The sequence below is a fragment of the Pagrus major genome, chromosome 17 (assembly GCF_040436345.1).
Source record: "Pagrus major chromosome 17, Pma_NU_1.0".
Taxonomy (NCBI): domain Eukaryota; kingdom Metazoa; phylum Chordata; class Actinopteri; order Spariformes; family Sparidae; genus Pagrus; species Pagrus major.
Window position 1 is genome coordinate 10,061,110 of NC_133231.1, and position 143,244 is coordinate 10,204,353.

The following is a 143,244-nucleotide window of genomic DNA, read 5'->3' on the forward strand; positions in this document are numbered from 1 at the left end:
TATAAAAAAACATTTTTTTAAAAGTATTTTAAACCATATCTAAGCTTTTGACAGCTTGAAGGCTTGGTCACATCATGAAAATGCCACTGCAAAATTCAATATATGTGGTTCTATAGGGGCTGCTGCAGCCGCTGAGCTAACCACTAACGTGCCAGCCAGCCAGGGACATGCTAACAGCTGCTTGGGAGTCACTAAAGCTCCCAAGCTTCTTTTTATTTTCTTTGTACTGAGCAGTTTACTCCCAACTGGCATTTTGTTTTCTGGATTATTTACCATTTCACAAACAAAGGATTAATTAAAGAGGGGAAATGGTTCCTGGAGCTGAACAAGATTGCTAACTGCCAGTTATCTAGCTCGTTAGCTTGATCACCATCAGCACAAAAGAACCATGTCTGAACCACTCCTCTTTTAAGACCCTTAGGAACAGGACTTATCCTGCTGTTGCTGAGCATTAAACCACTTCCGGTCGTCAAAGAAATTAAAGAAGATGTTTATTTTTGTTGAATATAATATAGATATAAATATAAATACATATGAATATGAATCAAAATATTGTATAGGATGCAATAGGATAGGTTAAGATATGATTTATTAAATATAAATATAAATAATATAAATATAAATACAAATATATATTAAAATATATTACTATAATATATTATATATTATATATATTTTTTATGGGATGCAATGGATAGGATTTCTTATTATTAAATATTAATATAAATATAAATACAAATATAAATCTATATTAAAATATATTAATATAATATATAATATATTAAATATATAATCTTTTATGGGATGGGATGGGTGAGGGTTGAAGGTGCAGGGTAGAGAAGGGTAGGGGGGTTGAAGGTATACAGGGTAGGGAAGGGCAGGGGGGTTGAAGGTACAGGGTAGGGAAGGGTAGGGGGGTTGAAGGTACAGGGTAGAGGAGGGGAAGACGGTAGCAAGTGAGGGTAGGCTGGAGTGGAGGGTTTAGGGTAGGAGGGTAGGAGGGTTGTGGGTACATAGTAGGGAAGGGTAGGACGGGAGAGGGTGAGGTAGGTAGGCGGTAGGAGGCAGGTTGGAGTTTTGGGGGGAGTCCAACCAGGGGCAGGTTCCTCCTCGCCACTGAACATTTCAGTAATTCCTTCCTCTCGCTCTCCTTTTGCCCCCCCTCTTTGTATGTTTTATTTCTCTCTCTCCACTCTTACCCTCCTCCTTAATCTCCTCCTCGTCATTGTCCATCTTTTCGCTCTCTTCCTCTTGGTCCGTTAGTTTGGTGAGTTCCTTGACGTGAGCTTTGGTTCTGGACCGTCGTTTCTTTATTTCTCTTTCAAGAAGATCAGTTTTTTCTTGGAGACGGCTCACCTAATCCTGCTTGCTAGTCAGCACCTGCTCCTGCTCTTGCAGTTTGGTGTTGAGCTCCTGAAAAGAGAAAAACAGTCATTTTTTTAACTTTACATAAAAAGGCTGATTCTGAAGCAGTCCAACACAAGCTGTTAGAATCCAACAGGAAATTATTGTGAAGCAAAGTGATGATCTGAGGCAGCGTACCTGCAGCTGGGTGGAGGTGGAGCTGGAGTTGGACGTGAGGCTCTCCTCCAGAGCATCACACCTGCCCTTCCACTGCTCTTCAATCCTGCTGAGCTGGATGTCATACAGAGACAGTTGGTGCAGGGTCTGGACGTGAGCTTTGGTTCTGGCCTGTCGTTCCTTTATTTCTATTTCCAGCGGCTGAAAGACAGAAACACAAATGTCGGTCATACAGTCTTGTGTACATTGGATACATTGGATACATAGAAAAGAAAACCTGTGCACTTATTCGCATATTAAAATCTACTGTAGTCTACGTGCAGCAGTTTACACACAGAGCAACATGTTGGCACTGCCAACTAATTCAAATCAAACATATTCTCTGAAAACATTTTGAGGCCATAGAGGATTTTCTCTGGGGTTAAGTTTTGATCATGTTATTTTGTTGGTACTTGGTGAGGCTCATTACATTAAATCAACCCTTACTCATGCTGGGTTAGTATTTTTACAATGCAGATTTGAATCATTTCCATTTTATTGATGATTAGCACCACTGACAGCAGAATTCATCAGTTTTGGTGGGCAGAGAGAAAAAAAAAACCCAAACCCTGTTACAATCGTACAATTATCTCTAACTATTACTCTGCTACTGGTTTTATCAAAACATGTCAGGGGTACTGTATTTCCCAATGTGGCTCATACAAGAAATGATTAATGATGCATTAAATTAATCCTGTATGAAAATGAATCTAAGCTTTACAAAATGTGAAGAAATAACAGCAAATGTAAGGCTGGAATAGAGAGGCACAAAAAGCCTGTTCCGGTCAAATAAGGAAATCTTACCTGGTTCATTTCACTGGGACGTCTGTCCATGGCAGCACAGTGACGATATCAAAGTGGCAGTGAAACGAGTCGTCGAAAAACCAAAGTTTCAAAGCTCAACTTGAAACTGGAACAGAGTTTCGGCGTTGAACAGAGAGACTTACGTAGATAAATCAAGAAATACAGAAGGTAACCGTTGAATATCGAGTAATCAGACTTCTTCTCAGCAATAACAAACAGAGGTTGATAGATCAATTTGTCGAATGTGAATGAGGTTTTCTACAGAAGCACAGGCTAACATACATGTGCATGATGGTGTCAACATTCTGATCATTGTGGCAACATGGGTTCTCAAAGTTCTAAAAATTCAAACTCAAAGCAAAATTTAAATTCAAGTAAAGGACAAAGAGACAGTGTTTATCTTTAAATTGTCACAGGAGTCAACAGACTTCTGCTTTTCATTGTAAGAGGAGACAGTGAAGATGACAAAATGTCTGACCCTCAAAACATATATTACAACTTACTAACCCAGAGCCCACGTTCTTAAACACATAAAACAAGTCTGATGAAATATCTCAAATGTTTATCAGAGAGTTGTTTGTATAAATCAGAGGTAGCCTATATCACGCACGTATATCAAACACCTGTTTCCAGCTTCTTCCCCCGTATGGCTAGAGATGAGGTAAGAGGATCACTACAGTCGTTAGGATGCATCCTCTGGGAACTATCAATGTCTGTACAATGTTTTTCAGAACCTATCATGGAGATGTTGAGATATTTCACTTGTTGGCTCTGGAAGAAGAGTCAGGGCTTCACCAAATACAGGAAGATGAATCCTCTGGAGAACATGGATGCCTGTACAAAGTTTACTGACAAATCAAATCAAATCAAATCAAATTGTATTTATATGCCCAAAATCACAATCACATTGCCTCAATGGGCTTTACAGTCTGTACAGCGAACGACATCCTCTGTCCTTAGACCCTCGATTCGAGTGAGGAAAAACTTGCCATGTTGTTGGAAAAAAAAGACCCTTTTAACAGGGAAAAAAAAAAGACGGTGGAAGAAACCTCGGGAAGAGCCACAGAGGAGGGATCCCTCTCCCAGGATGGACAGACATGCAATGGATGTCGCATGTACAGAAAAGATCACCAAATCACAGTTTATATATAAGTTATAATATATGTAAAGTATGTGGATCCAGGAGACGACTGAGCAGGACGAGGTATCGCCAAGTGGTGCCCGAGCCACATGACCTCATATCCACCATGGTGACCTGGAAGAGGGCAGGCCACACAGGATAATTAGTAATAGACAGAGAGATCAGAGTGAAGAGGCATCAAACTTTACAAAAATACAGATATAAGGAGATAGTGAAACAGAGGAGAGCAATGATCCAGCGGAGCCCAGGGTGTGACAATCCAGATCCGACAGTATGTGAGGCTGCAGGAGCCAGGAGAGGTAGATGGTCCCAGGGGCCTGAGGTCCATCAGAAGGGAGCCTGAATGAAAAGAGAGGAGGAGGAGGAGGAGAAAGGGGAGGAGGAGGAGGAGGAAGCTGTAGAGAGTGAGAGAGTGACAAAGCTTGCACCTTGTGGGGACAGAAAACAAAACAAAAGTTAGAGAAATGCAACCGACAATCCAACCACAGTTTGTTGAGATATCTCAGTGTGGACCCAAGTGGTGGAACGAACAATTGGCAGACCGACATCGGCATCCTGAGAGCCAAACTACTAATCTATCTTAAAACATTTCGGAAAGTCCCCTCACAGCGTATTTAATCACATCAGTATTTATCTGTTTATGTTCACTGTCTGTCTTCATTTATTCTAACAGATGTGGTTAAATGAAAGTGTTTTTAGCAGCAAAGCTAAGTTTTTCTCTGTTTTCTCTCAGGTTGTGCTGTTTTACATGTTGGTGTGACGAGGCCTTAATGCAGCACAGTTTTAAGGCGAGAACTCAGTATAAGCTGTTAAAACACATACACCTCTCCCACCACTTATTTCACCCACCCACCTCTCATTGTTCCCCGCGACCTCAAAGACATTCCCAAAACGTCCACACTGACTTCATTCAGTCTCAAGCTCTCCTGTCATGAGGCAGCTATGCGCATATGACAGAAAAGGGGCAAAAGATGAAAGTGTGACGCATCACTCCAGAGAGCTTCTCTTTGCTCTGCAACGCACTCTGCTCATCAATGAAGGGCTTTGACTTCAAACAGTCCAGCCAGAGAATGACACGCAGGAAAACAAGGCACCACTCAGGGACTTTTGATCCTGTCAGTCTGTCCAGTTCAGCCAACAATAGCTCGAAAAAGTTGCTTTTAACAACGAACATTTCTGTTTCAGCTGTGTCCGGACACAAAGGTCCCAAACATTTGCTGTCATAATAAACACTTGCAGATTTCATTCAGAATTTGTGTGCTTTTTTTTTTATATTCAGCTTTTATCACAATAAACAAAAGACTTTTTAAAGACGTGGTTGTGAGTCAGCTAATAAGTAAGAAGAAATGTTAAAGTGTTTACTCTTTCAAGCATATTTTTTATATTTTAATGTTTTACTTTAGTCAAGTCCTACCACTTTTCTGCAGGGGGAATAGCATTAAGGGTACTTAAGACAAAATCCAGCATGAATGAACAGAGATCTTGTTTGATTTCATTCCTTGGCAATTTTCCAATCGGTAAGGAAATTACTGCTTTTAATCACAGAGGAGAAAAACAACTCAGACAGGATTACTTTCTCTTAGACAAACCTCCCTCCAGACAAGAGCATTTAGACTGTCTACTTGTTCACCAAATTCTACTTAATATCCGTCTGATTCTTACATCCCCTGGCTGCTCTGCTTATCTACTCATATTTTCCACTGTTCAGCTTCAATTTCAACAATCAACCCCAGTACTGAAGCAAACCCACAGCACTGGAGAACAGACCTGTTCCAGGTCGCACCCAAACACAGAGTTCAGGTGAGCACTTCCTCTGCGTTATCTCCCTCAGTTTGATTGTCATTTCTCTACAGAGCGAGAACCAGCCCATCAGCCAGCATGGAGGATCCCTCCTGGTGATGTGCCCTGCTTCCTAAATGTGGAATTGGTTCAGGAAACAGAGCGACATGGTGGTTGGCTGGTGGTGGCGTCACACTGGTGATCGAGCCCATGGGTCTTATGTCTGCCAACAGCAAGCTAAATCAACCTCAACTATCTGAAACCCAAACTATTACTGAATATTAAACATTTTCACAAAAAAAAGTCTCCACCTGCATTAAAATACTGGAAGGAAATGAACTCTTTCACATTTTTAAATCCCCTTCTTCCCTTGTGTCTCTGGAGCATGCATTCTCAGATTCAGTCACAGTCTGGGTATTATCACCTGATGCTTGTCACACAAAGTTTAGGTGTTGATTCAGCATAATATTTCAAGCCAAGATGGAAATGCACCACAGCCTGTTGTCGATGTTTAATTATTTATATTTATATTGTTGTGTGATACAACATCCTCACCTTAGTAAAACACATTAAAGTGCAACAGACACAATCGATGCGTGAAAATAAGTGATTGTTATGAATTAATGAGGTAACACACAAACATGATATATGAACATGTGATAGGATTCATTATCATCTCTTTTTTATATATAATACAATCAATTAAACTCTCTTAATTAGTGCAGATATCAAAGGCTATGTGAGACTAATGACTATCAGTGGTTAGTGTTTTTCTCCCTTTTATTTCAGAGGTGTGCACAATTCAGTCGACTATTTTACATTGCAGCATAATTTTGAGTTTTGACTGTGAAACTCATTATCAGCAGCTAGTGTTGACCTAAAGGTACAGTTCACTCCACAATCTGTACTGTTATAATTGTAGTGTTGTTTATCCATTTAGATTGTTTTGTGTGAGTTGCTGAGTTTTGGAGACACCTTGACTTCTGGTGAAACACAGTCCACTGGTCAAACAATGCACTCCTATAACACTGCTGGACGGTTTAAAGACAAATGATGAGTGATATCACTGGAGACAATTTAACAGATTACATCCAGCTTCCTCTGCAGCCACACAAGGTTTGTTTCACCTTTTGTCACATATGTAGTACTCAGTAGACATGCAAACACACTTTAATGTGGAAAATTGGTGGAGTTACCCTTTAAGACTCAATCTTAAATGCTGGTTCACCAGGCTGCAGGTCCTTAAATGTCCATTTTCAGATCAATGCAAAAGTCCAAATTTGGAAAAGAAAATACCAACACCTTGGCCTGCCACCTCATATTTACATAGTTTTGTGCAAAAAAGAAGTTGATCACACAAGCTGTATCTTGAATGTCACAGCACAACATCCCTAGTGCTGATTCCCTGACCTGATGATGATGATGTCCTATGGTGTCGTACTCTCTTCTGGCAACCTGCAATTTAAACCAACACTAATTTGGGGACTTATTTAAATCCCTGTGTTAGAGTGTTAGGGTTTGTCCTGAATCACTGATTCTCAGGCTCAGCAAGGGGCCATACTGCTGATTCCATGCATGCCTTCTCTCCAGGACACCTCCTTTTCACATCCCACCAGCAACCATGCAACAGCTCTCCCCAACTCTGCCGCTAATTTAATGTTGTGTTTTGTTTTTTCTTGCCCGCTAAGAGCTTGTCTAAACGGCTGACGTTGATGAATGCATGTAAAGAATACGCTGCAGGTAGGATATGGTTACAAGCTAAGCTGGGAGGGAGGAGGAGGAGAGGATGAAGGGATAAGAGGGAGGAATAGAGGGAGGCATAGTTTATAGATGGGCCTGGGGGAGTGGTGGGGGTGTGCGGAGGGTCAGGATGTTTGTCTTCCAATGAGCCGTGACTCTGAGAGAAAGAGGAGGGGAGAGTGGGATGAGAGAGGAGAGGAGGGTGACAAGAGATGAAGGGAGGGAGATTAACGGAGAGTGGCTCAGCATCTTCATTGGCGAGGCAGGGGGAGGTGTAAAGGTATCAGTGGTTATGTACGTGACTCTTTTATTCCTGATTATGTCATAATACTAAATACTCTCTTGTTCAGTCTGGTATTTTTTTTTTTTTTTTTTTTTTTTTGCATGTCTGTGTTGTAGTGAGTGATAGAAATCAACAGAGATACACAGAGAGATAAATGAACAGCTGGAGAGAAAGTACATGCCTGTGTTGGAGTGTGTGTGCTATTGCCTGGTGGGATTGTGGAGTTTGTTTATTTGTTTTTGTGGATGGCTCATAAAAGGTGTGTACATGTGTGTGTGGGGGGGTGTATGTGTGTGTGTGGTGTGCATGTTTCGCTTAGGGGCACGTACAGGGCAAGGGGAGAGCGTCCCCTTAGTTGTGTAAACAGACCCACACACACACACCCACACCCACACACACATGCACACACACGCTCATTGCCCCGTGCTGAGGTGTTTATAAGTCCTGAGAGTGGAGATTCCCTTTTCACCCTGAGGACAGTGTGGTGGGGACAGTGGAGTGGTGGGGGTGTGCAGAAGGTCAGGATGTTTGTCTCATTCCAAACCAGTTAAACTTGTGCCCACACACACAAACACACACACCTACATACACACAATGTAAAAATTACTCCCACATAAAAGACACAGTAAGATTTAGAAATCTTTGATTTAAAACAATTTACAAAAGACACACACATTTAATGGAATTAAAACTTTAAAGTTCTAAAAAATCTGATGTCTTTGGACCTAAAAATATGAAATATGAAGGAAAAAAGTATTTGAAATAGAGACCATCCTGCGATGGGATCACACCAGCCGCGACGGCCTTCAATATGTTGACGATCCGACCCACGACTAATAGTCATCACTACATTATTACATGAGTACTCAGTATTCACAGGTCAGACCTCGCCCATTTTTTAACTCAGTTTTCATTATGATCTCAACCAAACACCTGTACAGTTTTATGACCCAAATTCTGTACAGTTGTGACGCTGTCAAGCTGACAAACATAGAAACACCTGGCAAAGTACTCAAAGGCATGTTAGGTCCTGCAGCATGCAGGCCTCGTTCTCATCAACAAATTGTAATAAATACCATGTTGGCTCCCATTTTAAGGATATTAATCCCGGTGTCAGGAGAGAAATGGTCTTGGAAATCTTTATCATCTAATACAATGAAGCGGAGCCCCCGGATCTGCTGAGGATGTCAGTGAGTCAAAGTGATGTAAGATCTGACAGATGTGGCAAATCTATGGTTTGACCAGAGAAACACTTTTCAGAAAGAGTTTATAGACTTGGATGGCAACAGGCTTCTAAAAAGTGCAGGTCCTTAAAAACAGATAACAATACTAATCCCAGCTACAAGCGATGAGACTGCAAAATCAATGATTTTGATTTTGATAATGATTTTGGGTTCAGTGATTTCGATTATTGTCTGTCATTTCTTGAACAAAATATACCACTCTAAACTGTACATCAAAAGAGCATAATTGTCTTATGTCTGGTGAGGTTTGTTTAACAGCATGCTGTAATAATCATTTTTTATAACACCTGGAAAAATATGTTGATGGTCAGCTTTTCTCAAAAGCACATGGAGAAGGTGGAGCAGAAAGTTGTTGAACAGAGCAAGTGAATAAAGGAGCATATCCACAACAAGCTTCATGGTTAGATTACATGGGACAAAGTAACAGGAATGCTGAAATGAGCTCAAGATTCCCCCAGGTACCACTTTTTCCACATAAAAATCACAATGTGTGAATTCACCTTTTTTTAATATTTGAAAACCAGAGAAATTATATAAAAGTCAAGCTGTAAATTTTGAATAGTAAAACTTGTCAGCGTGGATTGAAAGTGTGTGTGCTTCCCTTGTGCCTTTTAGCACATGAAGTTATGTGTCTACAGTAAATTTGCATGTGTCATCACTATAGTACTGTTCATGCTAAGTAAATGCCTGCCTTGTTTTGCCAAGGCGCCCTGGCACCTGTTATCCTCAAGCTCAACTTGGTTCGGTGTTTGTTTACCCAGTTGCTGATGAAAACACTACTGGGACGTGTTGCTGCGTTACCACTCCAGACATATTTATTGCAGCGGGTATTCCTCCAAGAGTGTTTGTGCGTTCTCTGTGTGTGTTCTCGTGTACGCACACCGACTTGTCTGCATAGCCTTGAGGTGTTTAGGATCAAATTTATGGGCTGTGATATTCCCATCCAGAGTCGTTATGATACAGTTGTAAATGATGATGATAAATAGACACAAACACAGATAGAGGATGGAGGGAGCAACTTGATAGAGAGAGATCCGGAGAGAAATGAACTTCACCCAAACCTGTCAGTCTCATCCACGCTGCTCTGCTTTACGCTGGGTTCAGCGAGGCTATGTTTTCCCGTTCTCACGCAACACCTCTCTACACACCCATAACTCTCCACTACTTAACTACCAGCACTAAAACCTCTCCGATTAAATAGCAGGGAGACAACTCCTTATACTGCAGGCCGAGAGAGAGGATCCGTCTTTATGGCCCCTCAGATTTGTATCCGGTGGGGTCGGGCTTTGTGGGATTTGCCGCAAGTTTGTTTCTCAGAAATGTCTGCTCCGTAATAATTGAACTTAAGTCAGCTGCTGTGTGACTTACGCTACGTTGTCATCACTCACTTTGGCACTAAAGGATGTTGTGGGGGTGTGATTTATCTGCAAACGCATGCTTCATCATCCAACCTCATCCTTCCTCCACTCTCTGTCTCTTCTTGCATTCCTCTCCTCTTCCTCAGCTTTCTGTTCCATCTCACACTCTTTCTCTTTCTCTTTGCTCGTGTCTTTGATTAAATGTTGTGAATCAGAAATTGTGGAGCAATGTCAACAGAGAGGATATTAATGCAGGGATGCTTCTGTTTGTGACATAAATGTTCAAAATGGTTTTGTGTTTGAAACATTTTGATGCACAGGTGGCCTATTTCACAACTACAATCACATACATTTTAAAGTATTCCCCCTTTTCTCCGAGGAGCCAGGCAACTTGCTTTCGGCGTCAGGTGTGTTGAAGGCAAAGGACCATAGAGACCATAAAATCTTCTTCTCACAGATGCAGAAAATGATTTTGTCTCCCAGCATCAAACACACACAACACAACAGCAGCGGAAAACTGAGCTGTTAGTAATGTTGTCTAAAGATGATTATGACCTAATAACTTTGATTTAACACCTCATAACAAACACATCAATCAGCTTAATTCACTCAAGGCCACAGCTGCTGGCAGTGATTTCTTCAGCAATTTGTTTTTGTTAAATGACAGATTGTTGCCACAAAACACTGTTCACCACTGGCTTATAAAAGCCACGGGGGGACCTTAGAGTAGTGTTAATGGAATGGAGAAGGCGGTGGCAAAGGAAAGCATGATTCATGAGACAGAACAAGAAGTTTTGTTTGGTTTAAACTACAGTGACTATAATTCCTCTGAAACAGACAAGGCTGCTCTTAGCCACGACTGCTGCACTGCAAAGGAACCAAACCAATTGTCTGTCAATTGTCAAGCCCAATCACCAGAATGAAATGTTGACATTTTACATTTCTGCAAACCACAGATATGTTAAATTTGCATGTTTCATACATACCATACCAACATTTCTACAAAACCTGTCATATCACATTCAGATTACATGTATGTTAGCTGTGTGGGATGGAGGTTATGTTTCAGCTAGGCGAGATGGCGGCCAAGTGAAACTGGGTATTTTTAATGAGATGTCATGACAATTTCCAGCTGTGTTAGTGACAACTGAACCAGGTAAGCCAAAACATGATTTTTTCCTTACCCTAATCAATGAGTTTTTATGTCTAAACCTAACCAGACAATAAGTGCAGCTTTGTCACAACATCCATCCTCTTATCCGGGGTCAGGTCCGGGTTTCAGCAGGCTAAGAAGGGTATTCTAGACATCCCTCTCCCCAGCAATGCTTTTTGAGCTCCTCCTGCGAGACCAAGGCATTCCCAGGCCAGATGAGATATGTAATCCCCCCAGCCAGTTCTGGGTCTGCCCCAGGGTCTCTATGGCTGAGCCCAGCCAGAATACGGAAGAATCTAATTTCAGCTGCTCATATCCATGATCTAATTCTTTCGGTCATGACCTCAAACTCATGACCATAGATGAGGGTTGGAACGTAGATCGATTGGTAAATAACAAGCTTCACCTTGCATCTCCGCTCCCTCTTCCCTGATGCTGCACCGAATTGCCTGTCCATCTCTAGCCATTGGCCATTTTCCCCAGACACCTAAACTCCCTCCCCAAGACATGAAATAAAAAATTGAAAATAAACAAACTTAATATTGCAACACATCTGTGTTTTGCTGTAACATGTATTGCTAACATTTATTCTGATGATTGGGTTGAATTGTTATTGTCTATTGTGTGTGTGTCTTTAGTGAGTGTCATCATACAGAATATATGACACATAGTATAATATATGTGTGTATTGTGATGATGTAGCTTGTGAGGCCTAGACATGGGCCTGTGTTTCCTAAACCACATTTCATATTTGGTTCAAGAGGTCACACACTCACACTGACACTCACACTCACACTCACACAATCACAATCACACACACACACTCACACACACACACACACACACACACGCAAACACATTTCTCTATGTCTGCCACCTGTTGACAATTTGAAGATTCCAGTAAGTTCCACACTGAAATGACAGTGAGTCATTTATTATGAAGATTTTTGATTTCTACCGTAACCTCTGTGTGTGTGTGTGTGTGTGTGTGTGTGTGTGTGTGTGTGTGTGTGTGTGTGTGTGTGTGTGTGTGTGTGTGTGTGTGCAGACTCATACAACTCCACCCCGAAACATTTGGTACCACAGTTCTGCTGCTAAAATAGCTTATATTCTTTTGTGAATACTGATAAATGATTATAATACACATACTACATTGTACTAAAGGTAAGTGGTATAGTGGTATTCTTGGTGTGAGCCATCAGAGCAAACTCTTTTCATTTCAGCCACAATTAAGGGTTTGAATATCTACTGCCAAACAAATCATCCAAGTACAACAAATCTGCCCATATCACTCACATCCAAGCACAGTCCCTCGGCGCTCCCAAATCTGTGCTGCATTAGTCCTCCCCACGTCGCAGGGAGGTCTATGTCCAGAGAAGTTTGCCCTTTGGCCTGGACGAGAGTTCTTCTGAGGACGTAAAGGTCCACTGATTGAAAGAATGATCCATGCCAAAGTTTTAAGAATGACATTTCCAGTCAGGGTCCAATCAAAGTAAATTCAATCTCATGTTGGATCACAGGATCATTAAAACGCATCACGACTCCTGTCAAAAACCATTTTAAGCCCTGACACAAAGTTTAAGGAACTGATGTTCACACATTCAAATCAACTGTGGCGTAGTTCACCAAATATACAACGATGATTGTAAACGCAATCAGTAATTATTCACCTTGGGAGAACATTTTTTGCATGTTCTCACCAAATAGACTGACAAAATTAAAAGCCTGTCTCAGTACCACTGGGATCTAACCGGGATGGGATTCTCATAGCGTGATTCTGTCGTGTAATTACAGAAATCCAACCAAGTCTATTTTCCAGAAGGTTCAATAAGTTTGTCTTGCATGTGGATACAGTTCAACTGGTTAAGAATGACAATGTTTTTTGACAGATTCACTCACAGGCAGACATTTTAAACAGAAATAGGTCATACAGTGTCAATATTTTGTCAAATTAAACTATACACAGGAAATGACTCTTGCTGGCTTCCAGTTTAGAGTCTTGATCAGCCTGTCAGTATTTAACAAGTAGCTGCTGATTGCTTTCAGGTTACTGTGGTCTGTAAACATTAACTTACTTATATTACACAAACTCAGTGAAATATTAAGTTTCACAGCAGTGCTGGGTCCAAAAACTGAAGGCACAATCCCAAAAATGAAAGCTCACTGTCTGCTGTACGTGCGCTGCAGGTGTAGCCAATGAAAAAATATATTTGCTGGACATCAGCTCCGTGAACGGTCCACATATGTTATGTTATAGCCTGAGCATAATTGTGCCATTTACTGAATCACTGTCCAAAACACAAAGAATGTTCCTGTAATAATATATAGATAACCTTTATATAACTAGAAGGTAACATTGAGATTGAAATCTCTTTTACAAGTGAGACCCTAGCCAAGACAAGGTCAAAACAACAACAGGACATGGCAAAACAACAAGAACTTCAAGTCAAATCATAATAGCAGCAGTAAGTATAAAAATACATTTCAAATACAGCGCATAGACAAAAATACATACAAAAAATGTAGGTATGTGTGAAGCTACTTCCATTCCGTGACCACTTCCATTATGCTACATTTAAATGTGTTTAAAGTAGTAGAACAAGTTTGATTTGCCGGCCACTGATCGGACAGAAGGAACTTTGAACTGAAAATGTACCAACGATGTAGCCTTTGTATATAGCCAAAGTAAGGTACACTGATGGGTCCTAAAGCTGGAAGTAGGGGCTGAGTGATACCGGGGTGAGTTTAGATAAGGTGGATGGTGAGGCAAACCTGTAAAATATTGGCAATACTAGATGTGGTATTTTATACAGTCCACCACAAAGGAAAAGAGATTTTGGACACCTGTGGTATTTCCATTGACCACATCTACATTTGTTTTGCCCTTGTCTCCCTATACATACTTTAATTGCATCTGTGTATTTATATGTGTGGGGATGCAAATTGAGACAAGACAAAAAAAAAAAAAAAAAAAAAATCTGATATTTAACTTGACCACAATCTTATCCCTAACATTAAGGCAGTGCATTTAGTTAAACACAACCCTACTTTAGACATGCTTGATGTTTGTCATATTTGAAAACCCCAATAAAAATATTGTTTCTTTAGCTGCCATGAGTAGTCAAAACTACTTTTCGGCATGAATGCTTTGTCTGATATGATTATGTTTAAAAAATGGTGCACTCAGCTGCACTTTGCATCATCTGTTATACCAAATAACCGCCCAGTGTCACAAACTCACAAGCATAATTAGCCTACTGTTGCTTTTATATGGAGGCCATTATCACTGGCTATAAACAGCCACTGTAGCCAGTCGCCCCTCTCTTTTGGTCAGACGCGGGATCAGTCATCTTTTACTGGCCTCATGTGCTTCACATACGTTGAACATGTGTGCTGTCCTGCTCCACTTGAGTTCTCTAAATACTGTATAAGGGATAGGTACATTTCACCTCAACTCAGGGATCAAATTCAGGAGGAGGAAGAAACTTCATCTCCAATACGAGCAATGATTGTAATTTGAAACACAATTAGATTCTGGGAAACATCACAGTTTAATTTCAACATAATTGTTGTTCTTGTGGTTCATATTGCAGATGTTGTACTCGCCTTTGGCTCAAAATGATTTTCCAACTTACTTACATCATCAGAGGTTTTATGAAACCTTTTGGATAGTGTTATAAATGTTATTTGATCAAAGTGAAACAAGGCTGTTATTCTCAGATTCTCAAAAGTTATTACTGTAATATACAATATCTTCAGATAACAACACAATATATAACCCCACTGTGAGCATTTATATTCATTATGATATATTCATACATTAAATATAAAATAACATACTGTATCGTTGGAACGTAATAATGCATTGCTTTATATTGTATAATCAAAATGTATGGCACTTTACACACTTGCTTGGAAACTTTACCGCTCCACTACTTATAAACCCTTCTTGAGTGGGCCAAATTACAATCAGACCAGCGCTGCACCTACAGGCTTGGCTCAACAACAGGGACATTCAGAGACACTGTATCTCCCTCATGCTCATATTTAAACCTCCCAGTTGCTGTTGTTTTTTTCATTGTATCTTACTTTATTTTATCTTCTGCAGCAGCCGCTGAGATTTTCTCTCCCTGTGTGGAGAACACATGGACTGTCCCGGCTAAGCAGTCCTCCTCTGGTCATTAGCAGGAATGAGCGTTGGCTTTAATTATAAAAACACCAGCCCTTGATTCCTGCAGTTTTATGGGTCCGGGGTATTTTTATATGACTGGTTTTCAAACATGAAATGGATTGCTTGTGTGCGAATAATCAACACTTGTTAATTTTTAGAGCCTGCAGCCTCCGGGAGGGGAGATTCTTTCTCTTTTGTTGGTTACTATAACAATGTGCAAATAAAATTAAACAGAACGAGAGCTGTGACAGAAAATTGATGTTATTTTCTTTATAAACATCACAGCCCGCTTCTATTTGTCTTTCTGACTTTTACTAATGTGTTTTGTAATCTCTTATGGGATCCGCCTCTTCTGGGGCAAGATGGCGAGCGGACACTCATACATCTATTCACTTATTCAGCATAATAAACGTCTAGCTGGCTTGGTTGATCGCATAATTTTGAATTGTGAATGAATTGCAAGTGTCCATGCTTTTCTATTGAAAATGTCTGGTCGTAAAAATAACTGATGACGTCTGAGGGTCCTGAGAAGTTGTCCCATTTGATATTTCAACTCCCCCTTGTAGCTCTGTCCTGAGGGGTAAGGGGTTCACTCAAAAATGAGGGGTAGGGGTGAAAATTGGAAATGGGACTGGGTCTTGTTCAGAAAATGGATAAGTCGGTAGAAAGGCATATGTAAATTTTGTTTGACTTCGGTGGAAGCTGCCCTTGGCTCAATATGGAACTGTTAGTTTCTGTGTAAACAATAGTATGTACAATTTTGTCATATTGTAAATTATACTTCCTTTGCAATTAGAACCGTGAATCAACTCAAAACAATGTGAAAAGAGGCGACAGTCAGGAGTCTTCAGAGCGCTCCAGCATGATACCATGTGGTGCATTCGAGCGAGAAGATGCATTACTCCGGTCTCTTAATGTTTGGAACATCTGAGAAGCTATTTGTTGACTGTTGAAACCACTCTGTCTCAACAGTCCCTGAAATCAACAAGCGAACATCAGCCACTGGTAACTCTAGCAGAGCAGATTTGGCCAACACTGAGGTTTGCTGGAAGATGGAAAGAGTCTGATTTTTTTTCACTGGATGGAAAAATGTCTTCATTAATTTGCTTCCTAAAAAGACAAATTCTCTTTTCAGTGTGGTTCGCCGGGTTTGTTCTGCCTGGGTGAGAAACAGAGGGGTAAATTGTACTTTCACACATGTTTTAATTCAGGGTCTTTCCATTAGTACTTCTTAGATTGAGAGGAAATTGTTCGCTAGAAAAATAAAGCTCAGGCCATCTGCCTTCTTTCAACTTTCTATAGCGGGTAATCTTGAAATTTCTTGAGGGCTGTTCCTGGACCATGTGTTCAGTAAAAAGTCAACAAAAATGATTTACACTGTTTTCATGACAAACTGGTGATTACAGCGCTCTGTATCTCTCACACATACCCACACCTACTCTCACACAGGCGCTCTTTGAGGGGGGATGCCTGACACGGGTCCCTGTGGAGCTGAATGATCACAGGACAAAAGTCGGGGGCAGACGGGCTGCCTGCTATAAAGCAAGAGCAGAAAGGGTTTTATCAGGGAGGAAAAGAAAAGACTCCCCATGCAGATTAATAAAACAACCCCCAGGTTCTTCTATACACACCCTGATCTGCACCCCCTCCTGTTCCCCTACCAGAAATACCACACACACACACACACACACACACACACACACATACAGAATATCTGGGGTCTGCCTCACCTGTTGCCTGGCAACAACTGATGGGAAAAAAAGCTGGTGGTGCTCCAATGATTAAAATTTCCTGGGTAGCAGTGTTTGATCCCCAGTACGCTGTCATTGTCTCTCCACAGCTTCATAAGAAACCCAACACTGGGGTAGCAGGAGAGGGAAGAGAATATATAAACTTTCTCACTCTTGTCAAGAGGTGGCTGGCTTTGCTCACTGACTTTTCCTCTAATTTTTTTAAGGATAAAGAAGCCCCCGCCTCGCCTGACTCAAGTGAACTCAGGACTTTCTTTACTTTTCCGCCCCCTCCTGTCATACCAGTCACTTTGACGATTCACTGGTCAGTCCGGTTTTTCAAAGCGAGCCTAAAAAGAAGAGGAAATACATCAATGGAGGTCATAGCGAGGGTCAGACACGGAAAACGGTGGCCTTTCTTAACAGTCCTGCGCTCAGTTTATTTAAAGTGTTGCTGTCAAGGGGGAGAGGGAAGTGGAGACACCGCTTCGGAAGGAATGTGTAGTTAATGCCACGCTCATGGCCAAATTAGTCAGGCCTGCTGAGGGGATTCCTCCTGGGGTCACGTCCACGGTAAAGCACAACACACACTTCCACTTCAGTGCATCACATCCACATGAAGCAGACATTTCAGTACTTGCACATGCAAACACTCATTCATAGTCTATAAACAAAGACACAGACAGGGATTGTTGTGCCCACATGCATGAGAAGAACCTGATGGACAACAAGGTTAGTGTGAGCAGCATTCACAAAAACTGACATCACAGATTCATGTACATGAGAATCAGTGCATTACTTTATACATTGTATTGTACCTACCTCACAAGCAGTGAATACATATGCCTCATGTTTGACTTTTTTGGAAATGTATTTTCTTTACTGCCAAGAGATAGATGAGAGGATCAAAATGCCAGAATACCTTAAAGTACATTTGCTGTAATCTAGCAAGCAACAGCAGGAACCGACGTTGTTTGTGTCTGTGTTCAGTTTAGACCCTGACTAAAGTCAGCACTCACCGGAAATTCTGAGTCTTTCTGTAACCCTGTGTCTTTTTCCCATCGCTTCTCTGTACGTTCATGAAGTAGTTTTTAGTAGTTTAGTAGAAGTTTCCCTTCCATTCAGCAGTCAAATAAGAAAGAATTACAGTACCTTACAGTGGATTTTGGCATCTCTGCGACTCACTGCTGCAGACAGGTTGAGAAATGAGATTGTAGATTACTCAAAGTTTAAAAATCAAACTCTCCCGGATTCCAGGTGTTTATTCCTCCAGAAGCTCTTGGCTCTGCCCACAGCTGTCTTTTTCGATCTGAAACACCATCTTTCTGCTCTGAACTGTTAATTCATTGCACAGCAAGCCATATTATTTGTCCAATAAATGCATTAAAAAATCTCCAAAAAGCACCTGCAACACAAACACGGCCTAGAGGCCAATATCAGTGACTAGAATTAGTTGGCATGAGACATAGCAGACAGCTCACGGCTCATAAACGGTGAATCAGCTCGGGAGACTGAAACTGTTTCTGTACCACGCTCTAAACATGTTTATATCTGCTGTAAAGTTGCCATTCGAGGAACTGCAGTTTTGGGAAATTTTGCGTTGGCTTCATATATTCAGCCCGGGAGGTTGAAGCTTGATTAATACTGGAAAAGCGGGAACAGCGTGCCTAGCTTTGTCCAACCATAAAAACATCACAAACGATTATTTGTAGCTTTATGAGGGGCTATGCCAGACTACTTCTTGGCCTGGTGCAGTGACTTTCTGGCATCTCTGCTGGTTACCAAGAAACCTCACGTGACAACAATATTACAGGAAGTCATTTCTTACAGCAGATTTTGTACAGATTAAACAAAGAGGATAGAGCTTGTTCATTTGTGAGCTTTGGATGCGCTGGTGGGCAGAATTTATTACCTTTGGAACGACCCAGGCTAGCTAGTTTTCTCTGTTTCCGGTCTTTGTGCTACGCTAAGCTACAGTGACTGTCTTCTGGCTGCAGCTTCATATTGAATGGAAACATATGAGAGTGGTTTGGGTTTTCCCATCTAATTCTCTGTAACAAGGCGTAAAGCATATTTCCCATAATTTTCCTACTAAAAAACTAATTTAACACAGGAGGGTTTTTTGTCCGTATTTGAAAATTGGGAATCAATGGTAATCAGCCCCCTTCACCTCACTCACACACACACACACACACACACACACACACACACACACACAGAGTACCCTTCTCTTTTGACCTTCTCTATACAAAACACTGACCTGCTTTCCCTCTGTGTGTACAGCTGACAGCTCTCGCTCACAGTGATTATCTGTCCTTGACTACCTTCTCAATCCCTCTTACTATGAAATGATCCCCTCAATCACCCCAGTACACACACAGATATGCAGCCACACAAACACACACACACACTCATTTAAGATGAGGTCGCCCCACCTGCTGCCCCACAACGCATGCACCTGTCTCATCCTAGGTTATATTCATCTAATCCTCCCTGTCCGTGTGTATAATAGAATTTCAAGAATCAATAATTATTTATTAGAACTTGACTAGATCCTGTTTTTATGTGTATGTGTGTGTGCTTACACGAGTCTATTTTGATAACATTGTACACCCCCTGCTGCCGCGTGTCACTGTCTCTCTCTGCTTGCTTCATGCTGAGAGAATGTGCAGGATTGCCACGGGGATATCTGCAGCTTTAATAGATGCAACGTCAGAAAACCCTGCATATAAGGCCACAGGCTGAGCCACTATGTTTTCACAGACCCCAGCAAGGCACGCGCTATCAATTGCTGTCCACACTGAGCCCAGCCTAATTCATTAGCTGATGACAGGACGGTGGATCAACATTGTCACTGTCATCTGGGAATTTTATGACTCATCGGCCGGGCGGGGAATGAACAGTTTGGAGATCACAGGCGTGAGCTTTGTGGTGTAGTGGTATGCTCTCTGCTGCACTCTGATGCTGCCAGGGATTAAGAGCATGATTTTCTTGATAAGGTCGAGGTAGATGGATTTATGCAATGTCATACGAATATGACAAAGTGGGCATCTGCTTAACCGAATAATATTTGGAGCTCAAACTGGGGAATGATAAGTGTAATTAGCTTCTGATACACGTTGAACTCCAGCCTCTCAAGCCCTGACGTTCCCCTTAAAAGGTGCCATGTGGAGATTCCTTCTAAACAAACAAATGCTTTGTTGTGTTGACATTCGGTATTACTCACCAAAACGCTCTGTGTGTATCCTTGAGGTCTGACAAACATGCTGAGTGCATTTCATACCCTATAAAACATTCACAGAGTGTTGTTTACATTCATGTTTACTGGCTGGCACTTCCTTTTCGCCTTTGTTGGTGCATCAACCAAGACGGGAAACCACCCATAAAAACTGCGCCCTAGTGTTACCAGGGGTCAAAAACCCGACAAGGTTCTTTTAAAGCTGCCTCAATCAATATTATATTTTTCATATAACAATGGAAACTTTCTTGTATTGATGAACTCAGTACAAGTCATCATCCTACTTTTCAGTTCCCCTTAGCTAAGCTCTGGCTCATTGTGCAACTTTACTGTTTTGCTTCAAAACTCAGCATCATATCTAGATGCAGCAGGCCAGTGTTTTTAGCAAAAAAGTACAACACGTACCCAGCACAAAGAGAGTGGCGGAAGATGTTATTGACTAGCTGACGAACATATTGGAATATTTAGAAGCTAAAGCGACAGATATTTGCCTTGCAAGTTGGTGAAGACCAAAACAGAACTAAAAAAAAAAGAAAGAATTAGGGAACTACTTGAACTTACATTTGTCCGGTTGCAGAGACAGGATTCCAGCTGAATGCTAATGGTCTTCTCCACCAACAGTATGGATGGAGCCTCTGGGTCCGAAAAGTGAAGCCAATGCGGAAGTGGCTTAAACTTGCATTGTTTCTTATGGCCATCAGGGGGTGAATCCACTGGTTGCAAAAAGGAGTCAGACTGTATGTAAGCTTATGAGAAAATATCCCTACTTCTCACTGGATTTATTTCCTTAGTAAACAATTTCTCAATGAGTTGATGATATTAATCGTCAGTTTCAGGTCTTCTTCAATACAGCATGATGTTTATTTTGTATATTATGGTCCAATTTTCTCAAATAAACAATAAAGCAGGGTATGCTTCAGGGAGGGGCTACAAGGCTACAAGTCGCTGCCACAGCGTCTTCTCGGGTTCTCAGTCAGATCCAATCCATATATCCCCCCCCCCCCCCCCCCAAACAAGATGATGACAGTGGGTGACGTCATGGGTGACGTCATGCGTCATGTTTTGATACACCACACCTTAATTCATCTCAGTACTCTGTTGAAGCTGTGTCATTATTATTCTGATTAAAATAGTAACACCTAAGATGCCATTCTTTATGGCTGCACTATACCGTTACCCTCTACATCTGTATTAAATATTCTGAGTTCAACTGCTTAACTTGTTCAAGACAGAAGTCTATTAAAAGCCTGTAAGGTCAGATGAAGAACTACAATCTTCAATCCTATGGATGTGATTCTGCTCTTTTCTCTGCTGTAGTATTTCCATCGAGGCTGCCATGCACTGGAATTTTCCTTTTTCACCTAACATCAGAGATAACTTTTTATGTTCAGGCTCGTGTTCCAACACAAGAAATAGTAGCGGAGGGTTACATGACTCTGTTTTGTCTCAGTTTTTATTTGTGCCAAACTTTATGTCAGCGTGGCTCATGTCGGCTCAAGGCCTAAATTAAAGAAAGGCTCAAATATGACTAAATGTGGTATTAAAAAAAAAGTTGTAGTGTGCATCCATCCTTGGTCGGGAGGGTTTATGCACCTGCCCGACTTCATTTACAGGTGTCGACTGATTCTCTCACTGGACGGTCACAGGGACTGACCAAGTGACCTTAACCTTCTGCACCCCAATGCCACATACACACACAGTCACACATACCCAGACACACACACACATGCTCCTACCCCCAGGGGACGGTGGGGCTGGTTCAGACCGGGACACAAAGACAAGCATTATTCTTCGACATCCCTTACACCAAACTGCTGGGCCAGAGGAGAGGGAGGAGGGAGGTTTCATCATTTTTCATAACATTTCATCATAATATTTGACAATTTTTCCTCTATTCTTTACCTTAAACTGAGTTGAAATGAGCTTACACGTCACACTGTATTTAATTGTTTGACACAGTGCTTTTGTTCAAATATAAATCTATAAAAAAAATCTCTGACATGACATTTTACATTTGCATATTAGAGTCACTTAATATCCTGGGTATGGTTTGGATTCAGCAGTCGGCCTCAGTGAAGGTGAAAGGGTTTAAAACAATGCATCAATCCGTGTTATGTCTCACTGTCCTGTCTGTGAGTTAGTACAGGGCAAACAAGGAAGTATCCCCGTAAAGAACGAGCCGGCGCTGTGTTTGCATTGCTTTCCTCTGCCTGGTGACTGATGGAAGACCAGAAGCCACAGCGAGGAGAAGCACTGGACTCGTGCATACTGTTCCCTCTAAACATCAACACACCAGTCAGACAAATGAGGCTTCAACTCCCCCCTTTACACTGCTCTGCTCCAGAGGCCAGAATTCACTCAACCTGGAGGCACAAGTCTCTGCGTTTGAGAGCGATTATCGCCAAATGTCATAACTGTGCAGACTGAGGCTGTGGTGGCAAATGATCTGGAATGAGTAGTGATGGTCAATGTTGGAGAAAACAAGGCTTGAATCCTCCGTTCACTTGATTTCTTTTTACAGTTTAGTGGCTGTTTTGCTCTCGCTCTTTCCTTTCAATTGTAACAATACAAACAACATCACATTCGGACTCATCCGGTAAAGGTCAAGTGCTTCAGCTTACCAGAACTCACTGATACCCTTGCTGGTGTGTTATAACGATGTGCCTCAAGCTTTTGTGGAACTAACTCCCTCTAGAGGTAATAAGATGAGATGCTGCTGCTACTTTGTCTGATGTCAACAGGGGGGTTTCTCTCTCTAAAGGATTACATTGGAATAGAAAGTGATGAGACCAATATTGTACTTCTGACCTCATTTTACAGTGTCTTATAAAATAGCTGCCTTGTGTTTTGTGGCTTAATCTCAAATGTCATAATTGAGAAAAATTATGCGACACACTGCCACATATTCGAAACTGCTCAATCCTTTACTGAAAGAGACATTTTCCTGGATTCATTTTAGAAGCATATGCATATATACGATGCAGTCACTGTAACATCAGTATCATTTGTACTAATCTCAAAAAATGTATCACCTCAGACAGAATAAGTAGCCTGTCACCTCTCTATTTGAAGACACAAACCAGTAAAAACATTTGGAGGAAAGGGAGTCTATGCAGTGGTGGACTGGAGGGGCATCCAAGAGGGCACTTTTGCGGCATCTTTATCCACCAGTGAGTCTATTGGTGCAAAATGACATATGACATGCGTTCATAACTTGTTTTTCCTACTTCATAACTGATTAAATCTGTCTGGGATTGTGTCCAGAATGGGTTTAACCAACTTAAAAATAATTATCAATGACTTTATTGATTGCTGTCTAATTTTATTGAGAAATAAATAATCCTGCTGCCAATTTTACTATGTAAAGGTCACTTTTAACTGCCTGAAAAGAAGAGTTCGGAGCAGGTGAGTCCTTTTATTTCAATCGCATGATTTTTTGCATTCAGTCCATAAACGATGTGCATTTAAAGCATCACTGGAAGCACAATGACAGACAGGAATTAGAGAGAAGCTACAGTGCACACTCCTAAACCCTGCTGAAATAACTTCAGTATGCTCTCTCTCTCTCTCTCTCTCTCTCTCTCTCTCTCTCTCTCTCTCTCTCTCTCTCTCTCTCTCTCTCTCTGACGCGGGGGGCTTGCCCTCTAAATAAACTTTGGAGCTCATAGGGGGAGAGAAAGAGAGAGACAGAGAGACAGCAGAGGGCTAAAGTCATCAGCCGGCCGGCAGGAGGGGAGTGAATGGGTCCTGCACGCAAAGCAGAAAAGCGCTGAAACTGCGAAGATTTACTTTTTGGATCAGTTGCGCTACCGCCGACCGCGAGCGAGAGGAGGTGTGTGTCTGACAGCCAAAAGAACTACGAAACCTTCGACTTTTTTTATTTTTTATTTTATTTTTTTTGTGAGTATAAGTGTTGGTCCTGCGGTGACTTTCACTTTTTTTGTGCTTTAGCTGATGCTGAGATGAGACCGAGAGCCTCAGCGCGTCTGGCACGTTAGGGTATCCACGCCGGGACGCACGGCACATCTCACGGGGAGAGAGGTCAATTTGGAGTTCTGCACATGGATATTATATCTCAAACTTTTTGAGATTGTTAGTCATGAATAATAATTCTAATCATCTTTTCTGACCTACACTGATGGTTGATTTTGCTTTCCTCCTGCGCGCACCGGATGAGAATCGAGCTTTTTGGCGTGTTTGTTTGTTTGTTGATTTATTTTTGGAGGGAATGTTCTTTATCACAGCACGGATAGCGGATCCCTGACTCAATCTGGCACATATCCTGTCCAGGATGTTACATTCAAAACGGCCCAAGTATCAATGGGCCACCGGACACTACACTGACCATATATCACCACATAGCTGGGGGTCCTGCTGTGTCTAAGAGGAATAATCTGCCCTCCGCGCTCTGCCTCCGTCTGGGGGGAAGAAACGGAATCTTATCCAATAAGTGATTTGGTGAACATTGACATTGGCTTTACGAGTCTCACCTCCGGGCTACTATGCAATTACAACTGATCTCCTTTGTTTTGATCATCTTGCACTGCATGGATTATACTGGTTGTCAGCCGCACAGCAGCTCCAGGCACCGGCAACATAAACGTGAGTAAAGTGCGGTGCGGTGCTGCCCGGTGTTCAGTGCTCACAGTCATCCCTGTTCTTTATGTTCTCTTGTCTTTTTAAATTCAGCATTTATTGCCCTGTTTTACCCAGAGAGGTTTTAAGTCACAGAAGTATCCAGTCGGATTTCTAGAATTTATAGAGAGACTCCAATATCCACTTGACGGCACGTTGTTAATTGGTCAGTGTAGTAAATTGTCTGACCTGTTCAGATAACACCGGCTCATGTTCCACTGATGTGAGTTTTCTAGATTTGACAAAATAAACTGCAGTTGCTGTTCTTTTCCCTCTTAATTAAGAACATTTAATTCACTTTTTGCAGATTATAAAAGAGTGATTTTCCAAATTAGTATTGATTAGTTATTGGACATATTATCACTAGTTTTCACACTAACAACGCTACTTTTCGTCATTGTGATTCTAGGAGTTTTATTCACTTTTTATTGCCCCGTGATATCTTCAGTCATTTCACCACCTTTACTTCCACTTTAAACATGTTTCCTTTAACGCTTAATTGGATGAATTAGTTGCTCTGCCTGTCACCTGAAGCCTGCAGTCGCTGCTCTCTGCGCTCAGTCTCCTGCTGGTTCCCGTCGCTCTCTAGCGGTCAGAGCGGCAGACTTCAGGCGCAGAGTGCGCACTGCTGCCCGGGTATCAGCACTGAGGCTGATCGGTGATCTAATCGATATTCACATCTTTTGTTCCCATATATGGTGAAGTGACCACTGTATCCAGTTTATTTCCCTCACACTGTCACGTTATGGAAACGTTTCCCATAATGGGAAACACATTGATGCCAGTCCCGAATTCAACTCATCTTCATTTGAAATCATGTCCCATCTTGTTCTTATTGCTGTTCAGAATCTGACTGAATGCATACTTGACACCGGGCTCCATCATACACAGCCCAGATGCTCCATACTGAAAACACTCTTAAGCCTGATGATATTTTATCTGCCATATATCTCCCTCAGGTCCAAGATTATGTCTCAGCTCTTGAGCTACAGCCAGCCTTCCCTTTTCCATGACACTATGAAATAAGTATCAATAAAGTATATTTTTCTGCTCTTCCTACGCACACTTTATCGCTGAGGGTCTCCAGATGTGCTCTGTGACTAAGTCTGTTAGAGGGGAGCAGATAACTGGAAGATTCCATGTATCACTTGCCAGCGTGGCTGAAAACTGTCTGCGATCTACAATAATAGACCCTGGAAGTGATGTTTTTATCCCAGCCACCTGGGGCTGAAACTCCTCTCTACATCTCCTTTACGTCACATGTAATCACAGAGATCTGTAGTGTGGACCAGCAGCAGGACAGCTTTTTTTGCTTGTTGTTAATATTTTCCCTCATGACCACCAGAGTGGACATTTTGGGGGGTTAACGGTGTGTTTATTATGCAGTTTTAAAGGGGGTCCTGGGGTTAACTTTGCTCTTGGCAGCTCTGTTCAGTGTAGTTTAAGTCAGACCTGAGGAAGCAAGGACTTTGCTTTTCAGCATGGCTGACACAGCCTATATAGATCTTATTTAAACTGCAGCAAACTGACATTTGAGACGTCAGTCCTAATGATAAAGGACAAGAAAAGGTTGATTATTCTCCCTTAAATATGTGTTTTTGCTGCACTAGTGAAGGATATACAGACGCTGTGGTGTCTGCTTTAAATCCTCCGCTGCATCAAGACACACAGATTCTCTCTTTTAAATGTTTATTTCCTCCCAAACAACATTAAAGAGCCTCTCAACGCAGTGTGCAAGAGAGGGGAGCTACTGAAAGACCTCCTGCACTTGCTTTCATAAAGATGCACTATATTGTTCTGGGGAAGAAATTTAATAAGAAGAGAAAGATCTTTATTGCCTCAGCAAACTCTCTTTGTTTTCATGACTGAATAAACTGAATAAACAAACTGACCTTCAAGGACGACACAATTTCACACTATTTTACTTTGTTTATATGTGGCGGACCCTGCCACATTTCTAGCTTCAAACAGTGTTCTGGGGACTGTATTTTCCTCGGCTAACAGCTTGTTTATTCAGTTTTAAAAATTAATAATTATATTAATTATATTATTAATAATAATATTTTTACCTCATTAATATTGTAAAGATTAAAATTCTGAGTTTGAATTTCTTCTCCAAAACTACATAGTGCACCTTTAAATGTATGCCCTGAGAATGAAAACAGTGTTACCGTTGTGCTTTTTGTCACATTTGAGTTTGTATCACAAATTTCTTTTATGGACTGATAAGGCTAAAAAAATTTACAACACACTCTCAACCATGATGTAACTCAGACGTAAGACAGCAATCCATCTCCTGAACTTCACATTTTACAGTAAGGAGTCAACATCTGACTCACTCAGTGTCCATTAATTGACGAGTGCTTCTAAGAATCCAAACTTCCTCCATGGATGCAGATATCCAACACTTCCAGAGATATCAGGGAGGATGGAGGGATTAGTTGGCGAAGGGGTGAATGAGTACAGAGGGAAAGAAGGGGGTAAGAGCGAGTTGGGAGTCAATGACCATTGGGTCAGCTGGCCAAAATTACCATGCAGTGACTGAACCCAAGCTTCCTGTGTGATGATGCATCCAAAAATGAAGGGATGTGGGTGCTAACAGTGGTAATTATATAGTTTATGAAGACGGGTCAGGTCAGTGGAAGGTGGGTTGATTAAAGTCTTGATTTAAAGCTGAGATAGACGATCAATAGTTGAGGCAAAATGTTTTTCCTTGTTCCACAATTCTATTTTCTCCATCAACCATCTGTTTGTGTGCAGGCATGTGAGTGTGTTTATTCATATGTGACTTTGCTGGTATGTTATGCAAGATACCACTGTCCAACTGAGGTTTTGTCCGCGTGAGCGCGAGGGCAAGGCCAAATTCCTGCTTCTTAAGACTTCTGTGAAACAGGGCAGCTTGGCAGGAACACATGTGGGCAAACGGACAGCAGTTGTAAAGATTGTCGAGATATTTCAAACAAAGTATTTGTGATCTATGGTAAACTGGCAGCTAAAACTCCCGAACTTAGAGAAGAAGGAAGAGGGCCAGCTTATAGCCTGTGGCATGAGATGTCAAGGCTGCAGAGAAAAAGCAATTCCTCGAGTGCTTACCGGGGTTGCCAATGCAGGCACCAATGAAGCACGGGTGTACAAGTGTGTGAAACACAGAACTTCTCTCATGGTTCTGTCATAGGTGTCACTCCTGGTGCGACTGTAACCTGCTCGTCCCTGACTTGATTTTCTCTTCCCCTGTACCACTTTATTGATTAAACTTAAATGACGTATTTCTAACAGAGGATTGAGTCAAACACATTCCCTCATTAAAAAGTGTTTTACTGAAGCATCAAGACCAGAAGCTAGAAACATCCTCTCCAAACCAAGCATCATGGAACCTGTCGTGTGTATTCGGTGGTTTTCTCTCAGAGCATACTGTACATCAGCATCAACCACCCAAACCCTCTGTGTTACACTTTTTGTTGACCTAAAAGCAATCAGATGATGATGAAAAGGCAACTGACAGTAATAAACCACACTGAAATTAGACACATCATTATGTTTTTAAATCATTACTTAAACACACTATCATTTTGAAATACACACATCGTAATTTAGCAGACATTAAAAATGTCAACATGTAATTAATAGGATTAAAACCAAGCGTGATCGTCATCCCTGGCAGACAAAGTCTGGTGAACCATCCCACAAATTAGTGAAGAGCAGAGGGATAAAAACCTGCTGTAAAATATATCAATACAAAATAAACACTACTGTACTTATGAACATGAACTGGGTTGTAAACTCAGTATAAATGGCTGTCATCTGCACAGCGGGTGATTACGCCTGAATACTTGTGAGCGTAAAACAATAACCCTTTATGATACAGTGACTCTCTGCTTTCTCTTTGTCAACAACACTTGGGGGAAATATTTCAACACTTAAAATAATATACTTCAATTTGTATCAGATGTGAAGATGCAGTTTCAGATTGTTTCCTCATTTGAAAAGAATTTCTGGGTTTCTATGAAGATGCTCTCTGTGTTTAATCAGTATGGTGTCTTTTGTTTTCTTAGAATATTCCTTGGAAAGCCGTCTTCTTTGTTCAGTGAAGTCTTTTTGTTACTGATGTGTGAACTGAAACTTCCTATGCAATATAAACCTGCCTAGCGTTACCACTGAAATACTGACAATCTGGGTTGAAATTTCTAGATTAAGTCACCCGCCTGATCATGATTTATTCAGGGTACCATCACAACCATTTATAAAAATCTAGAGCACATCTAGAGTCTAGTGTCAAAACTCGTAGGCCAGATTTTGATTGCTGGTGGCGCATTCTCTTCAAAAACTGAAGTAGATGGAGACAAAATGGCTCCATACAGCTCCCCCTGCGTAATCCAAGTCTCCTGAAGGCCCCCCAATATCCCAAACTAATTTGAAAAGATGTTATTTACACTTTTTTTTAAGATGAAATCCTCAATGTAGCTGCTTCGCTGATGCGTGAGCTCACCCTCGCCTAAAATGGGTGTACAAGCTTGGGCACCAACACCATCAATGGCGTAAATGTTGTAGGTTTTTTTTTTTATCAAATCGGGCTCCAGAGACTTGGATCATGCCAATTTATGTTTTTTCAGTTTTTTTTTTACAATATAAAACAAGTCCTCATCTACTTTTGTGGAATACAAAACCCGCCTTTTCATAGGTAATGACTGAATTTTCATTTTTAGGCGAACTTAGCCTTTAAATGTTTTTAGTGCTAAATGAGTTCCAGTTTTCCCGAAAGGCAGCCAGAGGGTTATTGTGTCCATCTTTGGCTCCAACAGCAAGGTGAATTCCTGCTATGAGCTTTGAAAGAGAGGGAGGCTGGCGTTGTTAGCATGGTATCTACAAGCACTTTCATCGTCCAGCACTGATCTATCGCACTGTGGCTTATCTAATGCTGTGATCTCTCTGAAGTTTCATAGTATAAAAAGTAATCTTAGTATTTTAGTCTCCCTGTTATGCCACTTGAAATTCATACTTCTTCATCTCCCCTGCTCCTGTCAAAAGAGATCCCTGGTGTGAGCTCGGGGTGCCAGCAGGGTGGCTGTCTGACCTGCTCTGACTACAATGGCTGCCTGTCCTGCAAGCCGCGCTTCTTCATGCACTTGGAGAGGATTGGGATGAAGCAGATCGGGGTGTGCATGACCTCCTGTCCTCCGGGCTTTTACGGCACACGCTCCCCAGAAAGAAACACCTGCACAAGTAAGCCAAAGACTGTATTTGTATAGTAGATGGTAACAGAATAGTCCTGGAAATATTCCTTGCACCTTGCAAATGAACATTATTATTATGTGTTATTAACTGTCCTCTGATTCAGTGCCCTCTCCACACAGTGTTTTACTTAGACCTGACAAACACAAGTACAAGAAGTCTAGTCGGTTCCATTCTTAAAATATATGTCCTTTCTCCATATACACCACTTGACAAGCAGCAGCTTCAAGACCTGCTTGTGAAATATGGCATTATGTATACACACAGTAGGTCTATGTATTCAAATACTGTAACTGAATAACTTGATACCTATTACACATGCTTCCGTTTAGTGACATGAAATTAAATCAAGTGTTGCTTTACTTCAAATCATACATCACAGTTCCCCCTGTGAGACATCAATCTGACTGCAGTGGCCTATATTCCTGACTGTATTCCCAGTGAGACATGCACGCACACACTGACACGCTGTATATTTAACACAGAGGACACACTCGATAACTTGTCCGGTTTAAATAAACGCTGCCGTTGGGTCTGTATCTCCCTTTCAGAGTGCAGGTCGGAGTGCGACTCCTGCTTCAACAAGAACTTCTGCACACGCTGCCGAGCAGGATTCTACCTTCACCTGGGCAAGTGCCAGGAGAACTGCCCCGAGGGGCTGGTCCGCAGCGACGCACAGAGGGAGTGTGTTCCCAGTGAGTGTTTAGAGTTTATCAGAGGCAAAGACAAACCCTTTATTTAACTCTTTTTACCTTGTATTTATCTCACATTAGCCTTCCAGAGTTTACCAAATGATTCTGCTGTCACATAAAACATGTTTACGTGTTAAATTTGGTCATTATATTCACATATTAACCATAATTCTCTCTTTGCAGAGTGCCCTGCTGAGTGTGAGTCATGTGTCAACATTGAGACGTGCACGCGGTGCCGGCCAGGCCTGTACCAGCTCAGCGGGAGGTGCCACCATGTCTGTCCAGAGGACTACGAGCCCAATGACAAACTCATGGAGTGCACAGCACAAGGTCAGTCCAGTGTCGAAACAATAACTAAGATGCCAGTCCTGCCATGTTTATGGCCTTTGACGCAGAACGGCTACAACTGGCAAATAAGCTTGTAGAAAAGAGAGTGACCCCATTTTGAACTTTAGAAAACATGTTAAAGATAGAATAAGTAACATTGCAGCATTAAATTTCTAAAAGCGACTCTACCTTGTTATATATTTAACAAGTTTTGTCCTTACATAATCTCACATTTTTCCAACAAAAATAATCAAGGTAATGGTGAGTTTCATTTGGTCACTTGTCATTCTCTGGGAAAACATCCAATGATACGTCAGACAGTGGGGAAGGAAGTCGGTGAACAGGACGCAATATGAAATAAAACTCTAATACATTACCTCATCCGTGAACATTTCGAGTCACGTCAGACTGAATTTCATGGGCAATGGTGGTTGTTTAACAATGAAGACAACAACTCCCATGATCCCATGCCACTTCACAACACCATCTAACTACTTTTGTCCTATTTTGATTGAGGGCCCCCAGTGGCATAAAATACAAACTTTTAACGTAAAATAACTCAAGTTTTTCCATTCTTTCTTCTCATTTCAGTGCACTGTGATGTAGGTGAGTGGAGCGAGTGGAGCCCCTGCTCTCGGTCCGGTAGAACCTGTGGCTTCAAGCGGGGGCAGGAGACCCGCACGCGACAGGTCCTCCAGTACCCATCTCCCTTTGGCAACCCCTGCCCCGAGATCTCAGAGATCAAAGAGTGCCTGGTCAAGAGGAGGAAATGTCTAGGTAAAGATAACGATAGTGATACTGTAGCAAAGCTGCAGTGTTTTTATGTTCCAGCTGAGTGTCAAATCATGACTCCAGATTCTTGTGATCCAGCATTTAAACTTAAAATGCCAAAAAAACACACATTTTGAAACAGGCCCAGTAGACAGTGTCCATTGTAGTTGCTGGTGTCCCATCACACTCTCAATGCCAACACTGAATTTGTGACACATGGCACCATTTCTCCTCTCTATGAATTCCAGACCTCGCTGCTTCAGCTTGTACAATCAGAGCTCGGCGTTCTTCCGCTCAGGACTGCGACTGTTTACTCAGAGGATTGTCATTGTGGTTAGAGTGAGGACAGTGGGGGGAACACACATGTGTGATGTTGCAATGGGTATGTTGTGTGTTTTCCCACGAGAGCTCTTTTTTAAACAGTAAAACCGCTTTCTCTGCTCCTAGTAAACAGGGAATAGCGTGATCATTTCTAATGAATAGAGTGTAAACTGCTTTAAGACGGGACCGCCTCTTTATAAAACCCGATGCTGCGGCGCATTTACGATCGCTTTGTGCTCTGTGTGTGCTGCGTGTGTGTGGTTACTGAGCTGGTTGGCGGCTACGGCTGGTTGTTTTTTAGCCTGGGCTCTGTAGTGTTAAATGACAGATCGCAGACAGGGTAGGAGGCTGAGATCCAGCCCCCTGGGGCCTCACACTTACAGAACAAACACTGTGTGCGTATGTGTGTGCATGTGTGTGTCTGTGTGCATGTGAATGTGTGTGTGTGATGCAGCAGAAAAGCAGTTGACTCTGGAGCAGAAACAGCCAGCTCAACATCAACATCCTCCCCCTGGGAGGCACGCGGCGACCAGGGGATCAGTATTGGTTTATCCCCACAGCTGCCAATACACACACACACACACACACACACACACACGCACACACGCAGACCAACACATGCACGCACAAATCCAGATAGAGATACACCCGCTCCATTTCAAACAAGTCAGACAAATGCACACTTGGGCACACCAAACACACACACATGCACAAAGATACACTCACATACCTTCTTTGTCTCACTAAAATAACTACACAGCCGCTGCTCTTGGTGGTAATTTGTGAAGAGAGTCAACTGGGTCGACGTGATTTGTAAGGCAGAGTATGAAATGTGCCCTCTGTCACCTCCGCTATCCCTCTCTCTCTCTCTCTGCCTCACTTCTATCTGTATCTCTCTCCTGATCCATTCCCCCATCCACACACACACACACACACACACACTCCCTACCACACCAAAGAAAACATAGACCCCCATATAAGCTCCCTGTTGGCGCTCCCAGTCAGTCGGGTCGGGGCCGAGACTTTAGTGTGGAGTCGACGGCTCTGTTGATCTAGACTGAGTCTGGTGAAAGGGGGGGTACTTAGAGAAGGGAGGTGATTGGGAAGAAAGAAAGAAAGAAAGAAAGAAAGAAAGAAAGAAAGAAAGAAAAGCTGAGCGTAGTCTCACACACTACTGTCCCTGTTTATCGATGTTGTCCCCGCTTGTGATTAGCCAGTTGCCTCAGCTCCAGGAGCATCTGCGGTGAATGAGAGCTAATTATCTGCTTCGGCGCGTCCTCTCTTCGCTGTTTACGTTCTGCACACGCTAGGGGGTCAGTGGTCCGACCTCAGAGAGCCCCCGGTAATCCTCCAACAGCCCTCAGACATTGATACGTCCTCCTCCTCCTTTTCTTTTCCTCCTCTTTTGCACTTTCTCCATTTGCCTTCTCCTCCCACTCCACCCTCTCTTCCTCCTGTTTTTCCCCTCGCTGCATCGTTTTACTTCTCTGCATGAGTCTACTAAGTTGGTCCGCTGCTACTCCTGCTGGTTGTACACACATGACTTATTTGTACTTACACTTATACATTTTGTAAGATCCTGTAAGATGTTTCTCCTATCTCTTGTTAGCTCTAAAAAGGGCAAATCTCTCCAAACCTCCAAATATAGAAATGATAAACAAGTTTTAAACTAAAACGTCTGTTATTTTGGGATAAACCTACTTGCTATGTTTGTTGAAGCCTCAAATTAACTTCAGATAAACTTAATGTGCGCACAGAATGAGGACTGTTTCATTGGAAGCACAATAGTAAGTGATCTTTTATCGGCCAGAATACATGTCAGCGCTGTAAGTTTCTACATTTCTTTCTTTATTTATGTTTCAATCTTCAATTTCAAGGGCTGGTTAGGTTAAGGCACAAAACACACTGGTAGGGTTAGGACAAGATCATGCTTTGGCTTGAAAATACCCAGTTTTGTCTCCACACACACAGCCAGAAAAGTCCCTACATCAATTTCATCTGTAATGCCCAGTTATGAGACTGGTCTAAATCATGTCATATAACTGTCCACAAGAAAGTGCAGGAACTATTCCTTGAAGTTTCGACTCAAGCCTGCAGCTGTCACAGCTTCCAGTTCCACGGAACCATTGCAAAATCACAACTTCCAGTTGGTCCTGACCTATGAATAATGTTTTGAATTACAGATATCACGTCAGAAAAGTTGTAAAACTGTAGGAAACATGCTGAGATGTTCAGGCGTGCAGAGAGAAAAACTTGGCTCTGCTCATCTGTTATCCACGGCTCGAGATTGCGAATGTTTACACACACATCCTCATCTGCCGCCGCCGTCTCTCTCAAGTTAATGCTGGCTAATTTGTCCTTCCATGGACCTGCTGTTCACCTCGCTATCTCTGTAGCCGGATAGACCGCGTGCCCTCTGCAAACCCTTTAACTCCCACACACACACATACAGACCCTCACACGGACCTATTACACACAGAGAAACATGCAGTTAAGCAAGCTAGCATCAACCAGTCAGTGAGGGGGGATTGATACACAACACACACACACACTGGCACACCCAGTGCCCCCCTCATGACATCCTGGCGGCCATGCGGCAGGCATTCCACTTGTGGGACAGCCCATAGCCTTTAATCCCAGCCTGGCTCCCGCCAAAAGCTCCCCGGACGACAGAACGCCTGCCATGGAGGATGTGCCACCATAAAACACACAGTTCTCCTCCAACCGCACACACACGCACACACACACACCTCCCCTCACCCTCAGTGCCCCTCTCTCATTTGATCTCTGTCTGTTTCCTACTCTCACTTTGTTCTTTAGTTCATTCAATACTCTCTCTGGATTGTTATTCATCTCTTCCACTCTCTCTTTCTCTCTTTCACTGTATGCTCACTCACTCATTGTGCCAGCACACACACACACACACAGTGTCTAGTGTCCCACCCAGTAAAGCCTGTGCTCTCAGTAGTTTACTGACTCCGGCCCTTTGTCAACGCGCTGCAACAGATTTCTAGAAGTTACATTACAGCCACAGACAATTCAGCAGATCCACACTAGCGGCTGTGTGCTTACACTGTGCAGGCAGGGATTTCAGGGCAATAACACAGGATGAAGAGGATAACACATTTCTACATACAGTACATTCTTCCTCATTAACTTAGATTATAGTAAGTGTTCTTAACTTGTACTAATGACAAATACTTGTCATCTGTGTGCTGAATGTGGCACTAATTATTTGTGGGATCTAAATTACAGACAAGGCTTTAATTGGATCCAGATTAACTATAATTTGAAACGAATGTCAATATTCATACTGTATTAATCAAAATAAATCTTTTAAAGCAGATCGAGTCCTTGTACAAATGACAGAATCTTAATTGGAGCATGCGGTGTGTAACATATATAAATACATAAGTGACAGTTTAAAAAGTGACCACAGAGATTTACAAGTGCTCTCTTATGTAACACCAGTATTCACCACTTGTGATGTTTGGTACTTACTTTTAAGAGGCTATTGCTCGACGACAAAATAGACAGTGCTCAAGGGCGTAAAATAAATGTTTCAGTCGCTTCACTTATGTGGCAGTTACATAGATGGAAACTACATCAAGGGAATAGTTTGGGAAATATGTTTATTTGCTATTTTAGTGAGAACTAGATGAGAAGATTGATGCCAGAGCCAGGAAACTTTAAGCTTAGCTTAGCTTAGCACAAATATTTGAAACAGTTAAGTGTTGAAAGATCAACAATACAGCACTTCTTAAGCTACTAACACACATCGTATTTTGGTTGTTGAATGGTGCAATGTGTCCCAATTTTGTTTAAAACATCAAAAATGAAAGTAAATCTCTTGTACCTCAAGAGAGGATAGTTAACAGCACCAACACTCCCTGTGTAGTCCGAGCTGCCAGTCCGAAGAGAGTCAGCTAATACAACTAGCTAAGAGTATGAGTATGAATGAGTTAGAGTATGAATGCAACAGGTGGCCAACTCTTAGATATTGCACCTTTAATCCGAACACAAACAGAAATGTAAAAGCGACATATTGTGGATTTATAGGGAGTTAACTGCTACGACTATTTACTGTCAACCAGTGCAGACATCAGGAAGTCATAAGAAATAACAATTACAGCTTTAACTGTGAGTTTGGAGGTGGATTGTTCAACTTTGGACGAGCCAGGACAGCAGTTTTCAGTCAGCTAAGCTAATCTCCGCTGGGCTCCAGCTCAAAACTGAACAGACAGACATGGGATTGGTATTGATCGTCTCATTTCACTCTTGTTAAGAAGCACACAAGCATAGTTGTAGGCATGGTTTGTCCCAAAGTGTCAAAGTATTCCTGGAAGGTATGTTGCGTAATTTCCCTTCTACAGCATTTACAGTAAGTCAACTTGAACCATTAGGAAGCCCTTAGAATAGTCTAAACACACTTGAAAAGCAATGTTGTCATATTTAGTTTGTTACAACATCACAATGACTTTTGAATTCAAATGATGCAGTATTATTGAATATCTTCATGGATGACAACATCCCACGCTGTACAAACCCCCTGAAATGCATACTTAGAAAATGATTCCAGTACCCTCCAAAAGTGTAAGTGATTTAACATGAAGTCATTGTTTAAATCATTTTGTCTGCAAAATGAGCCATGCCAAGTATTACAAAGCCTGAGCAATCCTAGTATGTTCACTTTCATTTCAGTTTAAGTTTCTGTTCAATGTTCAATTTTCAATTTTATGTTGTGATGAAGCAGTGCTAATGTACACGTCTTGACCGAAACAGGACTAATTGGTAATTTCCTTCACCGCTCTCTTAAAAGCTGTTCCACTTTTAATTAAGATAAATGAGGAAGTTTTTGCAATAAATGAAGCTATTTTATCACAGGTACCGATCCTGGTCATGAAATTACTCGAAGATTTTCATGTGTCGTCCCCAAAGCCAACCACTCATTCACTGCCAGTCTCAAACTCTTGATGACATTATTCATTATTTACTTTTGGGAATGTGCTAAATGTCTGTTGAAATTGTTCCTAAACCCTCCAAAGGTGTCTCATTTGGGGACCATTACACCCATGTCAACACACAGTTTACAAAACGCCCATCAGAAACTGTTCCAACTAACCAGACGCAGGTTGGTTTGATAAACACTCTCCTAATCATCTCAACACCAGCATGGATTAGGTTTCTCCTCTGGCTCGACAAAAGCACGGGGGCTACAGTATGACTAATCCACTGAACTTGTAAATAGTTGTAAATGGTGTCAGGACAGAGAAAACAATGAGAGCGAAGGGGACTTCCTGTGTTTATAGAGGACGGGGCAGACCCCGAATGAGTCAGTGCACCAGATTACTCCATCTATCTATCCATCCATCCATCCATGCACCCTCCTATCTTCACCATCTTTGATTTTGATTCCTTTATCAACTTATTTCTCACTGTAAAAACCATGCCGTCCCATACTGAGTTTATGCATCTCTGTCCACTTGCTGTCCCTTCATCATTTCTAGCAGAAAATTAAACACAGTGAGCAGGTACAGCTTGGTATTGCAGCCCAGAATGTGCGGGTCAGACGTGGCCCCTGGTCCAAGCAGAGCCCTGGCTTGATTAATGAGCAGACAGAGAGGATGAGCATAGGGGGCCGAACATGAAGCGGACAGGAGGGAGACAGAGGGAGAGAGAGATCTCTTTCTCTCTCTCGCTTTATCTCTCTTTCTCTCTCTCCCTGTGTCTGTGCCTACTGCCTACTTCAGCAGTTTCACAATCCCCCGACTGGCCGGCCAACCAGCCGAGCAGGCCGTGCTGCTCCGTTCCACTCACACATGAACAGCAGCAGTACAACAACAGGAAAGGGCCTCCTCTGCTTTCTTTTGCAGGTCCTGTCTCCAACCTCCCTGGGGGTGGATCTTGTTATTATCATTAATAACTGTAGGCCGAGCAGAGATAAACCTTCAGCATTCCAAAACTCTTGGTTTTGTTTATGAGATGGTGTTGCAAGAACAGATAAATTGGGGGTTTATTTAAAGGGTTTCTATTTTGGACAATGGCCTGCTCATCACAGGGAGAGGGCTGCTGTCTGTGAGTAAAGACTGCCATCTAGTGGTCAATACAGAGCTTGATGCACAGAGTAGACAATAGTGGTGTGTTCACTTTCCCTCAACTAGTGTTGCTACTTTTACTTAAATAGATTGTTTGACACATGGTGGCTTTCATTACTTACAGGCTGATGTACAGATTAGTTGAAGCTGAATCCTGTAAATCACACATCATATATATGTTACCACACTGACTTCTTCGTAATTGGTACTATCTGACATGTAGATCGGCTGTATTAATTGCTTTAAATCAGGAGTGCCCAAACTTTCTCCCGCAGAGGGTCACTTATTGTAAGGCATTGTTAAATTGCGAAATGGTACCAGGATCCCACCTGACTTCAAAGTTTCACTGTGCCCGCCATTCTCAGATTTCTCCTACATTTGTAAAGAGCATTTTCTCTTACAAAGGTAAAACAAAATCATTATTATTTACAGGTGCAATATGTAAGAATTTTCAATTCATAATTAGAACAAACAAGGGGCAACATTTCACCAGAGTTAGCGCTAAATGCTGCTGACAGTAGCTACCATTAGCTAGTTAACTCAGGTAGCAGTGGAGCTAGTGGTCCGGAGTGTGAGCTTGGAGCACCAGGGAATTGCTCACTCCATTAGCACGGGAGCTTTGCACCAGGTCAGAGCTAGTTGGTTAGCACGCTAACTTCAGTAGATACCTCTTCAACAGGATGCTTCACATTTTAGTTCATTGTCAGTTAATCTGTCCGGATTAATTGACTAGTTGTGTGGTCTATAAAATGTCAGAAAAAAGTCAGAAAAGGTTGGTAAATGTTGTTAAGTCTTTCCAAAAGATTGTTCAACTTATTTAGTTATAGAGGAGTAAAGAAACCAGAAAATATTAAAGTTTAAGAAGCTGAAAACAGATCATTTTGACTTTGTTTCTTAAATTACTCAAACCGACTAAACAATAATAAAAATTGATGACATCTAATCAATGAATCGTGCAGCTCTACCTGAGGATTAAGAATAACATTTTTAATGACTGCTTCACTGTAACTGTTGTGCATAGACAATAAAGTACTTTGTGTAACCTGATTAGCAGCATGTAAAGTTAAACATTTCCTCACTTAATACAGTACTACCTCCTGAAATTGATGGGGAGACAATAGCTTCATCCTCTCCTCCACTTGACTAATCTTTATCACTTCATTTCCTTGTCTTCCAGGAGTCCGGAGGAAGAACAAGCAAAGGGAACGGAGGAACCGCAACAACAGGAAAGATAAGGAGAACCAAGAGGTCCGACGGGAGAGGAAGAGAGAGAGGGAGCGAGAGAGGGAGAGAGACCTGGTTGAACGTGAAGACTCTGATAACAGGAACAAAACGGAGCACAGGCATCGCAGAGGCCACGACACAGACCCGGTGTCACCTGGAGACGGCCTTGTACAGTAGTGCTCTGGACAGACAAAGTCTAGCGCCAACCCACCCTCCTCCACCTGTTGCCCTCCCATTCATACTTCTCAAAAACTTCCCCCACCCTCACCCACTGTTCACCCCCCTCGACCCCTATCTGCGGGGGTGTTGCTGCTACCTGTATGATTTGAATATAATGTTTATGCACAAACAAGATGGGGCACATTCAGCCACAAGGCCTGGGCCACTACAGACTTTAAAAAGTCTTTTTTTATCTACCCTGTAGCCTCTACTCCTTCACTTCCACCACTGAGAGTGAGTCTCTATTGAAAAAGTGCAGGAGACACTGCTGAGACTGCTGCTGGGACTGAATAACAGAGAGAGCAAACGTCTGTGACTGTGTGGAGGACTGGCAGACAGACAGACAGAGACGTTCTACTATGACTGTGCTTGTTGATATGGTTATTTAATGGGGCCCCGGTACAACATTGCGCGTCTTGGTTTTTGAATGTAGATTTTTGCAACATTATGTAGAACAATTGTTTATTATTGTTGTTCCTGTTCTTTAGATCTCTTTATTTTATTTGGTGCAGAATTTGTAAAGAAAAAAAATGAAAAGTGAGTTTGCTATTGCCATCTTGTGACGTTTCATAATCACTGCAAATGACAGATGTAGGAGAGCCTGCATGCTGCAGATCCAAGGGTCAAAAACTGAAAACCATTAACATGTGTTCTGTGTGTCTCGGACTGAAGCTAGTTTTATCCAAATATGTGATAAATCTAATCTACTATTGTTTTTTTTTCTTTTTGTGTAAATGGAATCTGTGCTCTCAGTAAAGCTCCCTGACTAGGAACCAAAAGCACCTGTATGTCAAATAAAACTATAATGGGTTTGTATCTGCGTCTGTTATCTGTTTATCATGTTACTCCCATCTTGTGCAATCCACATGCTATAAACCATCTCGGAGTTGACAGAAAGTAGGAACAGTGTGCAGCTATCAAATGTTGAGTCAAAGGTTGCCGTGAGCCCATTTGGGTGTAGTGGTAGGGCATCACATTATGTAATATCTGAACATTTGTAAGGCATCTCTGAAAGGTCAAAAAGCCACAAAATATTCCATGGCAACTATTCTAACACGCCTACTATAACTTGTTCTTCAGCAGATATTGTGACTCACATGTATTTCAGAATAATCAGGCTACTGCAGTCCTTATTCTTCACGATTGTGCTTTTTGCAGACAACAGGCCCTTTTTTTTTTTTACAAACTATGAAATCTACCATGTAGCTACAACTTCACAGCAAGATATACATTCTAACTGATGTGACTCAAGTGTTTGAATCATTTTAATCACCTCTCTAATGTTACGTTGTTTGCATTTGAAAAACCTATATCTACACTATTTCAATGCCTATAAAGTTTGTCAATGAACCAGAACTGTATTGTAAAATGAAGGTGTATCATTTTGATCAAGGATTAACCTGCTTAGTTTCATGAAGTGTCCACAGTCCTTCACATTTAGTCAGTTTCAAGCTTCAAGCCAAATTGTTTTTGTATCATAAAAACAGAGAAATAAAGAATCATTTTCTTAAAGCTAAACTTGTTTATTGGTGGAGTAGGTACTTTTGCCCATCAGTAACATCTATGTGCATCAACAGGTAAGATGACAGTATTTCCCCTCATTCATTCGGCAGAGAAATGTCCACTAATGCAGACTGTACATGAAAATATATGAGATATTGTTTCAGTTTGACATTTGCAAAATATAGTCAAGTCACAGTACAGTATGTACACAAATCATAAGTGCAAGGTAAAGCCATGTTTAAAAAAGTAAGGGACATGTTACACAGGAAAGATGATCACAGTTAAAACCATGATTTCTGGATCAAGATGACCCTACTGCTTTAACACAAAGAGGAAACACTGTGACAGATGTATAGATTTACCCAGATGCTTTTTAAGTTAAGACGCAACAAAATATCAATCACAGCGCTTTGTTTTCAACTAACTCAATGCCCCCAGTTCACTTCATTTTAGACACAAAATCCTCGCCCTTCTTGATGGAGGCCTTCAGCTCATCCATGGCGTCAGCCACCAGCTTCTCCTCGAAGGCAGACAGCTTGCCCAGCCCGAGGTTCTTCTCTATGCCGCTCTTCCCCAGGAGGATAGGTGTGGAGAAGTACTTGCACTCCGTCTCCTCGGACCTGACATAGGCGCACTCCACCACACCTTCCTTTCCATTCATGGCGTCCAGGACGGAGAAGGTGAAGCGGGCCCCAGCGTAGGCCATGGAGAGGGTAGCAGATCCAGCTCCGGCCTTGGCCTTCACCACCTCTGTGCCAGCCTCCTGGATCCTGCCAGTCAGGGCAGACAGCTGGTCAGCAGGGAACTCTACCTTTGGTGTGCACTGGGAAATGAGGGGAATGATGGTCTTGCCAGCGTGACCTCCAATGACTGGGACATTAACACGAGCTGGGTCAAGGCCTTTAAGCTCTGCAACGAAGGTGTTTGCCCTGACAATGTCCAGAGTTGTGACACCAAAGACTCTGTTGGGGTTGTACACTCCATGCTTCTTCATGACCTCTGATGTAATAGGGATGGTGGAGTTGACAGGGTTGGCAATGATGCAGATCATGGCCTCGGGGCAGTTGCGGGCGCAGGCATCGGCCAAGGTGGCTACAATGGTGGCGTTGGTGTTGAAAAGGTCATCACGAGTCATACCTGGTTTTCTTGGCACGCCGGCGGGGATCACCACGACGTCGCAGCCCTTCAGAGCAGCATCCAGCTGGTCGGGACCCATATGGCCGGTTACATGGGCCCTCGTCTCGATGTGGCTGAGGTCTGCAGCCACTCCGGGGGTGTGAGCGATATCGTACAGGGAGAGTTGACTCACCAGGGGGCTATTCTTGAGGAGCAGAGATAGCGGCTGGCCTATGCCGCCTGACGCTCCTAGCACCGCCACCTTGGCGTTGTTCTGGGAAGAGGTGGACAGGCTCCGAGCGAGGCTGACGGTAGGTCTGACGGCGCGGGAAAACATTTTGTTTCTGTGACTTCTTTTATTACTTAAATGAAAACAAAAGTACCTGAAGAGCCCCTCTCCTCTGTGACACCAACGTCCTCTAGCCACGAGCGAACAGGAAGACTGCTAACTGACATGCGTCGAGGATATGGGGTAGTCGTGCGATGTTACGTCAGATTGCGTCAGCGCGTATTGTTACGTCGTCGTCTTTATTTCAGCCTCTTTTTTCGGAGGAAAACAAAGCCAGTTAACACTGGAAGTCGGTAAATTAGCATTGGAAATCAGCGCCGTTACACGAGTTATAACTGTACAGCTGACCAACACAGCAAAATACAACGGTACGGTACGTACGCAGTCGTTGCCTTGTCTCCGTCGCGTGAAAATGCTCCTCCTAGCTGTTTATGTCGCCATGCTAAAATAAGCTAGCGCCGTCAGATGAACTCCGTCTATTTGCTGGAGTCAGTGAGCTGCCATCAGCCTAGCCAGCGCTAGCTACAACAGGTCTTATTGTTATGGTCGCTTTGCCAGTCGAGAAATCCCTTTGTAACGTTACTGTTTGACTTATTTCTGTACGTGTAACGCAAACATCAAACTGCTTTCTTTTTTTAGCTGCCTCGCTATATATCTGACGTTAGCTAAACTAGTTTGCTTGTAGACTGTCACCAGTGAATGTGAATATTAGATCGTTAGCTGTTGATTTGACTCGAGTAACGTTAGCTGTGTTCATCACAGCCCTGTCATAAGGCCAGCTGGGTTAACACAAACTTGCAACAGTGAGCTGACACAGTTCACTACTTGTAGTCAGACAGTTAACAGAGCAGCCTTTTGTTTCACAGACTTATGTAAAACCCTTAAGGTTTCATTTCAGTCATAGCTAAGTGAATTAACGCTAACTTGTAGCTAATCCGTTTTAACATCAGGCTTTACATGCAACCTGTTTGTTGCCTAAAGCAAGGTTGTCAAATAATATACACATAAGGAATAGGTTGATATTGTGTGTCACAATCGTACTTAAAATCAGGACAGTCTGAAAACAAATGCATTGTCACCGACTTCTCTTTTCCTTTTGGCAGTGGCACGTTTGAAGGTCCATCAGCTCTCCTCATGATACATCAGCATTAAGGGTATTTCCAGTAAGTATTATATATCATGTCTGTCAGCCCTGTTCCAGGTCGCAGGTGGCATAAAGATTAAAGTATTATTTGATATTTGTAATTGTTAGTTTGACTTTTTGGAATTGCAATTGAGTGTGAAATATGATCATGACACCAGCAGTAAAATAAAGTATTTTTATTGCAAATGATATACCTCACCAGCCAAAATCATCACTATCTTGAATACTAATTTCTCCTTTTCAAAATGAATAGTGTTGACGAAAGAAAAGAATCCTAACATGCTTACTATAACCTGTATTTACGATTGTCCCTTTTCCTCAGTACTTCCTAAGGATGGCTAGTTGTGGGGAGGTAGACCACTCTGTTAGCTCGCTTCCATCCAGTAAGAAAGGAAGCAACAGTGGTGGTGGAAGTGGGAACAGTGCAGAATCATCATGCTCTGGCTCCAGCAACTCATCCCCAGCCCTGTCTGTACCGGAGTGTGCCATCTGTCTGCAGAGCTGCGTCCACCCAGTCCAACTGCCATGCCATCACGTCTTTTGTTTCCTGTGTGTGAAGGGAGCCTCCTGGCAGAGCAAGCGCTGTGCTCTCTGCAGACAGGAAGTGCCGGATGACTTCCTGGAAAGGCCCACGCTTCTCTCTCCGGAGGAGCTGAAGGCATCAGCGGGAGGTCGGGGCGGGGCGACAAGTGACCACGCCTGGTATTATGAGGGCCGTAATGGTTGGTGGCAATATGACGAACGAACCAGCCGCGAGCTGGAGGACGCTTTCTCCAAGGGCAAGAAAACAGCCGAAATGCTGATAGCTGGTTTTTTGTATGTAGCCGACTTGGAGAACATGGTGCAGTACAGGCGCAACGAGCACGGTCGTAGACGCAAGATGAAGAGAGACATTTTGGATATCCCGAAGAAGGGAGTGGCGGGACTGCGTTTGGACACTGAGGGTGTTACTGGGGCCATTGGGGCAGCAGGTCGAGAAAACTCTGCTGATGGGGCTGACACCACAGTAGCAGGAGTGCAGCAGCAGGTCACAGGTATCCCGTCTACTGTCACAGCCCCTCCAGCCCCTGCCAGACCTCCCACCTCCCTCGGTGGACAGCCTGGCAGCAGCAGCAGCAGCCCCACTCTGGAGGATGCTCTCTCTCAGCTGCAGATCAGCCTCAGGCCCACACCTCCTCAGGAGCGTGCAGAGGTGGGGGAAGGAGAGGAAGAAGACGAGGAAGAGGAGGCCTCGCCCTCAAGGTCCTCCGATCCTCACACCTCTGTGGACGAGTCTGGCTCTGGAGACTGGAGCGACGATGAGGAAGAGGAGGACGAAGAAGAAGAGGGGGGAGATGGAGAGCGCGTGGAGCCTTTGGAGGGGAGGCCACGGAGGCAAAGACTGAATCCAGAGGACAGAGCCCCTCCCGGCGCAGAGGCCGCCTCTCCCCCTTCTTCATCCAGTAGCAGTGGAAGGTCCAGAATGCCCGATGGCCAGTGTACAGTGACTGAAGTGTGAAGTCATCATCGAGCCCTTCATCACCAAATGGCTATGTTCCATTTAATTAATTTATTCCTCACTGTATGCTGTCGTTCACTCTGTCACGGATGTGGGCGGACTGCTTGATACAAGAGAAATCAAGTGTAACATACTCCATGTTTTTAGGTAAACAACTCAAATTTAGCAATCAAATTTGGTGCCTCTGTTGGGCTCACAATGATCTGGATGTATCTGTGCGATTTTGTTTTGTCTGTCTCAGCCTGTCAATAGAGGAAATGTGGGGTTTTATGTTCTAGCACTGAGACAGGAGGTACAGCTTGGTAAACAGCCAGATGGATACAGCATGTTGTTGTGAGCCATTAAATCTCAGAATTGTCTCTCCAGCACATCATGTGAGATGTCAGACTAATTGTCGTGTTCAGCTGCTATCAGTCTGCTCACATTCTGCCATTTGATTGCAGGATTCTGTTCTTTTTAAATTCCAGTAAAGTGGAGGTTTAAGAGGTAAAAGTGGCTCGTCAACCTGCTTCTCCCTATCATAGGTGTTCTTATGTTGAAACATATGATCTAATACCCAGAGGGTCTCTGGGAGGCTCAGCGAGATCCTTGACGTTGGAAAGAGAAAGCATAAATGGGGATTTTAGTCCAGGAAATGGAACTGTGTTCTTTATCATTATCATGAACGGCTGCATTCTAATCATCTACACTTTTAACTCTCTCAGCTAACATAGCACGCAGAAAAGGGCTTGTTAGAGCTCAAGTCACCTGACTACTCTTGCAAAGAATCCTTGATAACTTGTTCCCAACCTCCACCCCACCTTAATGATTTCCTTCCTTCAGATTCAACTGCTTATGAAGCCTTTCCTTTAAAATTCTCAAATGTAAATGTTAAACTTTTGGAAGTGTGTCGTTTCAGAGCAAATTGTTGTTTGAACATCTTTAGGTTGCTTGGATAAAGAAATGAAACGGAAGTACTTACTGACGCTTTTAAGCCCTGTGAGTGTTTAAATTCCACACTTAATGTGCTTCAACATAGTAATGTAACTCAGGAGCCTGCAGGATTATCTGGCTACGTGCCTAAGGGGTTTGATTTCCTTTAAGCTGCTTGCTGAAATTCAAAAATCTATATAAATTACAGCTGCTGTTACAAACGAATATGTGTAATAGAAGTACATATCAAATTTATTTTAACCTCTCCAAGCTTAAAATAATTGGCATTTTAATGTGAAGTATCAGTGTTTTCCTTTTTAAAGCTGTTGAGGCCTCTGCAGCCTCATTAGTATTCTTATCGTCCCTGACCAAAGTATTCTCAATTGGTGTTTCTAAAGTTTTTGTGAATTGTGCATGTTCGAAGAGAGAGTTATTTAAACACTACTGGTCAGCAGGATGTTGAAGAAGTGATATTTCTGGGTTGAGCTTGAGTACATGTTTTTAATTTGTTTTTAATTTGTGTTTGTTTTTGTGTTTCTTATGGTTGTAAATCCTCCTCTGTACGATGTCTGAGGCAGTAAGAGAACAAGAACATGCCATTGCTATCGGTCATCCTCAGAGATTTCAAGTTCTGTTATTTTTTTATATTTCTGACATGCTTACATCATCAGCTCAGTCTTAGACTTTCCATTCTGAAGAATAAAGTTTGTGTAACAGTTTTTGCTTGGCAACTTTTTTGTTACATTGTTTGTAATTTAAGAATAAATTGTGTCATTTCATCATCCTACAAGGATAATCTTTTTGTGCTCTGTGTCTCTAATCATTATTTTTGTGGCTTCACATTTTGCTGTGGGATAGCATGCATGTTTTTGCTTTAAAGTATATCTGTCTTGAGTGTTACATAAGTAGGACTATCAATGGGCCCATTGTAAGTAAGATTTGACCCCTTTTTTCTCCACACTACAATCTGAATGGATTTTTCTAAGGGGGGGGAATCAAATTCTTTTCACTGGATGAGGGACTGAAGCATTCAGTATCTGTTCTTTTCATAACATAGCATCAAAAATAAGACTTGGACGAAGCAGGTGACACATGGACAAGAAAGAGCAATTACTAATCCGTAATGTCCACACAGCCTCCTCTTTTTCATTCACCATGTAAAAAAGTCTTTATGTACTGTATATCCAGTAGTGGAATGTAACTAAGTAAATTTACTCAAGGTACCTGTGCTTGAGTCATTTCTTTTCATTACACTCTCACTTTTACTCCACTACATTTCAGGGGGAAATATTGTACTCTTCTCTGAATTTATCTGCCAGCTTTAGTAACTAAAATTAAGGTTTTTACACACAAAACATAAAGAGTTAATAAAATAGTCACAGGGAAGATGTTTCTGCATTCAGTACTTTTAACACTTAAGTACATTTTCCTCATTATACTAGCATACTTTTACTTAAATTACATTTTCAGTGCACAACTTTTACATGTAACAATGTTTCTATTGTGTCATATTAGTAAATGTACTCCAGTAAAGTGTCTGAGTACTTCCACCACCACTCCGTATATCATAACGAGGTCGACTCTTGTCTTTCCCTCACTCACCTTGTAGCTGTTTGGTATTCTGTCCACAGCAGCTATCAGCACTCCAGCTGGGTGTCTGGCCAGGAAACATGACCTCTGGAAGGGGAACCAGAGATGACGACCTGGCGTCCTCCGGGGACCTGTCCTGTACTTGCCATTTCAGTCTGTTCACGCTTGTGCTTGCAACACCTAATTTGCTGTGTGGACTAATTTTGAATGTGCAATGAAAAATGAGCTACAAATTGGTGCCAAACCTTACAAAAGAAATCAGTATGTGTACTTCAACTGTTTCTTTTGGCCCTGTGCTTCAGCTTTACATGCAGTGATGAGAGCCACTGTACAGAGTGCTGAAGAGCAGCCAAATAACGCTCCTACCTACAGCTAAAAAAGTCCAGATAGAACAGAAATAGAGGGATCGGGGATGATGAAGGCCAAATAACGAGCGCATCTGAAGGAGCTGCCCAACTAACCTACAAAAAGATAAAGGCAGAAGTGCAGCAGCGTTACTCTCAATCCTGCAGACAGATGCTGCTGCTTATACAGTACCTCATCAGTATCTGATCTGTATGCTGCTGCGATGTGTCTGCTCCAGTTAGGATCAGCCTGGCACGATCTGATCATTACCATAATCCCATTTTCAGGGGATCTGGAGGAAAGACGGTGTTCGTTTGCTTCACCGATGGGGACAGAAGAGATTTAGAAGATGGAGAATGTAGTCCTTAAGGTGCTTGTTTTCATCCAGACTGAAAATACCTATTAAATCATACCCCACAGCATATTCCCTGTTTTATTACATGTGCTTTAATTAAGAGGATAACTCTAAACATAAGCCTTCAATATCAGGAGTTCTGGAGTACTAATGAAAAAGATCATTTCTCGGGTCATCTGACACTGCACCACAACTGATAACTGTTTGCTTATAAACAGGAGGCTCCAGTCACTAAACTATAACCCCCAGTTTTTATTTATAGTGTTAATTCAGTTATATTTAGTTTCAGAGTTTATTCAGAGATAACACCACCCTCATCCCATCTTGTCCTGCAGAGTTATGTTCGCACATTATCAGCATCATTGTTTATGTATTTGTATCTCAGCACCCACAGAAAATCTGCAGGTCCTTCTTAGCCTCAGTTTTATAAAAAAATAGGCCCTAAAAGTGATTAAGTTTGAATCTCTAGGGTCTCAATTGCCACAAAGGTGTTATCCGATTTCATTTACCCATTTTTAGACTTCTTTTCGTCAAAAAGAGTCAGTCTCCTCTTCTGATGTTACAATCTTTAAACCTACCACTAAACCTAATACTGTTTTTTCCTTTTTCTTTATACTTGTGCTTACCTGTTGGCAAATTGTTGATTAACATAACTCACTCTAATAACCATAGTCCTACATCAAACCTACTTCTGCATGGCATACAGTATCTACTACATAACTTTATACTTATCTGCAGTGCTTGAAAAGGTTTTCCCAAAATCATGTTAAATCTAGTTTAAAATGATCTTGAAAGGTCTTAAAAAAAATGTGTCTCATACCTGTAGAAACAATGGCCTACTCTTGGGATAAATAGGCATAAAACCAAAAAGTGAGACAACAAAACAAAACAAACCACAACATGGTTAAGTTTGTAGTCCTAACTAGAGGAAAACTGATATGTAATGGAGGCAGGATATATATGTTTTATCGTTCAAAATAATCATTCACTATGAATTTAATTGTAATAGATTACCCACAGCATATTTTTCTGCGATACGTCTGTGAAAAAAAAAAAAAGTTTTCATATCAGATCATATCACCGCTGTCCAGTCAAAATCACATATCTCCAAATTTGGTGTTTTTGAATTTTTTGATGAAAGTGAAGGAGGGAGTGCTCCTTTATGAGTTGAGACAATTCTATTTCTAAAGCCAAACAAACCATTTACAAAGTCACTGAATCATCTGAAAAATGCATTGCCACAAAGCTGAAAAGAAACATGGCTGTTTTTCTTAGCTCATGAAAAGATTTGGAGATAAGTGGTTTTGACCTGACAGCGACAATATCAAAAAGCATATTTGCCGATACCACAATATATGTGAGTGGTCAATATTGATATATACCAATATACTGTTCAGGCTCTAGTCCTAACCAACAACGATAATAAAAAGTACTTGTAAACGTCTTCAGAACAACAAAGAAGTCAGTTTATTGATGTTGATCAAGAGTCAAGGACAGAGCTTTCCAAAAGTGTCTTGGCTGATCTCAGCAGTTCTTAGGAAAGTGAACACAGACGCTCATTTGTGTTTGGACTTGCTGGCCAGAGCCTGCAGGTTAGCCGGACCGCCCCACACCGTCCCAAACACATCCTTCTCAGTCCTCAGAGCCTCTGACAGGGGGAGCTCTCTCCCTGACAACACCACCTTCTTCACAGCCTGGATCACCGGGGCAGGTCCTTTTGTGTAGCGACTGAGCCAGTCTTCAGCCTGCTGTAACTGCGTCCCTGCACCCTCCTCTGCCTGGGGGACCTCCAGGACTGCATCTGCCAGTCCAATCTGCAGGCCGAGCTTGGGGTCCACTTTCACTGCACCACCCAGCAGCTTCAGGGCATTCTGGCTTCCGACAGTGCGGACGAGTCGTGCAGCGCCGCCCCAGCCTGGGACCAGACCCATGTGTTTGTGGACAAACTGGATCACACTGCCGGATGCCATCAATCTATGACACAGAGATGACAGACAAAAGTTAGATTATTAACACACTTCTGGATGAAAGATGTGTTTTCTTTCATTCACCTGGATATAAAGACATTACCTGAAATCACAGGCAGTGGTGAGTTCTGCACCACCTCCCAGCGCTCTCCCCTCCACCAGAGCAACAGAGATCAGAGGCAGCCTGCACTGAGAGAACAACTCTGTCAGCATACTGTAGTGCACCTTACAGCTATGCTCCAACTTTTAGTCTGCATCAATACTTACTGGAGTGGTACAGAGGAAAATGAGAGCCCTTACCTGAGTAGTCTTGTCAGAGCGTTCTGCATGAACATACACATCTTCATCCCGTCCTACAAGAATTTAGAAACATTATTTAAAGATATCCAGGCAACACAAGAGAGGAACACCAGCAGAGACAAAGGTGGAGTACAGGGTTAGAAGGATTTATGGCAGTCAGACAGCTACAGCGAAAAGAGACTGTCATTAAATCTGCCTTCCTACCTGTGGGTTGGATATCGCCCTGACAGCGTTGAGGTCTGATCCAGAGCAGAAAGTTCCAGCAGCACCCTGAACAATGAGGCCTTTACCGTCTGTCCAGCTCTCCAGCTGGCTCACCCTGTCCTCCAGGTCCACCATCATACTGCCTGGAAGGAAGGACAGGATTCTGGGCAAATGAGTTTCATCCCGAAAAGTCTGCACTAGTCACGCTCAGGAAAGTAAACAGTCTTAAATGTCACCTTACCGGAGAAGGCGTTCATGCGGGAGGGGTTGTTGACGGTGAGCACAGCCACACCAGACTCCTGTTTGAGCAGATCAACGGAGCCTCCAGGAAAGGCCTGCAGCTTCTCTCTGATCTCGTCCTGGTTGAAGTCGTGGATGCTGGAGTGCACACAGCTACTGCTGTGTCTGTGCAGCAGCCTTGGAGGAACATTCAGACAGTTTATTATAATCAGTCAGTCAGTCAATATCAGGGTTCCTGCACCTTTTACAGTCACATTCAAACACTTTTCAAGCATTTTCAGCGAGCTGACACATGCACATGATTTTATATTTTAGAAGCCTGATCTAAAGAGGATATTTAATGTTTACTACAGTCTTTTTGCTGTTCTCTGCTTCTAGCCAAGAAAAGTTGTATTTTGTCCATACTGTATTGTATCAAAGTATTCAGTATAATGACAGCACTAGTATATATACAGATATGATACATTACCAGTCGATGCAAGTAGAATTTGACAGCTTTTCTTTACACTGTTGTTCTTTACATGATTAGATGTTTGCTTAAAGATGAATTATAAATACATTAAAATCTAATAAAATTTAAATCTAATTAAAACCTAATAATATTTATCATCATCATGAGTCACAGTCAGAGAAGTTATTGCTTTCCTTAGATCAGCATTTCACAATCCTCAGCACCTCAGAGGTGTTTTTTAAGTAGTCAGACCTGTCTATGTTTGTGATTTGTGAACAAATAATGTAGATCCATCTCTGCAGGCTTGATGTTCCTTTATTTATGACCTTATTTACTGTCAGCAGCATGGTGATAAACAATGCTGGATAGACTCCCTCACCTGGCCCAGGCTCCACAGCTGCTGCTGCTCCCCAGGAGCTGCCGCCTCACTGCACACAGGACCATCCTGCAGCAGCATGGAGGAGGAGAATATTTATTATTAACTTCACTGGGAGGAAATTACTTCACACATACTTTAGTTAGAAAGTAGGTGGGAACATGTACATCCAGCCACCATGTCTTCATACTTTTCTAGTTAAAAACACTGCAACAAACTATTCAGTACAACCAACACATCAAAGTTTTGAATGATTTTGTTTTTCAGCAAACCATTCCATCTTTTTACTTGGAGACTAAATGTCAGACAACGTTCAAGTGTCCCTTTCTGACGTTCATACGTGCGCATACATGAATATATGTCGTAAAACATTTTTTAAATATGCCTCGACGATAAAAAACAAACCATTTAGCATCAAAGAAGCTAGCACCAACCTTGACAGTCGTGTGGTGTAACTCTTAAATCTGTCCCCCTGGAAACCAGAGCTCTTCTTCGGCAGTACATAATGGCGACACATACATGTAGTTCCTCAACGTGTCCACAGGGGGGCGGAATAATACCGCCACGCAGCAAGTATGATTTGGATCATGACCTCTTGCACAAAGTCAAATTAATATCCATCCGTTATGCAATCATGATATTGGGACACATGTGTTTTACACAACACTTAGCTATAATTTATAGTTCCACGTGAAGTGTAATAACATCCATCAGTGGCAGAAGCCCTGCACAGAGATCTGCTCTGTGTCTGTCACACCCCGTAAACACACTGAAGAACTGGCTCTACACACATGTCCTTATTCAGTAGTATTGACAGAGGACTTTGAATAAGATACACAAGTCATAGTACAGCACTGGCACAGGCAGCTGACAGTTATATTAACATGGCCTGTTGTCAAAATAGGTTTTCATATTACTGTGTCTGTTTAACAGCAAAATAACAGGTTCTGATTCAAGCCCTGAAACACCTTTCTCTTGACACCAGTGAGCCTGTGGCAGCTTCCAAGTCTGACACTGAGTCAACATCTTGTCAGAGAAAAGCCTGCTGGGACATTTGGTTTAATGTGAGGCCAAGCCAGACAACCAAAAGGCAATGCCTTAAATTAAATGAATAGGCACTAAGTCCTTGTGAAAGGCTTATTAACATTATTATGAGTTAATAAGACTAAATGTTCATGATCAGCATCAAAAACAAGATTATTTAAGATTATAAAACATGTTTACACACTTTAAAGAAACTTGTTAATGGTTTATAGACTGCTTAGGAGCTCTAATAAATATGAGTTTATGCTAATTGTTTATAATTACACTGCAAACTACAAACACATTTATCGAGTTGAGATAGCTTGCCTGTTATGTCATTGTTAAGCATTTAACTGAGCTTTTTTGTTGCTTTGTTATCATTTATACTCACATACTTTATAATTTATTTAGCAGTTAACTTTGCTTTTTGCAGTTACCGGATCCAAAGCAAAAACAATGCCTTATTAAGGTTAATAAATTATTTACAATGCACTTATTAAGAGTAACTATGCTTTTCTCTGCTCTTCCATCTGGAAGAGCACTACATGTCGTCAATGTTGATAACATTAATAATGATAAATATAATCAACATAAACAAGTTTGTGTTTATTATGCTGTTTTTTTTACATTTATCAAGTCATATTACCACTTAAAAATGTCAATAAGCATCTTATAAGGACTTATAAGCAGGGTTGAGAGGGTTACTTTAAAAAAGTATTGTATTGTATGTATTCCTATACAGTTACTAATTACCTGTTATAAAATGTAATCAGTAATGTAATTCAAGTATCATAATATTAAAATAATGTAACGTTGTTTGAGGAATGGTCTTGTTCAATTCCTCCTTGAAACGTGTAATATCATACCAACAGGGACCAGCACCTTTCTGAGGGGCCATAAAAAGTGTGAATTGCTCTGGGATCATAATACTGTGCAAACACAGACAGTGTCATAAACTACTGCACACTTGTTGGCATGTAATTAAAATAATTTAACACAAGTTATTTTAAAAAAAAAAAGTCAGACCAAGACATCAGCATAAATACAATCTGTGTACAAAGGAGACAGGAAGGTCAGATAGGAGATAAATGATATAATTACTGAGTGAGAGTTAGAGATGAGGGCGTTCAGACAGTGAGACAAACAGGCATGAGCAAAACAAAAACAAGAGGATGATATAAAGACAGAGAGATGTGCAGGAAGAGGAGGGAAAATGTGCCAAAACAGAGGGAGGCTGAGACACTTCCTGTCCTGTGGTCTGATCTACGGCTACTGGGAGCATAAATCTATCCGCACATCCTCTACAGCCCTGAGCATATCTGAGAAAACAAAGTCAGGAAACATAATAACATCTGTATAAGATCCACTTTGGAAGCAGGTTGTGTCACAATACATTCAAATGAATCGCTCATGTTAAATATTCTGCACACACCCTTTATTAAAGTGCAATTATTTACTTGTATTAGCTATTTCAGACACAGTAGGGTACTCTTCCTTAAATGGATGGCTTTGTGGAACGTCTTCATGACTGTACCGCAAACATAAAAGGTCATCAAGGAGACAGTGCCCTGCATCCAAGACTGCAATAGACGCAACTAACTTTAAAAGTCCACACCTCTCGGGTCTATTTAAAAGTGGGGAAGGAATTCAAAAAGGTCGGTGGGACTCTTCCCAGGCAGGCATTCCAGACACGCTGACTCTCCTTCTTGCTGTGTACAGTACTCTCAGCGAGGTCAGCCAGCCTGCAACCTGTCTCAAAATATCACTCTGTGAAGTGCAGCACCTGGAGGACAGGGTGGCTCATTGGAATTTGCATACATAGTGGTCTCTCAGTCACCCACGAGTGTGTGTTGGTGCTAGGTGTGTGAATACCTGTCCAGAGTGTTTCTACTCTTTTGTGAACATTCATTCCCAAACCATTATCTCACTGCGCCCATCCACTCTCATTCATCCTCTGCACATCCCATTCAGTCATTTTGATTCAAGTCAGCCCTGCTGTTTTATGATCTGCCCGGATATCAGTGCTGCAGCTGCAGACTCCAGCAGATAATGGAAGCCTGTCTGAAATTACAACCTGGCTAATGGCAGAGAGAGAGATACACATATCACAGATTTTCTATATGCATGCATTAATGTTGTTTCATATATGCGTGTGTGTGTATCAATGTGTGTGTGTGTGTGTGTGTGTGTACTGCATGTGGCCTCTAAAATGATGCATCAGTGTACTGATCGATATGCAGCTGTCTAGAGCTCCACAGGAAGTCAGGGAATGCGCTGCAGTCAGCATGGCTCTATACCAACTCACCAAGATAAGAAAACACACGCACTCGCACACACACACACACACACACACACACACACACACACACTCAGACACAGAGATCAGATAAGTGCCAGTGAGGGTCTATTTCAGGGCAGGAAGAATGGCAGGTTGGCAGGTGCCAGAGGCTCTCAGGGGCCCGAGGTTTTCTGGGAGGAGTGTGGGGGGTCAGTGGAGCTGCAGGGCAGAGAGCCAGGAGACACCAGAGGACCAGTGAACACTTTCCAACAGCAGCCTCCAGTGTCACTCAGTGGCTAAGTGGCATCGTGGAAAATGTAGGCACCAGGTTTTGAAAGGCAGTCCACTGGTCATTATGGACAGTTTAAAAACAAATGATCAAAATCGATAAAGCAGAACCAGAGATATCATTTTTTTTTATCCCACACATTATTTTTCCTTTTCAAAACCTGGTTCCTATGTTACCCATAATGCAACTTAGTCACTGAGTGACATCACTGGAGGCAATTTATCAGATTGTGTGCAGCTTCCTCTGGGAACACAAAAGGCTTTAGACTACTTTTTACACATGTCAAGTCCTGTAAACACAGGAAAAGGTTAAAAAGATTTCCCAATAATCTAATATATAAACACAATCTGTAGTGACACTGGCAAATATTCTGTAAAGATATGCTGAATGACCAAATAAGACTAGTTCGTCACATAGCGGGCATGAGACTAATGAGCACGTCCTTATGGGCCAATCAGGCTGTACCATATAAGATACTGTCTGGCTTCACCATGTTGTAGTCAAAACAAACACACAGAGAGCCGCTAGACAAAATGTAGCCTTGACTAGTCAGCATAAAGACACAGCAGCTCATTAGAATTCCTATGCAGTGTAGTTTTATTCAAGGCTGTAAGAGGATGGAGACTACAGGAAGGACACACTGTGGTCTAGACAGATCAAATCAAATCAGATCAAACAGTGCAGGGCATGGCCAGCGGACCATGACTATGAGGATATGGACTTTTCTTGGAGCATCAGTGAAAACAAGCTGTACCAGCGGTCTGATTAGTTCCTGGTCCCCGACTTAAGTTGTGTTAAACAGTAAAGTCAGCACCTGTGCATGCACACAGCTCTGAGTGGCACATGGCTTTAAAGGGTAACTCCACCAAATCTACACATTAAAGTGTGTTTACAGGTCTCAGGGAGTACGCCTGCAGATTGAAAAATAAAAAGTATAAAGCCTTTTGTGGCTCCAGAGGAAGCTGCATGTAATCTGATAAAGTGCCTCCAGTGATGTCAATCAGTGGCTAAGTTGCATTGTGGGTAATGTAGGCACCAGGTTTTGAAAAGGAAGAAGAATGTGTGGTTTTAAAAAAAGGTGATATCTCTGGTTCTGCTGTACTGATATTGATCATTTGTTTTCACGCTGTCATAATGACCAGTGGGCTGCTTTTTAAAACCTGCCGCCTACATTACCCACAATGCAACATGCAGCTTCCTCTGGGGACTAATCATCATTATTAAATGGTACATTTATATTTATAGTTAATTAAACATTTGTGAACACGGTTGATATAAAAATGTTGTGTAAAAATGTCCTCTCCGATCTTTTGGCAAAATAATCAATAGCCTTTTTAAAGAGGCTGCCGTGTCAACACTTGTTGACAATAACTGTATTCACTCTGTTTGCATGATAAAATGCAGACTGTTCCATAAATTCTTTCCAATGTTATTGTGTTAGAAGCAGAACTGGAATCAAAACAGTTAGTACTGATTATAGAATAGTTCCAACATCTGGAAACCTCCAGACTTGAGCACAGGCCAGTACTGGGAATCTGTACTCCTGCCCAACCTTGACACAGGAAAACAGGGTGAGACAGCCAACACAGCGCTGGGCTGGCCATCAGAGAGGGATGACAATATTTATATTTATATCAGCGCCAGGGTAGGATTTCTGGCACCGTAACATTGTCGCACCTGTTATTTCAGTCAGCCCAAGGTGCCAGGTTTCAGGGTGAGGGGTTAGGTGTCCGTCCCTCGCTGGGCCAGGGTTGTGTATGAGTGTGTGTGTGTGCATTTGTATGTTTATATCAGTGATTGAGCACATATGTGTGCATGAAGGTGCAGAACTGATCATTTCCCAGGCAGTGCAGTAAAAATCTGAAATAATACAGGTGTTTTCATGATGCAGACAGGCAAACAAATAGGTGAGAAGTGAGATGGTGATGGCTTATCATCACACTGCCTGAGAAACAACATCACAGACCATCATAGGTAGATGTAGAAAAAGGAATGCATACACACTGTATACACACATACAGCAGAAAAGCACACAAACACCCACACGATCAAAGTAATGGATTGTTCGTGTGCTGCTGTCACGTAGCTCTGCAGTCATCACTCAGAGGGCGAGATGACAGTGTCGCTGAAGATGTCAGTCAACAAGATTGAAGGAGGCAGACAGTTGTTTTAGCTCTGGTGCTTCATCTTTGTGAGTTGAATGGTCACCCAGGACTCCTCCTGATGCAGTCATGAAAATATTTCTGTGCGATGTTTGATGTTCAGACCTTTTTAAATTATTGCTCATCATGCAAAGGTTTCACATGGGGCATGGCAACTGCACATTGGCTTGTACTTTGTCGACTTAATTATTGGAGAAAAACATAATACACTGCTTAAAGATGCAATAAATAAGAATTATAGTTGAAAACAAAAAAATTACCTACAGCATGTGAAGAAATAACAGTTCTGGCGTTATGATGTCTATGTATTGTGTTGCAGAGGTATCTACTAAAGTTAGCATGCTAACCAGCTAGCAACAGCCTGTCCCGGTCCAACATTTCTACACTGCCCTGGTGCTCCGAGCTCCCTGTCTAAGCAACTAGATGCACGGCTAATCAAGCTAACTAGCTAACGGCGTAGAGGAACGGTTAGCAACACTTGGCGGTTACTCTGGTGACACTGTATGCTGTCCCTTGTTTGTTTTGAGTATGAAGTCACATACATATGTTGTAGTGTTGCTTTCATAGTCACTCTCCACATAAGGGTTTTTAGAAGAATTTAACAAACATCTCAGTCAAAGCTGCACAGTAGCCACATACAGTACAAAGAAAGTGCAAATGTAGATACTTTAAAGAGAGAACAGAATTTGTTTAGTCCTTATGTTTATTACACAAAAAGAACAGCAAAGGCATCACTTTCATCATGATATGATTCACAACTTTGACCCCAAAAAAGCTGAGTAATGTCCTGATATGTGACCATTCAGTATTAGTAAAGGTAGAAAAAAGGCTTTTCATTTTTTTTTTTATAAGTATCATTATTTAGGTTATGCACAAAAGCAGGCTCTCATGAATAATGTTAAACAGACATTTTGGAAAACATCAGCAATGGGTGGACAGCAAAAATAAATGCCATTACAAACATTGTTTTTAAATCAGGAAGATGCATATAAAGAAACCAGCCTTTGGTACAAAGTTATAAAAAAAAAGGAACTCACATTCACATTTTTGTGTTACTGTAATTATGAAAAATGTAAAGCCAGTCATAAAGCAAAATGTTTTAGTCACAGGCAAGGTACAGTCCAGGCATGTACTGCAGGTAATATTCAAGAAGGCAGAAGACCAACACTGCTTTATTCAGCACACACACTGAGAGCGACGCCACGGGGAAAATCTCTGCTCCTATGCCTTTACTTCACAATCCAACATGATGCTGCATACTGTGAATGCAACATCATATTTTGTGCAAAATGCACACAAAACATGTTGCACACAAAATACAAAATACAGTACAGATTAAATACATCTGGATTTCATTTGGCTGGAAGTTTTTAGATCATTTGAGTATGAGCTACTGTCACTGTTAAAGGTGTAAATAGAGTAAATAGAGGAACGGGAGTAGTGAAGGGTCTGTTGTTGGTAGATATGCAAGGCTACACTAGTCAAGGCTAGGATCCAGACCTGAGCATAGGACATCTATTCAGATGGTTGGCATGAATGAATGACTCATTGGATGTGATCATTCCTTGGAAAGTGATGTTTCCACTGTCCTCTGAGGTGATGAATGATGTCTGGCAGGTTAATCAGAGCACACTGCTGAATAAGTGAAGCTGCTTCAGATCCTTTTTCTTGCCTTCCTTGGTCAGTTAGGCTCCACTGGATGCCGCATACATTCTAAAAGGTGAGTAGGTGAACTCACAGCTAAAGCACTTCTGAGTCTGTAGGAGTGGAGACTGTCTGGATTTGGTATGTATGTACAACAGTAATAAAAAGGAAGTGGTCAGAGGTTCACACTGAAGGCTTCTTCAGGAGATGGAGGTCAAATGATGACAGTCTCTATGTGAAAGGCGTGTGAGTAGGTGAAGGAGGAAGTGTGTTTCTGAAGGTGGAAGGAAGGAGGCACAACAGGGGTGGTAGAGGGGGAGGAGGAGGAGGAGGAGGATGTGGGGGAGCGGCTGGCCCATCGAGAGGGGAGGCGTCGGTTGGCTGGACGGGCGGGCCTCGAGAAGTTCTTCTGGACGGAGGAAGAGGAGACAGAAGACTCTTCCTTATCCTGTGGAGAAACAAATGAATTACCATTTAGGATTATCACACCGCTCTGTCAACAATCAAGCACACACACTCAGATACTTTACATTTTGTCACGTGTTCCATCTGTAGTCTTCTTGACCCTAGGGGAAACAACAGGCATATTTCAAACAGGAACACTAATAGATTCAGCACGCTCATGTGGAAAGGTCACACAGGTAGATCCTATTCCATTTGGTCAAGAGAAAAGCTTCACACGTGCTGCAGCTCTGCTAACACTTACACATTTTATTTTGGACAGTGCTGCTTCAACTGAGATTAAACTAAAGTAGTGCCTTTAACTACATTCTTTTCAAGAGGTCAAATAAAATTGGCTTGATAATCGCTCCCACAATTTTGTTAACATTTGCATGACTTTAAAGCAGCATAATCACTTCAGCTTTCTTATTTCTGTGGTCTGCCCAGGGCATCAAGTCAGCTGGCTTCTTGCAGATACTTTTGTAATTACAACATAAAGACCAGAAAAACACTTCCACTACGAGGCCCCGTGCAGGGACTGAGAGATGAAAGACGAGTTGATGAGGGTGACAGACCTCCTGCCAAGTTTAAACTTTATATGCCGCTCCACCAATTCCTTTTGTTAGGAGCCTTGAAGCAATGGAATGGCCCAGATGCCCAGATTATAATGGAGGCTCTGGCCTGCTTCTGTCTCTTAGCACATACCAGAAATAAACAACATTCCCACCAGAGCTGTCCTCAGTCAAGGGCAACTAGCGCTTAGTGTTTCAGAATGGAATGAAGCGGAACGAAATGTGCAAGCTCATCCAGGTCCCCGTGTGTGATTGGCCTTGGAAATAGTGTGACTCATTGTATTTTAAATCAAACAAAATACATACTTTATGCAAAATGACACTTTATTCCAACAGAATGTGTCTAAAACTTCACATCTGTACAGCGATTAGCACACCTGCTGAAGTGTGAATACAGACTGTACATACTAGACTCTACCCACCTGCACTGTTCGATGTATCTCTTTCACACTCATGGCAAAGTGGCTGCTGAGCTGTGCATGTGTAGTGTGCGTCGTTGAGGTGTGTGAAGCCTGTGTGTGTCTCAGTGTGGGAGGTAAGGGCAGAGGGTCCATGTCCAGCATGTCCAGTTCAGTGACGGTCTCCTCCTGACTGACACTGATGTTAGGACTTGAAGACACCTCGTCCTGATGGCTCTGGTTCTGCTGAGCCCGGGCCGCGCTCTCGTAATTCTTCAGAATCCTCTCCAGTGCCCCGTAGTTGGACCTGGATCCCTCAGGTCGTGGGTAGGCAGCCAGAGTGAGGGGCTTCCAGGGATGGTCGTTCATCATTCGAGGCCCAGGTCTGGAGGAGTCAGACTGGGGAACAGACACATGCCTCGGCTGTGTCATCTGTCTTTGTTTGTTCTCAGCAGACGGCTGCTGGAGTGAGACACCGACTCTGGCAGGCTGAGGCTTTGCTTCATTGGAATTCTCATTCTTGGAGCTGGAACTGTCCACATTGTGACCTGGCACGGTATTTACAGGCAAGACCGGCTCAGAAAAGAGAGCCTCTGTGGCGGCTCTGTGTTGTGTTTTCCTGGAAGGACTGCTTGCTGTTCGAGCTTTGTGCTTGATCTCAGAATGATGTGCAGGACTCTGAGAGATTACTGTGGTTGCCTCCCTGAGTCCAGTCTGTGGTTGTTCAGATGAAAAGTTCATTCTGACCTCTTGAACTTCAGGATCACATTTCATCCGCCTTGATTGGACCACGTGAATTGTAGGATCCAAGGTGGAGAGAGATAATGTGACTTCAGGATGCACACCCGTGACGCTGTTGGTGACATCAGTACAATGTGGCTGACATGTTGTCTCCCTGGGAGTAACAACGTCATCTAACGCACAAGTTGCTGAAAAGACTGGCTGGACACCAACAGAGCCGGCATCTGTTACTGTAAAACTGTCCTCTACGCCACGACCCATCTCAGCCTGGAACAAAGTTCTGTTGAACTCAGCTGTTTTTTGTTCAAGCATTATGTTTCTTTTGGAGCCCTGGAGCTTGAGGCTGGCAGGTGATATTTCAAGAGAGGACAATAGCAAATCTACAGGTAATTCTTTGACAATCGGAGGTATGTGTAGCTCTTTCAAGTCCCCAACACCAGGTCTGTAATCTGAGCGCAAGTCTTTTCCAGCAGTCAAAACGTTAACTTCAGAGAAGCTTTTCTGCACAGTCCCAGGTGTAGACAACTTACTGTTAGTAAACTTGCTTGCATCACAGGACCAGCGGTTGTGGCAGCAGCCGATATTACATTTAGGGTTAGCAGGCACAGCACAAGATGCAATCACACCGTCTATTAAAACCTTTCCTTCATTTTCTTGCAGCATGGCCCCGAACTTCCTGACAATAGATGGGCTGCTGCACTTTTTGTCCACAAGAACACAGGGGCTGTGGCACTTCCTCACTGTCGTCATGGGGGATTCTGGGATGTGGAGTTCTATGTCTGGATGGTTCGGGGAACTCAGATTCCAGGAGGAGCTGCGTGGAGGGATGGGTGGAGCTGCTGTATCAATCTCAGAGAGCACTCCAGGACTTGTCGGTGTTGCTCTGTCTGGATCAGCCATGTCTGCTCTTGGGGATTTGCTCGGCCCTCCGTTGTTCTGCCAGGTGTTATCTGGTGACAAGGTGATCCAGTTTTCCCTCTCCAAGGCCCGCAGGTCATTGTAAATCTGGCCGAGGTCACAGGGGGCTTCATCCACCTCTAGTCGGGTTTTAACATGGCTAAACAGCATATTGCTCTCCTCTGGTAGGCATAGGGATTCAGATCGGTTCCTGAGGAGCATTAAACAGTAAAATGCATTTACCGTCACTTGAATTATAGTCGGTCCATCTCATTTATCATTCATTTACAGCACAGACAAACATGGGATTGACATTATGTACACAAGTGCATCAAGACACGACATTCAGACTGATTATATCATAATTCCATGTTGGCTCCAGGAAGTAAACATAGCAAAGAGGATTTACCTCATATCCCCGCTCTTCTTTCTGATCTCATCCTGGTAGCTACAAAGCTCCTCGCTTACACGGGCTATCTCCTTCAGAGCCTGAGACACAGAGAAGAGGAGACAGAGATACAGTAAGACATTCTGGACATTGTGTATTACTGAAGTACATTATTTACCTGAATTTTAAGATAAAACTGAGTTAGGTAAAGAAGATTATGTCATCAAAGAAACTGAGGAATGACTAAGTGTACAGGAGGCAGTACAGCAACACAGATGATCAAACAAGTTTTTTATGTCTGCAGTGCGAAAAGCAAAGACAAGACAGAGAATGGCAACCACACTAATGTGTCTTTCCTGTGTATAAATAGTGTTTTTAGCAAATACAAAAATAGTTCAAAACACTCACAGCATTGAGAGCAGTGGTGTTCTTCTTCTTATCACTGCCGTAACTCTGCTCGGAACAAAAAGGACTCTCTCGAGGACTAACATGGACATTTTCTTCATTATCTTGAGGGACATTTTTCTGAGGCACCACACATTCTGGAGCTCCCTGAAAAATAGCATCCAGCTGTGTTGTATCCACAGCTTCCTTGAAATCAGTGACAAAGTCTTGCTGCCAAGTGCGTCTCAACTCATCCACCAGCTCAAGTTGTGAAAGGTCATTCTGAGTGAACTGACCACCAGCATTATTATATTCACGGAGGCTGTCTGCTTGGAAGGAGGTGGGGTGATAACTATCTGTGCCAACACAACCACTGCCACTGATGTTTCTGTTGCGACCAAAACCAGGTAACGGTGAATGTCTGATTGGTTCTGACCGACTGCTGCTGCTGAGCAGCTCCGAGCGGGAGTTGTCACTGAGCAGACTGGAGCCAGTGCTGGTTGAGCGTATGCTGAGCCTCTTTACAATGTCATCGTTGTCCTGCCTCCCACTATCCAGTCCAGTCCCTTCTCGCTTGGCCCTCACTTCACAGTACAGCTAGAAAAAAGGAAGAACAAATAGAGGTGAGTAGTTCAAAAGTCTATTGTTAAATGAGGCAATCATGGTCCTTTGGTAATTTGAAATGTATTCTTTTAAGATGAATTTCAACATTTTGCAAATATTGAACAACAGCAATATTACATTATATACTTAAATCAACAATTTTATTGAAATCACAAATTCAAATACACCAAATATGAACACAAATCCTTTTCTTTTTTACACAGATAGTTCCATATATTTAATGGTATTAAATTACCTATTGGATTAAATTACACTTGTTCCTCAATCCTGGTTGTACAATCATAAATAAATTGATTCTTGAATCTTGAGAATGAAACCATCTGTATGATAATAAATGTTAATGCAATAGTATGTACTGTATTGAATCTACTGCTCCTGCTTCATAATCACAATCTAATATGGGCTGATGTCAAGACAGCTTAGCAATGAATCCTAGGAACCTATTTAGACTACAGAAGATTAAAAAAAACATTCAAAGAATTCTCTCAAATAAAATTGGATAACCTCTGGTCTCCTTCCATGGAATCCCAGAATAGTAACTTTTCATGTTGACTGGGCACCCTTCCCATCACGCTATGTCTAGATGGGACTACTGCCTTTTAGCCTGCTTTAGTCCTCTGCTGTTTTCCTCTCTCATTTTCTGGTCTCAAAGGGGCAAATGAGAGCCACATGTTCTTTTCATAGCAAATTGTTCCAGTGCCTTCGCACTCTGTCCAACTACTTTTGCTTCCCTTATTAAAAACACTAATCTGCTCCTCTGGCATTTCAGATTTTGACTCCTGCTTTTGTTACCACCCTTGTAAAATGTATTGTTCTTTACCATTGTCCCTCTCTCTTACGTTCATTAATTTGCTCTGATTTACTTCCCTCTCTGACCCTGTTGTACAGTCTTAACTCTGCCTTTTAACATCAACTAGCTGAAAAAGTTAAACTTCCACATTAGGGCTGAAGCTAACATTTATTTTCATTATAAATAAATCTGCTGAATACTTGGTCCTTGAATTGATTGATGGTTTGTTCTATAAAAAATGCTCTTAACAAGTTCCAAGAGCTCAAGGTGAAGTCTTTAAATTGCTAAAAATTGCTTTAAAGTTTTCCAACCATCCAATAAGCTTGTAACAACACCGATGTTACCCAGTACACCAGGCTTTTTGCAAGAGAAGATGCTCACTATCCTCAGAGTACTGTGTTAATTTACTGCAACTACAAATCAAATATTTCCTCTTGCTGCAGCTTCACTTTAAAAGCATTTAACTGGCAAAAAGCAAGTCGATTTTCATTTTTACTCATTATGTTACAAGTGAAATGTGACTCCTGCTAGAGTGTTTGTAATTGTAACATCAATTCACCGATCAAGTACTGATTAAAAAGGCAAAACGACTGTGGCCATGGCGGACAAGTCATATAATCAGTGTATGCTCGGCTACCGTGCAACACCGAATACCGCAGCAAGCAAGTCATGTACTAACTAGTCGTTTCTCATATCCCTCTTCAAAATTTGGCACAAAGACGATACTATGGGAGACAAATTAATGCATTTTTTATTAACCCCGAGGAAATATTTGACTCTATACAAATAAGCTTTTTTTCTTTTGACTGTCAGGTTACAGCCACCTGAGGAGGAGTAGATTTTATTTATTACTCGCTCTCATAAATTTCTTTCTGTTGCATGCAAGCTTCTCTGTTCATCACTCCAGGCCATAGGCTGTATCAATTATTGCCTCTGTCTGAGTATCCAGAGATGAGGGAAATATCAGAACCCTCACCCTCCTTCCACTCCTTCCTTTCTTCATACTCTGCAGCTGCACTGATCAGGGATATTGTTTTGACAGTGTTGATGATGAACAGGATGTGTAGGAGGGAAGTTTTACAACTGCAGGCTGCTCAGAGCATAGGATGACATATATCATACATGTAGAGAAACGTTTGGAAATGGTATTACATACAGTATTTTGGGGGTTTTCCATTATATAGTCATTCACTTGCCTTAAATCCAAATCACTAAACCTTGACAAAATGCCGAAATATTCTCATTCAGACACACACTCAGAGCGCCTTACCTCTTCTATTTTCTTCTGCATATCCTTCAGCTGGCTCTCCCACTCCTTCCTCTCCACATCGAACCTCTCCAGCAGCTCAGCTTTCTCCCTTGACCAGTCCCTCTCATTGTGCTCCAGGCGACAGCGCAGGTCCATGGCTGCTGTATGTGTGTCCGCCAGGAGCCTCCGCTGCTCTTCCCTTTCCCGTTGGAGCGATGAGGTCTCGCCGTGCTGTTCTCGAATGCTCCGTGACACCACGGAGACGGGACCTGCCGCTGCTGACTGGACTCCTCCACTGATCAATCCAGCAGCCTCTTTAGCCTCCAACTGAAGAGAAAGAAACAGACAGGGAGTGCAGAGGGCACAGAGGAGGAGAGAAAAGAGAACAGGCAAATGGGAAGGGAAAGGGTGGGAGAGTCAGTGGTGATAAAGGATACATTGCGGTTGGAGAAAACGAGTATGACAAGATGAGCGAGACAGCAGTGAGAAATTGTGAAAAGTGGAATTAAGAGAATGAAGGAGTGGCAGGAAGAGAAGGTGGAGGAAGTGGGGGAATTAATGCACCACAGGGACGAGTGTGAGTGGGTTCAGAGGAGGGAAGAGGGAGAAAAGAGAGAAGATTGAAAGATGAAAATTTCCTGTAAGAACTCACACATGGGGTTCAGGGGTTCAAAGTTCAAGTCTCTTTTCTATGGCATGCCACTAAAACAGGATACAGTGCAGGATATGGCAGACTGAGAGCGAAATGTGTCTGCAGAGGATGCATGTGGCCTCAGTCAAACGATACTCATTTGTACCGGTTCTTAGAAACACAGATTCATACAGAGAGGATCTTTCTACACAAATAAGTAAAATCACATGACAACATTTTTGTTGAAATGGGAATATTACTGAGTCACCCTATTCGTTGCTGTCTTCTAGTGAAATACCCTGGGCATTTCCCCTGGGAATGTCACTGTGCTCGCGCCAAAGATTTCTGCCAAAAGCATGTTGTCTGGATAAGATAGTGGTGTTAAAAAAACTCATCTGAAATGTCCTCTACCAAAGAGATACTGCAATAAAAGGGAATTCTCAGATTTAGAGGCTTTCCTCTATTTAAGGGTGTGTTTCACTACATTGATCTGTACCCTCTGTGGCTTGTGCATTTTTGGTTGCTCATAAAAAGGGGAAAAAGTGTTGGCTTTAGAACTGGAAAGAGCCCAAGACAACGCCTGTGCATATATGCTTGTGCCTCTGTGTGTGTGTGTGTGTGTGTGTGTGTGTGTGTGTGTGTGTGTGTGTGTGTGTGTGTGTGTGCGTGCGTGTGTGTGCGCGTGTGCGTGCCCGTGTGCGTGCGTGTGTTAGAAAGAGAGAGAGAATGCATACGAGCATGCCGGAGTGTGTTATTTCAGTGTTCAGTCACAGACAGCGACCAAAGCCTTCTTACAAGCCCCGGTCATGGTGCTATTTCTGCCTGTGGCCTGGGGTCATGAAATTATGGTGGAGAAAAACAAGTCAACCCTTTCTGTCTGCCTGTGGCTCTTCTCAAAGTTCTCCACAATTACAGACGTATGATGATGGGTGCTGTCCACAGTCTATTTAAACATCCACATGTAAACAAATAGTGAAAGTGCAAAAACAAGAGCGTCAGAGTCAACATAAAAGAGCTGAAGACCGTTTTTCATTGATTGAGACAGTTTAAGTGTCTTCTGAGACCCAAAGGAACACATGTAAACAGGGACACAGGTCAACATCATCAGAACCATCTCAAGAAAAATGCATTCATGCACAAAACACACACAGAAACTTAAAAATCTGTCTCAAGGAGCTATCCCCTGCTACCCTTGGACACCCTGTCTGGCCCAGGGTATATGAAGGTAACTGTGTCACCACGGTGACCCACTATAAATAGTGGACACAGAGCCTTGTACAATGTCACATTCCTTGGGGAGGTGGGGAGACGAGGTAAAGGGAGGAGGGGGACTTGGCTGCTAAGGCAGAGTGAGATGTCTCCTAGCTGCCAGCAGCTTTCATAAATCAGTGGCATGCGGAGAAATATGCCTGGAAATATCCGGCCTAAGACCTCTGCCTGGGACCCTGGATGCTTGCTTGGTATTTGGTGGTGGAAGTGCCCAAAAAAGATGTGGAAACAACATACAGTAGTTACATTCACAGCCATAACCTACTGTGGAGAAGGGTGTGTAATTAATTTCAAGAATAGAACAAGCATGCAACTGTTGATAAACTACAACTGTGTTGATACTTATGTAAAAATCAGTGGTATGAAAAATATATGTTGTATGTTTGCAGCTGCAGAGCTTCAGTTTCTAGACCAATTAAATGACCAACAAAGGAATGCAAACTAGCTTCTAAACACAGCTAAAAATATGTTAAAATATGCAAGATGTGGAAATTTTATGCATGAAACTTCATTCATAAAGCACTTATGTAGCAGTCTAGTCTGTGGATTTAAGCAGATTCTCCTGGTCAAGTGCAGATAAGGACATCTTCACTATGACAACGGGCAAGTGCCAGTTCATTTAAGGCTTTATATAAAAACTTACTGAACCCAGGTTCTTAAGTATTAAACACTTCCTCTATTCACTGTCTTCAGGTTTGTATTATACACTTGGCTGCCTGGATAATCCTCTAAAGTTTTCTGGCTGCCTCTCTCTCCTATTCTCCTGCTTTCAAAGTCTCTCTACAAAGTGTAACAATGAATGAACTAAAGCTAGCAGCGGAATACTAACAAGCTTATCATAGAAAAAATGCAAGCAACAGTTCAGTTGAGCCCTCTTCGACTGTACACCTCATTCAGTTGATTGCATCAAAAGCAAACTCAAAAATTACTTTCAAATCAATTTTGTTCTAACTGCCCTGACAACTACCTTCTACCTACGTAATACTTTCTGTATTCACTGTCTGTCGAAGCTAAAAATGGGATCTCCTCTGCACATGTGGAAAATGACAGGAGTGTCTCAACCATGCAGAAATTATTCACAAACCACTTTGAGGTAAAATGAAGTTACACCAGCATGCATTCCTGTCCATTTTTTAGCCTAGTCCAAGATCTCTGTATCGCTGCCCGCATGCGATTGTTCAGCAATTTTTCTATAAATATATTAAATGAAATCAAATGAAAACAATCAGTCTATCAGACTACTATTTTTTGTGTTCTGTCTGAATTTAGAATCAAAGAGAAATACATGGATTATAAAAATGTGTTTGCAACAATCTTATCTTCAATCAAGAGCCAAATTACATCCAGTGCTACTGTCTTAATAAAGAGCAGACCAAAGTTCGGTTATAGACCTGTTACTAATTCACTCAACAATGTAGTTAAAGACTGTAAATTAAACATTTGATTACTGAGCTGTGAATGATTTCCGAGAACTTGACTTGATGTTTTTTTAATCTGATGAGCAGCCCTACGTTAGCACTTAGTAAACATGTACCCAAAACTATAAACTGTGGCAGGATGTGGCATCAAGACAAAACAAATTTTACAATGGAGCTAATCCCGCCCAGTGTGGCTCAAGGCCAAGTCACATTTCCCTTGGTCTGTTAGTGCAGTCAAAGAAATGTCTGCATACTGTGTGTGTGTGTGCATGTTCCATTCAAAATGATTGTACGCACACATAAACTCTCTTAATTTAGAACTTTGCAAATATAAAAAGAAAAAACTAAACATTAAGACATCTCTCCAGTCCCAAACCAATCAACCTGGTGACAAAGAAAAGTGTTGATGAACTCAGCTGCCTCTGACACAGATGTCTCACGTACATAGTAGCATTGTGATATAAACATCACTGTGTGTATGTGTGTGTCATTATGTTATAAACCCAGCAGTAGATTAAGCCTCTTTCTCCCACTTTCACACTGGGCTTTACAAAAACACAAAACAGAACAGTAAATGTCTCTGTTTTTATAAGGCTCTCCATCAACCACAGTGTGAGAAGGCACAGTGCCAGCAGGACAAAGAAGAGCTAAACAGCAACATTGTGCCATCTACTCACACAGAGGGATTGACAATATGATAGTTACACCATCCGCATGTGTCTGATGTGTGATCTGGTAAAGACATGTTACTATGTTGCGTTCCCGTGTCATCGAGTCATCAGCGGTCTTGTCCAACTGCTCCGCAGTATCATCACACCACCTTGCTAATTTCCAGCACCACATCATGGAATGTCTGAGCTTCATCACTTGAAAGGGAATTATTTGATTTTTCTTGTAGCTCCAAAGGACAAAAAAAAGTATTGCTGTTTGATGTTAGACTGCAAGACCAATCAGTTTTAAGTCTTTGATAGGAATCTTATGGGGCTCAACGGGCAGATAAAGACACAAGATTATTGTCACAACATCACTAAGGACACAACGAGTACTGAGGCACACAAACACACAAGTCGGCACAAAGAGAAAACTCTTACAGAATCAAACAACTTCATGAGCAAGTCTAATCAGGTTTATTCTTCTACTTTAAAGCAACCAAATAAATCCATCTTCTGATCTAACTAGAAAAAAAAGCTAAATCCCTAAAAGCCACGTTGCTTTGAAGAATAACTGTGCATGGTCCTTCAAGTGATCTGAGCAATGCCTGACACAGCGTGGCACTGGTATGCAAACTTAACTCTCTAACTATTTTCTGCCCATTTCTAGAAAAAAGAAAAAAACTCTTAACAGTAGCTCTGCATGGGAACAATAGGTCAATATTTCATCTACTTAGAGCTCCCTTTTAAAAGCCAAGTTGGCTGTCTGTGTCTGGCTGAGTGGGGATAACTACATTTGCCTCCTCAGTGCAAATCTTTTGTCTAAGCTGAGGCTTGAGTTGGACAGATGCCAGGATGACTTATCACCCTACCATGTGGGTGGCGAACGTGGCGAGCCCAATTTACACCAAACTGAAGGCCAGACATGGACACACATACACAGAACATGAGAACATACACAAACATAACACACACAAGAAACTATGTAGATATTAATTGCAATAATGTATTCTTTACGCATTGCTGCTAAACAAGATTAGTGTTGCATAACTGTCCTCACTGCATGCACCTGCATACACAAGCATGCACGCCAGTCATACAGTTATTTATAAAGCAATGCAGACAGTACATTGCTCTACAAACACACAAACATACACACTACAAAGTCTGAAACTAATTATTTGTTTGCAGATTCTTTTGAATAAACCCCAGATCCCCGACCACACACGATCATCATCATCATCCTCCCTGAGTTACCTGTGCAATCCTGCATTTGAGCTCAGCCTTCTCCAGCTCCCAGGCACATCTGTCTCTGGTGTACTGCAGCTGGAGCTCGCTCCTCTTCTCCTCCTCTCCCTTCAACTCCAACTGCACTTCCTCCAAAACCGTCTTCAGGTCCAGCAGAATCCTCCTGTTCTCCCCTCCCTGCCATGGAAACAAAGGTGGCAGCAGGCTTGTCAACCAAATATGACACGATGATATGGCATATTTGTACGGTAACACTATTCCACATGATGTAACAGAGGCAATTAGAGAAGAACCAAGATGGAAAGAAATCAATACTTGGTGATACACTGCTGCTTACTGATGGTGTATCAAAGTATAAAGTTTTGAATTTGAAGCCCAGAGGAATATTCTGGGAATATTAGAAATGCTACCACAAAACACAGTGGACCCATACATCACTGACAAACTACAACTTCCTATATAATGCTGATAAAGAAAAACAATGTAGGCTATATGTATGTCATTTTTTCCAGTTACTTGTATGTCAGCCACTTCTCTCAACAACGTCTCCTTCTCCCGCATCCACTCTTCCTTGTCCTGTACATGTCGCTTTTTCAATTCCTCAAACTTCTTTTTAAGCCTCGTGTGCTGTGTTTGCTGCTGCGGGGGTTCAGGACCCGGCCACATTTGTCCCCTGAGGACCTCCAGCTGCGTCCCTGCTCCAACTTCTCCCCCGACCGGTGAGGCAGCGAACTGGGGCTCGTAGAGCTGGCTGAAGACGGTGGGCGGAGAGGAGATCCTCCTCAGCGGGCTGCGGCTTTTGCCCCTGCCTCTATCAGCCCTATCCATCCTGGAGCACGGCACGAACTCCCATCCCTGAGACGGGACATAGCCCCCGCCAGCGCCGCCCCCACCGTGCAGCCCTGAGCCGTTCATGAACGCACTCCACATTCCTCCAACGCATCAAAATAAAACTTTAAAAAACAACTTCAGACGATAAAATATTAAAAGCTGTTCACAAAGCTTTTTTGTAAGTACCAATCTGCTCTATAAACCACAAATTGAAATCATTTTTGATACAGTTCAGCACTCTTTCCCATCTCCTGAGTCAAACTGGTTGCACACTGAATGCGCCAATTATCCAAACCCGACCAAATCCCCCGTCGGCCACGCAGCAGCCTCCGCTGTGGCGACGGGACCGGACGCTTTGGTCCCTTCCATATCCTCACGGAGTCGAGGTCAGGCCGTCATTATCTTGCCAGAGTCCGGGGTGACTTTATCATTCAAAAAAACACCTCCTCACTGCTGCACCCGTGCGCTGTTTTCCTTCTACATGTTTGTGTGGAAACCTCAGGACGCGCTGCTGTGTCTTCTCTCTCTCCCCCCCGCGCAGAGTCGTTGTAGGCGACAATCCAGAGCTGGCAGCGACAGACACTCAGTAACCACTCACTGCGACGCGCATGGGAGAGGTTCCCAAAAATATCACGGAGCGCACTGATGTAAGAGCAGCGGAGTATTTTTACCGCCTGTAGCCATGAGTGTATTTTCCTGAAGCCGGATAGCTGAGCGTCTGGAGGAACGTTAATCAACACCGGCTCGCTCTAATTACGTCGCGGGAGGATGCCACCTTGCGCTGTATCCATGGCAACGAATCAATTTACGCGCCGCGGTAAAAGCCTAACCGTCACTCATTTCTCATTTCAGAGGCGGCAACCCGCTTATTACGACCAATGGCTTCACTAACTGTCAACTATTCTTGCTAAAAACGCGGTAAGGGTCTCGACTTAACGCTAAAAAGCTACCAAGTTTACCTACCTTCCTTCTTTTCTTATCCGTAGCACGACTCCCACCCTTCTGCCATATTTCTGTGCTATCTCAGCATAACAGGGGGGAATGACTATCACGAGGAAAGTAACGAGGGGTGGGATCCTGCTCATCTTCACATCAAGACAACGAGTAGATAGCTACAGTAGTGTGGCTTGTCAGGCCGGAGAAGTAAGTCGTAGCGCTGTTGTTGCTCGCGGTGCAGTAGGCTAATAACTAGTAGGCTAAATGATAGTAACGCGCGAGGTAAGCTAGTTAGCTTTCAACACAACACTTGTAATGTTTTTGTTAAGCTCGAGCGCCCACATATGACGCACGTGGTATTCAGACGAACAGACCCTTACCTCTTTCTCTAATATGCTCCTGACTGCTGCAGTGAATGTCCAGGGGGGGAAAAAAGACAAAAAACAGCCACTAAAGCTACATTTCAGCCAACGAAGTAGCTGAAATAAAGTCAGGGCTGGAATGCAGTGGCCAAGTTAAAAACAACTGGAGAGCGACAGCCTACAGCTGAAATGATGCTTTCATTAACGGGAATAAAATCCTCCTTTCTCTCTCTCTCTCTCTCTCCCCCCCTCTCTCTCTCCACAGCTGGCCCTAATATGTGACGTCAAACATCCCACCGGTGGGATGAAAGAAGTGGACCGGTTCCGCCCCCGTCCTGGTGGTCAGGTCCGTCGGTTAAACAGTTCCACCATCGGCACATTTTTTGGCTTGATCTTCCAGACCCACCCATGGGCATTTTTTACACAGCTCTAAATGTCACAACTAATATCCACACATGGGTAAAATCCCAACACTCCTATCATGTTCCTCTTGGACGTTTGGGTGATTTGTCACAGATTATGCTGACATTTTACCATGACTCAGACAAGCATAGTTGCCTCAGAAGCAACATGGTGCCAGATGGTGTGCCACTGCCTGAGTGTGTGTGTGTGTGTGTGTGTGTGTGTGTGTGTAGTCTGTAGCCTCTAGTCTCTATGAGCTTTGTCATAGCAGTCATAACACAAACTTCAATATTTATCTGGTCATTGCTGCGGTCATGTGAAAACATCTCAAACAGACAGACCTGTCAAAACCTCCATGAGGTAAGCTGAACAAAATCGTGCACCGACTCTTCAGCTCTTCACATTTTGGAGAGCATATTTTAGTAACATTATAGATTCTTAACACACACAGCAGTAACAGTTAAGTTTCTGCACAGCATTTTAAAATCAAGATTCAAGGCCCTGCACACCCACACAGGTGTTCTCAGTTATGTGGCTGATTGGACCTTTGCTCAGGTCGAACTGAGCTATGCAGGGAATCACATAATGTTCCCAATCTCTATGTATTAATAAGTGTGAAAATAGTATAAATAGGAAAGTGAGATAGATAAATCAAGCCCAGACAGTCAAGAAGCTTCCAGTTAGGCATATTAAGTAAAAAATGGCCGTGTGGGTGTACTATGGGTGTGTAGCTCCTTTTGAGACTGCAACATTTTCAAAACTTTAACTTGAATTACTCATAGTCAGAGAGTTTAATGACATACTCACCTAACACTCCACTGTCGCTCCAAGGTGTTTGGTCTCCAGTAAATGTTGAAAGCATCTGAGTAGATGGGCGGCTTGGATCATACATGGGAAATGATAATGTCCTGTACCTTGAGTGACCTTATGTGGCGTGTTCAACATAACAGAATTAAAAAAATGAACAAATAAGTCAAGAAAAAATAAATAATGAAAATATACATAAATGATATAATGTGAGTGTGTGCTTTACAGAACAAAGAACAGGGTGAAAAGGAATACCAATTTAAAAATGGTGGCATAAGAGAGTGAGGAAAACAGAACAAGAATGAGGATCAGCAAAATAATGGGCTGAAACATCTTGATGGATGAATGAAAATGGAGGGAGGAGCAGAGGGAGTGACAAGCAGCAAAAAAGTACATATTAGAGAAAACATAAACCACAGTCATTAAAGTCAATCATATTCATGTGTTTCCATCAGCTTACAGACAGTGGCTCCTCTGCCTGTTTATCCTCCTGCTTGGGGACGTCCAGCCGGTCTATGAAGCTCTGCAGCTCCTTCCTGAAGGCTTTCATCTGGGCGTTGATACGATACAGCAGCTCATGCTCTCTAATCCTGTGGAGCAGAGGTAGAGTATGTTTGGACCTGATTTACTGCAGTTAAAGTGACAGTTCACCCCAAAACCAAAAGTACATATTTTTCCTTTTAACTTGTTGTGGAATTTATTTATTTATTTATTTTGTAGTTTTGAGTGCCACAAGCCATCTAGTTCCAGTATATCTGAGACAAGGCAGACATCAATACGGTTAATATCTTCAAAACTTGGCAACTCACACCAAAAACAATCTATATGGATAAAAAGAAAAACAATAGCTATTTTGATTTTGGGGTGAACTGTCCCTTTAAGCAAAGAAAAGTGCTTTTGAATGTAGAAATGAGATTCCTAGTCACTTTCATGTGTTTGTTACCTGCCACCCTCCTCATCTTCATCCAGTCTGGCGAACAGCTCCCCGTTGGTGACGTATACCCGAGCTTCTGCGATGATAGTGCTGGTGTCAGCGATTAGCCTATCGATGGTCCGGCCCAGCCTCTCCGCCTCGATGCGGATGTCTATCATATGTTGCCGGTCCTTCAGGCTTCTGGATAAAAAACGACTATCCACAGGTGAGTAAAGGGAACGTGTTGGGGTGAGGCAACGGATGTTCCTCACCTCATCTGAGTCACTCTCCCCTCCGATAGGGCCCTCACGTTTGCGGTGGGGCGGGAGGAGACGAGGGGAGGAAGCCGAGGCCGAGGGGGTGTCATCGTCCCGACCTCCGTCACTCTCCGCGTCACTGTCCCTAGGGCTGCTGCGGATGCCCAGGTGGGATGCCAGGTCATAGCGCTGCATGTTGGAGAGCAGAACGCGGTTCTCGTACTGGAGTTGCATGACTTTGCCGCTCAGTTCATTGATCTGCAGACGTGCTGCTTTCAGCTCCTCCTGGAGGGCCTCCACTTTAGCGGGGTCAGCTCCTCCTGGGGTTGAAACAGAGCAACAATGAAAAGTGGAACACCTCTGCAAATGAGACTTTAATGTGCAGCTCCTGGAGGCTTTATGAAACACATTTTCTATCAGAGACAGATTTATTAAGCTGAAATAGAACAGAGATTTATTGCCCTGCAACATCTGCTAATTGAAAGACACTGAACAAATAAAAAACAAACCTCCTCCATGTCTTGATCCGGCTTCATGGGATCCAGCCTTGTATTTCAGTTTATTGAGTTCACCTGTCACCTAAAGATGAAAACTGAATGTTATCTCCGTCTGCATTTAGTGCTGCCAGTATGAATAGTTCACACATTTGAATTCACTATGTATGAGGCTTAGATAACAGACAGACTTATAAAAGGCCTTAAAGTCATTGATGATACCAAATATAGCACCAGACACACAAAGAAAGAGGACACACTTATAAAATTACATCTTACACTGCTGAAAATTAAAGCAGCACTGTGTTGCCTAGTAACATCAGAACGCACACGTCATATATTATTTACAGTCTGCTGCAATTTTGATGGAAATATTTTAAATTTAACAATGCTTAACAAGGCTTCAGATGGAGAGAAAATAGATAATAGTTCCAGTCAGAGAAACTAAAGGGGGGTAAATCTACACACTAATAATTTATGAACTAGTCAATTTTAAAACTAAACTTTTTAGCTTTTCCTTTCAGGAGTCTGGTCTGATGATCTTAAACTTTTTATTATTTGTGTTATTAGTTTTAACTCATATGCCTCAGTTATCATTTTGTAGAAAATGACATTTCCTGTCCTATCTGGAATGACATAGCTTTGCATGCTTGCTTGCTGACTGTATTTCAGTCATACTGTAAATAGTTTTTTCCTTGGATCTGGCAAAAACAATGCAGCAGACCTGAAAATAGTCCCTATACCTTTTTGTTCTCCTCTTCCACATCTGCTAAATTCCTGCGGAGGAGTTCTGCCTCGTCCTCTACCAGCTGAAGCTGCTGCCTCAGCTCTGACAGGGCCTCGCCCTGCTCTCTGCACTGCTGACCTCCAGCACCAGAGCCATCCAGTCCTGCTGCAGCCAGACTATAGAGAGGAGAGAAGAGAAGCACTGATAAATGTGCAATGCAGATTATTTATGGTAGGGTTTCACCATACAGCTATGTTCAACTCAACCATGACAATAATATAAATTTACTTGTCACTTATTATGGATTGGTTATCCCTATGTAGAAATATAAAGATTATCCAACAACTACACTTCAATCAGTCTTTTCTACTTTTGCAATCATCGAGAATCTGAGGATTAAATGCAAAGTACCTGTCCTCCCTCATGTCATCCAGCTCAGCCTTCAGCCCCCTGTTCTCCACCTCAAGTTCCACGATCTTCCTTCCCAAGATGTTCGCCTCCTCCTCCACCAGGCGTAAGCGGAGTTTCAGTTCTGACTCGCGGGTGGTGGGAGGCCCTCCAGCCTCGCCTTTAGGCAGAGGGCTGTCCACATCACCGTAGAAGGAGCGGTACTTCTGCAGCTCCTGCTCCAGTCGGTCCTTCTCCTTGTCAATCCTTGCCATTTTCTTCCTCATCAAGATGGCTTCCTCCTTGATAAAGGCCAGCTGGCATTTCAAATCGTCATTTTCTTCCTGTGAAGAGAATTTATTAATTTTCCCATTACTTTCAGTCCTGTGGGTGGTGAATATATTTTCCTATAGTCAACATGGAGGTAACTTCTATTTAGTGTGGAGGCATGTTTAAAAATGGACATTTCTGGGAACAGTTTCATTGCCTCTGCACATATTGTAATTATTATTCCTTAATGTGCTTTCACTAATGACAAATTACGACTCTCTGGGGCTTAGTTCTACATATTACATTTTGTTTTAATTTGAAAATTACATTGGAAAACAACCTCATTATTAAACATCTTCACTGAAGTTTATAACTTTCTAATCTAATAATGTAATTGCTGACTCACCTCGATTGGGGTCTGTGGAGCCCTCCTCTCTGCTTTCTGCCCATCCTTACTTCCTTTTCTCTTCAGCGAGAGCTGCAGGGAAACAGTGGTTACATCATCATCATCAGCTCACTGTTTTCTTACCGAAGGCAGTGATATCATCCGAATTTATGGAACACTGAAGGCCCAGTAATGGAAAAACAGGACTGTTTAAAGTCGCCCGCAAGAACATTTCTGGTAAAATATTCTAAATCAAATCACAGTGCTCTCAGTGCAAGTGTGATTTTATAGTCCTGCAGTAATAACAACCTCAAAAAGAGCATTTGTTATTCCTCTTATCATGTTTATGAGCTGGAATGAGTATTGCACAAATCTATTTGATGTGGATCCTAGATCTGGTGACCTTGAATTATGGTTAAGCAGTTGTGGGTGGTTTATAGTGATTCAGGGCGATGGAGTTTGATACTGGATTAGGCTTGATTTAATTTAAGGGGACTGCTGGGCCTTGGTGGATGTATGCACTCCACTGAGTACCATTCTAGTTTGCATGGACACACTCCCATCATCCCCTCACCTCTTTGGCTTTCTCTAGTTCATTCTGCAGCGCCTGCTTAGTGACCTCCACCTCTATCAGCTGCTGCCTCAGCTTCTCATTCTCATCCTCTGTCTTCATCCTCTTCTCCTCCACGCTCTCCAGCTCATGGTGCAAGCGCACAGACACATCCTTGGCCACCTGGGAGAGGGACCGAGCCAGAAGAGAGAAGTCATTATGAATCATGAATATGATGGAATATAATGATGCTCAACCCTGCAGAGACTCACCTTGAGGTCTTGCTCTAGGCTTCTGAGCAGCTCTCCATCCACCTGGCCACTTTCTGCAAACCGGAGCCTCTTCCTCTCGGCCTTCTTCAGGCGGTACTGAAGGATCCGACAGTTCTTATTGGCTCTCTCCAGCTCTCTGCGCATGTCCTGCAGCTGGCAGGCGTCTTCCTCATAGAAGGTGTCCCGCATCTCATCCATCTCTGCCCGCATCTCCTCGATTTCGGTCTACAACACGGATAATAAAATGCGTCACATAGTCATTAAATCCAACCTGGGCCCACACAGGCAAATTAGTCAGGGCCTTTTATAAAGATCTGTTTCAAAACAAAGCCGCAGCTATACGTGCAGAAGTCATTCTACAGCCTGTAAGCAAATACAACAGGTGCGACCATTGCGCATGCTAAAAAGAGTATGATAAAGCAAATTTATAAATGGTCAGGCTCGTAATATGTTACCAATTTACCTTCAGATCGTCGTTTTCATCCTCCAGCTTCTCTATCTGGTCTTGCAGCCTCTGGTCTGGCTGTGGAGCCGGCTGTGGACATTCGGGTTCGGGAGACAGCTCCGGCTCCGAGGCCGGCGGTGATGCAGATTTCGTCTGCATCTTTGTCCCTTTCTTCCCCAAGCTCTTATTCAAGTGAAACTGTATCAGCTCGGATTGCAAGCATCCCTCCTTCCAGAACCCGGGTCCGCAGCCCACTGTGCTCTTGGAGCTCTTCTTGCTGCCGCTCGTCGCCGCGGCGGCCTCCCCTCCTCTCGGGTTTTTGCTCCTCAGTTTGGGGGATTTGGATGCGCAGGGCTGGTCGGAGACGACGCGGTTGGGATCTGCTCTGGAGGATGAGGAGGCATCAGCGACGGGGCGGGGAGAGTCTTCCGGTGTCTGGATGCCGCCTCTGTCTGCCGCCGCCGCGGGCCTGCTCAGTGTCGGGCTTTCAGCACCAGCAGCCTGGACAGCAGCCGCGCCTCTGACGGCAGGAGCGCCTCCGGCCTGCCGCTCCTTGCCTGTGCAAACGGGAGAATGACCTCGGCTGCTTCTCCCTCCTCCACCTCCTCCTTGCTTTGACGTGATGGGCTTTGACGAGTTGCTGCCCTTCTGTGTAGCTTTAGATCCACTGTCTTTGAGCCCGGCCGGAGAAGACGAGCGCTGCTGCTGCTGCTTCCGGCTGCTATTGTCTGGCTGCCGCTGCGAGTCGGCAGAGGATGGGTTCATCATGGTGTCAAAGGCTCAGCTCATCCTCAACAACATCCATCCCCTTCATCTGTATCCCTGCAGCAGGGGGACAATTGACTTTTCAGACCTAAAGGCTACAAAAGATGGATGTGATCTGGGCTCGAAAACACTCGTAAGAAAAGATTATCATCCACAGGTCGACCAACTAATAAAACTTGGACTACACTGTAAAGCGAATAGAAATAGTCTGATTACAGCAGATCCATCAGGACGCACCTTGCATTGTAGATGAGCTCATTATTTACGCAGCGAGGCTAATTAGGCTGCGCGCCCGGAGACAGGTATACGTGACCACCACTGATGTGCAGTCGGCCATTCAGCCCTGTTTACTGAGATGTGTGTGAGATCAGCTGCACACCGGGCAATTAGACAATCGTTTGCGTCATCTGCGCTGCCGAAAGGGCAATTGGCGAGAAAGGGAGAGCTAAGAGAAGGCAATGTCATTGGCTGTTAAACCTGGGGCAGCAGCCAGCCAATTAAAATCGGCTCCAGCTCAGTTGACATAAATACGATTCTGAGTGGACTCTGATCGGATCCTCGATAGACCCAAAATAGACAAAGGGTGGTTCAGCTTCTTGATGAGCCCCATCCAGGCTTACAGGAGTACTGAGAGAGCCTGTCAGCCATCATCTTACTCCTCATATCCAACATTAGCGATGACTCATTACTCAGATGGATGGAAGATGAACCATAAAAGTGTCAGAAGCAGCGAACACACCGGTTCTTTCACCTTTACCACAGTTGGAACAGTTCATGCATTTTTTTCTTTTGTCTCTGTGGTTTTAAAGCACCAAACATCGACTGTCTGTCTGTAACACACTCAACCCCCTCACACACAACCTCTCAATCTGATTTAATCAAGATAAGCATGAGTCTAAACAAGAAAAAAGAGCATAGCTCCGAGCTGTTTCTACAGATAAACAACTGGGAGCAGCAACAGTAAATCAAGCCACCTCGGAGGCCTGACAGCACAGAACATAATGTGGATCACAGTCAGACATTTGCCCTTCATACAGGTTACTGTTGGCACATTCATCTCAAACACGCCTGTGTGCTCTAACACAAGGGATTATCACGTGGAAATCATGAAGCGCCAATTGAATTTTCTTACCTTTTCTGGGTGTTTTTTCTGTCGGATGCTAAAGGGTAGTGGTGATGGGGAGACAGAAGGGATGCTGAGTCGAGCGCCTCCCGACCACCAAGCAACCTGTTTCAATATTCATGACATTACATCATCGCTAGGAGGGCCGGGGCTGCACGGAAGTGAAGCCGCACGCAGCAGGCTGCTCTCATTGGAAGAAGACAGTCTCTCTCTCTCCCTCACTCTCTCTCTTTCTCTCTATCTCTCTATCTGAACACTGATTGGATGAGCCACTTGCAACTGTACATCCACCTTGTATTCAGTCATTTGAATTGACCTTGAGTTAATGGATTTGGCTTGACCACTAGAGAGACTGTAAGAATGTAAAATAAGACTCTTTATGCCATTAGGGCAATATGGCTGAGCTCAATGGACTTTATTCAACAGCTGTCACTGAACCAGAGCATGCACAGCATTTTTATAAAACAAAAGCATTTTCTGCAGGATTGCCTGTCTCATTTTACACGTTTTACAGTAATGCATGGACCCACTGTACGTTTCCATCTTTTTCTTGTCATAAGAAACAGTTATGCTCCTCAAATCAAGAGCACATGTAAAAAAGTCTTGTTTACTGACATTTTTTTGAATGATTAAGGACTCATGATATCCATTTGTGAGTTGGATTTCAGTGAAAAGATCCAGTCACAGGTTTTATTTACAGCCAAAATGACTCTTTCAAAACATTCAAAAGCTTGGTTGTTTCTATATAATTGTTTCTTGGCCGTCTTGTTCCCATCTCTCATCCCTCTGAAAACCCAAATCTGAAGCTGTTGCGCAATATTTTTCCACAAATGCCCAGGAATCATTAGTCAAACTATAGTGTTTGGAGAGGGCAGAATGGGCCTAACCTTAATGTTGTCAGGGGATAAATAAGCAATTTCATTTGGACTTCTGCCCGCCATTCATTTCTCACAGAATTTGTTTAAATCTGTGTTGTGAGGAGATGGAAAATGCAATCACAGCAGATTTGGTTTGAAAACAGGTTCACGTGTGAGTTTTTCCAAAGGAAATGGTTCCTGAGGAGCATGTATTCTGCTTGGAAACAGGCTCAACTCATAAACCTAAGGCATCTCCACTTTGATTAAATTACATGATGGTGGGCTGGACCCATCTCACCAGTCATTTGGGGCATTAAATTCTTGGACCTGTGCCAACGAGATAAAAAGCATGCACACATCTGAAACGGCTCATGGTTGGTTAAAGATACACCTCCAGCGAAGGAGGCAGACTGGTGTTGCATGTATTACCCTGTGCGAGTAAAATAACAAGCAAGTTTGCAGGACGTGTCAGGGATCGACTAGGATTGGCTCTGCTCTGAAAGTTTTATGGAATGGATTTTAGCTTCTGTCAAGGCTTCAGTAACCACAGCTCTTATAGCCTCCTTCTGTACCTCTGTTCAATCCATTTGCCTTTGTCACTGCAGGCTTTTACAACACTATATCTTGATCCATTCAGAATCAAGGCTGCTCTCTATTGTAATCCCAGTTTAATTGCCAGACAAGATGTTGCAGGGCCAATCAGCCAGCGTCGGGCAGGAATGATGATCTATTTTCCCTGAATAGGATAACAGATGTTTGGGGTCTTGCACTCCCTTTCACAGTGACACACACACACACATTCACCACTTCCCCCACCTATCCTCTCCTCCTGCCCCAGGACTATTCAATCATTTGCTAGAATTAAAGTGACAGATGTCTGCGTCATGGAGGCTCCCATGTGGCAGACAAGATTACTGATTCTGCTTCGTCTTAAATAAAACAAAGGAAGGTAATGCCTGGCTGAGAAAGTGTTGATTCATGCTCTGAGAAGACATTAGTGTCTTAATCATTGGAAATGTTGAATCCATAACATATGCATCTTTGTTAGTTTGTATACATTGCTGATACATATAATCTAGCAATTTAAGTTGAATATGTATATCCAGGTATTCATCTATTAGGATTAGAAACATAAATTGATGTCTTAATCTCATCCCATTAGAGTGAACACTGTTAAACACCTCATATGAGACTGAATTACTTATTAAGATGGACATTTTCTACAGTGATAATGAGACAGTTCGCTCAACAACAACTCCTGCCAGTGTTGTCACTGTTTTTTCTTTTTTATTGTGTCCATCTTAATGAGTAGTATTTTTAGTAGTAATTCTCTTCCAAGTCCTTCCTTCCACACCATTTACTGGTGCTAGAGTGGCTGTTTGTGTGTGTGTGTGTGTGTGTGTGTGTGTGTTTGTGATAGAGAGAGAGAGACTGCAAGAGAGAGAGCAAGGCCCTGGTGAACATACATCTATAAATATCACCCTCATTCATTTCACACTCCCAAGTTTCTCTCTCATTCGCGCTTTCTCTATTATCACAAACACTCTTACCTCGGATCATAACAGTAACACCATGTGTAGACGGGGATCCCAGGCTGTGTACTTGTCACTGTTTATACGTAATCAGGAGTAATCTGCAGTGTCATGTTGTAGTTTCTGTGCTGGGTTTCATAATTTTTAAAGGATACCTGTTATGCTTTTTTGTTTTTTTTCCCCCTTTCCTTCTGTGTTTTTTGTTCATGTAAAAGATCTTTTTTGAGCACTAAAGCAAGTCAACCTATTCTAGTAGTCACCCAAAAGAAAATTATGAATCTGAAAATGTGTACAATATTTCCTTTAAAACTGCAGTTTATAGTGTTTTAAGTGGACATACATACATTTTGCATCAATTTATCGTTTCCACATGATTTGATACATTAGCATGATTTAAATGTGATTGTTGGATTTAGCCTCAAACATCGTAAACAACAAACAGCAGAGGGAGAACAATAATCGCATAAGAGAAGTCATATACATACATAGCTAATGACATGCCTTGCATGTGGTAATGTAAAAAAACAAGTTTTTTTAAGCTTTAAACCTTTATTCTGACAGGTAAGCAGAGGAGGGCTCTGTGAAGCTCGTGCCTGTTTGGTGCAATACATTTCTACTGTGAGGCATAAAAAACACGCCTGTCTCCGGTCTCAGTTGTCGTGCTCCAGATATCAACTGAGCTCCTGACAGGCAGGAAAATTGTTACTTTGCAGTGAAATCCACACGGGATTTCACTGAAGGAGGTAGTTCTGCATAGATACAGACACATATACAAACTGACATGTACAAATGCTGATGTAGTCCTCTGAATCCTGTCTGTATGAACACATACAGTGCATACAGAGATATATACACGTTTTGCTTGTCTAGCTGTTTCTTTTAGTACGTATGCTCTGTTGAATGGCGTGTGAGGATGTATGAAAGAGCTTAGTCAAGACCAACATTTGAATAAAGATAATAGGTGGGTTGACATGAAACCGTAAAGAGATTACGTTAATGAGACATAAAACCGACACATAATGTAAGAACTGGCATACTGTACTTATGCTAAGGCTAAAGATGCTAAAAAGCCATTATAAAAGATGTTTAATGGGTTGCTGCAGGACATTTGAGTGCTAATCCTTTTTTATACAGTCAGTTGTGCCAATGCAAAAATTGTATTTGTCAACCACAAGAGACTGGAGGGAAGGGCTTAAAACAGTTGGAAGGATACGGAGACACCATCCGAGGGAAAGGTTGCTGATGGGGTCGTGGTTTTCTGTTACTGAGTTGTGAAATTATTGCTCCGAGTTGAGGAATAACACAACCCTCATCCATGTAATACCCCTCTGCTGGTGGAGGCCTCTCACTCATAAACTCTGCAGGAGGGGGAGAGGGGGGGTTGCACACACATAGAAATGTGTTTCTCAATCCTCTCTACCTATTACACAAGCACAAACACACACACACATGAAACCACCCACTCTCTCACACACACTGAAACACTGTTTAATAGTTTATTGCGCCGGTGCCATTTCACACATACCCAGCTGATTCAAAATAACGTGATTGCATGGGATGCAGTGGGTGGGGGTGGGAGGTCTTTGGGAGGATGAGGGAGTGAAGGGGGGTCAGACAGCTGCTGTGTACAGTTACCATGGAAACCTTTGTCTATGTGGAGAATTCGACAGGGATGAGCGGTGTTATAGATTCAGTTTTCAGATGTTATTCTCTTTGTGGCTACCAAACAGAGATTTGCCTTTAGCATAGTTATGTTTTTTTAAAGTATATCAGACAAGCAACTTCTGACTCAAAACATGGCGGGCGTAACCCCACCCTGTATCAGAATCACACCTCTATACAACCATAGATTTTGATGCTTATTTGCTATAAATGTGTGAAAGGTAAGGGGGCTTTTAAAATGATGTTAAAAATCTAATCATTTAATAATTTTAACTGGCAAAGAGACATAAATGGTTTAAAGAAATTACTCTCAATATGTCTATATTGGCACCAACAGTGAAGGAATCAGGATTCATTGTGAGTAAAAGTATTAATATATATGATATATGTAAAATACTTAATTGCAAATAAAAGTTATTCAAATTAAATCAAACATAATTTAATTTGTTCATCTTATTTTTGTCTGTAAAACCTTGAAGGTAGTATCAGCTATCAGATGAATGTTTTAGTATTTCTTTCTATCTATCTATCTATCTATCTATCTATCTATCTATCTATCTATCTATCTATCTATCAAATGTGGAGAAATATAAAGGTGGAAGTATAAAGAAACAGAAAATAAAATAAATATTCAAGTAAAGGTCCTGTAAAAATGTAGTAATTAGTACAGCACTTTAATAAATGTACTTGCATGTATGTTTCTTTCTAACAGCTTCAATCCATTTTATAGCTACTTCAAACCTGGGGCTGCCTGAGTGGAAAGGTTTTGATCATACACTGAGACAATAGCAAACTGATAACCAGAAGGCTCATAATTTTCAGATCCCCATCAACAGTTTTTGAGAGATTATATTCTTCTCCTTATATCATAAAACTTTATAAAGTTCTTTATCTTGAGGTGAAGTCATTTTCATAATTACAGTGGATGGTTCAAAACGTGGGGAGCATAGTGAGCATACTGTATCATAAAGTGATGCTGATTCACTGTAATGTAACCATGGTGCCCTCTAGTGTCTCAAACATACTCTGCACTTCTGTTACCAACATTGTGTTTTCACATCCACCCTTTTTATTCTCACTCTATCGCTGACTGTAGGCATAGTCAGGTGTCTTGTCAAACCCAAAAGTTTTCAGATGACACTGTGGGTATACTTTATGGGAATGACATGGCTAGCAGTACAAATAGCAGTTGAATTATTTGTCACTCAGGTGTGATAAATACAATTTTTAATTGAATGTTGGGAAGACCAAAGAGTTAATCATTGATTTCAGAGGGAAGAAGGAGGAATGTCTTCCCAGTGATAATTTAGAGGCAGCAGATAGAGATTGTCCGGTCTTACATATATCTTGGTGTCTGCCTGGAAGTTAAAGTAAATGTAACTGGAAAAAGAACATTTTGTATTCAGGAAGGCTCAGTCAAGAGTATTATTGAGGAAGTTCAGATCATTTAAGAAGCTTCTTCATGTTTTTATCAGTTAAAAGATAAGTTCACCCAAAAATAAAAGTTCAGTCACCCCTGTGCTAATGGAAAGTTGGGTGAAGCTTTGTAGTCCACAAAACATTTCTGGAGCTTCACAGCAAAACAGAGCTGCAGCATTCTCCTACACAGCTGAAGTGGATTGTTTTAAAACATAAAATGAAACTAGCTTCACACAGCTAGTCCAACTTAATCCAAGTCTCCAGAAGCCCAGAATTTCCAAACTAATTTGAAAAGATGGTATTTACACACTTTTTATAGCCAAAATCTTCACTTTAGCTGCTATGCTAAAAACATTAGCACTAACCCTGTCTGAAGTGGGTGCACAAGCTTGACCATGCATCTTTTCATATCAGTTTGGGATTTCAGAGCTTCCAGGGACATGGATGACTCTGGGTGAGCTGTATGAAGCCACTGTATGGGGTTTGTTTTGTTTTGTTGTTTTACATTTTAAATAAAGTCTCCATCTATTTCAGTTGTTTAGGGGAATGCTGCAATGTTGTTTTGCTGTGAAGCTCCAGAAATGCCTCAGAAAATATTTTGTTCCAGCGGCGGTCAGAGTTTTTAATTAGAAACTTTTTGATGTGTTCTAGATCAGTAGCATCTTTCTCCATTAGTCATGTCTCCAATGGGTTTTATGGTGTTATTTATTTGTTGTGTACTTTGAATGCAATGTCTTTATTGTTTGTAGTCTGTGTGAGCTGATTTCGTGGCAAATGAGTTTTTCCCCACAGGGATTAATTAAACTGTCTGATCTAATCTTGTCTTGATCCACAGAGAATGTAAGACAATTTATATCCTTGTTAAAGAACCACGAAGTAGACAGCTCAATGAAGTGGCAATACATTTGTACTGTAGAGGCATTCAGTTTTATTCAATTTGAAGAGAGTTCAAAGTTATGACACTTTAAAAAAAACAAAAAAAAAAACACAGAAGCAATGTGGACGTATAACTGTCCAAGCTAACAAGCTGGGAACATTCCCAAATGCGCAGTGTACAAAATATCACAATGTAATATGTACAACACAAAAAGAACACAAATACACAGACAAGCACTCTCAGCTAGATGGAAACTGGTATTTACATGAAAATAAATAGAAAGAACCAATAAATAACATCAAAATGCATTGGTTGATGGGTGACATAAAGCTGGATCTGCTGATATAGAGCCGACAGCTGATTCTATATACTACAGGCAGAGCAAAGTTATTCTTCATAGTGGTATAACATACGCAGTCACTATAGAGGTTCACCAGCTCTTTTTGTATATAAATCTTTATCTTTTTAAATCCAAGTTTGTTCCCCTGATAAAGTTACATTCAAGCCAGCTCAGGACACGGTTTAATAAGCCTGAAAACATAGACACGAAAAGATATTTGATTGGATATGGGAGGAAAGTAGCGCTTCAGTTAGGCTTGGTTGAGCTTGATAAAAACTGGCTGTTAGCTGCTTCTGAATTCTCCGTCAGTACAAGGGGAACCCAGAACGCCACCGCTTCTCTGTTCGGCACACAACGTTTTCACCGGCATGTAAGACAAACGACGACATCAGAGAGGATATGATATAAAAAGACAGGTAAACATCTGCAAAGACAAAACTCCACCAGCTTGAGAACATCATCAGATCCATCATTTCTCTGGATAATATTCATACTTTTCTTCTCATTACATACAAGTAGGGATATACAAAACCTGTTACAGTTGTATACAGAAATAGAAAATGTGACCCTTGTATGACCTCCAGTAGATGATTGTCCCATCATAAACCAGTGATGGAACGATCCCATTTGAAGTCTCGAAGGGTTAGAAATCTATTTTTCTCTATTTCTATGTACCTCTTACCTCCGGAGATTGATTTATTTTCCTTCTTTAGAGTTGTGCGCTAATGGGGTGAAAGCTCAACAGTGAAACTTGAAATAAATAAAAATAACAGACAACTCCATGTTCACAAATAAGTGGATAACTGCAGAGGTGTCTATTTAGCAAAACAACTGTAAACTCAAAAGTCTCTCTCACGTAACATCAATAATAACTTGAGGACAAAAATGACATGATACTGTACATTATCATCGGTTTCATATCTGTAAAGTTGGACAAAGAAAAAAGATATTAAACTGACATGTTTGTGCATGTGTTATGATGTGTATTCCTGTCTCGATACAGCAGTGATTGCTAATAACAATGATATATAATCTTTTTCAAGCAGCTCAGCGCATTTAATGTAGCTTTCCCAGCGTGCCAAACGGGCCTGGTAAACTCTGTCTCAGGCTCAATTTTAGTTGCTGAAAGTCACTTTCTGAACCAGATCTACGGTACTTGGCACCACAATAAAGAGAGGGAATACTAAGATCTATCCCGCACCAAACGCGACTGTATTTTGGGTTATCTTTGAAGACCTTTGACACCTCTCACTAACAGAATGATTCTCTCTCAACACAAGCCTGTCTCATACTTTATCTACAACAACTCAGATCATGGCTTAAATAAACACATCACACCTTAAAGCATCCATCCAGCTAAATCTTCCTCAAATTAAGTCTCTCATGTTTTAGCACGATCACCCTAGAACCCAAGGCCCTACCTCACCTCTACCTCTCTCTCGCTCCTCTTCCTCTAATCTCTTTTAGCCCTTCCTTTCCTCTTTCTCCTGCCAGAGTTCTCCTGGGGCTTCTCCTCTTTGCTCCCGGTCAACACTGCTCCGTTGGCGGCCTTGCTGAGCCCGTTGAGGGTCCCGTTAGAGAGGGCCTTGCCTGCTTTGGAGGAGGAGGTGGAGGAGGAAGCGTCGCGCCTGGGCTGCTGGCGGCGGTAGGTCTGGTAGTAGAAGTTGCCGAAGAGGATGATGAAGGTGATGGCGTAGCAGATGAGGGAGTAGTGCATCCAGTGGGGGAAGTCGCAGTTGACGTAGAGGGACAGGGCTGTGTGGCCGATGGTGACGTGGAACTGGATCTGAGACGCAAAGAAGGAGACAAAATCGCATTTTTGCATCGTATAACTGTTTCACACTTTTTCAAAATGGCCGAGATACAGTGTAAGATGTGAGGTAAGATTAACCTTCTAAAATGTGTTAAAGGAATACTTGAAATCTGCCACACAGTGAGGCAATGTCTTACCATCTGGATGATGGTCAAGTACTTCTTCCACCACAGGTACTTCTGGATCTTGGGTCCACAGGAGGCCAGGCCATAATACAGGTACATCAAGACGTGGATTGCTGCGTTCATGTGCGCACCAAAGAATGCTGCAAAGAAAAGAAAATTACAGCAGTGATATTAGTTTTGTTATGCCAGTTGTGGTGCTAGAATACAGTTTTGTTACACACTTTTGGTTTGTATAAATCCTTAAACCCCCAAACTGTGAATACTTGACATTATTGACAACAATTTTCCAACTCCATTTAAGATATACTATGCAGGACTTTCCTAAAATAAAAAAAAAACAATGTATAGACTACAAAAACAGCCCTTCTCAATCATCACTTATGACCGGAGCGTGTGGTGGTGTCTGTATCTGCAGAGACGCTGCCATTTTCTTATCCTCTTAGGCCTTTGTTGTGTTCAGGATGTTTCTGGGCGTCAACCTCGGTCTGTCATGGATGTATAAAGAGCAACAGCTCTGCGTGTCTGTTTGATCGAGGGCAGGTCAGGGCTACAAACACACACAGCAGAGAGGCAAACAGTGGGCAGGGTGAAGTGTGCACTTCGGCTGCATTCACACAAAATCTGGAGGGTTGTGAAGCTGTGAGCGTGTGTGCTTTAGAATATAACCGCCATGAAACAATCAGAAAAGGTTTCATTTCTCTGATTCACTGCTTTGTTGCTTCCTCTATTCATTCACTCTCAAGCTTGGGCTCTAGCTGCTCTCTCTCTCTCTGTGATGGCTAGAGTTTGCCCCTCAACTGTTGAGCCAGGCGGAAGGGCAAACTTTGAATGGTGTGATTACAAACAGCAACCAACAAATCCTGCGTAGTATACCTTTAACACAAAGAGATTAACAAGAAATGATTCAGCACTGTGTTGGATTATTATTTATCTATGTCTTTGCAATATGTTTCTCTTTGATGGCATGGACGAATTATGACACATGACAAAGGCCGCCTGGGCACAGACATGGACTTGGTTTAGGACCAGGAGATAAAAAAAACATGACCCAGAAATGCCTAGATTTGACTGAGCATTTGACTCTGCATGGCTTCAGGGCCCCTTGACACCTGCGGGCTCCTGAGCCTGTGCTGGTGGATCCATTTTGTAATCCATCCATGACAGGGAAATAAACGAAAGCCCATAGCTTCCACAAAAATGGGAAAACAACCGCACAACTTATGGTACACTGTGGAAGCTTGTGGAAAGCACAGTATAGGTGATTAGCAAAGGAAATAGGGGGTAAAGATCACAACTATTTTAATTGTTTGATAACATCTTTGTAGGCACACATAGAGCTAAAAGCATAAAGTAGAGCTCTATTGTAGCATGAGGTACTCACACTGTCCTCCTGCCACCCACTTGATGCCGATCCACCAGAGCGTGAACATGGTGCAGTGGTGGTAGACGTGCAGGAAAGTAACCTGGTTGAATTTTTTCCTCAGGATGAAAAACACCGTGTCCAGGTACTCGATGCCCTTGGAGACGAAATACCACCATAGAGCTCCTGCCACCTGTCTCAGACAGAAACATGAGAATTGGTTTGAAGGGAAGAGAAGGCAAGTGCAGGTGGAGGAAGGAAACACAAAGAAAAAAGAGAAACAGACAGTTGAAGTCATTGAGGAGTTGAACCCCAGGAGTTACCTGAGGCCGACTTGACTGCGTCACATGTGTAACTACGTCATGGAGCAGAGGGAAGGAAGGTGAAACTGAACACCTTCAGTGATCCCTCTTCCAGCTCACACTTTTTCTGATAACAGAAGCACGGTCCAAATGAACAGAAGCTGATCATGTTTCTAAAACCAGTTAGACTGGAGCTTCACTGGCACCCTTACCAGGGTTTTCTTAATTATTTGTAGAGTAGTGTTACAGTAGAGCATGATACGTTGTTGTAAATTAGTAGAGGTGTCTTGTTCCTTTTGGTAACAAATTACTGCACACTTAGGCTCAACGATATGGTAAAAAGAATACAAATGAATGTGATTATATACAGATATTCCAGTGGAAATGATCATTTTTGCATTACAATTCTCATTTTCAATGAAAATGCTAGTAAAGTCATGATGGTTTAGCATTTGTTGGGGTCTTAACTGTACATTTTGTTATTATGCTCTTTTGTCATTTACTTTACCTCTATCAAAGTACAGCTTCTCAATTTGGATATAGCACTTAGCCATATTGCTCTTTCAATAATATCTCAATTAATTGTGCAGCCCTACTGCACACACATAATCATATGAAAGTAAGTTACATAATATGGCAGGCCATTGTGGTAAATGCGCCATTTCTATTAATACAACTGAGTGTGTGCATGTGTTTTTATGTGTGTGTCTACAACCTCCTGCAACACTCACCCTGACTTCATTGGGATCATCTGAGTAGTCCACAGGTTGACAAATGTAACTGTAGCTTGCCGCCCGCGCTGCCATAAACAGCTAAAAGAAAAAAAAAGAACATCTCTGTTGAATCACTGATAATAAATGGACAAAGGCAGAACCACACAGTGAGAGTGACGACAGAGGAATAGAGACCGAATGAAGGCAGAGAGCTTTTGCCATATAACGATATCCAAAATCTAAGACTCTTGTCATGATAATATGATATATAAAAGATATTGCCCAGCCCTCGTTTGAGATAAAACTCCAATAATAACCTACCTCTTTAAAGATAAAGAAGTTGAGGAAGACCATGCTGAAGTTGTAAACAATAAGTGTTTTGCGGAGCTGGAAGGGCTCTCTGTTCTTCATGTATTTGGGCCCCAGCCAGAGAAACAGCAGGTAGGAGGTGCTGATGGCCAGTGTGGGCAGGGGGTTGTCCATCAGAGGCCATTTCTCCACCCGCTTGTCTGTGGGACAGAGATGCTCGGAGCATTACATAACTATTCTTACTGTTCGCAGCACACTGACACAGTGTGGGTGCAGTGTCAGCTTATTTAAAGAAGAGTGCAGGTCAAACTGGTGCCGAGTACAGATGGTAGATTTTGTCCTGAGGTGACCTGTCTGGAGGTCAGTTTGGTGTCGACACCATTGTTTAATGGTTTACGTGATACTATCAGAATGTTGTGTGTGTGTGTGTCTGTGTGTGTGTGTGTGTGTGTGTGAATGTATTTTCTTCTGTGAGATGAAATAAACTGTATTCATCCCAACAACATTTTTCATTTCATTGATTTAGCAGATGAATCAAAACTGATTCCACTTCAGATACAACAAGCCTGTTTCTGACTGAGTCTTTAAAGGAAGAACATAGCTGAAGATGTACAAATAGTGTATATACACACAAGAATGTGTATTAAAGGATGAGTTCACCCAAAAAATGAAAATTCCATGCAGCTCGTCTGGTGTAATCCAAGTCTCAGGAAGGCTCGAGATCCCAAATTAAAAAAGATGTGAATAGCACCCTCAACGCGCAGTCAAGCTCATGCAGACGTGCGGTAACACTTTTAGCTTAGCAGCTAGAGAGAAGATTTCATCTTAAAAAAGGGTGACAATAACATTTTTAATTAATTTGGAATTTCTGGGCTTCAGGACACTTGGATTACACCACACAAGATGTATTTAAGATGCATTTTATAATTTATTTCAGGTACTTTCATACATTTTAAAAGAATCTACTTCAATTCTTTAGGAGAATGCTGCAACACTGTTTTACTGTGAAACACCAGGAACGTTTTGTGTACTAATATGAAACTTCACCCGACTTTCCATCAGCATGGGGGTGAGTAGAAAATGATTACATTTAAATTTTGGGGTGAACTTATCCTTTAAGTCACTTTTAAATCACCATTCTCTCTCAAATCTCTTACACTGACTCTCAGACAATACAAAAATACAAGAGTATTACCTGCAATAGTTAAGGTCCATTTGTAGAACTCTATGGTGTCATTAATTAAATGTGTGACAATCTCCATGGCTGTGGCCGATGACCTTAAATTAAAGAGACAGGTGTGAGAAAGGAGGCCTCTGAACTGGCATCTTTTATTAAACACAGCTGGATCCACTGAGTAAGAGATGGTGTCAGCATCCGGGAGATCAGTAATCAACATCATCACCCCGACCAGGCTTATTTTTTTAAACTGGAACATCATAATAATTCCATTTTTAAAATGATTAATCTAAAAGAAACGGACCCAGGCCAACAGACGGCCAGTTGTAGGCCTATAGGGGTCTGTGGCCCCCATGAGGCCACGATAGACGAGCTATAGGCTTCATTGCGCACAAAGGCTGGGAGCACCGGCCGGCAGAGCGCATGTGTCAGCAGATTTTTTTGGCTTGAGCACGACCACCAGCCAACCTGGTGGCCCTTATAATGAGGAGGGGGGTTGCCTCGTGCCCCAATTTCACGTTGAAATGGGTCACCTCCTATGTAGTGGCAGACTGACGCATAGGCTGGTAAGCAGTGGAGTGCACAGTCAGACACAGTGTGATTTAATGATCCCATAAGGATGACGCCCCTCTCTCCCCCTCTCTCCCTCTCTCTCTCTCTCTCACACACACACTTTCTCTCTCTCTCTCCCCGCTCTCTCGCTTTCTCCCCCCAACCCCACCCCCCACCCCCAGCCTGGAGCGGATCAGGCGCTGCTGCAGCATCTGGTCCTGCACGCGTTCTCCTCATACAAACTGCTCTGATAAAAAATAATTAAAAAAACCTGCCTCACTGTCTGAATAAACATTTAACCACATGTTATTTTATAAAAGGCCTGGCCTCATGTTTATACAGCAGCATCGTTCACCATTTGAATGGCGGATTTGCATTCTGCGGCATGCAGTCCGGCCTAACGAGGCGCTCCTGTTATCAATATGATTTCTCTCAGCTGTTTTCGTCTCAGATCTAAACACGACCACTCTTCATAAGAGATATAACATCAACCACATGAGTGCGCACAACACACAGCAGCCCATCATATCGACATATTGGTCTCGCCTTCTCCTCCGTGCGAGTGAGGATGCTTATTACCTTACCGTGTCGGCGCTTTAAAGATCCGTCTATAATGACTTTCAATGCAAGGTCATGCAGTGTGCGTTATTCCGGCTCGTAATCGACTGAGCTTGATGTCTGTGAGTTGATGAATTGTTCCGTACACAGTGTGAAATAAACGGGCCGCCGGACGAGCGGCGATGGCATGAATTTGTCGTTAAGGGACCACACTGGCCTCCACTGCGCGTCTGCTCCACTGAATTCCTCCTCTGAGCCCCACAGCAGCAGCGGCAAGGCAGAGGCAGTACACCTCACACTTCCGCTCACAGTTTCAAAATAAAACAGCATCAACGCATGTTCCTGCAGCTCAGCAGAAAGTGAGAAAACAAAAGTAGGCTACCTGATGTCTCAATATCAAAACATTATTATATAATATTGCAATTATTTTGACAGCTATTGCACGATTTAAGTGGGAATTGTATTTTTTTTAAAATGTTTTAACTTTTATAATTCAAATGACGATGATGCGATTTGTATGTCTGTGTGAGTGAGACAATTTACCTTTATCAAAAACTGCCAGTCTTGCAAATTGGATATTGACCATGGCCATGTTGATATTTTGTTGATATTTTCATTTATAATTAATTGCACAGCCCGACATTATATTATAATGTATATCAGTAATAATTCAGCCAGACGTTTCATCTGTTAAATCCTTAGGTCTAAATTTTAATGTAAATTCAACGTAACAATTGATACGTTTATCTTTTAAGTATTTAACTGCTGAGTGTGGGAGCTCATGTTGTAGCTACTGATTCATCATCGTCAAGTCTCCTGACAAAATCTTTTTATTTGAAAACAGTCTCACCGAGTTTCCGGCTTGCTTCTCTCTGTCTGTCTCGAGCTTGACGCAGCTCCGCTCCTTCGGTGACACTTGACTGCTGGGATGATGGAAAGATGCTACGCGCATGCGCACAGATGGAGGCGGATGCAGCAGCAGCAGCAGCTACTTCAGCTTCGTCAAGTCTGACACACACAACCAGAGTACTGCAGGCACAGCAGGGCTGTGGCTTTCAAAATAAGACTGTAACACTGCTCGCCTAATTGTACTGCACTATGGTGAACATAACACATTATAAGTGAGTCAGTATCGATCTAAAATAGATAAAGAACCTGGTCTATTGCATTATGGTGCTTGATAGTCTTATTATAAAAGTGTCTAATGGATATAAGTAAGGAATATTATTGAATAACATAGCCATATTAATAAAATATCGAGGACTTTATTAGTATTTTAATAGAAGAGTGTGTAGTATTAAAGTTATTTTGATCCCCAGTGGTTCAAACGTTTAACCTAAACTTTACACTGAAAAAGCCCCTTCTTAAATCTTTTGTGAGTGCCTCTTGCTGATGATATATATATATGCTATATATCCCGTCATACTTTTTAAAAGGCTGAGGATGATGTCGGTGAAGGGAAGTCGCAACCACAGGTCACTAAAATTGTTTTATTTTGAAATTCCTGACCGGATCTCTGTATCTCACTCCGTCCGGCTCGACACCTGGTGGTTCCGCTGGTGCACCGGCTTCTCTCTTGTCCTTAGCTGCGCCAATTTATTTGTTGATATCTGTAAATTACATGTTTTCTGCCTGTTCCTGTGACGTCAGCAGCGCATGTTGACTCTCCGCAGGCTTTCTTTGCGAAGAAAAGCGGAGATGCGCTCTGTGGACTCGCTTCATCGATGGTCGTGAGCTTCCATCAAAGGCCCATTTCTGTGATTACTGGAGCTAGTTGCTCATATGAAAATGGTCCGGTGAAATACATTGTCGGGTACCGGAGGTTTTACAGAGATTAGGGTCAGGACTGTCTCTTGAAAGATGAAGATTTGGAGCACGGAACATGTTTTCAGGTTGGTCACACTGGGGTTTATTTTTCAGAGTGTCCATGAAGGAGAGTGAGCTGGTCTGTCATTGCAGGACTAGGCTGGTGGGACCTTCAACTTCATTAACTGAGTTTGAATGCATCTACATTTATTTCAGCTCTGAAGCTCATGATTATATGATTGTGGTCAGTACATTACACCTGCTCTGATGGTGAGTCACTTTATGAGCATTAACATTAGGAGTCAGCCACAACCACAGCCTTCACAGTCACAATCCTGTCCAGAGAACCACATGTGAAGTGTCTTAATAAGGACATCATAAAACATTCCTGTATACTCTGCCAAGTTATCAAAAGATGACCAATAGTGAAATATGTTTCTTCCCCTTCATGTTCTTTTGTACTGTTGTGTGTGCAGTTACCCCTGGGAGACGGTGATCAAGGCTGCTATGAGGAAGTACCCAAACCCCATGAACCCAAACGTGGTCGGGGTGGACGTGCTGGAACGCAATCTGGATGAGGAGGGACGCCTGCACAGCCACAGACTCCTCAGCACAGAATGGGGCCTCCCGAGCATTGTGCGAGCGGTCAGTCATCAACACACAGACACACACACACACACTAAAATGTGTAGAAATAAATGGGCATAAGTTGCTCTGTCCATTGGTAAAGGTCCCACATTATGCTCATTATCCACTTCATACTTTCATACTGTCCGTTGCTGCAGCACCTCTATTCACCCTCTGAATGCTCAGTTTTGGTGCCTCTCTCTTTAAGAGAGAGAACCCAGTCTCTCTCTCACAGGCCTGAGAAGGCACTGACACTTTTGATACTTTCAAAGTATTTATATTGGACCTAGACCTGCTTTATAATCAAGTAAGACAGGCTCCTGCTCATTCTACTGTACTGACTGTGTATTATGTGGTTTAACAGATACTGGGAACCAGCCAGACGCAGACGTATGTGAAGGAACATTCCATAGTCGACCCAGACGAGAAAAAGATGGAGTTGTGCTCAACAAATGTAAGTTATACTGAGTCTGTCTATTCACAGGTATTACTGCTCTTCATTGTAATAGCAACCGCTGTTTCTAAATCAATAATGTGCGCTGTGTTTGGATCATAAGATATCAATGCTTCACATAAATGAGAAAATGTATTTTTTATTTTCAGATTACTCTCACCAACCTGATTTCAGTAGACGAGAGGCTTCTTTACAGACCGCACCCAGACAACCCTGAGGTGTAAGTGCATCGTGCGGTTCATTCATCTTTGCATTTCACCTCTGAAAACGTTCCTGGGTATGGAGTGTGAGTGTAACAGTGCGCAGAGAGATAGGAATGAGTTAGACCCTGTGTTCTTACAGATACACAGTGTTGTACTGTTTGTCCACGTCTTACAGTAATCATACTGTCTCCCTCACCTGCTCCTCAGTACCGTCCTCACCCAGGAGGCCATCATCACAGTCAAGGGAGTGAGTCTAAGTAGTTACCTGGAGGGGATGATGGCGAGGAGAATGTCAGCTAACGCCAGGAAGGTAACGGCACACATATTTATGTTGTCTGAACTTGAGTAATAAAAATATTGCTGGAGATTTCTTTGCATGTCTTCTTACTGGGACTTTACTGTCAAACATTCCTATTTCCATTGGTGGTCACCTTCTTCTGTTTCTCTGTGTGAATCTGTAGGGTTGGGATGCTATTGAGTGGATTATTCAGAACTCTGAAAGAGAGAACGTACCTCTCTGTGACATTTACTAACTCTGGTAACTCTTCTCTTTGCTCTCCTTTGCAACTGTGTCCTTCAGTGTTACCAGATTATTTATAAGAATGGAACTCTTCACAAAAGTTTTGATACAATTCGTGTATTCATGTGCCACATAATGCTCAGTGCTCTTCTGTTTTGCAGCTCTACAGTGACGACTACTTGCCCTGGCTACACCTCATAAACCACCGGGGATTCTCAGCATCTCGAGATCCTCTGCAGTTGGTACTTACACCGTCTGGGAGGTTTTGTCGGGTTGTCACCCCACACCGCCTCTCTCACCTCTGGAGTAAATGCACTGGAAGTTCAGACGGACAGTGAAACGCTGCCAAAGCTGAACGATCATCAAAGAGTGTTAAAAGCTGGATTTAAGGGTTGTGGGTCCACGTCTGGTAGATGTGGCTCAATGTTAAGTCAGTACTCGATAACCCATTAACAACCATTCTAATGAAGGCGAGCGAGGAGAACAGGACAGTTTCCCTCTGCTGTCAAGGGGGTTGCATCAATATCGTGAACCAACCAGACTACACTGGTTTGAATATTACTCTTCCACATTTCCCTTGCTCTCATGTCATATCTTAGCAGAGGAGCTGCAGGCGAGGAATGCACGAGGTTTACGCACACAGTTTCTAAAAAAAACGACGTATGGTACAATGACAATATGCAACAAACTTTGTTACTTTTATTTGAACTGTCTCCTGTTATGTCAAACACTGGCGACTCTTATAGCAAGAGTTCATGTCAACAAGTTGTTACTGGTGCTTATTATTCGTCAAGACGCACAAACTGTAGATGGGGTGGGGGGGGGGGTCAAGACAAGAGCTACAACATCACTAATGCAGCTTTAGATAGAAATTAGAAGAAATTATATTGTTTATCTCTGAAAACAAAGATGGGAATGTACCATTGACATTGCCTTCTTCTTCTGCTGTCACAGCAACTAAACACTGGCACCATTTAGATGTAAAATTAATGTGCAGTATTGTCTTTAACCTGCTGATTTGTAATTGGCTTAAAGAGGAAGATTAGGGTGACATGTTAAGTGAATAAAATGGGTGGATTCACCCATTTATATGGACTTAAATTGGTGCCTGTGTGTTATAGCTTTGACAGCAGTAAAACACATCCATGCCTTTGACAGTCTGACACTTCATGCTTCCCAAACGTTGAACTGCTCCATGAAAGCTACCTACACACCCTGAGCAGCAGGGCAGTACTGTATGTGCAATGCTTCAGTGGGAGTTGCACACAATTACAATTACGACTTATGTGCTAAGTCATATTTCTTGGTAATATTTGAATAATATTCGTAAAAAAATATTATTTATTATCAATCATGGTGTCCATTATTAGCATTGTTTATATTGTCTGAGTGTCATGAAAAAATAAGTTGCATTTGCTTTAATAATTTTAACTTCAACTACTGAAACAATTAAAACAATTGTTGGAGAAAACAATGTTTTGAAACTTGTGGTCACTGGTTTTGTTGTCGATCGAGTTCATTGCTTGACAGGATTATTATACTGCTGACAAAATAATGCCCTGGAATTATTTTTGGTTCAGTGCCACTGGAGCGATCCAATTGTATTTCAAGCAGGGTTCCTACACCTTTACCATAGTCAAATTCAAGCACTTTCAAGCATTTTCAAGGTGCATGTTCAAGGTTTTCCAGCAAAATATATCTGTGGTAAATGACATTTATATACATATACCGTATATACTCCATTAAATCATGTCATTGTGCTATAAACAACCACAATTTCACTGTACCATTCTACAGAAACATGACAAATTACACAAAAAAGTGTCAAAAATGTGCCATGTCTCTGTTAGTAGACTTGGCCCGCTACAGAATCTAGTTGAGCCCATATAAAGTGTTGTAAGAGTAATGATGTCTAAAAATATTACTTACGAAAAGTGAAAGTCGCCAGTATGATCAGTACTTGACTACAGATATAGAAGTATCTGATATCAACTGTACATTATTAGAATCAGCGTTTTTATCTGATTGCAGATCAAATAAATGTATTTCAAAATGTGCAACTGACTGATGAAGCATGCAATCTTATCTCCTAACTAGTTATCAAATAAATACTTAGCAAAAGTACAGTATATGACTCCAATGTGTAGTGGAATGGAAGCAAAAGTAGCAGAAAAGGGTTGTACTTAGTTACATTCCATCACTGTATAAAGCAACTAATTATGAAATAAAATCATAGCACTTTCCTGTACCACTGTACAAGTTGGGTGAGGTTTTATCCAATACCCATATCAATTCCTTTTTTAACTACCACCTTGCAGTTCATCATTTTGTCCAATAGAGGGCACAAGCTTGCTGTTAGCAACAGGCAAACCTACAGAGCAGCTCCTTCACCTTCAACAGGAAACCAGAGTACAACATTTAACAATTATCCCACATCATTTCAGCCTGTGCCCAGAGAAGTAAAAGGCAGACAAGTTATTCTCTTTCATTTATTCCACAGAACATAAACAGAACGCATCGCATAGCATGTACATCAATCCTCACTGTCTGAGCAGTGACAACAGAAAGTCGGGGTCAAATTGCACCTTCATACCAATATTTGCATTCCTTCAAACCCAATAGAGCAAGCTGAGCCACTTGCTAGGATCTTAATAAATAAATAAGTAAACTCAATTAGATGTGTGTTTAAAAAAATCATGCAGGAGGCTACAGAAAAGTAACATCTCAACTTTGGTATCAGAGCTTCAAATCTTTTGCTGATAATGCTAAAAAAAAACAAACAAAACAAAAAAACAAAAAAAAAACAGCATCGGGATCTGAAAAGATCGCAAACAAGGATTAAGCTGTACCGGTTTCAAGTTTTATGATAAAAGGCACACACCATTGTTATATTATTGACTTTGATATCTTTGGTAATACTGCACTCAGGTGCTATAGCTATAGCAGCCACAGCAGGAACATGAACACACAATTCATTAAAAAAGTCATATCAAATCTTTATAAAAGTGAAAAACAATGAAGAAAAATAGAAAACATACTGTGGTGTGACAACATAATGAACAATTACTGACCCCGTTGCTTACATTCATTATCCCTTAGGTACCGCAGCAACTCAAGATTTACTCCTCTCAGTGCCAAACACAATATTACTGCAACTTTGCATCCCCCCCCCCATGTGAGCAGGCCTTCTAATATATTAAACAAATCGCAATTTCAAACGTCAAACAAACAAGTTTGAATAATCTTCCTATTTCCTGTGTTGGAAAAAAAACACAACGAAAAAATTAAATAAAACCAGATTCTTCATATCAGGAAACACAAGTGTGCACATCAAAGGTCAGGTTTACTTTGAAGGTGTCATTTCACACAACACATTAAACTAAGACTAAACTCTGACAAGTGTTCCCTTAATCCACCTACAGGCCGACTGCTCCGACATCTCTCCTCCTCTCGCTCACATTCACTCACTTTCAACAGTCCTCTTTCAAAAGAAACATGATTGCATAATTGTCCCGCTGCCTGAGCCCCCTCCAGTCTTACCTCAACTAAAATACACATCCAGGAATTGATAGTGCCGTTAAACAAAAAACAATATGGTACACATCTATGTACAGTATGTACAGTCAGTTCATCTGGATTTGTTTTGGTATCAGAAGTTGAAAAGGTTGATAAAGTCTTGAGGGGAGAGGGACATGGTGCAACTTTCTGGGTTGTTGGCTGTGCAGGGATGGTTTGTGTCCTGTGAAAAAGAAAAGAAAGACACATACAACAATCAATATTACATTTTGCTTCCGTTTCATCTTCAAAGTGCAGCTTTACGAGCAGGTCTCACGTCCACTTTGATCAAGTGCAGAGTGAAAAGCGAGAAAAACACACTACCTTCCAGAAGAGGATGTGGCAGTGTGTGCAGAAGTGCAGGGTGTCACTGTACTCCTCTCTGTGAGGGTAGCAGCGGCTCAGCTTGAAGTACATCTTCTTCCACTCCAGGTGACCTTTATCTGACACCATCAGGCGCTTTCGGATCTGAAGGAGAAGAAGAGGAACACAGACTTTAAGACACAATCCGTGGAGAGAAAAATACTTTGAAATATCTACTTTAATCTTAGCTCTCATGAGAATGTCTTTCACACCTCAGTTCACTACCTCACACAGAGATGGAGGTTTTACTAGCATTAGTGGAGAGTATTTTCTCCCAAACAGAAACTCAGTGTAAACCTATTGGGAAGCTTACTGTAACCTACTTTAACATAAAGCCTGAGACCTCCTCACTTGTCATCAAGTGCATGCTTTGGAGCACGCGGCTGTTAGGTTACCACTCTCCGGCCTCCGTTTTCCAGCAGCAACTTGTTTATCAGAGATGCTTGACCTCTTTATGGAGTGCTTTTAACGACATGTTTGTCAAGAAGACTGCTCGGTTATCTCATTTTAACTGAGTATGTAACCTGGAGGTCATGTGGAGCAGTGATACAGTTTACAATGAGGAAAACAACTAGAGCATATTAAAAGGGATCATCCGCTGATTTCTACGTGCCTGTCTGTCTGTGAAGTGGTACTGGCAGAGTTTCTTCCACAGCAGCCTGTCCTCTGTGAGGGCCCCCAGGTCAGGGCACACCTGGCCCAAGCTCACCAGGTCCCTGCCGTCTGACAGACGCTGCATGATGTTCAGCTGCAGAATGACAGGCAGCTCGGTCAGGGTCATGCCTGTAGATGTGGGCTGAAGGGAACAGGAAGCAGAAAAAGTTGTAAATATAACAGGAACTTGCAATTCTTGCAAGTCCTCAAATTCTCGTTCGATCCTTACCCTGTTGATCTGGATGTTGTCCAGCTGCTGCTGCCACTGCATGATGTTCTCCATGCGATGCACCCAGATGTTGATGTTCCCCACCAGGACCGACTTGCCCATGTCTTGAACGAGACCACACAGCGAGATGTAGAGCGTCTGCAGCAGCTCCTTGATGGGACGGACGTTCTGCTGGTCATCGAGAACTGAGGAGGGGATCAGGAGAGATTCACCGAACTCAATTTATTGCTGTGATAATAACCTAGAAAGTGTCGTTTAAAAGCCTGGGTGTCACAGAGAAATTAGTATCCACCGGGCAAACGGCCAAACGCTGATTTATCGTGAGTCATCGAAAAAACACATTATTAAACCAAATGTTTTGGAGTGGCTGTGCTCTTCTCCTTTGACGCTCATAATATTTTGCCAACAGGTTTCATAACTCCACCTAAACAACCTGAATCTCTGTTTAGCAGAGGGAACATTGAGTTTACACTGTGGCTTGCAGAGGAGTCTGGTGACTGTCAGTGTTTTTCACTGTGCCATTAAAGCACTAAATTTACTCCCCGGCCTCCTTCAGATGTGGTCAGGGCTCATTTCCTCACCTATTGGTGCAAACAACCGCGCAGGAAGGCTTAATCATCACTCTACTTTAATTATGTGCATTTATGTCTTTGAGGAAGATGAGGAGTCTACTCCTTCTTTCTAACAATAAAGAAAATGAAATAGACTGAATGAGTCTGCATAGAAGAGGTACATGCGTGTATGTCTGAGACCACAGCAGAAAGATAAGAACCCCTGGAGGCATAAAAGAGAGAAACTGAGAGACACACTAGTTGAGTGTCTCTTAGAGAGCGACGGGGCTCACCTTTCTGTACCACTCTCTCCAGAATATTCATGTAGTTCTTCTGCGCCACACCGCTGAGCGAGGGGAGCTGGGACTTGGCGATAAGCTCGAGGAGCTAGAGCAGAGAAAAGAGACAGAAAGAGAGAAACACAACATAAATTTCAACCCGTCAGCCGCAGAGACTCTCTGTTCCGTCGCCTCATTACTTAATGTTTGCTATGCTGCATTCTTACAAAGGCACTTGCAAGCATAACAATAAATGCTGCCTAGAACAAAATCTGGACACATTCCACTCGGTCATTACTCTCAACTGATGCTGGACTCAACCTCCATATAACAGCATTCTTGGCTTTCGGTCTCTTCAGGGGGAAGAAGCTACTGGAAAGGTGCTGGACAGCAGCCCGGGCTGTCGACAACATCAGCCTCCACAAACAAGCTTTTAATCATTTGACTCCTGATCCTCCTGTCATGTGAATTAGCCGAATCATTTGACAGAGAGTGCGTGCACTTGTGTGTTCATGCCTGCTTGTGTATGTCTGCGAGGGTTGTTGCTGTTGGCTGGCGGACAAACAGCGGCTTCCAGGGTGGCATGTCTGGCATCTAACAGATGCCGTGACATCATGGAGAAACTCGAGTTCTCCCCCTTGCTCCATTCTGACCGGAGCATGTGACCTGGTTATCAGATTATTATATTATGGGGGTAGATTCTGGTGAACTGGAGGGGATACTGAGGGCAATTGAAAAATGCAAGTTCATTACTAAAGATAGCACCGATTGTAAGTAAGCATTCAGACAAATCCTAAATCTGGGAGTCTTAATAACACCCAGCTTTAGACTAAATTACTTCCCTCCTACATCCTCATCCTCTCTCTCAGTTTTGACCAATTTTAAGCTTCTTCGCTCCCTCCTGGCTCCCTTTTTTCATTCTTTCCACCTCCATTCCTAAAACCTAATCCCATGCCCCTCTTCTTTTAGCAGCTCATCAAGCGTTCCTCTCTTTGTAGAGCAGCCGGGCAGAACAATGTGCGTTTCCGTATCTACTTTTAGCCCCCGCTGTTCGCTAAACTGCACTTCATACCTTGGCGTGCGGCTCTCACTTTTCCACAGACACAGAAACAGTATCAAAAGTGCTGTATCTTCTTGTTTTGATAAAACGGCGCTGCTGAAATGTGTTCATTTTAAGGTTTCTGTCTCCTTGAAGTAACCTCCATGAGAAAAGAGAGGCCGCTCGCTGTCTCTTTGTGGACGAACCTGATCTGTGTAACTGAGAGGGAGTTAAATGAACCCGCAAATGCCATCAGACACAACCAGTGAAGAGCAGTGACCTAGGACACCGTGTCCAGATGAGACGCTAGTGTTACACAGCCGTATTGTTCTTTGGGCTTACCACACTACACTGCACTTGTTAGCTGGGGCCTGCACTAAAAGGTCAATCCAAAACTTCAACAGAGACAGACACATATGGCCAACTCTCTGTAGAAAGTTAAGTTTGAAAGAGATTCGAGATAAACTTCAATTACTTGTGGAATAACAGAATATTTTGTATTCTGATGTCTCAGGGATATTATAATGCAGATACGCTATACTTTAGATAAAAACAACAAAAACAGCCATAAAACATGATCCTCGGCTGAAACAGGGAATAGCTTTGTCTCCCCCTAATCAATCTTGAATTGGTACATTCCATCGCATTTATCAGGACGGCTGTTAAACAGGAAAGATTCAGAGAAATCCAAGTGAAAATAGTGGCATAGGATGAGACAGAAATGAGAGCAGGAGACACACAAAGGGCGGCCTGAGTCTGGCAGAGACAAGCGTGTGTACGTGTGCTTGTGTTTGGGGGTCTGAATCACCTGACAACCACCGGGTCTGGTTTCATAAACCCCTGTCGGGTGGTCGCACCTCACCGCACAGCTGTCACCCCCCCAGCCTCCCTCCCTCCCACCAGCGCAAGGAGAACACGACCACATGCAGCCCTCGGCTCACATGGGAGCACATGTGGGAGAGCTGGTGTTTGGTTCAGTCCGGTGACACTTTAATGGAGAGGACAAGCTCCAGATATCTATGGATATCTTCTATTGATAAAGTTATAATATATGTTGGCGATGTCACACGATCCCCCCCCTTCACAGAGCCATTTGGCATCCCTAGTGAAAATACTGTGATAGTTATTTGATGTTTTTCAAGGTCCAACATTTTCAGGTGCGTCAGTTTTACACTTCTTATATAAAATGTTTGACGTGAACAAATATGAATTAATTTTAAATGCAGCTGAATTTAGGGATGCCAAATGGCTCTAGAAATCCAATTACACCAACATGTCATGCTATGACACACTCCTACCCTTACACACACACACACACACACACACACACACACACACAGACACACTCTCCATGGGTTGGTATCATTGCCATTGAGAGACCCCGGTCTGCAGAGCATTGATAAGAGCCTGGCAAAAGCCTACACACCCTCTTAACCTTAACCCCTTCTCTGCCAAAAACAAAACATCTCCTATTAACAAAAAAGGGACAGAGGAAACTGGAAGAAAATAAAGAGATGAAGACTCACTCGGACGACGTAATTAAATCTCCTCGTGTCCTTGATGGCGCTGCAGAAATCTAAGCGGTTGAAGGCCTCTCCCAGTGTACAATATCCGTGGCGCTGGGGGAATTTAATTATCAGGGTATTAGATTGCGATCCTCGGCAGGAATATAGAGTTTTCTCAGCATGTTTACATTAGCAATGATGATATGAAAAGTTGATGTGAAACTAAATGAGTTGGTTTGTTACCTCCTTGGTGCTTCCTTTATGAACATAAATCCACTTTTCCCTGTGGAAATCTGGGAGAAAGCAGAATGTTTATGTTAGTGGCCTGCCCTCATTAAGCAGCTCATAAGCACTGTGACAAATGCACACGCACACATCACAAATGAGATACAATTTTCAGCACAGTTATTGAAATAGAGTTTATAAAATGATGGAAAATTAATCATAAACAATATTATTAGGGAAGAGTTCCCCTCACGAACATTACATAACATCCTCAAGAGCCCCTCTGGTTCATATTTTTTGTCCTGAACCGAAGGTTGGTGTATTATTACGTGATTTATAACCCCACACATAAAAATAACAAAATGTTATCCTTTGCATATTTATACAATAAGCCAGCCTGTGTGGTTCTTTCATTGTGACTCACAGGGGACCTTGGTGTTGTTGTTCATTAGGTCTTTTTTCCTCTTCTTGGCAGCCATGTCGTAGCTGAGAGAGAGCAGCAGGTTCTCCTTGTTGAAACACTCCTCCTCCTCGGCTTTGCAGAAGCTGGAAAAACACAAGCACCCATATTTCAATAAAGGCAACATTCACCATTTTATCTCAGCACACGGTCCAGGCCTTAAATGCAGCACTCTTTTCAGCGTTGTCTTCTGTACAGAGACCACAATCCAGCATCAAAACAAAAGGGTTCAAACTCATTTCTAACTTCCGCTGTTGTGCATGTGCTTTATCTGTAACCTCAGGCCAAGGTAAAGGCTTTAGAAGTCAGTGTGATCATTCTGGAAAGTGGACAGCCTCAACAGACGTTTGTTAATCCACTCACTTGTTGTGAGGTTATTAATAGCTTAGTGATTAGCCTGGAAAAGGAACATGGGCCCAGCAAAACAAAGACAGTCAGGTTAATGAAATGGAAACAACATGAAGGTGCAGGCCTACTGTCTGCCTGTCTGTCTTTCTTTCTGTCTGTCTTTCTGTCTGTCACCCTGCCTTTGTTCATAATGCTGTTTTGGACTTCCTCAAAATACCTCCTCCCCCTCTTCCTCCCTCCATCCTTCTCTAACTACATACAAAACAAAGTGATGGCGCACTTTAAGACTTGCGCAACTCCAACACTGTTGTGATGGGGACAGCGACATTTCTCAGCACTTGTTTTGCACACCAACCTCTCCACGGAGACATTGTTGTTTTTTTCGTCTGCCGTTGTCTTTTTCCATCCCTCCTCGGTTTTAACCCAACTCTGACCCGGTGACCTCCAGTCCTGTCCGAGGAAAGGCATCCCGCTTCGATGGCGACGAGTTGAATACACGTAAAAATAAAAAAAAAAGTTTGAAACAGTCCCTGTTTGAGATGTTAAGAGGTATCCCTTCTTGAAAGCGTTTTGTTCTGGTCTACTGTTGACATTGCGCAGCTCTGCTTATATCCTCAACTCAGAACCCGGAAATACATGAGCCCCGCCCACTTTGGAAACTTCCCTGCAACACGTGGCTTTGTTTATCAACTTGAGCGTTGCAAAACGTCTTGGAGAGAAGAGCAGAGGTAGCAAAAGTTTTCATGTCATGGAAACACAGGGACAGATGATATCCAGTATCTTCATTTCGATGGATTATAACACGATGCATGTTTTAGAAAAGCATTTTATAAATGTTAAACAGCTCAGGAGACAATTATGTAACTGTCTCTGCTGTGAGCAGTAGGCTTAACTTCACTCTAATAATGGACTTATTTTTAAGATAGTATATCAAAAATAATGCTGCTTTGTGTGTCAACTTCACGACACTTTCAGGGAGAAATACTGTACTTCTTCCTTTACTATATGTACTGAACAGCCATGGTACTGTACAGATTATCAGACAGTGCCCCTGGGCATTGACATGTGAAAGTCCTCCCCCACCCATATGCTTCCTGCCTAAGACCAACAAAGAGACACAAATAAACTACCAATGACAAAATTATATTTTGCCGTTTTGTTTTGTAGTTGTTTAGCATCTCTGTTCTCATTTTTCATCTCTTTGTAGTTTTTATCAAGTCTCTGTTGTTGTTTTGCATCTTTTTGCAGTCGTTTTGCCTCTCTTTTTTAATTGTTATTCTTTATTCTTAATTATTTTTGTTGTTTTGCATCTCTTTGTAGTTGTTTTGAGTGTCTTTGTAGTTGTTTTACCTCTCTTTGAAATTGTTTCAAGTCTTTTTATTGTTGTTTTGCATCTTTTTTTTTACTTTTGTTGTACTCTTTGTAGTTGTTCCAGTCTTTTGATAGTTGTTTTGTGTCTCTTTGTGTCCACTTTATACTATATGCAACTATATATCGCCCAATATAACAATAATTGTCACACAACAGTTTTTAATGGTTAATGCATTGTTGATGATAAAGGTAATTACTGTTCAGGAAGTGGTTTGCTCAGGCTTATCACTGCTCGCTTTATATGACTGTAAATATAAAGGGGAGAAAAAAAACATTTCATCCTCGCAGTAACATGGCTGTAAAGTCCCCTGATTCTTAGTCACTCACACTATTATAAATAGATCAAGTTGTCCTTCAGAGTATTGGGTTGCATTGTGGACTGCGTGGGAGTGTGTGTGTCTGAGGGGTGGGGGTTACCATTGTATTTAAATTTTCCCAAAACAGCACTAACTAATCCTTGAAGACTGGATGAGGGTATTTTGTTTATTTTGGACTGTACCATTCAAGATAATGTATAACTAGGTCTGTCTAGGCCACTGGGTCAACTCTTATCAGCTCAATTAAACACATGACATCTTTCTGAGGCATTTGGGAATAAAGTTCAGTGTTTATATCTGTTTGTTTATGGCTATAATAGTCTTTCTCATGAGGCAATTACCATGAAGTCGATTCAAAACGTAAATGTTTCCATTGTTTTGGTGAAAGATCAGGAGGTGTTGTGTATTGGATTTGTCATCAGCAGGCAGAAGAATGATTACAAAGACATCAATGAGGAAATGCTGTCAGTGTCTCACCTAAAACTAACCCAGGCCTGATCACTGATGTCGTGTGACTGCAGATGTAAAGGGCTTAAGTTCACTTCCTAAAACCCTGCAGCATGAGAAACACTTTGTGTTTTCATTCTCAGTACAAAGCTGTGTGTGTTTGTGTGTGTGTGCGTACATGTGTATCTATATCCATGTGAGTAAATGAGTTTATGCCTACATGTCTGCACAGAGGCAGTGAGAGGGGGGATTTTCAAGGTTCTCATAATTCATGATACACTATACAGTCTGCCAAAACATGTCAACAGCAGCAGCACATGGTGCGCAACGAGTATGCAAGTGTGCAGTTCTTCCAGGAACCAGCAGGCCAGTGTTTCAGCACATGTAGTGCTTGTGATAGGACACATCCTGTGTGTGTAGCATGACCGGACTTGCTTGGCTGCTGTGGGTTTTGCTCTGGAGACTTATTACTGATGATTATAAATCACCCCCTGGTGCTATGAAGTTATTTCATTATTTCAGACTATTTTTTGACAACATCTTTTGTTGATTGCTTTTCTTCTCATCTTCTATTCAATAAGTTACCTTTTTGTGACATTCACAATGAATGAAGTATGGAAAGTGGTTTTTCACTCAGTTTTATTGAAATCACTGAATACATTTAAACATTAGCGCATCGTTCATTACAGATCTTTGATCGTTTGTAACAGGTGCATCTGTGGCCTCATGTCTGAGGTTTTGATGTGTAACACCCTGATGCATGCAAAAGGTCAAAGAGCTCCACACACTCCGCATGTTAAAATCTGTCAACAAGACGTCACATGAGAATTGACCAATGCACACTATCAGATAGAGTCTGATGAGGTGTATTTATCATGACTTACAATTGCAGCTACTGCAGAAGTGAGCCGCACTGAAATAGATCAACAGTTCCTCATGTGGTTAACCATACAGAGCCAGAGCGGTGTTTGTAAAAAGTGGAACTTAAAGGCTGAAAAAGAACTGTTGTGTGAACTACAGGGGTATACAGTAACGTGCATGAGGTAGTGAGTCCCCAAAGTCTAATTAAGTCTATTTTCAGAATAGGCCAAACTACAGGATGACATGGAAAGTCCCAGCAAGTGCTGGGTCAGTCTGTGACTCACTGACCGACTGAGAAGAAAACTATGACCTAAAGCTTTAAAGAGTTTATTCAGTGGATCACAAACAATGACGAATCAGACATGCTCGTGTTAGTCCAGCTAGTAGGAAGATAAATTAGTTTATGCAGCTCCTATGCTAACAAACAAAGATAAAAGTCCTAGTTTTAGAAGATATACTTGTTTTTAGCAATGCTTTCAGGTACACATGAGGGCTGGCTCGGGTATCCACCACTTTGTTCCAGACTGTAATATATCAACAACTACTGAATAGATTGCCATGAGATTTTGTACCGATATTCATGGTCCTCAGAGGATGAATCCTACTGACTTTGGTGATCCCCTGATGAGGTTTATATATGCATTGCACTACCGAGGTTCACTTGTCAGAGAAACATTACTTTGTTATGGTCGGCCAAGATTTGGCTTCATGCACTTGGAATGCTTGGAGGTCGGAAGTTTAAAATTTCAACTAGAACTTCTAACCTCTGACTTTGACTGGAACGCAGCATAGAATGATGAGCATAGTACCATTATACCTGCTAAACATTAACAAGTCACCCATTGATTTGCAGCCCAAAGTGACCCTATTTGCCAAAGAGAGTGAAGCTGGGGAGTTTACACATTGCTACGCCTCTAACCTCATTACATCTGCCTGAGAACCAGAGGAAATGCTGTGGTAGCGACTTGCCAATCACAAGGTCACCGTGCCCTAAAGCATACACTGCTTTATTGTCAATTTTACTAAGAATGGGACCATCATTATTAAAATGAACATCATACTGTGTTGAGGAAGACTTGAAACTAGCGAACGAGACCAGAAACTCAATAGGCAAATGTTTACTGAGGTGACAAATCTACTGATAAGGATGGTCATTTTCTCATAAGCTTACATACAGTCTTTTTTTTTTGCTACCAGTGGAATCACCCCTCTGCTGGCCGTTAGAAAGAATGTAAGTTTAAGACACTTCTGCATTGACTTCACTATTTATATGCATTTAGAGCTTGCTGACATTACAGTAGCATTCAGCTCAAACACTGACTACCATGGCCATAGACTCTTAGTCCTGTTGTAATTTACTGAAGCCTACATGGCCTACTGTGTGTAAACAATGTGTATTGTGTTTATCTTCTGTCTTAAGCAGAAATGCTAATTTCAAGTTAAAAGGTTTCCAAAATATAAATCCCTGCCATATTTATATCAGTGTTTTTGAGGCTCATGGATGCGTGAGGAAATCAAATTATCTCAAAGTCTATTAGTGAATCATCTCTCTCCCTCCCTCTCCTCTGTCCATCATCCCTGTTTTTGTTGTGATGTTTTGACCAGATGGGACAGCTGGTCAGTCCTGCTTGACCCTCTGAAAACCTTAATCACAAACACACAGCCACTCACATATACACCTGTTGCTGCTCCTCTGGTTGAGTTTCATCACTCGGTCAGATTCTCTGTTGTGAAACCTCCCTCCCTCTAGCTGTCTCTCACATCTGCCAGCTTGCATGGCAACCAACAGGACCACATCCCTCACGTGGTGTAACACTCACCCCCTTGTTTGTTTCTCAAAATAACATCAGATCACCTATAGTTTTTTCCAGTCACCCACCTTTTTCTCACACACTCCACCCCCTGTCCCCTGGACTCCATTCGCTGGCAGTGAGCGACTGAAACATTTGACCCGGTTACTTGGGATTTCAAAGAAATGTACTGGAGTCCTGCGTAACACCTCCTGGTCACATTATGTTTACGCCACATGACAAGGCTGACACTAGTCACTGAATGTCATTGATGAATTAAATGATGTAATCACTTTAGCTGTTGCTAATCCTTACTTTAATGAATCATTTTAAAGGAGATTGTGTACAGAGATCTGAATTACCTGAATCTCTTCATTTTAACACTAGTGTCATTTTTGATAAAAATCCCAGCCCTCTTAATTGTGCTCCCAGGAACATGTTACTCAATCAGTAGTGATTTTCTGTCTTGCTTGCTGGCTAAACAGGCAACTGGATCTGGCTTTGATGTATTAACTGCATCTGTCCCCACATCTCCCACCCATCGTCACATGCTGTCTGCATGAGCAGAAACATAAAAAAAATCACATTAGCCAGAAACTTCCTGGGGCACCCCTGGCTTTAGTTTCTCCTCCAACAGGTGGAGCAAAACCATTTGAACGTGTGCCCACTGGAAGATATTTAAGGCTCTTCTTTGTAAAAGGACACCTTTTCTATATTATCTTCTGTGTCATCACGTGTGTGCGTGTGTGCATGTGTGTGTGTGGATAGCAGGAACTTGTCTGGGCTTGTAAAGGTCCTGTGTGGACAGTGTGAGCAGGGTCAAACAGACACATGATGCCACTTAAAGGACACATTTGCTGCTCAGATTGCATTCGCTGTTGACTGACTGAGCACTGTTAAGACATACCGTACTGAAAGTAGGAGAGATGGAGAGAGAAGCTATGGATTGGATTTTTATTGTAAAAAAAAAAACAAAGTGTTAAAACCAGAATCAAAGTGGTACAAAAACATTTTTAAAAAAAAAACATTAAAAAAGGTAGACTTGAATAAATATAGAATTTCAGGCTATTCTTTTCACCACAGGTTCAGATCTCAAAGTCAGTTATTATCTCAACATACAGTAGATAAATATATAATGAACACTGCAGAACACAAAAAACTACAAAAACTTAAAATTTAAGGTGCAATATTTAGGAATTGGCCACCTGGTGAATTCATAATCCAAACAAATAGGGGACAACAGAGCAACTGCTAACTGATGCTAACTGTAGCTGCTATTAGCTAGTAAGCTAAGTTAACCACACAGCTAGCAGTCATAGTAGCTGACTCTGCCTGGACTGGGAGCTCGGACCACCAGGGAAGTGTTGGTGTTGTTTACTATCTGACTATCACCTCTTGAGGTACAAACTGGCAATTGTTTCGTGTAAGTGCAGTCTAAAGCTACATTTAGCAAAAAATGAAATTGTATGAAACTGCATAAAATATTCGGTAACACTGTTATCACAATAATATCATCATTATTTTTGAACTGAAGCAACAAACCATGATCCAAAAGTTCACCCAAAACAGCAGCAGGTTCAGAGCCCACAGCTGAGCATAACTTTGTCTTGCACCAAACAGTACACAGCCCCAGGATTTAAATGTGACAAGTGAAATCTCATGATTTGGAGCAGGCTGAAAATAGCACTTTCACCATTTGTGAAGTCAAACCGGTTTAGATGGTGTTAGGGTTATAAATAAAAGAAGAAAAGACATAGAATATTGCATGGAACATTTTCAGGTATCAAAATTCTTATAAATGTGAATATTTGAGGTATGCATGATTCTGTGGAATAAGTCCATCACTCATCAAACATTTATAGTGGAGATCACTGCTACAAAATGAAAGTACTGCATTTAAATGAGTCATTGAGTCACACATTGGGATACTTGCAGACCTAAGCTAGGATTTAGCCCATGTCTGTGAGACATGCGTCAGAGTCAGGGAGCCATGGTCAAACAGTTTATACGGCAGAGTTCCCTTAGATGTCCAAGTATCTGTCTTTGGGTCGTAGCACTCAAAATTGTCTGAGTCCTCGATGACGTCGTGGCCGTTGATGGAACGTCCGCCGGTGACGTAGAGTTTGTGATTGAGAACGGTGGCAGAGTGGTGCATCCTCCTCTCCTTCAGGTTGGCACACTTGATGAACCGGTTGGCCTTGGTGTCGTAAGCGATCACTCTCCTGGTGTATCCTGTGACGGGAGGCATTTATTTGAGAGGGGCAGCACGTGTGGCTCAAAAAGAATGCAGTAATGTAACTCTAAGACTTAGATTTTTTTTTGTCAGTATTAGTATTTATCACAGCTACTATCTACCTCCGATGATGTAGACTTTGTCATCCATAACGGCAGCAGGAGCAGATACATTCTTCACTGTTCTGTTCTCCATCTTGGACCACATGTTCCTGGCAATGTGATACACCTACAGGAGGGGAGGTGGAGCATGTGTGAGGGAAACCGATTGAGTGAATGACTGAACAAGAATGGATGGACAAGGAAAACACAAGCAGTGTCTGAGTGATTGAAGAACACATGACGCATGGCGTCCTCTCCTCCAAATACATAGATCCTCTGGTTGGTAGCAGCCACTGCAGGATGTAACACGGCCTCAGGCATGGGCGCCATCGTCTCCCACTGGTTGAACATACTGTTGTACCTGGTGGCATTATTGAGAGATCTGTTAGCATTTGTCATATTTCTGTTTTGTATGTCGTATGTGTGGATGATCATGATTTGTAATCACCTCTCCACACTGTCTGTGAGTCGTCTGTCAGGCCCGAGGCCTCCCAGGACAAAGATGAAGTGCAGGTAGGAGACACTCTGGTGAGCGAAGCGTGGCTCCAGCAGGGGCTCTGCTGTGCGCCACTGGTTGGTCTTGATGGAGAGGGTGTAGACGGTCCTACTGACTTGGCTGTACTTTGTGTTTGTGGTCAGGCCTCCGATAACATACAAGACACTGTGAAGGGCGACGTACGAGGCTTTATACAGACGAATGGGCAGCTTGGCAAGCCGCTGCCACTTTTCGCTCTTCTCATCAAAGACGAGGGCTTCCCTTGAGGTCTGCTCGTTGTTCTTCCTCCCTCCTACCACCACCAACATGTCCTGGTAGGAGTAGCGCCTCGGTGCCACCCAGAGAGGTTTGAAGTCTGTGTTACCGATGCATTTGGTGCTAACAGCGAACATCAGGCGTCTCACGGATTCTATGAGCTCAGTGCACAGGGTGGAGGACTGGATCAGAGGGTCGTTGGCAATGAATTGGAAGAGGTAGGTGGGATGGATGTAGCGAAGGCGAACTTTCTTGAAAAGGTCACTGATGGCGCCACGCCTCGATAAAGGATCATGGTGGATCCAAGCAACAAGCGTCTCAAACACCTGCTCCTCCTCCGCACAAAGACTGTCATCCTCAAGGTATCCCATGAGCTCCGGTAGGGAGAGCTCACACAGGTCCTCGGATGCTGACACGTCGGAGAAGCTCCTCATGGCCATCTCTTTTGCTTTGTCTCTCAAAGTGTTGCAACTCATGATCTCAGAGAGTCGTATCATGCTCAAACAGTTGTCAGGGCTCAGTTGCTTCTGAAGGAAGCTCGAGCAGGCCTCAAAAAGGCGGCCATATTGCAACATGGATGCCGCCTGCATCAGAGGGAGCACAATATCAATGCTGATACTGATGAGTCCTGTGTAAACATAGTCAATGATACTGCTCAGAATGTTTGATGTGATGCCCTTCAAGTAAATCTTGGTCTGCTGTCTCTCCATGAAGTTGTTGCAGAACATGGCTCTGAAGTAGGGGCTGCTGGAGACCAGGACGTTGCGATGACAGGGGATCTCTGTGTTGTCTGAACACAGCGACACATCTGTCAGGATGCTCTCCTGCCTCAGCCTGTTGAGCTGCAGGAGCAGGTTGGACGACTGCTCCTTGTCTTTGAAGTGGAAGACCTCGACTGCTAGTTGGTCCATGCTGAGGAGAGAGACCATTGTTACTGTCAAAACATTTGATTTTGATGTTTTTTTTATTATTTAAGCTCGAACCTTCTAAATCGACTTGTACAAGCAGTCACATAATCAAAACAATATCTAATTCAAGCATTTTAGCTATATTGATGTGCAAATATAAGCCATTTGAGAGCTTGCTGTAAATAATAATAAAAATAGTAGCTCTGCTGTAAAGGGGCAGTGTGTAGTTTTGGAGAAGAAATTCAAAATCAGAATTGTAATATTTACAATGTTAATGAGGTAATAATACAAACTCTGAAATATTTGTATCCATAACTGAATAAACAAGCTGTTCTCAGAAGAAAATAAGGTCCCCAGAACACTGTTTGAAACTAGAAAGGTGGCAGGGTCCGCCAAAGATAAAGTAAAACAGTATGAACTTGTGTTTAGGCCAAAACTTTCATTCCTCACATCTTACAATTGATTATTATCCATACTGATTAAATCCCCTAGATTTAAGAAGGATCATAAGGGTAGTGAGACAAACAAACATTCAAACACACTATCATACAGCCAGGCTATTTCAATTCAACACAGTCCTGTGTCATGTATCTGAAATTCAGCCTGCAAATAGTCCTGGTAAGCTTTCCCCAAAAGCACAGCCTAACTGTTGAGTTTACAGATATACACGTAATTTAAAATCGGTTCAAATCAAAGCTATAAAACTAACTTTGCTTTAGATCATTGCCTTTCAGCACATGGGCCCACTTCAGCACTGCTGCACTCAGACATTTCAGGGCCCGCAACACATCTGTGTGATCATTTAGTTGTCTAAGTAGATTACTACTGGAACACCTGCGCGACTATTTCTGCAGCGGGATTGTCATTTATTGTCATGGAAGTGGTGCTTCTGTTGTTGTGTGATGGTGTTTTAGTGCAGAGTCTCAAAAATTGCTTTGTTTTCATACTGGCTTTAAACTGGATGAATGTGACTGCAGCTTTTCCCCTTCATGTGCAGGCTTCAGTGTGCAAAATAACACAAAAACAGGTAGAAGTCTACATGTAAAGCAACAAGTCACAAAATGGCAGCTTTAACAGATGATTGAACACACTTCAAAATGAACTTCACCATGTAATATAAGTATAAAAAAAGCTCATGTTTGATTAATATTTACATCAAATGACTTTAAAGCCATGCCAGCAGTATATACTGGATAAAGTCCAATGCTCCTGGCAGCTCATGAAGCTTTACTGGCATGCATCTCTTACCTGTTCCTCTTCTCTCTCTTTATATGCGTTCTGGGGGTCTCTCTCTCTCTCTCTCTCTCTCTCTCTCTCTCGCTATCCGAAGCAAGATCTCAGCAGAAAATCTGATGTCTTGACATTTTCCTGTACTTTGTTCCTCTTTTCTCTGGTGTAGATGCTGTGTGACTGTATGTTCCAGAGGGGGCTGTCTCTTTGTAGGAGCGTGTTGCGTACTGTTTGTTGTTATGGTCTCTTTCCACGAGGCCTCTGTGTACATTCCTCCCCTAAAAATAGAGCCTCTCTTTGGCAACACCGCTGCAGACTCACATGTGACATGTTAGAGCGCTTTCTCAGTAAATGTCTGACTCCCTCACATTATCGCTTTCTTTTCTTATGTTCTTTCTTTCTTTCCTTCAGTATCATACTGACTTTAGTGCTTCCCTCGGGTCTGATCTCTTCTTTCTCCTCTATAGCTCGCATTCCTATTCACTCCATCATCTCCTTCTCCGTCTGGCACATGATTGTAGCAGTAAAAACAGCACTGATACTTGATAACACTCATTTTGTTGGCGGCTCACACTGCTGGCTGAGTGGATGAAAACACAGAGATACAAAAACAGGATTAGGTTACTGTGGAAGCACACAGAGATACGATGAAGTCTGCATATGAGGGAAATGAGCAGTCACATGTAAAACATACTGACCATGAGTATCAACATTACAGCCTGGGTTCAGTGAATATGTTACAAAGAGGCGTGGGTTAAAGGTGCAATATGTAGTTCTCAGGACAAAACTGAGTAAACAAACTGGCCTTAAAGGACAACACAATTTCATACTGTTTTACTTGGTTATATTTGACGGACCCTGCCACCTTTCTAGCTTCAAACATCAAAATTCTTGTTTAAATTTCTTCTCTAAAACTACATAGTGCCCCTTTAATGGAGAAAAATGAGAAGAGTTTCACTCTGGCAACGTGACGCACTGCTAAATGTTCTTGGCTTCACTTTTACAGACGATATTCATCCTTTAAGCATAAATAAATATCCCTAATTTAACTGTACATCAACAGCAGATGCTTGCATTTCCTATCTTTGCACTTCTTAAGCTCATTTCCATTTCATTTGTTTCATGCTGCCAGAGACAGATGAAGCTTATTCATTATAGTACCAGCTTTCACAAGGTGGCAATATGATATGTTTGCCTGTTCCTTATATTGCTGGAGGAGAATCAAAGAAACACAGCCTGCTGGTCTGTTTCATAAATGTGGGTGTATGAAAACAACAGGACTAGAATGCATTTTCAGTCGCCACAGACAGAGATGTGACATGTTTTTCTCAAGCTCAGGCTTGTTTACAGAGCACGGAGAATCAGACATAAATTGCCGCTCGAGCGACCATGGCCTCTAGAGTGCAGTTCAATTTGGATTGCACAAGAAAATCAGTAGCTTAGACCATGAACCAGTTGTGCTTAATAGCCATGTATGTGGACATTCTGTCATTTTGCTGTTTGTGGGCTACATGGCAACAAATGCAAGCAGAACAAACTGTCCGAAACATGCAGGAGGAGCACAGAAAATGAAAATACACATAAAAATGAAAATGAAAATGAAAATACACATAAATGTGATGTTGAGAACTAAATGTCACCGTGAAACCAGGGCTGCTGAAAACTAAACAGCACCATCTAGTGTTGAAGTCTCCAAAAGGTCATTTTGACCACTGAGAAAACTGTTTCCTTTTCTTGCTAACACCCTGGCATTTTTAACTTGCCTGTGTGTGTGTGTGTGTGTGTGTGTGTGTGTGTGTGTGTGTGTGTGTGTGTGTGTGTGTGTGTGTGTGTGTGTTCAGGTTTTTTCTTCAAAGTAAAATACATAAAACACGCTGTTAGGTTATAAATTATCATCTGTAGCTGCAGGACAATCCTGACCGTATCAAACAACAAAATGTCAAAAATGAATATCTGCCCTTTTAGCATGAAACTGGCATTAAAATTATCTCATCGATCTGTATAGTCAAGGGTAAAAAGCTTAACTTGTTTGCCCAGAGGACCGCAGTGTCATATAACTCTCACTCTCATATTTAAGGCTGTGATTGCATCCTTTAAAGTGAAGCACGTTGTCTGCTATCTCTGTTCCTTCACCTTGACAAAAAGGACTCATTAATGTCTGCCTTTAGGCTACAACTCATATTAAAAGTTACGGCTTTGGTACACAGTTTGCAGCAGAGCATTTTCATGCAGCAGCAGCAGCATTACTGTTGCCACCCACCCGCCCAGTGCTGTGTCTTCATATCACCAAATGATTATCTTCTCATAAGCACATGGTCTAATAGAGCCTATACCCAGGGGATTTAGATCGCACTGATTAGTATTGTGTTTGTGTGTGTGCGTGTGTGAATGTGAATGTGTGTGAAGGGCAGACAGCTCTCCTTGGTCAAATAAAAGACAATTTGAAAGCAATATGGACTGAGTTCACGCTGAGTCTATTTTCTGTCCTGTACTTGTCTTCATTTGATGGCGCTCTACTCGGAGCAGGACTGCAGGTTATATTTTGTTTTGCATATGGAGTTATTTTTACCACTTATGACCCTGAAATGTGAGCAGTATGGAAATGATTTAAGAGGTTCAATGATATGCAAGCTAAAGCAAACAAAGAACACTGGGAAAGGGGAGCACTCATCCCTATGCAAGCCCACATAATGATTCCCTTTCATCTGTGTTTGCTCAATAAAGGCCTTTTTTATTAAATCAATGTGACAGTGAATGAGACCCTTTGTATCAGTGCAGGTCAGCCCATCAGACAAGAGTGAAAAACCAATAATGTATGCTGCAGACAATAATGTTTTTTTTAGATTATGTTGCTCATCAGTATTTTATCCTGCCATAAAACCACACAAAACTCTACTGTCTTTCCTGTTTGACTCAGCGCGGTGATTGTTTCCGAGTCGTCCTAGATCTCTCTCTTGTTTTGTTTTTCAATGATGAATCTGAAGTGTAGGTTTGTCACTTTTTCTCATGTCTGTTTAGATAACTTGCCCTGGAGCCAGGGCACTGACTTTGCGCCTGACTAAGCCTGCTGAGACTTACAGCCTAAACAAACCTCGCTTCCACAGCGGAGTCAGTTAAACAAGTCAGGGCTTGTGATTTGTGCCACTGACTTTTTCATGAAAAACTATTATTAATGATTCTCACATTGCCAATGGAGATGGATTTTTATCTGAGCTATACAAGGTCAATGGAAATTACTTTATAAACACTTGGGGTTGAGCCATAAATGTCCCCAGCAGGATTATTCTGGCAAGTAACTTCAACTCTTTAATCCTCAAGGTGTGTTCTGGTTGATTTGGCAACACCTGTATTAACTGTGGTATCATTAAGAAAGACATAATACTGTAGCCTTAGAGTTCAATTCGCAATGACACATTGAGTCATCCCCAGTGCTGTGAGGAAACACAATTTAAACAGCTATTCTGTCAGAAATACAACAGAAGAAGATGAGTGTGGTCGTAGTTTCACCTGGACTGATGCAAACACAATGACCAGCTCTGGCTATTCTCCTCCAGATGTTGTCATTTCATCAGACATGTGCACGAATTACATGCAAAGTGTGCATGAACTGGGCAAATTTAGTCCAGCACAGAATTGCATCATTTCTTGTTAATCTCTTGTGCATTTCCATGCCATTTGAATCAAGTGTGGGAGTGGCAGACCCCGCCATTGCTGATGCAAACACTCTCATGGCTCTCATCATAGTAATTTCCAGCCACACAAGGCTGCTATTTTCAGCAGAAAAGCTCTAAAAAAAAATTCTTTAAAACCAAACTGCACACTATTTGTCTTCCCGGAGTGGCAGACTCTGCCGCTGACAATGCATCTTGTGGATGAATAGTATCAAAAATTGGTTTGATCTGATGAAAACTCTGAAGCATAACTTCAAGTTTACATTGCTGCATTGTTTCCTCTGTTTGTAGATATTGATTTTTCATTGACAGTCATATGTATGTGGTGACTTAGAGTTGCTTTCTTACTCACAGAGCTGGTATGGCTCAGTCCCAAGGTTTTCAATACTATCTTAAACTGTCAAATTATCTGGATTATTGGTATTAGCATTTGTATCCTATTTGATAATTAAATATCAGTTTTGGTGAAACATTTAAAGTGTACATGTACAATTAAACTGTAATTTTATTTGAAAAAATTGTGAGTGCACAGACAGCTCTTCAAGAAAAAGTCAACTCTGATGTCACGCTGCAGCCTGATCAAGTGTGGGATTGTTGATATTAAGGAAACAGATGGAGATGCTGATACCCCATTCAGACCACCATTACTGTATCCACTAGGTGTCAGGCCAACGTTATGCAAATTTCAGAGCGATGAAAAAAAAGCTGACTTTGTCCCCTGTGACTTCCAAGAAGCTATCAAGGCTAAACTCACAGCCAGCGAGTAAACACAACAGATGCATAAACTGGTGAGATGAGAATTGTTTCCCTGTAATTTCAGCTATTTTTAGGCCGGCGCAACACAATATTTTCTATAAATACAAAAATGAGGCTATTTATCCACCCAGATATCTTCAAACTGGGTTTTACTGCTGCAAACCTGCACTTTGAAATGGCCATTTACTCAGACACCGATAGCCAAAACAATTGAAAGAGACAGCGAGAATCATGTGATAACCTCTTGAGTCAAACTGCCGTGGGGTATTACTCCCAGGCGCAAAGAGATCCACGCCAGGCAACTCTGAGAGCAGTAATCTAGCTTTGATGGAGAGACGTCCATGTGTAAATCAACAAAGAGCGAGGGGGAGAGAGGGAGGTTTGAGGAGCAGCCTACAGAGACAAAGAGGGAGAAAGAGAGAGTGGGGTAGGGCGGTTTGTGGTGGGAAGGTAAGTGTTTGTGTGTGTGTGTGTGTGTGTGTGTGTGTGTGTGTGTGTGTGTTTCTGTACATACACACATGTTCACACAGGGATGAGGTCTTAAAGGGCTTACAGTTAGCTGCTTAAAATTCTTCTGATGTAACCAACACATGCAGGACATGTTATTTGGGAAGAAAGAAAGTGCTTTGTAGCAATAAAAAAAATATATGGATGCGGAGGATGAAATGCTCTGTGTTTACTCATTGTGCCCTCCCAAGGTTCCTCTCTTGTTGGTATGGCGGCCGTTCAGTCGTCGCCACTGTGCAACATGGCAGTTACAGCCTGTCTTCATGTCTGCTCTAATAGAGTCAGCAACACGGTGTGAGTTAGCAGGAGGTGTGTGGATGCAGGGAGGGTGTTTGTGGATATGCGTGTGCCTTCGTGTGTTCTATATGTTGATACATGTGTGGGAGAGAGGAGTGTGTGTGTGTGTGTGTGTGTGTGTGTGTGTGTGTGTGTGTGTGTGTGTGTGTGTGTGTGTGTGTGTGCGTGTGTGTGTGCGCGTGCAGCAGATATTGATATTCCACTAGCAGCAGAAGCTGAAGCCAATGTCTTTAAAGTGTCAGCCCTCAGCAGCCAGCCAGGTGTACCCGAGGTACAGAAGAGAGAGGACGACTGAGGAAAAGGGAGTAAAGGGAGCGAGGTAGAGATATAGAGAGAAAAGAGATAGGCCATGAAAGACAGCAAAAATACAAAGCCAGAGGAGACGAAGAGACAGACACAGAGAGGGGAATGCACTACAGAGAGGGAGAGGAAGAGAGAAAAAATGTCGAGACGGGAGGGAGAGAAAGAGCACTTTGGCAGGTTTTCTGGTGGTGAAATTACTCAGATGTCTTTGAAGGCCTCTATGAGTGTCTTCGCCCTCTGTATTCTGGGCGTCAGGCAGACAGACAGAGAAACAGATGGACAAAAGGGAAGAGGGGGATGCAGGGCCAGGCGGTGGAAATGTCAGGTTTCGAAACAGAGCAAACGAGTGGCTTTAAAGGTGCATCGGGGTCAGCGAGTCCATCATTGCACAAGAATAATTCACAAAGACTGGAAACGACATTGTGTGCCATGAAATAGACCGCAATCAAAAGTGCTATAGCTCCTACAGTGGTTTGATTGTGACTCCGCACTGATCACACCTTACTCTCTGGTATTTTTTATTTTCCTTTGGAGCAGGTAAACTTACTATTTTCAGCCAGTCTTTGTCTAGTACATTATTCTGAAAGGTAAACAAAAGATGCTTGAAGAGAAGGAGCAAATAGTGGCCATCTCCACAAAGTTTCACATGGAAAAGAAAATGTCCCTTCCTTTTCAGTGTTAGAGGTATGACCAGGACTATTTGTTAAAGCTGTCCAATGTATATTTGGACGTGTTCTCAGGATCCACTGTTTTCACGCATTCATTGTCTGTGTAGAAAGCCATGCCACCTTACGCCTCTGGAAACTCGTGAAACGTTATAATAAACAGATTCTGCAGCTGTGTGGCTTGTTTCTTGCGTAAAATGTCTTCAGAAACACATTTTGCTGAGCTGATTTTGTAATACAAGAGAAAGTTATCAAATGAGCGGCCATGTTGGTCCGGTTTCAATCGGGTGCAGCCGGTGAGTGTTTGCATGCTTGTCGGAGGGTGTAGCCTGTTTACAGTATGTCAGGCGTGTAAAGGAGGGCATGGCGTGGCCAAATGACGCCCCTGTGGACACGTACATTTAGCGAAGAACAAATACAGCTTGAATATTTGCCAATTGACCAGAGACACAAAAGTTTGGAGGTGATAATGTGTCAGTGTGTGTTTATAGCTTGCTTATGCTTCTACCAAGTAGCAAAAACATCAGTTAACCTTTATCTCTTTGAAGAAGTTTCACAGACAGAAGTGCTCTCCTTTTTTAGGAACATGTTGTTCTCACTCACAGATGAAACATTCACACCTGGAAGCTGTCCAGCACAGCCACATCTGATCTGTTGGCCACTGAGCAGTTTGGGGAGTCAGGGTCTTGCTCAATGGCCCCTCAGTGGGGGTAATGCAGCAAAGCATTACTTTCTGATGTAGAACTTTATTTTTGTTGAAAGAAAACCTCATAATGCTGAGCTCTCTCAGGCCGACCATTTCTGATCTCAATCTTATCATTCTGCACTCCTCCTCCTCCTCCTCCTCATACCACATCTTTTCCTTCAGGTTTTCAGCATGTTATCATTCTTGCCCTCATAACACCCTACATCCCCCCCATCTTTTCCTGGAAACCTGTCACGCTGCTATTCTCCTCCCTTATTCCTCTCTCACTGCCCACTCTTTCCTCTCCCTCCCTCGCATCTCTAAATACCGTCCACTTTAATGGAATGGACTTTAGTGGCGGATAATGCAGCTTGGGATGATGATTGTTCTGACCTTGTCTAAGATGACGGTGTTTTGTCAAACCAGCACCACTCAGTGTCTCTGTATGGATTCACTTAAAAGGAACATCAGAAGCTAATCTTGTGAACACTGATAAGACTATCTGGAACAAACACTCCAATGAACGAAGCACACCTCCTACTGAAGTACTGTTCAGCCCGAAATCTGTTTTGGACACATGTATCAATGGCTGCTTGGTGTTCTAGCAAACATTGGCTCATTTTCAGCTTGTCAATGCACATTCTTTACATTTGAGAACAGCAGGAACAGCATGTAGTAAAATAAAAAGCAAGAGCAAAAATAAGTGTTATCACTGGACTCACTGAAAGTCCACTGCCGCGTTCTTTTGTGTTCAGTATCAGCCTCCTTGGCCTCGGGATCTGTTGTTAAGTTTGTTTCCCTGACTGCAATCAGCTCAGTGAACCGTCAGTGGACCTACTTTTGCAATTTTGTCTCATGTACTTTCCTCCTGACCTCTAAGTGTGTATTTGAGGACTGAGAAACTGGGTTACAAAGGAAAACAGCACAGATAATTGCTATGTATCTAGCTAAATTTGATCAGAATAACTGAGTGGCATCAGTGTCTGAGCTGAAGACTCTTGCTTTAGCTCTGTTCCATCCTTATGTTGAGTTCGCTCTGACCTTGACCCGCTGTGGGAAAGAAGCCATATGTTGACAAAGATATGGTTTACGTAACTAATGTGTTTGAGTTGCTGTTCAATAAAACGGAACAAGACTACTTGATACAGAAGGAGCATTGTAAACATGTGTTCCTCAGAATCATATAGAAGTTCTTGTAAGTTGAGATTTCTAGTTCAAAATGTTGTGTAATGTCACAACTCTTTGCCTATGGATTACGCAGGACAAATACTGGAGGTGTTTTTCATCCTGTTATTATACGGAACAGCTTGCACAAGACTAAACCTCAAATATCAGCCCTGTCTCAAGAATTTGGCTGCAAATAAGCACATGTAGCAAACATATATACTGTATGATAAAAAAAATGAATATTTATCAAGCATTTTCAAAAACAGAGGTTCACAAAGTGCTTGACAAAAGGAGGAAAAACAAACGAAAGCAGTCTGAGAGAAAAATTAAAAGGCTGGGAAAAAAGGAGTAAGACAATAACTACAGGTGAGACTAAAAGGTGTAAAGTGAGTTTTTAGACCAGATTTAGACATATTAATTAACCATTCAACATGAAACAGTCTGTTCCTGGGTTTAAAGCAAACAGAACAATGACACTTAATGCTTGTTTAAAATAATGACTTGGCGGTACTCCATAGCTCACCTGGTAGAGCATGCGCACCATTTACTAAGGCCAAGTCCTTACCGCAAGTGGACCAGATGGTTCAGTTCTAGCCCAGGCTCTTTGCTGCATGTCATTCCCTCTCTCTCTGTCTCTCTCTCTCTCTCCCATTTCAATCACTGTCATTCTTTGGGCAAAAAAATAAATAAATAATAATAATTTAAAAAAATTATTTGGCAAAATATCCACAGGGCTGGAAGAGATTTTCATGTGGTTAACCATGTCAATAAGTTGAATGAGACAGGTGGACACCACTGGGGTAGGTCAGTTGTCAACAGGGGGACAGGAGGATGCAGATTTCATCTTTCCTACAAAGGATAACCAATCTTGTCACATTCCTTTGAGGAGACAGATGGAGCAGGAAACTGTATGTCACACATTTTAAAGCCAGTGATTATGAGACCTGCAGGGAGCATAACAAACAGACACTGGAGTCTTCAATCAGCAGAACTGTTGGCTAACTATTTTACCGACCATCATGAACAGTGAGATTAGGGTGGTTTCATGGCAAAAACCTCTTTCCCATCTCACCAGTCGTTGGAAGTGGTGGAATCGCCTCTGAACATTTTCTAACATAAAGCTGGGATTGGTAAATTATTCTAAAAGCATTATATCAAGGTTCACGGTTCATTTGTAGAAAATCTCTTAACATCCCAACGGCAATCAATAAATCAAATGCTCTGACAAATAAAAGAAACAAATCCAGTTTCTGGATCTCTGCGTGTTACAGGCCTCTAATAAACCCATCCGATCGATTCATTTGTCCCGTACGAAAAGACTGGACAGGCTACCTGTCTCTCTACCTACCTGCCTTCCTGCACACCCTCCGCCCATGTGCACTGCACATGACTCTTCCACAAGGCAAGGTAGATGTATTGCTAAAGCTAATAGCAAGCTAGTCCCATAAGGATGGAAGAGAAAGTGGAGCCAAACTTTCCCAAATCTAACATGCTAGCTGAACAGCAGTTAGTACTAACTATAGCCATGTGTGTTGTTTACTTTCATTATGATAACATTAGGTGTTTTCTCACATGAGAAATAAGGGAGTTGGATAAAGTTAGCGGTGACAACGATTTGCTGTGCTCACAGTACACAGCTGTTGAGCTTTTTGTTTAGCAAGTACCTGAGTAGCACAAAGCACACAGCCCCTGAGCCAAGAAACGAGCGAACCGCATCAGCAGTGACAGACTGCCATTTAGCAGCTACACCTGGTAGTACAATACACACAGCCTCTGAGCCAGAGAACAGAACTGCTGCAGCAGCAACACACTCCTTCAGCTGGTAGCGTTAGCACAAAGCCAGCCAAGCTAACCAAGTTAGCACAATACACACCTATAGCAGTAAGGAGTAACTGCTTTGCAAGGTAGACTTTCTGACTGACGTTGTGTGCTTGTGTTTATATGATTGTGATATTTTACTGTTTATTGTTTATTTTACTGAGTTGTTTATTCACTCAAGTGGAGTTTGTCACAAAGTCCTTCTGCCCAAGGCTGAAGACCAGTGCTGAGTGAAGCGTTCAGGGCCTACAGTGTTATGTGCTAAAATATTTGACATATAAGCCTACATCACATACCATATTAATGAAGGTTTGTGAGACATCTTATATGTATTAAATATAATAAAGTTTACAGTAAGCACGTGGCAGCATGCTCTGTACTTGTGGTTCTCCTGCGTGGGTGAACACAAGTTCAGGTTTTGGCAACAAATGTTCATGAAAACAAATTTTATCTATTGGAGTCAATTTGTTCAAGATTATGGGAAGATATGGATTTTGGTTGTATGTTAATACAAATCATAATATTCCATTTTAATCTCATGCTGAGTGTCACAACAAAAGAGACATTTCATACCAATGCACACAATCCTATAGATTAAATTTCATCAGCATTTCACTGCCGCGATACTTGGGCATTATCACTTAAGCAATCACTTAGGAAGAGAATAAGGAAGGCCTCCCCTTGTTGCCACAAATAATGGCCATTGTCCTTATATCAGGTTAATAGAAAAACAGAGCAACGCTGGTCCACTCACATCTCCCTGGTTAAATATGAACAAATGTGAGCACGGGGGGTGAACATTATTAAAAACGATCAGTCAGTCAGATTGCAGCTCACACTCTTACCGCACTGCTGCCAGCCTAAAGCTGTACGTGTCTCCACGGAGCCCCTGATATTGAATAAAGACATGCCACACTCACAGAAAATAGCTGCGCTTTAATATGCAGCAACAGTAGAAACTTTTCTCTCCCCTGAAGGCATTAGATTTGAGTGTGCCATATCGTGTAGTTTGATGGCCTGGTCTACATGGAAACAGAGTCAAACAGAGATGTGAGGAGACTAATTACTGAATACGTTGGAAGGTTAGGTTGAGACAGACCTGTTCATGTTTACAGTTCAGGCATGTTTGTACATCTTCTGCTTTCTTCCTACATGTGTCTTCAGTGACACCTAAACTGTGTTCTGTAAAGGTTTTAATGCAAATATTGGCACCTGTGAGCAATCTGATTTCACTATAACAGCATTTGGTGAAATAGTCACGAAATTTAATCTGTTGGATTTTTGGGACTATTTCACAAACTGATTTTTCAAATGAATATTTAACTGAAATCACAATAATTCCCAAATTTTAACCAAAGTGATTCCAATTGATTAAATCTGATTTGAGTATTTTAAGAACTGAAATTATCTTTGTTTGCCTAAACCTAACCACACACTGGATGTGAACCCCTCGAATCTGGTGTCACAGGACTGTACTTTGTACTGCGTAGGTAAGGTGCAGGTAAGACTACATAAGTGCATACTATAAGACTATTTCATAAACTGCTGTGGTATTGTGTTGTAGCAGCAAACTTATAGAACAACTAAGGAGAGTGTTGCCAGAAATAAAATAGTCCGATATGAGCCTGGAGTCAGACCAATCATCATAAAAATAGCCCAATTTTGGTTTTCATTTTGGAGAAGGGTTTTTTTTTTTTCATCCATATAATTTGATCTGGGATAGAGTCTCCCTGTTGTGTTATGTAGCTGGAAGACTGAAAATAAAGCATTGGATCCCAGGACTCAATTCCAGACTTTTGCTTAATTAGTTTAGAATCTAAACTAATTAAGTTTATATAGAGGGTAGTAAGTGATTTTGGACAGATCCTATAGGATCTGTCCAAAATCACTAACTACCCACTATATAGTGGGTAGTTAGTATTTAAAGGTTAATGATCAATTGCTGGTGAATTTATTGTCTTTCAATTCATTATTTTTAAGAATCGTTAGGTGCAGCCCTGGACTACTTTATACCCACAGACATGTCTGTGCTGGTTATACCTAACAAGGCATGAGCTTATTTGAGTTGTAATGAATTCACATGTTTTGATAACTGCCTGCTATCTGTGTGGAGTGTACCACTGAAGTACACATGAGAGACTTCACCCAGACAAGTATTATTTTTTGAAATGTTATTGGCTTTATTTATTCTGATTTTGTAATGCTTATTATTCATTCTTTCATTTGGAGCGGTGGTCACATGTCTTAATGGCCCCAGCCCGAGCTCTCTAAGAAGACGAGGAAAAACTCCCAAAGATCTCAAACAGGAAATGAAAGAAACCTCGAGAGAAGCGATTCAAACAGAGATCCCCCTCCAGGGACAGCTGGGTGTCCAACTGTCTCCACTTGACTTGACTTTATTATCAAGTGGGTTTAATTCTGCAGATTGTTATTGTTATTTTTTTCAGCTAATGAATGCTAGTGGGTGAAGCGGAGCACCTGGTAAAAACTAGCTAGCCTGCTAGCCTCTAACAGAAAGCACTTTTAAGTATTTCTCCGCTTTGTTGATTAGTTTTTACAACTGAAAGCGAAATATTGTACAAAGTAAAGGAAAAAAACAATACGCCTTTTTTTTTAAATTTAGTTAAACAGATTGTCAGTTTGATTCTCATAAATTCCCCCCGCTGCTTCCTGTTTGTTCTGAGCATAAATTCGACAGCTGAACAATTCTTTCACATTGCACCTTTAAACATAAGTCTTCACTCAAATAAACAGATGTTCACTTTTACAAGACTTGAACTGCAGAGCCTTGACGGAGTAACTTGAGTCTAGTTCTAATGAACTGAAATTACATTTGGTTTGACGGCCATCAGTTATCAGTCAAAGCATGTCGAGCTAGCCCTCTGAACTCATGGCCCTTTCACTCAATTCGTATGGATACAATATGGTGCTTCACAATAGGATGACTGGGTGAAACTGCATAAAGCTGTATATGCCCGGTAAGAAAAACATCCTCACTGACAGCCTATTTAAACCACTGTCTGGTCCACAATCTCAGCCCACAGAGCACTGATGGTTTTCTTTCCGACTGGCCAGTTAATTGCATTCACATTGTGTCACCAGTCTAAAACAGTCCTTCATTAGTCGGCCCGAATGAAAAACCAGCAGGACCAGGACAGAAGACCACCGATCCAAACACTGACTGCCTCTCCCTCTCTTCATCTCTCCCTCACTCTGCCTTCTCCCAACCTGTAATCCAGCGATCAGTTGTCCAGGCAACAGCACTGGCTACCGTTCTGCCACGTGCACACCGCTGCCGGGTCAGGATGAAAGTGCCTGGAGGGGGGCGATGCAAATCACCCACTGCACCCACTGGAGAGCCCCATTGAAATCCTGGGCATAAGCCTGCCCCAAGGTTTTTCTCCCAGCGATGGTGTAACACCTCTGTGTGTTATTAGCGCTCCGGTGTGAAAGATCTCTGTCATTCACATAAATAAATTAAAGTAATCACAGAGCCGATGTTTGTTTAACTTAAAACAGATCTTGGTGGTGTGTTTACAAGCAGAGTGTATGTGTTTCGATCTTATTTGCTGCTTTGCCAAATAAATATTTTATCAGTACAATTATTTTACTCTAAGGCTTAATCCACAAATCAAAACTTTACAAGTCACATTGTTACTGTTTTGAAGTCAACATATTCATGCTATTCAGACTTGCACGATGTTGCTGTGTATCAGCTGCTGGAATGATCACAGAATGAACAGGAGGAGGAGAACAGGAATGTGGAAAGTTGATTCAGTGGGAAACTACATAGTAAAGTTAACAGACAGAATAAATAAATGTACAAGTGCACATAATGCTGTACAATCATATGCTTCATGAACGCAAATACACACACATATCACACATCAAGAACCCTCATTGGGCTCACTGTTGTTGAGGAATTAGCTCATAACCTTGTGCACCACGGCTCCCAGGCTCCTCCATAATCTCTCCCGCAAACTTTGTGTGAACTCTGGTGCACATAATACCTTCATTCAGGAGTCAATGGCATGTGGAACAATAGCACAAAGCAGAGTTTCTGAAATGTTTTTGTGGCAGAAACTGCCAAATAAACGTTCAATATCTGAAAGATTTTCTTTCCATCTATGAATATCTAATAATGTGGCAGGGGAGTAGCCTCTCTGTGCGTGGACTATCTCAAGACAGGTGTATGAACAATGTATAAACAAACTGTAAGTGTGATAATAAAGTGTACCACTTTAACACAACTCAAAATGTCAAAGTTGTGTCTGATTTGACATTAAGATGGATGACATTACACTTGCTTTTAAACACAATTCCAGATAGGAAGAAGTTTGAACTTTAAATGTATTGTTATTCATGGAAATAGTTATGGTTGTTATAACACACAGGATTGGGAGGGTTAGGTGACTTTAAAAATGAATTCTGATACAGTTACTAACTAGACTGGCATTCAGTAGAGAGCATACCTCTGCCAGCACTCGCTTCTAATTCACTCAAGCCTAATCCAATATCAAATAAAACGTGATGAAATCGACTAGAATCAGATTGTTAATTGGGTCTGCATCAAAATGTTACCCACTCATAGATACCAGACACCTCAATATGTCTTATTTCTATCATCAGGATCCCTGTAGTATTCCCTAGGAAATTAACGAGAAAGCTGAAAAATGCCCCGCAATGTTAAAGAGAAAAGATTTCCTGAATCCGTCCCTTTGTCCAGATCTGCACCAAAAGTCAATATGGTCTGTTCTGGGCCAAGACCCATCCTCCATCTAGGCTTCATGGAAATCCATTCAGTAGATTTTGTGTAACCACCATCATTAACTACAGTCCCCAAAACTAGTGATAATAGTAGTAGTAGCACAGGTTAGCTAGGTAACGATTGTTAATTTAACCTCAGCAAATGTAATCATATAATAATTCTAATCATGAATAAATACAGCTGAATCAACATGACAGGGTCAGTTTGGTCAATGCTCTCCACTGGCGATGGCAGCAACTTTCCTACTGAGAAAGACACTCGATGGGAAACCAAAGTCTCCTTTTCTTACAGGGTCTCTACTGTGTCAGTTTCTTTCCCCAGTCATTTTTCTTCCATTCTCAGTCTGTCAGCCTCTCCCCATAGTGTCTGTCTGTGTAAAGCATACTGCTCCTCTATCAGAGTCCTGTGATCACAAGGACTGCTGCTTTTGGTTGTCAAACATAAACAGATGCATGCTGCCTGATAGAACTTACACACTATAGTCAACAAACAGCGAGTACGATCTCCACTCGGGGGTGTTTAGAGTTTATTTCATTCCAACAAAGTGGTAGAAAAAAAAAACACAAAATCTGTCAGAGGATGATGGCTGAAATTACAGTCGTGCAGTTTAATGAGAAGTGGAGACATAATTCGGCAATTTACTATTCAATGAGCTGGTTTCACAGACGAGCAACATAAGTGTTTTTATCTGCTTATGCACAGGAATACAACGTGGTGCTTGTGTATCAGCTGTACAAGAAGGTAGAGTGAGCATTTGGAGTTTAACAGGGGTGTGTGCAGCCTACAGTACACACAAATTAACTTAATACTTTAGTGACTCTACTCTAAGCTCATGTAATTCGAATAGTTTCAACATTATAGGATTGAAAACAAACTTAATGTCACTCTGAAATGAACTTTATTCCCTCAGCTCCCTCGGTGTCTCCTCCCTGGCGACGGTCTTTTCAGCAGAGTGGGATCTGACACCTGTACCAGGGTTCACACTCTCTGCAAACACTGCTCACATGGATTTGATTAGTGTCACTTTAGGAAGACTTCTCTCTCCCCACTGTTCTGTCACTGCGCACCAGACCTGTAAATGCTCATCCTGACCTCCAATGGCCCGGCAGCCGTCCGAGATAATCCCGCAGCCTCACACAAGAGCGAAGAAACTGTGTAGCGAAATCCGCTGGGAGAGAGTGACTGTTGGAAAATTCTCACTGACTTCTTCTTATTTATCTTTATGACAGTGGGTCGGGAGAAGGGGATGACAGAGAGAAAAGAGAGAGGGTGGTGTGGCGTGCTGGCCCTGCGTGTTAGGGAGAGGCTGTGATCATAACTGGCAGTGGAGAGACAGCAGTGAAGGAAAAGGACAGCGGGGCTAGAGACAAGAGTTGCGATGGTAATGCATGTCACATCGATGAGGCCACACCAAGAGAAGTTGGGAATGGGGTCAGCTCCACATCCTGCCTCCCAGTATCTCTGCTTGGGGCTCTAAGTCCAATTTTCACTGCTATCATTTGTTTGGTCTCTGTATTCTTCTTTCTTCTTCTTATAATCTGCCTCTGCTTCACTGTGACTATTCATCCCTCGACTTCTGCACTCTTTATACAATGGAACACTATTCATCTGTCACATCTGCCTGAGTCTCTATCTTCTCTCGGTCTCTCCAAACTCTTTGCAATTCACGACCACGTTCTAGACTCTAAACTTTTTCATGTAAAGGGAATGAAACCAGGATTAAACAAGGCCTCTTTAAAGCCTGTTTGTGCTGCACGTGATAGTATGGTATGGGGCTGTCACATTTTATAGAATATAAGTGAACATCTGATACATATGTTCAAATTTAGAGTGTAACAGCACTACAGCCTGTGACTTCTGGTCAGCGTCAGCTGTCCTTTAACTGCCTTACAGTGATGTTGTCAGAGCTGAGGCACCGTAAATAAACAGAACAAGAACGAGTCCTAAATCCTGGAAATAAACTGGCATGTTAGCACTTCTGGTTCCCGAGTCTCAAAGTCAATGGGTTTTTTGAATAGGTTTTCGGTTCAATTCCTTAAATAAGATTTGTGGTTTACACAAGCTAAAGCTAAAATATTTTCATGTTTTGGGTTTACAGCATAAAGAAGAATTACCACCTTGAATGGGTTTGTGCATCCGTCAAGCTGCTGTTCCTGAGCTATGACATTGAATAATGGCCAGAACATTTTTTTGATGATGATTTTTTGATTGTTGTGATGTTGACCTTTGACCTTTTGAATATAAAATAAAAAAAAAGATTTCATAATCATCATAAGAATTGTTGAGTAACGGCTGAAAATGTGTTTCATGCGGTCACAGTGACCTTGACCTCAGACCACCAGAATCTATTCAGTTCATCACAGAGTCCGAGTGGACGCTCTTGAAATATCGTGTTCACAAGAATGGGACGAACAGACGGACAACCCGCAAACATTCGGTCAGGGCTGACGCCGTCGCAGAGGCATAATTCATCAGTAAATCCATTTATTTTCAAATTGAGAATTAATAAAGCGTTAACGTGTCTTAAGAAAGGCAGTTGCTAACAAGTGGCTAAATGAGACAACAGTTGCTGACATTGAACACTGATCAGCCTCATCTACTCACTAGTGAGTCTTTAAAGGTTTATCAGCAAATTATTCTAACTCTAACTTTACAACTCATAGATTGATCAGCTTAGAGTAAAGTGTGTATAGTATAGTGTGGTAAAATGCTTAATGAAGTTGAAGTCATGCGACCGCAGTAAGGTTTGTTTTTTAGCCAAACATTAGGTTTTTTTGGGAGATTTATTTTTACCCTGTAGAAATCATAAAAGTGAGGTTCATTCATCTGTGAGGATTATCATGCTGCACGAAACATGTAGCCTCTCATCAACTTGTGTCTGCCACAGAGTTTGTTTTCCTGTAATAATCCAAAATCCAGTAGAAAATTCCCAAAGGCTTTTTGACGATGTAGTCAGTTTGAATTCATTCGAACAAATCGCGAGTTCACGTGTTTCAGCGTCACAGCTTTAGTTAGCTATACAGCAATAAAATGATCAAAAATGCAGAAAGTAACAAAGTACAATGAGTCAAACACACTGGGTATTTCCATTTTATGCTACTTTACACATTTACTCCACTACATTACATCGACAGAGAGGTAAGGGTTAGCTGCTGATTAGCTGGAATCAGGGACAAACGGCTAGACTGGCTTTCACTTGTGAATCACAAATTATCTTGTTTGTTTGACAAAAGCAGAGATGTAAAAAAACAAAAAAACTTTTGGTTTTAGATGAGTTTAAGGGAGTTATGCTGCCACTATTTCCTGGCAAACAACAGTTTAGCATTTTCCCCAGAGCCTTGTCATCACATTAAGGTTGCCAGACAACCAACATTACTAGCTGTTGCCATCTCTCCCACCTCCCAGGGTGGTATTTTCTCATCTCACTCTTGGAGAGAAAGCAAATAAGTGCATCTCCCAAAATGTTGAACTATTCATCAAATCATCTGTAAAGTACTACAACAATATGATATAACACCATTACAGGGTCAGATCTGTATGGAGAGAGCTTTGCTGCTGATGCATAATATCATTTTACAAAAAACCTTTTGCAGAATGCAGGATTTTTACTTGTAACAGAGTTTTGTCTTATGATATTTCTCCTCTAACTTAAGAATCTGAACACATCTTTCACACCACTGATGGTACTGTATAGCTGCCTTGTTTCTCTGCATGCACACTCTCATACCCACAGTGTGCCAGGCGGGTGGCATTAGTCTGGGTGGGCGACACCAAGGTGTCCAAAATCTCTCTGCAGCCCACTGCTCCATTGAGCTGCACAGAGGAGCTTAGGAGAAAGAAAACAGTGGCTAATCATTACCCACACCCTCACCCACCGCCCTTCCCTTTCCTCTTTGCTCCTTCCCACCTCCTTCCTCTCATTAAAAAAAGTCTGAGAGAGCTGGCCTGCATACTGATGCATTGTTAAGCGCTCTTAATTGAACTTGAGGATTCTTAATGTGCCATCCTTCAAATGCTTAGTCTGTGTGCTCTCGGCTGCTTAGTCCGAATTGCCCTCTGTGCTGCATTTATCTCCACCTCCTCCGCTGCACGTCCATTCAGCTTTTGGTGGAAGGGAGGAAGGGCTCTGTGGCAGATTTGTAATGTGCGGGCACGGAGGAAAAGGACATTGACTCTTTATACAACAGAGGGAACAAAAGCGTTCACTTGGTGCCAGCTGGGAGTTTCATCATGAGCCAGGAGAGAGACGGAGGGCAAAGTGAGAAAGCGAGAGAGAGAAAGGAAGCAGTGGGAACGAGCAAAAGAGTAAAAAATAAAAAAGTTATTGGACTGGATGGGGCAGGGTGACATCAATAGCATCCCAAGCAGGGCCACAAATTAGCCGGGCGAGGAGCGGCGCAGCATGGGAGCCGACAGCTGGGGCCCTGCGCGCAATGCCACCAGGGGATTAGCTGGGTTTCAGGATCTGACACAGAGGGGATGAGCGTCATGGGCAGAATAAAGAGCAACGCGGGGATTAGAGAGCTTCCCGACACTCCACCAACACTCATGAAGGGCTTAAAGGACTATAGATATCATTAATGAATGGACAGAGAGAGAGAGAGAGCAAGAGAGAAAGAGAGAGAAGGTTAAGGGGAGCTGTCTCTTTGCTTTTATTCCGCCTGACCCCCCTACATTGCCACTCAGATTTTTAATGATCATACATTCCACGTACATACATTAAAAGTCAATGAGAGGCAGGCCAAAGAGGCAAACTGCCCATGTGTTGATCATTCAACACACAGTGAGCCAGACGGAGATGGCGGCTGCTGATTGGTGTATGTTCAATTCATGCCACTCTCTGAATTTAGGCCTGAATTATTCATCTGATGGTCGTGGTGAAAATGCCAAACATACATTTGAATATTTGTACGCTTTTGTGTGAGTACACTGGAACAAGACGATAGTATTCGTTGGGGTGTGCACGTGGGTGTGCTGCTGAGACACATGTAGGTATTGAATTTGGCATTCAGATGCCGCATGGTATGGGGTGATTTGAGGGGCCACAAAGCTGTGTCTTGTTTTACAAAAAGGAAATTGCTGAATTCTCTCTTATAAACAGACCGTGCCTTCAGATAGGCACAGCCCCACCAGCCTGTCTTCACAACCTCTGCAGGGATTTGGCACCGAGATAACCTCTGCTCACGTAGCTCGCAGCTCACCAAAGACGAGACAAGCTCATGAAGCTAATATGATTTCGTAGCGTGCCGCGCTGGACTCAAAGTGTGCAGAATATCAGCACAATCTGTGAACTTAAAAAATACCTCCGTGCAGCCTTTTCCATGACATGGCCGTTGAGCCGACTGGGAGATCCTGGACAGGAAGGCACGGGGAGATAAAGTCTGCCTGTTGTTTAGGAACATGGAGTTATCATCCTCCCCCTCCTCTTCCTCCTCCTCGACAGAGCTCTGTGTGTATGTAGGCACTAATGGAGTCTTTATCGTGAAAGAGTTAACTACTTATCACTGGTTCGCTGCCACAGATCAAGAGCACAACTGGATTTGCTGAAGGGGCAGAACGCTCTTTGATGAACTTCAGTCAAAGTTTAATGAAAGCAAATCTGCGTCCAGGGTAAGGCCTCGCAGCTCGCTCCTTCAGCTGTATATCACTCTGTGGGTACAGGATAGGTGTTTGGGGATGGAGGGTTTGTCTGCTTGTGTGTGTGTGTGTGTGTGTGTGTGTGTGTGTGTGTGTGTGTGTGTGTGTGTGTGTGTGTGTGTGTGTGTGTGTGTGTGTGTGTGTGTGTGTGTGTGTGTGTGTGAATCCATCAGAAACAGATGGACAGGGTGAACAACTTTGTCACTTCTGAGCACAGAGCAGAAATATCCTGCGACCTGGAGCCTTTATGCTTTATTTTCTTCTTCTTCTTCTCCTTCAAAGCCTGGATTTCCCTTCCGTGCGCTCAGTATGCCCAGACGACTCACATCGAGGTTGTTTTGGAAATGAATCTTCTGGTGCACGACCTCCCACTGTGTGCAAACACATAAGAGGCCCGAGTCCCGCTGTGTCAGAGGAGCCACACCTTGTACAGTGTCCCACCATTGTCCTTTGTGATCCCCTGAGATCCCCAGGAAGTGTGTATGTGCATGTGTGTGTCCCTTCTCTCTCTCCCCTCTGAGTGAACAAAGAGTGTGTAACCTGCTGTAATATGCCTGAGGAACAAAGAATATAAGACTCTGTATGTGAAGTGGTATTAATTTACTGTACTTGTATCCTGATTGATGTTACACAGAAGAGCCTTGTTGCAATTATTGTGCTTCTGTGCTGTGGTTGCGGCCGCAGCGCACATCGCAGTTCTCTCAGTGACAGGTGACTCGGCGAGAACGTAATTTACAAGAAATAACTCTCATGAGTGAAACATTGCAATTCCAATGAAATCGTTTTTCTGTAATTGCAATGATGATGGCGTGGGCAGATTTTTCTGCGACGTTTTGATTCGAAGGCCACAATAAGAAGGTGAAGAAATTTGAACGCAGCTTAATTGCTTCTTTGTTGCCAACACACTTTGTTAAAAAATGAAATCAGGAGCTTTGTTGATGATAAAACTCAAACTCGGATCTTAAAGTGTAGCATTAGAATGGCTTCAGAGCAAACACTCCAGCTCGGGAAGGCAGCGGTGTAGTCATTACTGCCTCCCATTTTCAGATTGAGATTTTAATCATCGGCTACAGTATTTCTGATTGATGTGTGTGCACGAGTTGTGTGTGTGTGTGTGTGTGTGTGTGTGTGTGTGTGTGTGTGTGCGAGTTGTGTGTACACACATACAGCCCTGCACAGGGGGGGTTGTAATACATCTTCGTAATTAGTCTCATAATTATAAGGCAATAAACTGCAGCACACATGGGAGACTGATCCATCTCTGGGATACTGCAATTACCCTGCTAAGATGTGTTGCTGTGACAAATCTCCAGGAGCAAAGTGGAGCTCTGCACTGTTCTGCTCCAAACCACATGCAGAACACAGGCTTCACTCACGTTTGTGCTAACAACTGTGTGTAGGATGCATCAGTGAGTCAAAACAAAGTGTTTGAATAGTTAATTTGGTGTGGACATGCTGTTGGAACCAATAATTCCCCTGATTTGATTTTAAATTCCAGTCCTGTTGCCACCTCTTCCTCTGTGCACTTTTTTTTCCTCAGGGCTGTCTAGACTGTCCAATCCCAAATCTTCAAATGCTGATGCACAACAGCTCGTCTTCGAGTTCTCGTCAATCTGGTCGATGTGGTGATATCACACGGCCGCTGAGTGAGTCTAAATTGGCTTTGCCTCCATTAGCTCCAACAGCGCCTCATTATCAGCAGCAAACATCTAGCCTGCAGGGCCAGGCCTCTGCTACTCTGCCACCCACTAGCTCCATATCACACACGCACAGGTATGCACAACCTCACACACACACACACACATACGCTGTAATACTTCCATTTCCATATCTTTGATTAAGCCGGCAGGATGTGCAGGTTGTTACTGAGCACACCTGCTTTCAGAGGGGACACCCACAAAGGACGATGGTATGCTCATCAGCTGGAGATGGAATAGGAAATCACAGCCTTTCCCACTGGTGGGCAGCAGGGAGAGCGTGTGTGTGGTGGGGTTTTGCAACGACAACGTGACAGTGCAAATAGCAGTGATTTAATATGAATGAACGTGAGCATCACCCCCCCCCCCCCCCCCCCCCTTTTCTATTTGCACAGCGGTGAAACATAAACAAGCTAATTAAACACTCACAGTACATGTGCATGGAGCAAAGGTTAGGTTTGCTTAAATTACACACACACAACTGCACACAGGAAATGTCGCTTGGAGTGTAACCTTTTCTAAACAACGTGCAGACCTTTTTTCATTCAGCATCGGTGGTCACGGTCTGAGCGTGGACGTCATGCCTGCAAGTCACAAACCTGCCGAATAATGGATCAATGATTCATGCCTGAGTCTATTCTTTCAGCTTTCTTTGGTTCATACTTTAGAATCGATGTCAAAACTGGTCGTGTTGTAGTTCACCATCAGGCTCTTTCTTTAAATCCTATAGGCTGCCTATAAAAGACAATTTGTTTAAGTTGTTTAACACTGATGGACTGTGGATTTTTTTGAAGGACTCTCGACAGTCCAAAGGAAGTGACTTAATGCCGTTCCTGAGCGCCTCGCCTCAGTGCCTCTCTCTGCTCCACTAACAGAGAGCAACAGTAGCTAACTTTAGCTTAGAAATGGAGTCCGGCAACATAAACTAAAGACCAGCTCCTAACACAACACAGGAGTTGCACTTTTGAGAAATGATGACCATTTGCTCACTTGAGTTAGATGAATTTGAGATTTTGAGATTGATGCCACTCTCATTAGTCAATATACGACTAGAGCCAGTTGCCGGTTAGCTTAGCTTAGCATAAAGACAGAAACAGGAGGCAACTGATGGCCTGGCTCTGTCCGAACATAACAAAAACCACCCTACAAGCTTAGCTCACTACCATCGATGCAAAAACGGTTTCCACCGCTCTCAGTTTTTATGCTAAGCTAAGCTAATTGTCTGATGGCTCTAGCTTCATAATTAATGTGTGGAAGTGAGAGTGGTCTTGAACTTCTCATCGAACTCTCTGCAAGAAAACAAATAAGCATTTTTTCCAAAATATCAAACTATTACTTTAAGGCTGTTGTAAAACATGGCTGTGAGTGCAAGGACAAGTCTCGCTGTGGACTCGACACTTGATAATGATCATGACTGTAGCTGGTCGGGTGTTACACATCAGTATTTACTTCTCAGTCAGCTTCTTTTTGTGTGTGGCGTGCAGCAGGGGCAGCACTTCTCGAAACCACCTCCAGTCATCTCAAATCTGCAAGTCATAAGGAAGAATGAAAAAGCAAAAAGAACAAAAAAAAGCAGATGTGCACAAGTCTGAGTCATCGTGTGTCAGCTGAAAGTGCTCAAAATAAGAACAGCAGAAGACTAAGCAAGGAGGAACAAACAAAATTAAGTTATCAAGGAAAGAAGGAGGTGAGGATGGAAGAGAGGACAGACGAAGGGTACATTTTAAATGTGAAGGGCATTAGCTCTGTCCCTGACAATTAAACTGAATGTGCACAGGAGCAGCAACATGGAATTAAAATTAAAGAAGAGCAAGAAGGTTGATAAGCGCTCATTTGAGTCCCTGGGATCTGGAGGAAGGTTTGAAAAGACAGCCGCAAGGGTGGGCTCTATTAATTGTCAAAAAGAGGCTCTCAGGGGATTATGACTCTTGCTGCCAGGTGAAGCACACTCCACACTGACACTTTCACACAACTGTGTGGCTCTGCTGCTAGTGTTTTTATGAGTGAAATATGGTTGTATATCGTGAGGCATATGAGGGTTAAGGATTATAAAAGTCTGTCCTCAAACCTGTAGATATAAAGGTTTTTAATGTAACACACTATTTCTCTTGTACAATAGCCAAATAATAAGAGGCTGAACAGAAAAACAGAGAAGGAACAAAATTGAGAGTGGAAAATAACAATTTTTTTTTTTTTAAAAGGCCTACAAGTGTATAATTATCCTAATTGGACGAGCTGAAATGATAATTTTTTGCGATTTCTGACCTCTGGTATCCCACACAGTGCTAAATGCAGGGCAGGATTTTCAGTGATGTCTCGGGATAAGATGAATGTTGATAGCTATTGAATCAGCCTGCCATAAATAATTGAAGTGACAAACAGGTCAGAGTGCTCCAAGGCAACAATCCCCAGTCACATCTCAGTTCAAGTATGAGGCTTTAATAACCACTGTGATTTCTGTTCCCCCTCTCTCCGGTCCCAACTCTGGCCGTCTATCCCTCTCATCCCTCTCTTTCTTTTATTCATTCGCTCATCCATCACCATCACAAAGAAACAGGGTCAGTTTGTTGAAGTTTTCCTCGGGCCCTTTCCTGTTGTCTGGCTCTGCTTATGTAAACCGAACAGCCCCGGCTGACCGGACACGACTAGAATAGGGCCTGATTCCACTCTGATGAGCTCCTCATCAGTGGCTGTTGTCGAAGAATTTAAACTCTTCCTCTCGACACGACAATCAAATCAAAGATATTTTTACATCTTCTTACAAAGCTATCCTTACACGTGGTGTCTTGTCGCCTCACCCAGCCTGACTTGCAACATTGGTATTCTTGTTTCTTTGTTATTTCCTTTGAACCGTCATGATGTCTTTGAACTGATCATTTCTGAGCACAGCAATTCCCCAGTTCTGGCTTTTAAGAGCGGCTTTACCTCCACAGCCTACTGCTCAGTCCTACGAAACCACATTTGTCGGTGAAAGTGAAAGAAAGCACAAAGGAAGGAAGGAAGGGAACATTGGTTGCCTGCCTGCATGTGTGGTAGCATACAAACTAAATTGAATAGTTGTGAAAGTAGCAGGAGAAGCACAAACAGAGTGAAACTAGGCTATGGGAATGTTGCTTTGAGAAAGGAGAGCAGCCACAGAACGGGGAGGGAGTGGACTTTGCCGTTGCGCGTCTGAAAAAACAAACGGTCATCCCACGTCGGGACAAGAAAGAATCACAGAACAGCGCCAGGCTGAAGCGAACAGTAAACACAGTTTACAGTCCAACTGGTGGGAGTCCAGTATAAATTATTAACCCAATGCAAGTAGGTGATGCTCGAAGCTTCAGTGAAGTTGTGTGAGCTGCAGTACTGTGGATCGATACCTGTTAATGAATGCAGTGTAGCTAATTTTAGAGGTACATTGTGGAGCTTCATTATGCTCTCCAAACAAAAGCATAAACACGATTCAGGCGAGTGGGCAGTGAAAATGGCCTGACAAACAAACACTCGGCCCCTGCCTATAGCAGATGTTTTTGGAAGTGAGGAAACAAATTAATCTGGGTTTTTTTTTTTACAGTTTACTGTTAACATGACCTGAGAGTGGCCCGGTTCTCAAATCACATCAGTGCTGGCAAACTTTAATTTAAAACTTTTCCAAAACAAATCGAAACATTCAACATGGCACCACTAATCAAAGGCTGGTGTAATCTCAGTCATCTGCTTTCCTATCTTATCTTCCAAGCGCACTCTCTTCCCCACCAGCCATTCATAAATCCCATTCTTTACTGGTTAAAGAGAAATCCTATCTATTGGCAAAAAACTCGGCAGTTCGGAGATGTTGTCTGA

The 143,244-nt window shown here is 42.3% G+C and overlaps 10 protein-coding genes across 12 annotated transcripts; 3 read left to right on the forward strand and 7 right to left on the reverse strand.

The window, feature by feature from the left end:
• The first annotated feature begins 23,944 nt into the window (after positions 1-23,944).
• Positions 23,945-40,530, forward strand: rspo3 (R-spondin 3). The gene is made up of 6 exons (XM_073486168.1): positions 23,945-24,803; positions 29,862-30,056; positions 30,617-30,760; positions 30,941-31,087; positions 31,676-31,861; positions 39,449-40,530. Exons 1-6 carry the CDS (start codon positions 24,704-24,706, stop codon positions 39,670-39,672), a joined length of 996 nt encoding a protein of 331 aa, XP_073342269.1. The 5' UTR covers positions 23,945-24,703; the 3' UTR covers positions 39,673-40,530.
• Positions 40,531-41,216: 686 nt separating this feature from the next.
• Positions 41,217-42,786, reverse strand: mdh2 (malate dehydrogenase 2, NAD (mitochondrial)). The gene has a single exon (XM_073486167.1). It carries the CDS (start codon positions 42,668-42,670, stop codon positions 41,657-41,659), a length of 1,014 nt encoding a protein of 337 aa, XP_073342268.1. The 5' UTR covers positions 42,671-42,786; the 3' UTR covers positions 41,217-41,656.
• Positions 42,787-42,826: 40 nt separating this feature from the next.
• On the forward strand, positions 42,827-46,966 carry LOC141012644 (E3 ubiquitin-protein ligase rnf146-like). 2 transcript variants are annotated; one of them, XM_073486169.1, is made up of 3 exons: positions 42,827-42,995; positions 43,726-43,785; positions 44,089-46,966. In XM_073486169.1, the coding sequence occupies exon 3, from the start codon at positions 44,101-44,103 to the stop codon at positions 45,262-45,264; it is 1,164 nt and encodes a 387-aa protein (XP_073342270.1). In that variant the 5' UTR covers positions 42,827-42,995; positions 43,726-43,785; positions 44,089-44,100; the 3' UTR covers positions 45,265-46,966. The 2 variants fall into 2 exon arrangements, with proteins under 2 accessions (XP_073342270.1, XP_073342271.1); XM_073486170.1 differs by having other exon boundaries at positions 42,881-42,990.
• A 2,944-nt stretch (positions 46,967-49,910) lies between these two features.
• On the reverse strand, positions 49,911-52,454 carry echdc1 (enoyl CoA hydratase domain containing 1). The gene is made up of 7 exons (XM_073485556.1): positions 52,439-52,454; positions 52,008-52,073; positions 51,179-51,354; positions 50,938-51,080; positions 50,734-50,786; positions 50,537-50,617; positions 49,911-50,440 (listed from the first exon to the last, which is right to left on the reverse strand). The coding sequence occupies exons 2-7, from the start codon at positions 52,070-52,072 to the stop codon at positions 50,023-50,025; spliced, it is 936 nt and encodes a 311-aa protein (XP_073341657.1). The 5' UTR covers position 52,073; positions 52,439-52,454; the 3' UTR covers positions 49,911-50,022.
• Positions 52,455-58,970: 6,516 nt separating this feature from the next.
• Positions 58,971-72,557, reverse strand: mtcl3a (MTCL family member 3a). 2 transcript variants are annotated; one of them, XM_073484798.1, is made up of 8 exons: positions 71,617-72,557; positions 71,110-71,277; positions 65,906-66,211; positions 63,246-63,818; positions 62,859-62,938; positions 60,836-62,660; positions 59,931-59,966; positions 59,766-59,848 (listed from the first exon to the last, which is right to left on the reverse strand). In XM_073484798.1, the coding sequence occupies exons 1-7, from the start codon at positions 72,028-72,030 to the stop codon at positions 59,937-59,939; spliced, it is 3,396 nt and encodes a 1,131-aa protein (XP_073340899.1). In that variant the 5' UTR covers positions 72,031-72,557; the 3' UTR covers positions 59,766-59,848; positions 59,931-59,936. The 2 variants fall into 2 exon arrangements, with proteins under 2 accessions (XP_073340898.1, XP_073340899.1); XM_073484797.1 differs by lacking the exon at positions 59,931-59,966 and having other exon boundaries at positions 58,971-59,848.
• Positions 72,558-74,660: 2,103 nt separating this feature from the next.
• On the reverse strand, positions 74,661-79,312 carry LOC141011607 (microtubule cross-linking factor 3). Its single transcript, XM_073484799.1, has 10 exons — positions 79,157-79,312; positions 78,694-78,918; positions 78,446-78,604; positions 77,893-77,964; positions 77,241-77,560; positions 76,846-77,005; positions 76,118-76,187; positions 75,382-75,922; positions 74,899-75,028; positions 74,661-74,771 (listed from the first exon to the last, which is right to left on the reverse strand). The coding sequence occupies exons 1-10, from the start codon at positions 79,295-79,297 to the stop codon at positions 74,661-74,663; spliced, it is 1,929 nt and encodes a 642-aa protein (XP_073340900.1). The 5' UTR covers positions 79,298-79,312.
• Positions 79,313-87,437: 8,125 nt separating this feature from the next.
• On the reverse strand, positions 87,438-93,600 carry elovl4a (ELOVL fatty acid elongase 4a). The gene is made up of 6 exons (XM_073486067.1): positions 93,531-93,600; positions 92,348-92,535; positions 92,045-92,125; positions 91,033-91,204; positions 89,664-89,791; positions 87,438-89,499 (listed from the first exon to the last, which is right to left on the reverse strand). The coding sequence occupies exons 1-6, from the start codon at positions 93,595-93,597 to the stop codon at positions 89,167-89,169; spliced, it is 969 nt and encodes a 322-aa protein (XP_073342168.1). The 5' UTR covers positions 93,598-93,600; the 3' UTR covers positions 87,438-89,166.
• A 2,849-nt stretch (positions 93,601-96,449) lies between these two features.
• prelid3a (PRELI domain containing 3A) lies at positions 96,450-98,245 on the forward strand. The gene is made up of 6 exons (XM_073486066.1): positions 96,450-96,514; positions 96,905-97,073; positions 97,420-97,509; positions 97,659-97,729; positions 97,920-98,022; positions 98,174-98,245. The coding sequence occupies exons 1-6, from the start codon at positions 96,483-96,485 to the stop codon at positions 98,243-98,245; spliced, it is 537 nt and encodes a 178-aa protein (XP_073342167.1). The 5' UTR covers positions 96,450-96,482.
• A 2,462-nt stretch (positions 98,246-100,707) lies between these two features.
• Positions 100,708-108,015, reverse strand: fbxo32 (F-box protein 32). Its single transcript, XM_073485212.1, has 9 exons — positions 107,795-108,015; positions 107,056-107,177; positions 106,650-106,699; positions 106,428-106,520; positions 103,878-103,971; positions 103,034-103,218; positions 102,764-102,946; positions 102,112-102,255; positions 100,708-101,971 (listed from the first exon to the last, which is right to left on the reverse strand). Exons 1-9 carry the CDS (start codon positions 107,905-107,907, stop codon positions 101,882-101,884), a joined length of 1,074 nt encoding a protein of 357 aa, XP_073341313.1. The 5' UTR covers positions 107,908-108,015; the 3' UTR covers positions 100,708-101,881.
• Positions 108,016-113,594: 5,579 nt separating this feature from the next.
• klhl38b (kelch-like family member 38b) lies at positions 113,595-117,529 on the reverse strand. The gene is given in 5 exon segments (XM_073485859.1): positions 113,595-114,457; positions 114,581-114,705; positions 114,798-114,920; positions 115,008-116,222; positions 117,467-117,529. Coding segments are annotated over 4 exon segments (1,752 nt in total). The 5' UTR covers position 116,222; positions 117,467-117,529; the 3' UTR covers positions 113,595-114,167.
• Between the last annotated feature and the right edge of the window lie 25,715 nt (positions 117,530-143,244).

Coding starts and splice junctions, on each gene's coding strand:
- rspo3 (XM_073486168.1), top strand. CDS start 24,704: ATGCAATTACAACTGATCTCCTTTGTTTTGATCATCTTGCACTGCATG. Junction 30,057..30,616: donor AGAAAGAAACACCTGCACAA/GTAAGCCAAAGA, acceptor TCTCCCTTTCAG/AGTGCAGGTCGGAGTGCGAC. Junction 31,862..39,448: donor CAAGAGGAGGAAATGTCTAG/GTAAAGATAACG, acceptor CTTGTCTTCCAG/GAGTCCGGAGGAAGAACAAG.
- mdh2 (XM_073486167.1), bottom strand. CDS start 42,670: ATGTTTTCCCGCGCCGTCAGACCTACCGTCAGCCTCGCTCGGAGCCTG.
- LOC141012644 (XM_073486169.1), top strand. CDS start 44,101: ATGGCTAGTTGTGGGGAGGTAGACCACTCTGTTAGCTCGCTTCCATCC.
- echdc1 (XM_073485556.1), bottom strand. CDS start 52,072: ATGGTCCTGTGTGCAGTGAGGCGGCAGCTCCTGGGGAGCAGCAGCAGC. Junction 51,355..52,007: donor AGCTGTGGAGCCTGGGCCAG/GTGAGGGAGTCT, acceptor TGTTCCTCCAAG/GCTGCTGCACAGACACAGCA. Junction 50,441..50,536: donor ACCACTGCCTGTGATTTCAG/GTAATGTCTTTA, acceptor TCTGTGTCATAG/ATTGATGGCATCCGGCAGTG.
- mtcl3a (XM_073484797.1), bottom strand. CDS start 72,030: ATGTGGAGTGCGTTCATGAACGGCTCAGGGCTGCACGGTGGGGGCGGC. Junction 71,278..71,616: donor GAGAAGTGGCTGACATACAA/GTAACTGGAAAA, acceptor TTTCCATGGCAG/GGAGGGGAGAACAGGAGGAT. Junction 63,819..65,905: donor TGCAGAAGAAAATAGAAGAG/GTAAGGCGCTCT, acceptor CCTTTTTTCTAG/CTGTACTGTGAAGTGAGGGC.
- LOC141011607 (XM_073484799.1), bottom strand. CDS start 79,297: ATGCAGACGAAATCTGCATCACCGCCGGCCTCGGAGCCGGAGCTGTCT. Junction 77,965..78,445: donor AACTAGAGAAAGCCAAAGAG/GTGAGGGGATGA, acceptor GTTTCCCTGCAG/CTCTCGCTGAAGAGAAAAGG. Junction 75,923..76,117: donor CGGATCAAGACATGGAGGAG/GTTTGTTTTTTA, acceptor CCCCAGGAGGAG/CTGACCCCGCTAAAGTGGAG.
- elovl4a (XM_073486067.1), bottom strand. CDS start 93,597: ATGGAGATTGTCACACATTTAATTAATGACACCATAGAGTTCTACAAA. Junction 92,536..93,530: donor ATGGACCTTAACTATTGCAG/GTAATACTCTTG, acceptor TCTGTCCCACAG/ACAAGCGGGTGGAGAAATGG. Junction 91,205..92,044: donor ATGATCCCAATGAAGTCAGG/GTGAGTGTTGCA, acceptor TGTCTGAGACAG/GTGGCAGGAGCTCTATGGTG.
- prelid3a (XM_073486066.1), top strand. CDS start 96,483: ATGAAGATTTGGAGCACGGAACATGTTTTCAG. Junction 97,510..97,658: donor TGGAGTTGTGCTCAACAAAT/GTAAGTTATACT, acceptor TTTTATTTTCAG/ATTACTCTCACCAACCTGAT. Junction 98,023..98,173: donor TGTCAGCTAACGCCAGGAAG/GTAACGGCACAC, acceptor GTGAATCTGTAG/GGTTGGGATGCTATTGAGTG.
- fbxo32 (XM_073485212.1), bottom strand. CDS start 107,907: ATGCCTTTCCTCGGACAGGACTGGAGGTCACCGGGTCAGAGTTGGGTT. Junction 107,178..107,794: donor AACAATGTCTCCGTGGAGAG/GTTGGTGTGCAA, acceptor GTGTTTTTCCAG/CTTCTGCAAAGCCGAGGAGG. Junction 103,219..103,877: donor GGAGAGAGTGGTACAGAAAG/GTGAGCCCCGTC, acceptor TCCCCTCCTCAG/TTCTCGATGACCAGCAGAAC.